At 42.8% G+C, this 102,449-nt stretch overlaps 11 protein-coding genes across 11 annotated transcripts; 9 read left to right on the forward strand and 2 right to left on the reverse strand.

Moving 5' to 3' along the window:
- Positions 1-2,116: 2,116 nt before the first annotated feature.
- Positions 2,117-5,173, forward strand: LOC134406542 (olfactory receptor 6Y1-like). The gene is made up of 2 exons (XM_063138017.1): positions 2,117-2,128; positions 4,268-5,173. Exons 1-2 carry the CDS (start codon positions 2,117-2,119, stop codon positions 5,171-5,173), a joined length of 918 nt encoding a protein of 305 aa, XP_062994087.1.
- A 6,772-nt stretch (positions 5,174-11,945) lies between these two features.
- LOC134406541 (olfactory receptor 226-like) lies at positions 11,946-14,422 on the forward strand. Its single transcript, XM_063138016.1, has 2 exons — positions 11,946-12,859; positions 14,407-14,422. Exons 1-2 carry the CDS (start codon positions 11,946-11,948, stop codon positions 14,420-14,422), a joined length of 930 nt encoding a protein of 309 aa, XP_062994086.1.
- A 5,433-nt stretch (positions 14,423-19,855) lies between these two features.
- LOC134406547 (olfactory receptor 6B9-like) lies at positions 19,856-20,812 on the forward strand. The gene has a single exon (XM_063138021.1). It carries the CDS (start codon positions 19,877-19,879, stop codon positions 20,810-20,812), a length of 936 nt encoding a protein of 311 aa, XP_062994091.1. The 5' UTR covers positions 19,856-19,876.
- Positions 20,813-29,115: 8,303 nt separating this feature from the next.
- On the forward strand, positions 29,116-30,081 carry LOC134405302 (olfactory receptor 9S13-like). The gene has a single exon (XM_063136543.1). It carries the CDS (start codon positions 29,116-29,118, stop codon positions 30,079-30,081), a length of 966 nt encoding a protein of 321 aa, XP_062992613.1.
- Positions 30,082-35,527: 5,446 nt separating this feature from the next.
- LOC134405303 (olfactory receptor 5G9-like) lies at positions 35,528-37,230 on the forward strand. Its single transcript, XM_063136544.1, has 2 exons — positions 35,528-36,442; positions 37,156-37,230. The coding sequence occupies exons 1-2, from the start codon at positions 35,528-35,530 to the stop codon at positions 37,228-37,230; spliced, it is 990 nt and encodes a 329-aa protein (XP_062992614.1).
- A 5,923-nt stretch (positions 37,231-43,153) lies between these two features.
- LOC134405304 (olfactory receptor 5AR1-like) lies at positions 43,154-49,993 on the forward strand. The gene is given in 2 exon segments (XM_063136545.1): positions 43,154-44,094; positions 49,954-49,993. Coding segments are annotated over 2 exon segments (981 nt in total).
- A 2,042-nt stretch (positions 49,994-52,035) lies between these two features.
- On the forward strand, positions 52,036-52,974 carry LOC134406540 (olfactory receptor 9S13-like). Its single transcript, XM_063138015.1, has one exon. The coding sequence runs from the start codon at positions 52,036-52,038 to the stop codon at positions 52,972-52,974; it is 939 nt and encodes a 312-aa protein (XP_062994085.1).
- Positions 52,975-62,970: 9,996 nt separating this feature from the next.
- On the forward strand, positions 62,971-66,248 carry LOC134405305 (olfactory receptor 6A2-like). Its single transcript, XM_063136546.1, has 2 exons — positions 62,971-63,881; positions 66,185-66,248. The coding sequence occupies exons 1-2, from the start codon at positions 62,971-62,973 to the stop codon at positions 66,246-66,248; spliced, it is 975 nt and encodes a 324-aa protein (XP_062992616.1).
- Positions 66,249-72,570: 6,322 nt separating this feature from the next.
- On the forward strand, positions 72,571-73,542 carry LOC134405306 (olfactory receptor 6F1-like). The gene has a single exon (XM_063136547.1). It carries the CDS (start codon positions 72,571-72,573, stop codon positions 73,540-73,542), a length of 972 nt encoding a protein of 323 aa, XP_062992617.1.
- A 6,068-nt stretch (positions 73,543-79,610) lies between these two features.
- Positions 79,611-83,652, reverse strand: LOC134405307 (olfactory receptor 5J3-like). The gene is made up of 3 exons (XM_063136548.1): positions 83,640-83,652; positions 83,526-83,561; positions 79,611-80,551 (listed from the first exon to the last, which is right to left on the reverse strand). Exons 1-3 carry the CDS (start codon positions 83,650-83,652, stop codon positions 79,611-79,613), a joined length of 990 nt encoding a protein of 329 aa, XP_062992618.1.
- An 8,014-nt stretch (positions 83,653-91,666) lies between these two features.
- Positions 91,667-98,734, reverse strand: LOC134405308 (olfactory receptor 5J3-like). The gene is made up of 3 exons (XM_063136550.1): positions 98,596-98,734; positions 94,494-94,525; positions 91,667-92,587 (listed from the first exon to the last, which is right to left on the reverse strand). Exons 1-3 carry the CDS (start codon positions 98,732-98,734, stop codon positions 91,667-91,669), a joined length of 1,092 nt encoding a protein of 363 aa, XP_062992620.1.
- Between the last annotated feature and the right edge of the window lie 3,715 nt (positions 98,735-102,449).

Below are 102,449 nucleotides of genomic sequence, written 5' to 3' on the forward strand. Positions count from 1 at the left end.
AAGGTCTTCAGCTGGCGACGAAAGCAGTACAGTGTAGGCGCCAAGCGGACCTCTCTGGGGAGCTCGTTCCACAACCGGGGTGCCACAGCGGAGAAAGCCCTCCTCCTAGTAGCCGCCTGCCTCACTTCCTTTGGCAGGGGCTCATGGAGAAGGGCCCTATAGATGATCTTAAGGTCCGGGCAGGTACATATGGGAGGAGGCGTTCCTTCAGATAACCTGGCCCCAAACCGTTTAGGGCTTTAAATGTTAATACCAGCACTTTGAATTGGGCCCGGACCTGGACTGGCAGCCAATGAAGTTGTAAAAGGACTGGCATAATGTGATCTCGCCAGCCAGTCCCTGTTAGTAAACGGGCTGCCCTGTTTTGCACCAGTTGAAGTTTCCGGACCGTTTTCAAAGGCAGCCCCACGTATAACGCATTGCAGTAATCCAAACGAGAGGTTATCAGAGCATGGATAACTGTAGCTAAGCTATCTCTGTCCAGATAAGGGCGCAGCTGGTATATCAGCCTGAGCTGATAAAAGGTGCTCTTTGCCACTGAGTTCACCTGTGCCTCAAGTGACAGTTCTGGATCCAAGAGCACCCCCAAACTACGGACCCGATCCTTTAGGGGGAGTGCAACCCCGTCCAGAAAAGGGCAAACATCACCTCGCCGGACAGAAGAACCACAAGCTAACAGTACCTCCGTCTTGTCTAGATTGAGTTTCAGTTTATTAGCCCTCATCCAGTCCATTACCGTGCCCAGGCACTGGTTCAGAACAGCCAGTGCCTCACCTGGGTTTGATGAAAAGGAAAGGTAGAGCTGGGTATCATCCGCATATTGATGACACCTTAGTCCACATCTCTGGATAACCTCCCCCAGCGGCTTCATGTATATGTTAAACAGCATAGGGGATAAGATAGAGCCCTGTGGAACCCCATGGCTTAGGTGCCACGGCACAGCCATAAACATCTATAGATGCTCCAGGGGGGCTTCCACACACAGTCTTCGGGGCACCCCGAAAGCACTTCAGGGCATCCCGAAACTCCTAGTGTAGCTACCTGGTCAGAAGAGACGGAGGAAGAGGCGGCGGTGGCGAAAAGTTCCCAGGGCTCGGCGGCTTCTCTGGTGAGTCCTTGCCGCGGAGCCCAACTCCTCGCCGGCCTCCTCCTGCTGCCAGCAAAAGAGCCACCCAGGTTGGAGAGCTCGGCCAATCCAAGCAAGTTACAGAAGCCCTGGCCTCCTTTTCATATGGTCAGCCTAATTGGTAGTCTTCTTTTTTTAAAAAAAATTCATTTGAGATGTGAAAACCTGAAAATCCAGTATTTTATTTAAACATGTTTAATATCATATTTTAATTTTATTTAGACCAATGTATTCCCCTTCAACACCCACACTGTGTTCCATTTTCTGTAATCTAGTTTTAACTTGATTTTTCTCTTAATAGCTTATGGTAGTGTCCCCTATGCTCACTTGGAATTGTTAGGAAAATCATTTATGACTGGGGTGTTGGGAGAAAGATATCTTCTGAGGCTACAACCTTTGGGACAGAAATACTAATTTCAGGCTTATTCCCAAGGTGGGGTGATGAGAAGATAAGGTGTTAGACACACATGCAGAAGAAAATAACACAAGTTCTATGTCTCTAGCTGCATATGAAGACAATGGCAAGAAATCTTCTACCTGGACACATACAAGGTGAATCCCCCCCCCACCAGGAAACCTGGGTTTAATATATTGTTCAATTAGGAAAGATAAACTACAGGCAGCTTATATGCATATATAAGAGGCATATACTGAGAGGTATGAACATTCGGGTTAGGAAAACTATTGCATTTCTCCTAAGGATAGAGACAGGTAACAGCTGATATTTGAAAAAATGGGGGATCAAACATTGATAACTTCTTATTTTCAGGAGTCCTAAATCATAGACCTAATGCTAAAATAATAATAATAAAAAACCCTTAAACTATCCCAGCCCTAGTAGAGCCTTGTCCGCTATCTCCTCCCGTGTTACATTTTAAGATTGTGATTAATTTAGGGTGACCATATTAAAAGGAGGACAGGGCTCCTGTATCTTTGTATTGCATCTCAGTTGTATTGAAAAGGGAATTTCAGCAGGTGTCATTTGTACATATGGATAACCTGGTGAAATTTCCTTTTCATCACACCAGTTAAAGCTGCAGGTGCCCTGCCCTCTTTTAAATGTGGTCACAGTATAGCTGCAGTATAGCTCCTGCAGTTAAACTGTTGTGATGAAGAGGGCATTTCACTAGGTGCTGCATGCATACAAATGGCACCTGCTGAAATTCCCTTTTCTATGCAACTGTTAAAGATACAGGAGCCCTGTCCTCCTTTTCATATGGTCACCCTAGTTAATTGAGAATTCCTCAGCTTCAACACCAACTGGCTTCTTACCTTTGTCTCTACCTTTGTTTACCATCTAATGTGATGAAGAGTTCTAGAGAACTTGAAAGCATACATATTATTTGCAACATTAGGGTAAGAAAGGTATTATCCTAGTATAGATTTTAGAGTATATATGGCTTGTCCTTTCTCTTAGGTGTTTACCTATATATTGTTTATTTCCATGTTATAAAAGCCAATGAGATCCATATAAGAGCATTCATATGAGAGTTGATATGATTTTGTGGCTGGAGTGCTGATTCTGGACCTGAAAGAGCTGGCTTCACATCTAGCTTTAGCTGTGGATGTTCTTGTTTTTGTTTGTTTTTTGCATAAACTTGCAAAAAGTTCATGCAAAAGCTTCCTCTTTGGTTTGGTTACCTATCTGTAAAATGGTAATTATGGGGCCAGTTAACTAGGTAAGTATTTAATTTGATTTCTCATTGTCAACCAAAAGTGTGAAGATACTCTATAAGAAATCATGAGAGTTGAGGTGGTGTGGTTTGGTGTGAACATTCTATATGTGATGCCTCACTGAAATATCCAACTCATTACTTGATGCTGAAGACCTACAAGAGATATAAATGCATGTATGAGCCAGCCTATGGATGAGAAATCAAAGCAGGGAACATCAGTGCAGGCAAGGACCATAGAGCCACATGTGCCAGTGCCAACTCTAATGTCCCCATGCACACTGGCCTGCTCTCTTAATCCCTAATCTTCCCATGTTGAGAAGGAATATGTGAAGGAGGCTTCTAAGGCCATCACTAGACCTAAGGTTTATCCCTAGATCATCCAGGGGTCAAACCTGTTCATCTAGGTGACACACAGGGGATCCAGTGCTCAGGCAGGGGTGAACCCTGGATGATCCCAGGATACACCTTAGGTCTAGCTGTGGCCTAATTCTTAGAATCTGAGTAGAAGCCTCCATGTGATCAGGAATCTGACAAAGCAGGGCTCCTGATTATGTGGATGTTTGGGGTGGGTGGGTTCCCCCCCAAGCAGTGTGTGAGGTGGTGGTGCAACTCACCCCACTGAAGTAGGTGACTTCATGGCTCCCAGGTCCCTCCACCAAGGGAAGGAGGGCTTCTGATGGCTGTGTGTCAACTCTGGACCCAATCCATCACTGTTTCTTTTATGCAGTATTTGCAAAAGTGAAAGACTATGATGGAACTGAGCATTTTGACAAGCAACAACTGTCAAACATTTATTACAAAATTCTTAATACAGAAAAAACAGGATATTAATTTCAGCTTGGGCACAATACTAAGTCAGTAGGGACTTTAGAATCTGGAGAGGAACTGGATGAAGAGAAGTTTGGACACATACCTACTGGGTGTGAGCAACAAGGAAAATATTTTTCTGGTATTCTCTTTGGTTCTATAGATATGTGAAGATGTGATGGGATCACAGCAAAAATTAAATCATGAATGCACATGGCTTAGTCCTATCCTGTTATGCCCGTATAGTAGTTGCAACCTTATTAAAATATGTTGCATTCATCGACAGATGTATTTGCAACTGAATTTACTTCACAGGGAAAACAAATGAAGTCTCGACCATAAACAGCAATCCCCCGCACAGCCAAACATATGGATTAAAAATATACTACTTCATAGTGATGGAAAGACAGAGTATATGCAAATAAAGAAATAATAATTTACAGCAATATTAGGGAACAACTTTTTATTACATTTGTGCTTTTAATCTAAACTAAAGATGAACACAAATATTCAGATGTCATACATTAATTTTGTGGCAGCACTTTAAAAATGTGAAAGAAAATAAATGATCATAGGGCAACGGATCACATCCCTTCCTTCTTGTTCCTCTAAATTCCAGGTTTTCTCCTGCATTCAAAGAATGAACGACACCAACCAGACAAATGTCAGCTATTTCATCCTTCTAGGATTCCCCATCTCTGCAGAGCTTCAGATTCTCCTTTTTGTTATATTCATCCTCACTTACTTGCTGACCCTCATGGAAAATCTCGTAATCCTCATCACCATTTGGGGTAACAGTAACCTTCGCAAGCCCATGTACTTCTTCCTGGGCAACCTCTCTTTCCTGGAAGTCTGGTATGTCACCGTCATTGTCCCCAAGATGCTGGCAGATTTCCTCACCCAAGACAAGCGTATCTCCTTCCAAGGTTGCCTGACGCAGCTGTATTTCTTTGTCACTTTTGTGTGCACTGAATATATTCTTCTGGCAGTCATGGCTTACGATCGGTATTTGGCCATATGCTACCCGCTGCGTTACCCAGTGATGATGAGCAATGCTTTCTGTGCTCAGCTGTCAGCAGGATGTTGGACATGTGGCTTCATCACTGCCGCAATCAAGCTCAGCTTCATTGGGCAGCTGAAATACTGTGACACGGACAAGATCAACCACTACTTCTGTGACATTTCACCACTGTTAAATGTGTCCTGCACTGATTCTTCCATGGCTGAGCTGGTAGATTTTATCCTGGCTCTTATGGTTATCATGGTTCCACTGTGCATCGTTGTTATGTCATACATCTACATCATCTCAACGGTACTGAAGATTCCTTCAGCTCCAGGTAGAAAGAAGGCCTTCTCTACTTGCAGCTCTCATCTCACAGTGGTGGTGCTGTTCTACTCTACCACACTCTTCACCTATGCACGGCCCAAAGCCATGTATGCCTACAACTCCAACAAACTGGTATCAGTGCTCTACACTGTGGTAGTGCCACTTATGAACCCTCTAATATACTGCCTCAGGAATAAGGAAGTAAAAGATGCCTTGAGGAAGACACTGTCAGGTTAAGTACAGGCGCTGAGTAGCATTTTTCCATTACGGAAAACTGAATACTACTGCAATCCTATTTATTAATTTACATTATTTATACACCACTCCATATCGGAAATAGATTCTGGAGCAGTGAACATAGGAATAAAACAGTAAAAAGTAAAAGAAAAAAGAAGAAGATTAGAACAGCAAATTAAAATTGTTATATTTATTTATTTTGTTCTAATCCTTGCATGCTTACCTGGGAGTAAGTCCTATCTAATTCAATGATACTTACTATGGAGTAGACATATAAATGTACTGGCATTTTTTTTTAAAAAAACACCTTCAATAAAAAGCAAAAAAAAAAAAGCTTGTTATTTTGTACTATCAGCACAAAGCATCTGAAATTGTTAAAAATGTCCTCTGGCAGGGTACAAGTGCTGGGACATTGGAAATGATCTGCAGCTTTTCAGCAATAGTTGGGCGAAGGAGGTAGTTCCCATGATTTGTTCCAGTGCCTAGACAAGGTGGAGAACTTGTGCAGTTCCAGATGTTGGATTAAAACTCCCATCATCTATGACCATTGGCCATGTTGGCTGTGGTTTATGGTATGAAAGAAGGAGTCCAACAATATCTGGTTGACCACAAATTCCCCACCCTTGGCCACAAGCAAGAGAGAGGACCTTGCTACTTCCTTTTCTTTCTTCTTTTCTTTTCTTTTTCTTTCTTTCTTTTTCTTTTTCAATTTGCCTATAGTTTTCAGAGCCAGCTTCACGTTTGGACTGATGGGCTTCAGCATACTGCCACACAATAGATGACCCAGGCCATAGCTAGACCTAAGGTTTATCCCTGGATCGTCCAGGGGTCAAACCTGTTCATCTAGGTGACACACAAGGGATCCAGTGCTCAGGCAGGGGCGAACCCTGGATGATCCCAGGATAAACCTTAGGTCTAGCTGTGGCCCCACTGAGCAGGAAGAGCTAACTAATCCATCCCATTATATTACGGTCTGTCACAATCAGCCTGCCTTGACCCTAAGCAGGTTTCAGGAATGAATATATTCTGACATAAACTGACCAAATCTGCACCTCCCTAATTAAAAGTGAGGCTAAGATGGTAGCTCCTTCCATCACATTGTACTGTTTTCTGATGGTCATAATCCAGTTTTTGGCTCTAATCCCCTCCCCCCTCAACTAACTGAAATGCATTTGAAATGCATATTCTGAGATAAAATGAACTAACACAGCAACCCTACTTGCCTGAATGAGGGTGAATTCTTATCAATATCATATGTTCAAAAATGTATTTAAATATGAATTTGCATACAGATGTTTTTTAATTCACAGATTACTGTGGGACAGAACAGGCATATCAGTCAACACATGCACAATGGCACAGTTAAGAGACAGACAGTTCTATCCATCCCTCCATCCCTCTGTAGCTTCTGTACACAGTCTCTGTCACTAGCTACCTAATTGTATTTCACATTCAGATTCCAGACCATCTCTCTGTAGTGGTACTGGATATATTTGTTCCTATTTCTATGAATGGAAATTTTTCTCATCTCCCCACCCACAGTGGTTCAACACTTGAACCAAATGGGTCAACACTTTTCAACCAAAAAGCGAGGTTGTGTAGTTTTAATTGTAAGTGAATTTTCTAACTTAGAGATGGTGTAGTGGAAACAGTTTGGACTACAACCAGAAAGACCTGGGTTCAAATTTTAACTCAGCCATGAAACTTTCTGGGTGAGCTACCATTTCTTAGCCCAACCTACCTCACAGGGTAGTTGTGAGAATTAAAGGGGGAGCAGGAAGAGCTACATACTGCACCTTAAACTCTGGCCATTTCTACACCTGCCTTTCCCCCCAGGATCATCCGTGGATCATTCCTGTGCATCTAAATGCCACACAGGGGATCCTGGGAGCAGGCAGGGGTGATCCCTCCATTTTCCTGAGATAACTCTTAGGTGTAGAAAGGGCCTCTTTGGAGGAAAAGTGGGATAGAAATATAATAAATGTATATTTCTATAATTACATATATACATGCAATGCAATGGATAGTGCATTGTGATTGGGTTTAGGGTGAACTAGACAATGCATGGGGGGACCATGATCTGTTTTCCTGACATTTCCTGTTTTTCAGAGTAGCTGCAGTGTGTGTGTGTGTGTGTGTGTGTGTGTGTGAAAAATGGATTGAGACCATGGTGCTGAAGAATGGGGACAGTTTTCTTTTTACTCATTTCCACATACCACATCAACTCCCCCACCACCTAATAGTCTCACTGTGGGGGTGGGGTGGGGTGGAGATTGTCAGGTGATATATAAATAATGGCCTTCCTCCCATTTGTCTTGAGACACTTTGCCACAACTCTTAGACTTGAGCAAAGAGGTTAGGTGAAGATTTGAAGCCATTTCTGCTCCCCTATAATTTCCTCTAATGCCACCCCTTCAATCTCTCTCTCTCTCTCTCTCCTTCCTTCCTTCCTTCCTTCCTTCCTTCCTTCCTTCCTTCCTTCCTGTCTTTCTTTCTTTCTTTCTTTCTTTCTTTCTTTCTTTCTTTCTGTCTTTCTGTCTTTCTGTCTTTCTGTTTGTCTGTCTGTCTGTCTGTCTGTCTGTCTGTCTGTCTCTCTCTCTCTCTCTCTCTGAGCTTCTCTACTGAAGTGACTTATTGCACACTCATGTAGGGAAACTACTCACAGAATATGTTGAGTACTTTACATGATGTTGTCAACCTCTAGGACATCTGTCACATTTTCCCACTTTTATTCCACTTTCATAAATATCAGGGATAATGTGAAAAGGGGCATTATTCCAAATGATCGGCTGTGGGAAATGCCAGCATTGCACTTTAGTTCAGCCACAACTAGGCTAACAACTGTTACCCAGAGGACCTTTTCTTCTGCCCCAGACTGTGTAATGGCATGCTGGAGGAGATTCATCGGCTTAATACTCTCTCTGAGTTTAAGAACCCTGTAAAGACTAGTATCTTCCAGCAGGCCTACCCAGATTAATTTTAAACTTAAGAATTTTAAGATGTTGTGATTGTAATTTTAATATTGTATTGGTTTTATATGCTCTTTTAACTAGTTATATGCATTATATTATATTGATTGTGGTTCCCCACCTCGATCCAGAGGGAGAGGTGGGTTATTATTATTATTATTATTATTATTATTATTATTATTATTATTAATAATAATAATAATAATAATAATAATGGTGCTGTGTAATGAAAAAGATAGAAAAGGGAATTTTTGAAGTCAATTCAACTCAGATCAAATGTCTGCTATATAAAGATGCCCATCATAATCCTGGGAAGATACCAGAAACAGAAAGCCCCAGTAAAGATGTGGGATTTCAGCCTCGTGTGATAACACCACCACCACCCTCATTTGGCCCAAAACAGAAGGACAACATGCTCTTGGCAAAGATTGGCACTGATTGCTTGAAGAGAGCTTTTGAAAATTAGGGCAAGGGACACATGAAATTATGCCTGAGGGGCATGTGACCCTAGGGCCAGAAGTTGCTCACCTCTGGTGCAAATATTTCATGTGTACTCAGTCATGTGTAAAAGCACTTAATCACATGTTCATATACTGTAGTTAATGTTAGCACACCAATAATCAATGGTCTGGTGGGTTTCACTGCTGGCAGGCTACTGTTACATGCAAGTGGGCTAGCACTCATACTAAACAGAAATGCATAGAACACTTATATGGGTTTATCTGTGTTGTATGCCCAATATAAATCAAGCCGATCTCTGATCCCTTCACAGATCAAAGTCTTTGGAAATACTTTGGAAACTTAATTCCCTGGTGGAAAAACTGTGCTGTTGCCAATGTTTGAGAAATGTCAGTTGTCATGTGACCTATACCTCAGGACTGCACTACAAAGTAAGATGCCATCTTTTAGACTGATGTAGAATGAAAGCACTTGAAACTGCAAGCTATCTGCACAGGGAAGAAAAGCTCCGGGTTCCTCTGAACTGCAGACTTCAAATGAAAGTGATTGTAATTGTAATGTAGACTTCAAACTAAAATGATTGAGCCTTGCTAATCAGAAACCATTTTTAACGTGAGTACAAAATTAATAACTAACTTTGGTTTAGGAATTTATTTAACTTTTAGCCTCTGAAAAAGAAGACATGTCACAGTTTTCTTTATTTTCCATCCATTGTCATGCAAAATATTTATTTTGATGGAATTCCTCAACCTACAGGATGGTAAGTACTTTATTTAATGATGTAGATCATGGAAATTCAACTAAAATAGAAAGCTGATTTTTTTTAAAAAAAAAACAACCCTTCCTATGTCCAATATGATCCTTTGCATGTTTAATCAGAAGTGGGACCCTGTGAGTTCAATTTTTATTTTATTCTCTTTTATTTATTAAAATATTTGTATACTGCCCTATATCATTGTGATCTCAGGGCAACATACACATAAAATCAAACAGTATAAAACCATAAATAATGTACACAATAGGGGTTACCCACATTTTAGTAAAGGTACATATTTTTGCAACCTTAATATTTATCTCTTCTATTACATAAGTCCTGTGTTGTTATGTACACTGATTACAACATAATGAAAAAAATATTTAGTGAATCTGATGAAAATGAGCCAAAAATATATTTTTTATCAAATAGTAATATTGGATTGAATCCAACAGGGTGCTTTTGCCCCTGCTTATTCTCTTGCAACCTGCCAATTCCTGACTACAGATGATGTCTACCATTTGCAGAAAGGCGATTTAGCTCTTCTGGGGGCAACCATAGGCTGACCATATGAAAAGGAGGACAGCGCTTCTGTATCTTTAACAGTTGCATAGAAAAAGGAATTTCAGCAGGTGAAATCCCCTCTTCATCACAACAGTTAAAGCTGCAGATGCCCTGCCCTCTTTTAAATCTGGTCACTCTTGTATAGCTCCTGCAGCTTTAATTGTTGTGATTAAAAGGAATTTCACCAGGTGCTGCATGCATAATAATGGCATCTGCTGAAATTCCTTTTTCAATACAACTGTTAAAGATACAGCAACCCTGTCCTCCTTTTCATATGGTCACCCTAAGTGACTTAGGTTAGCTATGACTAGTCTCATTGATTTACATAGGTCCATACTAAGCATGATTAAGGCCCCAGATAGACCTAAGGATTATCCCAGGCAAATGGAGGAGTCATCCCTGCCTGATCCAGTGATCCCCTGCGTGTCATTTTGATGCACAGGGATGATCCTGGGACAATCCCGGGACATAGGCTTGGTCTAGCCATGGCCGAAGTCTGGATCCAGCCCTCTGTTTATATATTTGTTATATTCAGTTAGGCAAAAATATTGTTCATTATGTTCTGCTTTACCCAACATATTGATTGATTATTAATCAGATTTTATACCATTTCCCACAAAGTTTCAAACATACAATATTGTGCCATCAAAGCAACAATAAAACATAACAATGAGACAACACAATAATAAAATGCTTAATCAGTGAAAAAACTTTACACTTTGCTGTATATGCTTAAGCTATGGCTGTCTGGATCACAATGCAGGGAAAGCCTGTACAAAGAGATGTGTCTTGAGGGGGCATATAAATGTCAGAATCGAGGAAGGCTGTCTAACGGCAGTATCCAGAAGGTCCATATGTCAGGCATGTGTGAAAGGGCTTTATCTTGTATTGTTCCCAAATGATGGAATATGCTCCCCCAAGAACTTGGATTTGTCCTCACTCTTTGTGCCTTTAGAAAAGCTGTGAAGACATATCTCTTCAGATCAGCCTTTCAAAATGTGCTGTTTAATGTTTTGATGTTTTACCATTTTTAGTGTCCTTGTGGTCATTGTATTATGATTTTATTTTTTTTAAATTGACTTGATGGCTTTTTTTTTAGCAAATAAATTGGCATATATATGCTAATAATAAATAATTAAATGCTAGCTATGATGACAGGAAACTGAATGTATGAATCTATTCATACATGGAAGCCATCAAATTATGCCTGTGCAAGTGTGAACCAGCCCCAAGTATACAAATCTCAAATATATTGTTGATTGGGTAACATTGTTTTATGTGTTTGTATACTGATAGCTTTGTATTACGTGATCATATCATATTTTTATGGTTTTAATCTTTGTAAACCACCCAGAGAACTTTCGCTATTGAATGCTAAAGAAATAAAATAAATGAAATGAAATAAAATGTAGAAAAAATGTCAAGTGTACACAAGAACCCCTCAAGCAGGCCCAAGAGTATCAGAAATATTTATCCCAGTTATATATAGCTACTATAGACTATTTTGTAGAAAGCTGAAAAAAAGAACTTTTAAGAGCAATCGCTTATTGAAAGAGTAAATAATTATCATTTTCCTCTTCCTGAGCATTCATGGTCCACCTAAATACTTCATAAATAATCAGTATTAATGTTTTGTTTAATAACAATGACATTGGATGATGATGAAGTTGTTGTTGATGATAGTCCAGACCATGTTGATGCCATTTAGGTCCCCCTAACATTAATAAGATTTAAGTTAGTCTTGACCAGGTTTTATATTGATTTCAATGGGACCTAATTGTACTAGCTTGGCCTCATCCAGCCCATTATGCTATTAGCACCTGGAAAACTAAGGCAATGGGTGGGTTGCCTCAGGTCACCAGACAGGTGTGTGATTGAAGTGGGGTTTAAACTCCAGTCATCTACATCCAATCCTCTATCTATTGAATCTCGCAGGAAATTGAACAAAACAAATTTGAGTGTTTGATTCCCTCCCCCTTTTTTAACCATTGTGATTGTTGTTTCTATGCAGGACATACATTCAGCCATGGAGAGGCAAAACCAATCCAGTGTTAGAGAGTTCATTCTTCTAGGCTTTCCCGCATCCCTAGGATTCCAGATCTTGCTCTTCATGGTGTTCCTCCTTGCCTACATTTTGGTATTGTCAGAGAACGTCATAATCATGTTGACTATTTGGGTGAACATTAACCTGCACACTCCCATGTACTTCTTCCTGTGTAACTTGTCCTTCCTCGAGATCTGGTATATCACTGTCACCCTGCCAAAGACTATGGTGAACTTCTTGATGGAGAGCAAACTCATATCCTTTGTAGGCTGCATGATGCAGCTCTATTTCTTCCTGGCATTGGGCTGCACAGAGTGTGTCCTCCTTGCTGTCATGGCCTATGACCGCTATGTTGCCATATGCTACCCTTTGCGCTACCAAGTAATCATGACACGAGCTCTCTGTGTTCATCTAGCAGCTGGTTCATGGATGAGCGGCTTCTTCATCTCCATGTGGAAGGTCCTCTTGATATCTCAGCTGACATACTGTGGCCCCAATATTATTAATCACTTTTTCTGTGATGTATCCCCACTTCTGAACTTGTCCTGCACTGACATGTCCCTTGCTGAACTGACAGATTTCATATTAGCTTTGTTCATCCTACTTACTCCTCTCTGTGTCACTATCATGTCTTACATTTATATCATCTCCACCATCTTACGCATTCCCTCTGCCAAGGGCCGTCAGAAAGCCTTCTCCACCTGTGCTTCTCACCTCACTGTTGTAGTTATATTTTATGCTGCCAGTATTTTCATCTATGCCCGCCCCAAGGCAATTACCTCCCTAAATTCCAGCAAATTGGTATCAGTCCTTTATGCTGTCATAGTCCCTCTTTGCAATCCAATCATTTATTGCCTCAGGAACAAAGAAGTGAAAGATGCACTAAAGAAAACCTTGCTGCAGAAACCAGGATTCTTCTCACAAAATGCTAACAGTGTGGGAGCATGACAGAGGGCAAAAATGAAAGGAAGGGAGCTGGAATTTGTACTGGCAGAGAAGTAAATAGCAAATCAATCACACTTATTAAAGACAGGCAGCCTTTACTTAGGAGACTTAAATCTATGGTGGAGGTCAATTATATTAGATGCTTCGGGATTAGCGTGTGTGTGTGTGTGTGTATTCACATGTGATGGTTGGTTGGTCAGTTTCAATTAAAAGGTCAATAGTTTGTAGGTCAAATGTCTAGTTAATTAAGTTATAGGAGTCAGGATATTTGCACAGGAAGTCAAAGGTTTGCAGGAGATTCAAAAGAAGTTCAGAGGAAGAGAGGCAAGGAGTTTGCAGGTGGTTCAATGAAAGGCCAGAGGAAGAACTTACGTAATAGAATTTTGGAGTTGGACATGGGAGTGAAACTAATTTTAAGATATAAAATCCCACAGGTTTTCCCTCCCCTCCCCACCCCGTTATAACTAAACCACAACATACAAAGACAGATACAGGAATTACTGAATAAAGTTCATGATTTTTAGGTAAAAGCCTGACTATACCATTGAAACAGAAGAGTGAATGGAGGAATGACTGGCAGCTGAGGCTAGAATGAAATGGTGGGTGGGGTGAGTGGCAGTTGGGGAAAGTTAGGTTGAAGGACAATAAAGACAGTTAGTGAGAGGTCAGGAAATTGGTATCTGATTTAGGATTGAGACTTGGTTTACACATAATGACCTGGTTTGCTAACCCATGCTTTATTTAAAATCAGCCATTCTAAATGCCAGTATTACAAACACACACCCCAGCATGCCTTTGGCAGTCCACACGCACCCACATCAGCTGCTTCCCTCCTCTTGTTGCTGATGCTGCTCCTCAATAGAGCATCGAAGACTAGCATCACCAAGGAGGGGAGGTAAGCAGATGTCAGTGGACGTCCCCAGCTCTGGCCAAGTCCTGCTAGGACTGCCTCAGCCCATGTTTCTCACCCACCAAGTGCTCCATCAGGATTCTGTACTAAAGGGCTGGGTCCATCCCAGGCACTTGCTCCCTTCCACGGGTTTGTTTCTGGGAATGCGTACAGTGCCTCTTCTCCCTCCCTCTTAAGGGTGAAGACCTTGAACACACTTCCCCTAGATTCAGAGAAAACAGCAATATCACGATTGGGTACATTTGAGCATGTCCAGAGTTTGGCCTCTCAAAGTCACACTGTTGTATCTTTTTATGATTTTAAAACCTTGCGAGGTGGCTGGGAGGAGGTACCGCAAATGGACACAGCTCATTTATGTGGGTTCTTTCCTTTTACTTGAGACTGACCTCAGGAGTCTGGGTTGTGAAAGGCACACAACTGCCACCCACCCAAGCACTCACAATGGCCATCAAAGGCCAGTAAGTCTGGCTTCTCCCACCCAAGGCATGCTGAGAGTTGGAGGCATAAGCTTAGTTTTTTTTTTTAATTCTTTAAAAATACTTTAAACCTAACATTTCATGGTTTTTAGATTTTTCTGGTACATTGTAGAGCCAGAAAAATCTAAATTTCTGATTTGGCACATCAATTAGGTTTGCCAAATTGCAAGCTTCCAACTCATCTGGAAGTGGGTAAATATTTCTGGACAGAGATCTGACACACATACTTTCAACTTTATAGGTAGAAATACAACCCTAATATTTTCCCTGTTCCACATATTCTTAATGTCTATGCGCATATATGAACTCAGTTTTGGCTAACCAAATTTGTGTGTATTTGTGAATGTGAACTGTTCAGATGAGCTCACCTCCTGCTATAGTCATACGCTATCCAGAAGTCAAAAACATTCATTGGCTGGACCTGCTCTTTTTCTGGGCACACATTAGCAGTTCTCCTCTGGATCTGTGCAACTAACAGTTTGGATGGCAAATCATTGCTGAGTGGTTTACATATGTGCAATTGTGTTTACACTTTGGGTTGGAATTTGGAAACACCATAGGATTCTGCATGCCAGGATTACCTGGTTGGCTAGCCGATGACCAGCAATTACCTGATTCCTAAAGTGATTACATGCAAATATTTAAACAGAGAAAAATTAAGATAAATGTGGAAATGGGACTTATTTAGGTGTAAACACATGCAAAAGTGAACAGGATTGACAACAGACTGAGGCTAGATCCTCAGCTATTGGGCTGTGTAAAATGCAATAAATAAATAAATAAATAAATCCACACTACTTCTTTAAAGTACTATTGAAGTGCACGGATAACTGTTGGGGCACAACCTACATTCCATATACCACTTTCATAGTGTTATTTCCTGATTATTATTATTATTATTATTATTATTATTATTATTATTAATTTATTTATATAGCACCATCAATGTACATGGTGCTGTACATTTTTATTCCACATTCATAATGATTTGATGCAAGGTGTAGATCTGGCCTGAGTTACTCACAACTAATTATCACATATACATTAGTGCCAGGTATGCACTGAAGAGAAGACCCCCTGAATACTGGAACTAATTTTACAGGACTTTTCCTTCCAGGCCCTGAACCTGGGTCCATCTTAGGCACACACTCTTCTGGAGCTTGCATGGAATTTAAATTTACACACTATATAGCTCTCCCCATCATTTCAAGAGTCATCAGTGACCTTTTGCCTCATAAAGTGAAATACCTTCTAGACACCCCCTAGAAAAGATATAAGTAAGGTATTTCAAAAACATTTTTATAAAAACACATTCGAAGTACTTTAAATTTCTTATATTTAGAAAGATTCTCCTAACATCCTGCAGCACTGATAACGAAACTTTCCCGAGGGCTGAACATTTAGCTTGGTGTACAATCTTATCCTACTGTACATACTAATAGTGAACTCATTCTCCGAGTGTGTATCCTTATGTAGCAAAATGGCACCATCCAACCACAAGATGTAGGGCTCAGCACTTTTGGGGGGAACTCTAGGGTTTATAGTAGGGCTGTCCACGGACCCCCCGCTCCGCCCCGCGGGCCGATCTGAAAATTTCAGATCGGCCCGCTCCGCGCCGCTCCGCCTATACTCCGCTCCTCTTCGCCGCAGAGCTCCGGCTCCAAATCGGAGCTCCGCAGTGGAGGGGAGTGGCGCCAGGTAAGGCCAGGAGAGGAGGACTGGGGGGTTACCGGACCCTGCCGCCATCGCCACCCATGCAGCGACGGCGGCAGAGCCCGGTAAGGGACCAAGGGAGAGGGGGCCCTTACCTGCCTCCGTCCGTGGTCCGTCGCCGTCTTAAATTGAGCCCGCGGTTCAACCAGGAAGTCTGGGCCGCAAGCGGCCCAGACTTCCTGTTTAAACCGCAGGCTCAATTGAAGACACTGACGGACTGCGGACAGAGGCAGGTAAGGGAGAGGAGGGCGGGGGGGGGTTACCGGGCTCTGCCGCTGTCGCAGCATGGGCGACAGTGACAGCAGCAGGGCCCGGTAAACCCCACTTACCTTTCTGGCTGAGCTCCGGATCGAGGCGAAGGATCTGCCTTCACCTCGATCCTCTTCGCCACGCTCCGCCGGCCCCCCAATCCTCTTCGCCTCCGCCTTAAGGGCAGGCGAAGCCCCCCGCTCTGCTCCTGCTTCTCCGGTCCGATTAGAAGCGGAGCACATCCCTAGTTTTTAGAAGTGCAAACAATCTTTAGAAACAGAATCCTATGATGGGGGAGGTAACCCCAAAACAGACCAATGAGGATGGAGCATGTTCAGTAAGCATGGGATGCTAAATATGGGGGGGGGGGGGAGAATAGAATATCCTGAGAAGGATGGAGTGGAATATCCTGGAAAGGGGCTGACTGACCAGAACCTTGAATAGAAGCACTCACACTGCAACATTTTGTTGCAGGCCCTACTTGTGCATGACTACAGATATGTTAATTTAATGGGATTTACTCCTAGATATGTATTATTTATTACTTTTTTATTTAATGCATTTCTTGGTTGCCCTACAGGGCAGAAGCCATCACATAGTGGCTTCCAACAATGCATCAGATTGTGATATTGAATCCAGTTCCCTGAGAGTCACAGGGTTAGTATTTTGAAAAACTTAATTGTCATGTATATGTGTCTTCAAAATGTTAGCCACCTTCTGGCACAACAATGCCACATGGGAAATTCAAGATTCTTATGAATACAAGTCACAGGTTGCTCGAAGCACCTAACCATTCTAATAAGTCTGTGAAAGAAATGCACTTCTAATCTTCAGGAATTATACCATCATTTAACAGGTATATCAGAATTATATTCGTAATTGGATTAATTTTCTTCCACAATTTATAGTGATATTTTTGCTATCTCTCTACTGCTTTATCGCCATGCAGTTTCCTGTGGTTCTACCATGCCAATATTCTCTAAATAACTTTTTCTATTTGCTCTTCTTCTTGTTCAGGATTCTGTTTGAAATGACCCAAGTATATAATTTGAAGGGGGGGATTCTATAAATTTCTGGAAGTAAACAAGAAGAGAGAGAGAGAGAGAGAGAGAGACTATGGGCTAGATCCAGAGTCCATCATGCCAGTTTTCAATGGCAGTTTTCTCTAAGTTTGACTAAATCTGGATCCAACCCTGTGAATTTTTTTGGGTTAAATGTTTCCATATTTGGTGATAACAAAGCATTTTTGTGTATTTTAGGGAAAGCTGTAAAGAAGGGGCATTTGGAAAAATGCAGCACATTGATTCTGTTTTAATGTACAAAGAAATGAATGGATAAATCTGGTTTTCCTTTTTAGGAAATTGTTATATTCATCTTTTCGTTCATGTGTGCAACATTCCATGCAGACTAATGTGGAGTTTTGAGACACTATAATATTTGATTATATGAAACAAACTATTTGGTAAGTCTTTCAATGACAACTAGTCATTAAGGCTATATGCTATTGGGTAAGACTATTGAGTAGTATGTCTCTGTATACCAGTTTCTGGGGAATCTGAGTGCTAAATTTATTTTGGGGATAGGTTTCAACAGCTTGGATAACTCCTTTAGAGCTATGGGTGGTTCTGAGTAAAACCCAGAATGGATTCACAGCCCCACTGAAATCAGAGTTTCTGGCATCCATTGCATGGAGGGTTTGTTGCACTCATGTCCTGCTTCTCATAAGCAGACAGCTGGTTGGCCATGATGTCATCAGAATGCTGGACTAGGTAGGTCTTCATAGACCAACATAGCTCTTAGTTTCTTATGATGTCTTCATACTCCCCCAAAAGATGTAACCACATTTATCGTGTTGTTATTTTATCAAAATGTTTTATGCATGGATGATAGAACCTATGTTAAAATTATTCGAACTCTTTTTTTTGTTGAAATAAATAAAGCATTAAAACCTGGAAAAAATATTTGAACCTTTCCAATATGTTGATCATATATCAGAACAAAGGTCCATCTTCTCCATCCATGATGTTTCCAACAGTTGACAATCTCTATGAAATTTATAAACTGTAGGTGCAAGAAACATATCTTTCATGTTCCTAACCCCTGGTATTCAGAAGTTTAATGAACCTGGTGATTCAAATATACCTTGACTCAAACACCTACGTCTGTTTGCCAATCTGAACGCTAGGGGATTTCATTTGGTCCATATTTTTAAGCCAATCAGCACAATTCACACTTCCAGACCAATACATGGACCAGAACTATGAGAGTGCACTTTTCCAAATTTTGTGATGCAGACCTCAGCTCAACAATTGCAATTTTTTAATTTATTTTTTGCCTACAAAATGCATATCTTGGAGAAAATGGATAGAAAATGCATGGGAGGGGGGAATAAATACAAAATGAATATTTTAGTGAACCACATTATGCAATTTAAATGTGATTCTTCATGCAGTTTTTAAAATGTAGAATGTGGAAGAGAATGGACATATGATTGGATGTATAAAAATTTGACATGGCTCAGAAATAGACAGATTTCTCCATCCCTAGTTCACAGGCATGATTGGTGGTCAAAAACAGGCATTTGTGTGCAAATCACATCCTCTGTGGAATCCTGTACCTCAGACACTGTACAATTAGCATCAATTATTATTCATTTTCCTCTTTATTTGTTTTGCTTTACAAACCCATTCATGAAAAATAGTTCCACCCCCCCCCTCCCTTGCTGTTTTAAAATCTGGGGAAAAACACTGGCAGACCTAATCATGGATATCCTGAATCACATCTTTTTAGCTCTGGAGTTCAGTTTTGGCTCCAACATCTTTAAATAAATGTACAGAGACGTTCTTCTAATGTTCAGCAAAACTGGGTGTGCAACAGCTAGTCTGTGAGCGAACACTCTGGGCAGAATCCAAAGGGGTGTTAATATCTGTGCCAATTCCTTCCCCCCCCCCTGCAAATACCCTTCGGCAAGCAGTTGGTTCCCCAATTCTGTTGCTCACGATTTAGCACTTCCTGTGGGAAGTCCCAAAATGAGTAGAAAGAGGTAGGTTGGTGGGCCTCCCTTATGCAAGTTCTGCTGACCTGCCTCCTTCCAGTAACAGGTGTTTCTGCTCCTTTTGCCCCAGAAATGCTAAATCACAGTTCCACGAGCAGAACAGTGATTTAGAATTACTGCAATCAAAGGCTGTAGCTAGACCTAAGGTTTATCCCAGGATTGTCCTGGGGTCAAACCTGTTCATCTAAGTGCCACACAGGGCATCCAGTGCTCAGGCAAGGATGAACCCAGGATGATCCTGGGATAAACCTTAGATCTAGCTACGGCCAAAGTTTTACTGTAACTTGTGCCTCTGTTTTGGGAAGTCAGGCTTTGACAAGTAGTGCTATTAAGGGTAGTGGAAATAAAGCAGATTTAGACCAACACTACAAAAAGAAATATTCACTTGTACAGATTATGGTCTTGAACACACTTGTCCTTAAGTTATTAGAAGGAGCTCTCTGTTTCTAATGCTTCCTAAGAACCTAAGAACTTTACTAGAGGTAAATCTAGTATAGATGGAATTTCATACAATTGAGTTTTTCTTTCTCCTGCAGGGAAGAAAGTGTATAATCCAGGATGTAGGATGGGGAAAGGGAATCAAACCATTATCACAGAATTCATCCTCCTAGGCTTCCCCACCTCCATGAACTTCCAACTTGTACTCTTCATCATTTTCTTACTGAACTACCTTTTGGTATTGGCGGAGAACCTAATCATCATGATGGCCATCTGGATGAACAGAAACCTACACAAGCCCATGTACTACTTCCTCTGTAATTTGTCCTTCCTGGAGGTCTGGTACATCACTGTCACCATCCCCAAGATGCTGTTGGACTTCCTTACTCAGAGCAAGCTTATCTCCTTTGCTGGATGCATGACTCAGCTTTACTTCTTTGTCTCTCTAGCATGCACTGAGTGTGTACTGCTGGCTGTAATGGCCTATGATCGCTATGTTGCCATTTGCTTTCCACTACGTTATTCAGTCATTATGAGCACGAGGCTCTGCTTCCAATTGGCAGGTGGGTCATGGATCAGTGGTTTCACCATCTCTGTTTTCAAGGTTTCTTTCATTTCACAATTAACATTCTGTGGTTCCAACATCATCAACCACTTCTTCTGTGACATCTCACCTGTGCTTAATCTGGCCTGCACCGATATGTCAGTAGCTGAGCTGGTGGATTTTGTACTAGCCATAATCATACTGGTCCTTCCTCTCTGTGTGACTGTTCTGTCCTACATCTACATCATCACCACCATCCTTCACATTCCTTCAGCCACTGGGCGCAACAAGGCTTTCTCTACCTGTGCCTCACACCTCACAGTTGTAATAATTTATTATACAGCCATGATCTTCATGTATGTGAGGCCCAAGGCCATCACTTCCTATGACTCCAACAAGCTAATCTCAGCCATCTATGCTGTTCTGACTCCCATGCTAAATCCTTTCATTTACTGCCTCAGGAATAAAGAGGTCAAGAAGGCTATTTGGAGAACAATGGGTGGCAAGATAATCATCTGAAAGAGGGATGAGTAAATGTTTATTATGGATTCGCTGTGCAGCATAATATAAACAGTATTTTCAATTGCCATTTTAATAAGAAGCAAGGAGGAATAAGATTTCAAAGGATAGTCACCAGCCTTTGAAATTAGAGGTTGCCACCCATGCATGGTGGATGGTGCATGAAGGGGATCCTCTCCGCTGTGCTCTTTTTGCCCTGTTTTCTTGTCTAGATTGGGGTGTGTGAAGGAGGCTGAGGACTTGATAGGAAGCTGTTCTCCTCCCCTCCTTCAGACCACCTCATTTTCATATGCTCTGCACTCCCTTTCTGAGTGCCGAGACATAGCAGTGCAGAGAGAACAGCACCAGCTATGAGGGGGTGAGGGAAGGGGTGCAGACTGGGTTTCTGGGAACCAAGGTTAGATCCCTGGCTCTGACTTTGGTTCCCAGAAACCAAACAATGCTATGGCCTCCCAGGCACTGTCCAGGGGGCGTAGGATTGCTCCCTTATAGTACTGGGATGTAGCTGTCAGTCATCTCATCCAACCCTTTGCTCTAGATCATCAATAGGTAAGATTCAGTATCATGTATGGGTTGATTTTAAACTTATAGTTGATTATCGTTTTATTATTTTATTCCTATTTATTAAGAACCATGCATATATGTTGACAAGGGATGGACTTGCTGACTTTAGGTATATTGCAATACTGTTTCCCAGTTTATCTGAATTATATTAGCAATGCTATTTATTTATTCATTCATTCATTATGCAGGTTTATCAAAGTAAACATACATTAACACAATCAGTGGTTGGCAATAGAACTATGAAACAATGAAACTATAATTATTCTGTATGAGTCACACCTCAGGAAAAGCCTGCATGAAAGGCCATGTCTTAGGCAGACAGCTGAAGATCAAAACTGAAGATGCTTGTCTAGTCAATAGGGAGCATATTCCAGAGGGCTGCAACTCTGCATGTTATGTTACAAGTACTCTGGGGTGAACCACCAAGTATAAGAAATAATGAATGGACCAAAAATCATACTACAAGCTTTATGACTGAGTTGGGGTTTGAAACATACATTTCCTAGCTAGTATGTAACATTCACTCTAGTGGCTCTTTGGGTGATTGTCAAAGCAGTCAGTAGTCTGTATCATTAGTAGTGGCCTCTAGATTGCCCTTAAAGTATAACTGAGTTCCCATTTCCCCTAGACCTTCTCTGAAATTGAATTTGGCTCTTTAGCCAAAATAATCTTGACACCCCCCTGCTGTAGGTGGATACAAAGCTTTTGTTGCATGCTCTGTCCATAGAACCATGAAAAAGTGTGTTTCTGCCACGCCTGGCATGACCTGGGCCTGGGGAAGCATTTGCAGGCAGGGAAGAAAGAGAGGGGCATGCTCGCCTGTCATAGGCTGAGCCCAGTAAGTTGCCACCGGGATGGGAGGGGTTTATACAGTTATAAAAGTGAACTTACCCCACCCAGTCTCCTCTTCAGGGGCAACACCAGAAGTTCTCCCAACCCCTTAAGGGGTAGGCCCATGGGGAGGGCGAAGGCTGCAGCACCAACCCACGGGCCAGGAATGGCTCACCCAATTTAAAGCCTGTGTTCAGGCCTTACTGGATGCCCGATACGTTTTCCAACCCCTTTGCAGATCTTAAATAAATGTGGCCCTGTTTAAAATCCAACTGTACACATCTCGTCTCTTATTTATTGACCTACGTGCCGCAATAATGTGCTTCCCTCCCTTCCTGTAGCCTTAAAAATGTATCTGGCTTTTGACTTCAGGCTCATCCCTACCAAGCAGAATATTCGACTATGAAAGAAGTATGAAAGCAGTACATAAAAGTTTGAGAGTACATAAAACTTTAATACATAAAACTAGCCGGAGTAGGAGGCCCCAAATCAGATCAAGACCATGGCATGAGAGTGGCTCCTGCCCTTTGCCCTGCTTTGGAACCAATCAAAGTGGGGCCCTCTGTGTTTGTTATTTGCAGTGGGAAGAAAGTTCCCATTGGCACAAATGCTCCTCCACAATCTGGCTCTCCCCTATCACATCCTGTAATAGGGAAGAAACAGCTATGCAAGGCAAAATCACATAATTGTTGTACCCCTGCTGGAGGAATCCTCCTCAGAGGTGGAGTTAGAGCTCCCAGATATGGAAAATAGTGAGGAACACCCCATGTCAGGAGACCCAGGTGAGCTTGGGCCCTCAGGGGAGATGGCTGCAGGTCCCCATGAGAGGAGGGGAACGTTGCTTCTGAAACAGAGACTGGGCTTGCATGTCATGCTAATTCATGATGGGTTGCTTTCCTGAACAACCCACAATGGGTTAATGTGTCATGCAAACCCATACTAGTTTTATCAGAGTGGGTTGTTTTTCCCAAACAACCCACCCTGATAACCCATGTAGGGTTTGTTTGTCATCTGAACCCGAACATGACAACCTATCATGGGTAAATTGCACCAGGCATCAAGTCACTCTTCCAGAGAATGGCTGTGATTGCTTTTTGTGGTCACAGCCAAGACACTGCCAGTGCTTCTTTCCCCTTGCCAGGGCCAAGGAAGGGATCTGCAGGGGTTGGGTGGCACCTTGAATCCCCAGTGTTTTGGGATAATTAGGTGATCTTCAGCAATGAGTAGTGGGGAAAGTGCTCAAGATCCCCTAATTTGGCTAGTGCTTGCCCCCACCAATGGAGGTTCCCCCCTTTCAACTCAGCAGGACCCCAATTTAATAGGAAAGTCAATCCCTCCTTTTTTGCTTTCCTTCTCTTAGCTGTGAGGGGCTTTTGGCAGATGTCAATGAGCTATCAAACTCTAGCTCAGCTATCATAAAGAGTGGAGTGAGTAGGGAATTAAGTGGATCTGGTTGGAAAAGTCATCTTTTGTGTATGAGACTGAGGCCGTAGCTAGACCTAAGGTTTATCCCAGGATCACCCTGGTTTTGTCACTGCCTGAGCGCTGGATGCCCTGTGTGGCACTTAGATGAACAGGTTTGACCCCAGGACAATCCTGGGATAAACCTTAGGTCTAGCTACAACCTGAGTGACCACTTAGACACAAGAGTGTTGCCATCTCACAAGACAGGAGAGTACGTTTCTCATGAGAAGGAGTTCTCAGTTGCAAATGAGGATTCCTCAGGAGTGAAGGTGTCTTTGTGAGCAACATCCTCCTCATGATTATTTATTTAATTAATAATTAAATGGGTGGGGCTCTGGCAGCTCTGGCTATATAAGCTTTCAGTTAAAGTTTGCTAGTTGTTGGAACAATGTCTTACTACCAAGTCCATCTGCTTTCCTGTTCTTGTTCTGTTACTGAACCTCTGTGCCATGGACCTTTGAGTGCCTGCTTGAGTGTGCTTCTTGGGTACTGCTTGTATTTGATCACTCATCTCTGTTTGGACCTTGATTGCACCTCAGATCTTTCTTTTGGGTCTCATCCTCTTTCCTGGTAATAGTATGCCTTTCACCATGCCCTGTTTACTGACTTGCTTGAACTGCTCTCTTGCTGAACTTCTGTGCTTGATAATTTGCCTGTTAATTGACTTGCCATTGACTTTTCCCCTTAATTTGTCCAAATGCTGAAACTGACCAGTGACTGATATCATGTTTAGTTTGGCTATTATTATTATTATTATTATTATTATTATTATTATTATTATTATTATTATTTATTTATATAGCACCATCAATGTACATGGTGCTGTACAGATTACACAGTAAATAGCAAGACCCTGCCGCATAGGCTTACAATCTAATAAAGTTGTAGTAAACAATAAGGAGGGAAAGAGAATGCAAACAGGCACAGGGAAGTGTAAACAGGCACCGGGTAGGGTGAAGCTAACAGTATAGAGTCAGAACAACTCAATATTTAAAAGCTATAGGGAAAAGAAAAGTTTTTAGCTGAGTTTTAAAAGCTGTGATTGAGTTTGTAGTTCTCAAGTGTTCTGGAAGAGCGTTCCAGGCGTAAGGGGCAGCAGAAGAAAAAGGACGAAGCCGAGTAAGGGAAGTAGAGGCCCTTGGGCAGGCGAGAAGCATGGCATCAGAGGAGCGGAGAGCACGAGCGGGGCAATAGTGTGAGATGAGAGAGGAGAGATAGGCAGGAGCTAGACCGTGAAAAGCTTTGAAGGTCAACAGGAGAAGTTTATATTGGATTCTGAAGTGAATTGGAAGCCAATGAAGAGATTTCAGAAGTGGAGTGACATGGTCAGAGCAGGGGGCCAAGAAGATGATCTTAGCGGCAGAGTGGTGGACAGAGACCAGCGGACTGATGTGAGACGAAGGAAGGCCAGAGAGAAGAAGGTTGCAGTAGTCCAACCGAGAGATAACCAGTGCGTGAACAAGAGTCTTGGCAGAAGAGACAGACAAAAATGGTCGAATCCTGGCAATATTATATAGGAAGAAACGACAGGATTTAGCTACTGCCTCGATATGAGGAATAAAGGAGAGCGAGGAATCAAATATAAAGCCAAGGCTATCACTTACCTGTAAAATCTGTCCCAACCCCTGCAAGCCATTAGGTAAGATCAGGTTTATACATTATAGCTGACAGGATGTTGCAGTGGGCAGGAGGAAGGGAGCTGCAAGCTGGACAGCAAAGGAGATTTTACCTTGCAGTGTGAGGTTCCCAGGCACGCAGGAAGGCCATACATGTATCACAAGATGACTCCTGTTCCTTTGCATTTTTGAGAATAAGAGTAGAAGCTGTCCTTACAATTTAAAATCAAATTGATGCAAATTGGTATATTTAAATTGTGAGTGCTTTCTAAATCTGTATGCTTAAATGTGCATTAGCTGATTGAATCAGGAAATAGAACCTGTTTCTTTGAATATGGAAAATATACATCCATCACAATCCACTTTTGGAAGAAAACAACAATACACCTCTTTATTCCTATTAAGGAAATGTTGCATTTGTTCTTCAGATATGATCCTAGTACTAACATTCTAGGGACTTTGTCTGAAATGAGCACCATTTACTATAAAAGAGGGGGGGAAAACTATTGAAAGAAACAAGAATTCTCCCATTTTCCTAAGGTATTTACAGAGACAGACCTGGCTCTCTCTCTTTCTTTCTCTCTCCCTCCCTCCCTCCCTCCTTCCTCTGCCCTTTGGATACTTTCATTCTTTTCAGTGGGAGAAAATAACATGTTCAGAAGATGTTCAGTGCTGTGAAATAATTATATTTTGGAGGCATATACATGGGTAGTGTGAATCCTGTCTATTGAAATCAAGGTGAGAGATGCTTTGTGTGTGTGTGTGTGTGTGTGTGTGTGTGTGTGTGTGTGTGTGTGTATATATATATATATATATATATATATATATATATATATATATATATTCTACCATTGTTGTTGTTGTTACTATTTGGATAGATGTTCTAAAGGTCCTGCAGAGATATCAGACTTTTTAGTCAATATCAGCTGCTACAGAGTTTGGGTTTCTCTTATTTTAATCTCTCTCTCTCTCTCTCTCTCTCTCTCTCTCTCTCTCTCTCTCTCTCTCTCTCTCTCTCTCTCTCTTTGTGTGTGTTTGTGTGTGTTTGTGTGTGTGTGTGTGTGTGTGTGTGTGTGTGTGTGTGAGAGAGAGAGAGAGAGAGAGAGAGCATGTTTAAGGTGTTAAAATGTGCTGTTTGCCACAGGCATGTTTAGAGAGCTGCAATATTTTGGAATGAAGTACACCCAAAATGTTACATCATTCTGAAGCTTCTGGTGTTATGGGAGAAGAGATAGTGAATAAAGGTTGGGATTATCTTATTATCTTTACATGAGTTATTTCTGAGACATTTCCATCTCTGTCAGGGAAATAAATAGATATTGGAAATTGGCATTTTAAAAAAATAAATCATGTAGATCATGTAACTTTGCATGCACAGAGTGCAAACTAGAGTGCTTACACTGAGGATATGGCAGAGGGACAGTGCCAGTCTTTACACTTTCTAAGTCTGATATGTACACCTTGCCCACATGTACAGTTTGGAACTTCAATGCACAGGAATAAATTATATAAGACTAAAGAAAGGCATTGTGCATTTTCCCAATTCTTAAAGGAGAATGGGAGTTTCCACTCTATACATGAGACAATAGAGTCTACCTTAATTGAAGCACCTGCATGAGATCAGAGCCTTAAAACTAAGGGTTTTTGACAACTTGTAGCTTGACTTCAAACTATGGCCATAGCTAGACCTAAGGTTTATCCCTGGATTGTCCAGGGGTTCAAACCTGTTCATCTAGGTGACACACAGGGGATCCAGTGCTCAGGCAGGGGCGAACCCTGGATGATCCCAGGATAAACCTTAGGTCTAGCTGTGGCCTATGTCATATCTACACAATTTAGAGTGTAGCCTGCAGCCCATGGCCACTACATCATGCTCGGGGTAGCCACACTTCTTTTCTTTTTCCCTCTGGAATTTTCTCTTCTCAGAGAAAATGGAATGTCTGACATTTCCAATGAGCAACATCTGGCATTTCGTCTCTAAGCTTGAGGGGAGTTTTAGGCCATAGCTAGACCTAAGGTTTATCCCTGGATCGCCCAGGGGTCAAACCTGTTCATCTAGGTGACACACAGGGGATCGAGTGCTCAGGCAGGGGTGAACCCTGGATGATCCCAGGATAAACCTTAGGACTAGCTGTGCCCCCAGTGTTGTGGAAGGATCTTTTCCCTGCTCTTAGTACATGAGTTGTTTTAAATTAGAAGAAAGCCATTTGGAGTCACAGTAGTCAGATGCTTTGTTTTTTTGCCCACCATAAGAAGATACACCATGAGAAGATGCATGTGCATGTGTGTGTACATGCATTTGGAAATGTTAGAAGTTTATGTTATTAAAGTGGTTCTAATTCAATATGGTCCCATTTCAACTTTTCAGCAGTTTCATTCCATGTTAACTGATCGATAAGAGATGCTGCTTGTGATAACCTCTTCCTTTCAAATGTATGAATGAGTAGAAATGAGCACAAGGAGTGGGTTTCATGATTTTTGAACTGTGGTATGCTCTGATCTCAGTGCTTTTGTCTGCGAAAGAGTCATATAAACTTACATTGATCTGATTCGCATGGTGATTGAGCATTAAACAAGCCAACAAGTGTTAAACAATCCACAGGATATTGCCTGTTTATTATTTATTTATTTTATTTAAAACATTTGTATCCCGCCCTATATCATTAGATCTCAGGGCGGACCTGCCTGGCACTAGGACAGACCTGTCCCAAGTGCTCGTGAGCCTGACTTCCAGGTCATGATACACCCTTTGTCCCTTCTCCCCCACTGTGTTAACGGCCATCACTATTAATGCATTGGGGGAAATATGCTGTTGCCCCAGCCTTGGGGAAATTGTGTGTTTCTTCCTCCCCCCACTGCACCAAACAAGCCCTTAGAGGCTCTCTCAATGCAATCAGGGCCTCCAGAAAATGCCCAACTCCCCTGGTCATACTAATGGTGTGGCCAGGGGGAAATGCACATGTTCTGGAGGCCCCGGAAAGTGGTCTGCTGAGGGCTCAGCTGGGTCACTAGCCTCCCAAGTGCTCAGCAAAGGCTTGTGTGGTCCCTGAAGCAGGCCATGCATATAGGGCTCGGTGAACTTGCAGGACAGGCCCCCAGCTGAGCTCACCAAACCATATTCAGGCTACAGCCAGATCAACAGAACCTTAGTTTAGAAATTGAATCCACAAACAGTAGCAAGGGGGTATGTTTGCTAGTCAGTTGTGCATAACACAAGACTATTTAAAATACAAGTAGCTATCTTTGGTTAATGTACAATGAAAGGTAGTTATTGTGAAACTGCCATTGGCCATCCCTTCGCAACCCCAGTGGCTCTCTTAATCCTTCAAGGTGAACGTCCTCCTCTAAGTTGCACTCATCAATCCCCTGCAACCTTGGTGCCTTGAAAACCCCTCCTCCCTGTCTGACTCCAAACTGGTTCCCATGTCTTCTTAGGGTGTGTTTGCGGAGCTGGTGGGCCCAATCCCCACAACAATAAATAAAACTGACCCTCTTCAGATCCAGATGGCAGACACAGAAAACACCATATGTAGCTACATGTAAAATAGTTCCCGATGTCTTCAGGTCTGTATTTGCTGATGGCACTGTATTGTTGATGTTAATTTCTTGGTATTGGAGTCCATATCCGTTCTTGCATTGATTTTGCTTATAACTGCTTTTGTCTTTCAGGACTGGAAGGATTTCAAGTGATAATTAGTGTACTGTATCAAAAAAAGACAGTGGGAAATGTGCATGGGTACTGTGCACCTAAAAAAACCCACAATTTATGATCATCTGACATAGACAACAGTGAAAATAGAAGACACACTCTGCTTTAAAACAGTCATCATGTCCTTACCCCACATTCATTATGTTCTAGAAAACAACATAGGAAACCAAACCATTGTTACACAATTCTTCTTGGAGGGATTCCAAAGTCAGCTACAGCTGGCTCTATGCTTTCTTTTCATACTAATGTATGTGTTCACTTTGCTAGGGAATATCGGAATGATCACTGTCATCACTGTTGATGCCCAACTTCAGAATCCTATGTACTTCTTCCTGAAGAACTTATCCTTCTTAGATGTCTGCTACTCTTCAGTTATCACTCCCAAAGCCATGCTGGCCTTTGCAACTGGGAACAAGACCATTTCTTACAACGAATGTGCCATACAAATGTTCTTCTTCTCTCTCTTTGGGACCACTGAATGTTTTTTCTTAGCTGTGATGGCATATGACCGGTTCATTGCAATCTGCAGTCCATTGCTTTATAACATCACCATGTCCAAGAAGACCTGTGTACTTCTGGTTGCAGTTTCATACTTGTTTGGCTTTCTCAATTGTTGCACCCAGACGAGTCTTACATTCAGCTTGTCCTTTTGTGAGCCAGGGAAAATCAACCAGTTCTTTTGTGATGTCCCAGCTGTCATGAAGGCCTCTTGCTCAGACACTTCTGCAAATGAAATTGTGCTCCTAGCAATGTGTGGTTTTATTATAGTTATAACATCCATGATTGTCCTAATCTCCTATAGCTACATTGTGGCCACAATCTTGCGCATACCCTCTGTGGAGGGCAGACACAAAGCTTTCTCAACCTGTACTTCTCACATCATGGCTGTAAGCTTGTTCTTTGGCACAGCTTTCTTCATGTATGGCCAGCCTGGGGCCATTTCTTCTCCTAACCAAGGCAAAGTGGTCTCTGTGTTCTACACCATTGTAATCCCAATGTTGAACCCATTAATCTATAGCCTAAGGAACAAGGAGGTCAAAGATGCCTTATGGAGGCAGCTAAAAAGAAAGGCTTTGTTCCACTGACTATTACAATGATATATTATAGGCCTTCTTTGTAACTCTTTGTAAACAGACAAAAAACTTTGTATCATGGAAGAATAATTACTGAAGAAATATCCAACCCCAAATTTCATGGAAGAAATACATTCTAAAAAGGGCTGTGCACTGCCTCGGGCCGAGACACTGAATCTGAGCCAAGGTGGGTTGATTCAGCCTGCCTTGGCTTGGTTCTGAGGTGGTTCTGGTTCAGCCTGAGGAACACCGAAGCAGAATCCGATCAGCTCCAAAGCTTTGGGTCGCCTCAGGCCGATTCGGCACAGCACCGGGTGGGCCTCACCTGCTGCTGCCCCCACCACTGCCTCCTCCTCCACCACCGCCTCACTTCTGCCAGCTTCTATCGCCGGGGACGCAGGTAAAAATAACCAGGCCATGTGCGATTTTAAGATATTGCAGGGCCTCTGAGTTATTAGTACCTCTATGGCCACAAATTATGGTGGCCGTAGAAGTACTAATAACTCAGAGGCCCCACGAAATCTTAAAATCACTCATGGCCTGGTTATTTTTACCTGTGTTGCCGGTGACGGAAGCTGGCAGAAGTAAGGCGGAGGCAGTGGAGGCAGCAGGTAAGTGTGAAAGGGAGGCTTCTCTGGGTACTGGCTGTGCATCTGGCACCTAAAAAGTCTGAGTAATCTCAGAGGGCTCGAATCTCACTTCGGCGCCGAGGAGAGTCAGGCAACCCCCGAAGCAGCCCTGAGGTGCATCAGGGCTACTTTGGGGGCTCCAAACAAGCCTCCGAGGTGGATCAGGGGGGTCTCTGCATAACCCTAATTCTAAATGCTATTCTTTTAGGAGCCTACTACAGCATATACATTCACCAGATAACTTTAGGGAGGTTATTGACAGATGCAATATTTTTTACTAGGGTTTATGATGAAAGCAGACTAGCAGGTTAGGGAGAAAATTAAGCTATTCTCCTTCCCTTAGTGGTCTAGCTGTTTTTTTACATGCAGGGAAATTGTTAAATGTTCATCTAATTTGAGACATGCTCTCTGAACTTCTCCCCTCTTTAGGTATTTCTCCTGGAAGCAATCTGTGCTACAACTAAGGAAGGGGGAATCTTTTGCCCCCATTCTTGAAAAACTGCTTCCTGTGGTCACAAGAAGTGGCGTTGGAGGACCTCATAGAAGTTTAAAAGAGTGTTCTGGAGGGTGGAATGCAGTGGGGGAGAGGTCAGGTTAGCCAGGCTCATGGAGGGGGGAAGGGGGTAAAAGTGTGGAGAGACAAAAATGCCCTTTGTAACCTTATCAACAACTAGGCAATGTTTAAGGTTTTTGTACCAGTGTATAAAGCCCTAAACAACTTGGAACCAGGATACCTGAGAGAGTGCCTTCTGCCCTGTCAACCTGCCCAGTCACCAAGATCGTGTGTTCTGATTGGAGTCCACCAGCAGAAGAGCCTTGAGTGTGGTGGCCCCTTCCTATGGAATTCCCTGCTTTTGGAAGTCAGGAAGGCACCAACTTTGTTTTCCTTCTGACGTCTCCTGAAACATTATTGTTCCAGGAAGCTTTCCCTGAATGACCAGCTGTGGTTTTATTTGCACTTTGTTTTTGTTTTTTTTAAAAAAATAATTTTAATGTGTTTTTATTCTTTAATTCTATTTGTTCACCTCTTTGAAATCCTTCAATGTGGAGCAGTATATAAATATTGTAAATAAATAAATAAATTATAACCCAACAGGGCAAAATAAATTATAACCCAACTCAGAAGCCTCCAAGATTGGAGGCATCCTTCTGAAAGGTGGCTACCTGATACATTGTGCCTTGCAAAACTGTATCACTAGGCATTTCACATCCAGAGCACAGGGTGAGAGTGAGTATGACCTCGCCACCCACACATGTCTCTGTTGCTGTTAGAATTGGCCTTTTGCAATTCTTACTGAGGCCGTTTCTGCACAAGGTATTTTCCGTGTGCTCATAATTGCTCACACATGGAAATTCATGGGTCCTATGCATGATGTCATCCTCCTTCAAACCACCTCCCATTCTTTGCAAGCTTTATTGCACTGCTTTCTGTGATGACAGAAGTCAGACATCTTTCTTCATTCCGCAATGAGCCACTTTAATTCTATAGTGTATTTATGTCATGGTGAACTATTGCATATTAGGGATGTGCTCCACTTCTCCTCGGACTGGAGAAGTAGGAGCAGATCAGGGGCCTTTGCCTCCACTTAAGGGGGAGGCAAAGAGGATCGGGGGAGCCGCGGAGCGTTGCAGAGCGGATCGAGGTGAAGGAGGATCCTTCGCCTCGATCCGGAGCTCTGCAAAAAAGGTAAGGGGTGTTTACTTGGCCCTGCCGCTGTCGCCTGTGTGGCAACGGTGGCAGAGCCAGGTAAGGGGGCAAGGGGGAGGGGGGTCTTACCTGCATCGGTCCGTGGTCCCGCGGCTGCTTCAACGGAGCCCAAGGACTCAAACAGGCCTCAGGCTCAGCTGCAGGTCCGCGGACAGATGGAGGTGAGGGAGGGGGGGTGGCCACTGTCTGTCCACTGTCTGTCCATCCATCCACTGTCCCGCGGCTGCTTCAACGGAGCCCGAGGACTCAAACAGGAAGACTAGGCTGCAACTGCACCCTGGTATTCCTGGTTGAGGCCTTGGGCTCTGTTGAAGCAGCTGCGGGTCCACAGATGGATGGAGGTAAGGGAGAGGAGGGAGCCGTTTTTTACCTGGCCCTGCCGCCACTGCCCGTGCGGCGATGGTGGCAGAGGCAGGTAAGGGGGAGGGGGGTCTTACCTGTGTCCATTGTGGCCCATCCCAGCTTCAGTAGAGTCCACGGCTCAACCAGGAAGTGTAGGCTGCAATCGGGGCCTACAGTTCCTGGTTGAGCCATGGGCTCTAGTGAAGCTGGGATGGGCCACGACGGACACAGGTAAGGGGGAGGAGGGGGCCTTACCTGGCACCACCCCCCCCGCCACTGTGGAGCTCCGATTCGAAGCTGGAGCTCCGCAGCGGAGCGGAGCAGCCCCTAGGCGGATCAAGATGGGGTGGAGCGGGCCCGATCCGCAATTTGCAGATCGGGCATGAAAAGGATTGGGGGGGGGGGTCCGTGCACACCCCTATTGCATATAATATAACAGTGCCATCTAGTGGCTTTGTAATGAAACATATAGACCCTGCTGAGGGGGATAAAAAAGAAGGGGGCACACATAGAAAGGACCCAAACTAATCCCACAAAGAATCTGGAAACAGAAGCCCAGGTTAAGTTCTTAGGTTTTTGTCTGGTTTAGAAATGCTTTAAAATTGTTTTGATAATCCTGCATCTTCCCTTTTTTACATTTCACAATTCTCAGAAATTTAGCTGCTGTTTCCTTCCTTCACTTGGCACTCTTGAGAAATTGGCTGCTGGTTATATTATTAATACTTTCCTCGAATCATAGAATTATAGAATAGCAGAGTTGGAAGGGGCCTATAAGGCCATCAAGTCCAACACCCTGCTTACTGCAGGAATCCACCTTAAAGCACACCTGACAGATGGCTGTCCAGCTGCCTCTTGAATGCCTCTAGTGTGGGAGAGCACACAACCTCCCTAGGTAATTGGTTCCATTGTCCTACTGCTCTAACAGTCAGGAATTTTTTTCTGATGTCCAGGCGGAATCTGGCTTCCTGTATCTTGAGCCCATTATTCCATGTCCTGCACTCTGGGATGATCGAGAAGAGATCCTGGCCCTCATCTGTGTGACAACCCTTTAAGTATTTGAAGAGTGCTATCATGTCTCCCTGCACTGGAAAGCTTATATCTAATTCTGACTTGCATATTTTAATTGATAAGTAATATCAATTGACACTGGGTTTTTTATTTAACATTTTATGATGTGTATAACTGAAATGAACAGTTCGCTTGGGTTGCTATATTTTGTTAAGAAATGAACTGGCTCTAAGCAGTATATTGTAATGATGCTTCTTTGATATATGTTGTATTATTGTATTCCTGTTCTGGTGTTGTGGAGTATTTTTGGGCACATGTACCTTAGAAAAGCAGCATACAAATAATATCTCCTTAGAAATGTATGCGAAAGGGCTATACTTGCTCAACAAAACCCAGGATCAATTAATGTGTGAGTATTCTTTCTTTAGCAATTCCTAGTGCAGACCATGTTCTATCTATTCCACCATTCTGCTAATGGGGTGCCACAAGCAACTCATGTCCACTGTAGAATGCAATTCTCAGAAATATATGAATGCGGAGGTCTCCATTTAGTTTTCATTACTAATAAAATAATCACCATGAATTGGGGTAGATTTCCAAAGACTCTTAGGCCATTTCTACACCTGCCTTTCATCCTGGGATCATCCCTGTGCATCCAAATGACACACATGGGATCACAGGAGCAGGCAGGGATGATCCCTCCAGTTTTCTGGGATAATCCTTAGGTGTAAAAAGGGCCTTAGTTGGATCCAGATTTAAGCATGAGTAACTGCACTTATGGAAGTGGTCTTCCCCACTCCACCCTTCCTATGGCAACTCCTCCACTCCCCCTGAGCTACACAGGGAATCTTCAGAAAGGGGTGAGCTTTGGTGTGGGGGTGAGGGGAAGCCCCTGAAACACAGGTGGAGTAAACCTTACACAAGCAGAGCCCTTCTTCTCACAGAAGGCATATTCTGGATGCAACCCAATATTTGCATTTTGCTCAACCACCACCTCTTCCTCCTCCTCCTCCTCCTCCTCCTCCTCCTCCTCCTCCTCCTCCTCCTCCTCCTCCTTCTTCTTCTTCTTCTTCTTCTTCTTCTTCTTCTTCTTCTGTCTCTGTAGGTTCCAAGGATACAGGGGACTTCTAAATTCTAGAAGTGTTCAGAAAAACTGAAAATGTGTTACACAAGTGCGCTGATCCAAATTGTTCTTCCCAATGCAGCTCCTCCAACTCTGTGCATGCAAGTCTCCTACAGGATTCAAGAATCAATTCATCAGATAGAGGCAAGGATATATTATGGCCAAAATAATTTTAACATTTAGGTGGTAACCAAACTGGTGCAGGCACTTCCTTGTGTGGAGAGAAAAAATTCTAAATATTTCCCATTGTAATTTTATGACTTCTCCTAGTTTGGGTTTTGCAACTTCAAGATTTCTTTATGTAGTGTAAGGAGACAAATATAACAGCATTGGAAGGAATTGTACACTAGAAAAAGATGGCATTGGGTGTGGTCCCTTCCATATCACCACTTTTATGATTCCTAGGCAAGTGTGCAATTTCAGTTCATTATATTATATTGTTCTGAAAATAGAATTTCTTCTGTTTGAAGTATAGCATAATTTTGACAATATAATTTCACAGGTTCTGTTTTAGTGACTAATCCTTTCTGGTTGCCCTTGGCATTTGTCAGTTTGGGGAACATCTATGCCAGCACACCTGCCTGGAGTTTGCAGTCACAAAAGCATTGAGAGAAGGATATTTTTGTATGTCATACTGGTAACTGGACTATGAAAAACCAAACTGAGATAGCTGAATTCATCTTGATTGGATTTGAGGGTGAGCCACATATGGAGACAGCTCTATTAGTTCTCTTCTTAATGATGTACATCACCACCCTGGTGGGGAACATTGGCATGATCATAATCATCAGTGCTGACTCCCAACTTCACACCCCTATGTACTTCTTCCTGAAGAACTTGTCCTTCATAGATATATGTTACTCTTCAGTCATCACACCCAAAGCCATGCTGAGCTTTGCCAATGGGAAAAAGACAATTTCCTATAGAGGATGTGCAACTCAAATGTTCTTCTATTCTCTTCTTGGGACCACTGAGGCTTTTTTTCTGGCTGGGATGGCATATGATCGATTCATTGCTATCTGCAAGCCATTGCTTTACCATGCTACTATGTCCAAGAAGAACTGTGCATGTCTGGTGGTGGTTTCATACTTCTTAGGCTTTCTCAACTGTTGCACCCAGACTACTCTCACATTCAGTTTGTCGTATTGTGAGCCAGGAGAGATCAACCAGTTCTTTTGTGATGTCCCAGCTGTCATGAAGGCCTCTTGCTCAGACACTTTCACAAATGAAATTGTACTCCTAGTGCTTTGTGGGTCTATTGTAGTAATAACATTCACAATTGTCCTAACCTCCTATAGCTACATCGTAGTTACAGTGTTTCGCATACCATCTTTAAAAGGGAAATGCAAAGCTTTCTCAACCTGTACTTCTCACATCATGGCTGTAAGCTTGTTCTTTGGCACAGCTTTCTTCATGTACGGGCAGCCTGGGGCCATCTCTTCTCCTAATCATGGCAAGGTTGTGTCTGTCTTCTACACCATTGTAATCCCAATGTTGAACCCATTAATCTATAGCCTAAGAAACACGGAAGTAAAAAATGCCTTGGTAAGGCAGCTGAAAAGGGTTACATTTCCCCACTAAACCTGTGACTATATGAGTATGAAAACTACAGAAATTTTGGAACATCTTATTTTCAGAAATGGTAAATATTTCACATCAAGCCATACATATGACACTAGTGTTGGCCTTATTAACAATATGGGAAGAACAAAATGCAAATGCGACTTTGAAGGACTTAATTGAGTTCATGCTGTTGGTTGACCTAAGTGTCATAGCCAAAAATTGGAAAACTGCAGAAGTGCTAATATTGAAATCATGGGATATAGGATTATGGCAAATAACCATGGCAGAGAAATTGATAAACCAACTAAAATTACCTAAAGACAAAGTCAAAACATCTGACTTTTATAAAACAGGATTTCATTCTATATACTGATCAGCAGTATATGTCAAATATACATGCACAGCAGTATATGGCCATTTCTTCATCAGCCCAAAAATCCAGGCAGGTCACAAGTGAGTCCCTGTGCATCCAAATGACATACACAGACTCCCAGGAACAAGGGATAAATAATCCAGGAAACCAAACAATTCTATGTGCCCCCAAATACTTTCTAGGGTACATAGGATTGATCCATCTGATGTAAAATTTGTTTAGGCAAAAACGTAAATTAACTGTAGATGGTCAGTTTTATAAGAGACCTCTGGTTATATGATAATATCTGGCTGCCTATAATATTCTATCTGGGGTCCATGAAACATTTTAAACATTCCAGGTGTATTTCCTTACTCTTTTTTTTTTTGTTTTTAAAAAAGCAAACTCACATGCCACATATGAAAAATACTCTTGAAAGCTCTTTTAGGGCTCATCTACACCAAGCAGGATACTCTACTCTGAAAGCAGTATGTAAAAGGCCAGAGCCACACTATTGCTTCATAGCAGTATTAAAGTACACTGCAGGATCTACATTACTGCTTTATAGTGGTACTGAAGTGCACTGACAACTGTTGGGGCCCATGACACATCTACACCAGGCAGGATATAACACTATGAAAGTGGTATGAAAGCAGTATATTATATGTGTCATGGGCCCCAACAGTTGTCAGTGCACTTCAATACTGCTATAAAAATGCTTCTCCCAGGCATTTTTAACAGCATTTTAACAGCATTTAACAACGTTAAGTTTGTTTTTAATGGACCCCACAATTGTTGTTTTTAAATGGATACTGTTGTTTTTATACTGTTTTTATGTGTGTGTGTGTGTTTTTAAATTGTATACTTTTAATGTTTACTATTTTAAAATGTTGTAAACCGCCCAGAGAGCTTCGGCTGTGGGGCGGTATATAAATGTAATTAAATAAATAAATAAATAAATAATAAAGCAGGAGTGTGGCTCCTTCCTTTTATATACCACCTCTATACCACTTTCATAGTGGAATATCCTTTTTGGTGTAGATGAGCCCTTAGTTTCAAGAATGGATTGATATATGACATGAAGATCAATGTTTGAGAAACAAAAATTGAATTCTCCTGGGGTGTATGGAACAAGCTCTGCAGTTCTTTGGATACTGACCCACGTATTGTCAGAAAATATATTAGGGGTGTGCACGGACCCCCCGCTCCACTTCACTTCCAGATCCGCGATTTGCGGATTGGGCCACTCCGCCCCGCCCCCGCTCCCGCTCCGCCTATGTCCACTCCGCTCCGCTCGGAGCTCCGGATCCGGATCGGAGCTCCGTTTCCCCCCCCCATAGGCTTGCATTAAGATAAAAAAGTATACAACTTTTTTTCTGTTAAAGATAGAAACCTCAAGTTTGGCACCATGACACCTCATGGAGGTATACACACGCATGCCAAGACTCAAGGCAATCCCATCATCCCCTGATTTTTGGGGAATTTATGAAAACAGATCACCCAATTCAAACCCCTTTCCATAGCTCCTTCAATTTGCACGTTAAAAATCTCAAACTCACCACCATGAAAGCTTATCTAGGGGTGCACATGCACGCCAAGACTCAAGGCAGTCCCATCATCCCCTGATTTTTGGGGAATTTATGAAAACCGGGCACCCCATTCACACTCCTTTCCATAGCTCCGTCAATTTACACGTTAAAAATCTCAAACTCACCACCATGATAGTTTGTCCAGGGATACATACGCACGCCGAGACTCAAGGAAGTCCCATCATCCCCTGATTTTTGGGGAATTTATGAAAACCGGGCACCCCATTCACACCCCTTTCCATAGCTCCGTCAATTTGCACGTTAAAAATCTCAAACTCACCACCATGATAGCTTATCCAGGGGTGCACAAGCATGCCAAGACTCAAGGCAGTCCCATCATCTCCTGATTTTTGGGGAATTTATGAAAACCAGGCACCCCATTCACACCCCTTTCCATAGCTCCATCAATTTGCACGTTAAAAATCTCAAACTTGCCACCATGAAAGCTTATCCAGGGGTGCATGCTGAGACTCAAGGCAATCCCATTATCCCCTGATTTTGGGGGAATTTATGAAAACCGGGCACCCCATTCACACCCCTTTCCATAGCTCCGTCAATTTGAACGTTAAAAATCTCAAACTCGCCACCATGATAGCTTGTCCAGGGATACATACGCATGCCGAGACTCAAGGAAGTCTCATCATCACCTGATTTTTGGGGAATTTATGAAAACCGGGCACCTCATACACACCCCTTTCCATAGCTCCGTCAATTTGCACGTTAAAAATCTCAAACTCACCACCATGAAAGCTTATCCAGGGGTGCACACGCACGCCAAGACTCAAGGCAGTCCCATCATCCCCTGATGTTTGGGGAATTTATGAAAATCGGGCACCCCATTCACACCCCTTTCCATAGCTCCATCAATTTGCACGTTAAAAATCTCAAATTCGCCACCATGAAAGCTTATCCAGGGGTGCACGCTGAGACTCAAGGCAGTCCCATTATCCCCTGATTTTGGGGGAATTTATGAAAACCGGGCACCCCATTCACACCCCTTTCCATAGCTCCGTCAATTTGCACGTTAAAAATCTCAAACTTGCCACCATGAAAGCTTATCCAGGGGTGCACGCCGAGACTCAAGGCAGTCCCATTATCCCCTGATTTTTGGGGAATTTATGAAAACCGGGCACCCCATTCACACCCCTTTCCATAGCTCCGTCAATTTGCACTTTAGAAACCTCAAACTCGCCACCATGATAGCTTGTCCAGGGATACATATGCACGCCAAGACTCAAGGCAGTCCCAGCGGCAGAGCCCGGTAAAGGACCAAGGGAGAGGGGGACCTTACCTGCCTCCGTCCGTGGTCCGTCGCCGTCTTCAATTGAGCCCACGGTTCCACCAGGAAGTCTGGGCTTAGGCCCAGGCTTCCTGGTGGAACCGTGGGCTCAATTGAAGACGCCAACGGACCGCGGACGGAGACAGGTAAGGGAGAGGAGTGCGGGGAGGGGGGTTACCGGGCCCTGCCGCCGTCGCCGCATGGGCGACACCGGCAGGGCCCGGTAAACCCCACTTACCTTTCCGGCGGAGCTTCGGATCGAGGCGAAGGATCCGCCTTCACCTCGATCCTCTTCACCACGCTCCGCCGGCCCCCCAATCCTCTTCGCCTCTGCCTTAAGGGCAGGCGAAGCCCCCCGCTCCGCTCCTGCTTCTCCAGTCCGATTAGAAGCGGAGCACATCCCTAAAAATATATATATCATGCTATAGATTTCATTATTTGCTAGATTTGACTGACAAACACTTTGACTTCTGTCCCAATAAAGTTACCTGTGTTTAAGTTCCATTAAAACCAATGGAACTTCTGTTCATCATGACTAACATGCTGTAGAATTGTATGAGTCTTGTTTAACTACCTTTCTCTGGATAGGGGTCTTCAAGTATATTAGAAACAACAAAGCTTGCTTGTTCTGAGTAAGGGTTGGGAACCTAAAGCCCTCCAGATGTTGTTGAACTGCAACTGATCATCAGCCATGCTGGCTGGGGATGCTGGGAGTTGATGTCCAGCAACATCTGGAGGGCCATAGGTTCCCCAGCTTTGTTCAAGGATATGAAGCCTCTCAAGATGAAATGAACTGTGAAGTTCTGTTTTATTTTAATATTTCAAAACAAAACATACCCGCACGAACGTTCCACTAGGGACTATCATATCTTGTGATACTCAAGAGACTGAGACTGATTGTATAGCTCTCCCTCAATTGTTATGGGACTATTTACAAATGCATTAATGTTGAACACATGAAGAACATCATCACAAGTCACTTGTTTCATAAGTAGTTGTAGAAATATTGTGTTGAGAACATCAGGAGAGGGGGGAAATACCACCTCCAATTTGTGTCATTCAGAAGTTTTCCAAATAGGATGAGGATGAAGTAAATGCTGGGTCAAATGCAAAAGCATAGCGTTGTTCCAAGAGAAGAGACAAGAGGATTCTAGTTCTTGGTAAGTTATTTTAGTTCATTGGGAAAATAATCCAATATGCATGAAATATTATGACAGTGCATGAAATTCTTCAAATGGTTGCCTCATTATAAGGGCCAGATATTCAGGTGGTAAGCTAAGAGAATAAAACTTACTTCCATAACTAATTGCAATCTTTTACACATTTAAGGAAGTAAGAAGTGCAAACTAGACTGAAATTGTCATGTAATCAGCACTCACTATATGTTGTTGTAAGGAAGAATAAGGCAAAATGAAACAAAACTAACAATGCAAAGAAGTAAGATTTGTCAATCAGGAATAAGTAAGAAAAAAAAACTGTTAAAGATGTCAAGCTATCTTCCTGGAGGTATAATTGGTGACCTTACATTGTTGAATTTCTTTAGATGTAATGAATTTCTTAATGGATAAATTACAATAGCCAATGGACAGTCATTCCATTAAGAAATATGCATACTAACCAGTGGAGAAGAAGCTATCTAAGGTGCTGAACTCTGTTCCCAAAATGGCTCCCTTAGAGTTCTGGCTGGTTCTGACTGAAACCCAGAATAGCTTGATAGCCCCACTGAAATTGGAGCCACCAGCCTCCACTGATCCTAACCATAAGGTTTCATCAACACAGTGTAATAGAAGTTGGTTTTCTTTTATTTATTTATTTATTTATTTATTTATTTATTTATTTATTACATTTTTATACCACCCAATAGCCGAAGCTCTCTGGGCGGTCCACAAAAATTAAAACCATCATAAAACAACCAACAGGTTAAAAGCACAACTACAAAATACAGTATAAAAAGCACAACCAGGATAAAACTACGCAGCAAAACTGATATAAGATTAAAATACAGAGTTAGAACAGTAAAATCATATAATAAATCATATAATTTTAAATCATATAATCATAGAATAGTAGAGTTGTCAGGGGCCTATAAGGCCATCGAGTCCAGCCCCCTGCTCAATGCAGGAATCCACCTTAAATCACACCTGATGGATGGCTGTCCAGCTGCCTCTTGAATGCCTCTAGTGTGGGAGAGCCCACAACCTCCCTGGGGGGGGGGGGATCTACACTATTGCTTTTAAAGCGCTTTAAAGCACTTTGAAAATGTTTTGAAAACTGTATATGCAGTGTGTCCTGGGCCCCAACAGTTGTCAAAACTGTTATAAAGTGCTTTAAAGCGCTTTAAAGCAGTAGTGTAGATACCCCAGGTAACTGATTCCATTGTCGTACTGATCTAACAGTCAGGATTCCCCCCCCCCCCCCGCCCCGACATCCAGCTGGAATCTGGCTTCCTGTAACTTGAGCCCATTATTATTATCAGTACATGACGTCAGTCTCCTCTGTTTTTCTGGCTAATCTCTTGTTAATCTTGAAATTGTTATTTCCATTCTTTTCACGCTGACGCTTCTGTATGCTCCATTCTAGCAAAATCTATATTGCTTGCATGTTCATATCCTTTCTCTATTACTCCTTAAGGTTGAAATTCATTATCTTCTCATTTATGCTATGCTTCCAGCTTTCAAGCAATTTCTCAAAATCCAAATCTATCTTTTGGGGATATTCCCTCCTTGACAACGTTTTTTTTTTTTTTTTTACTTCCAGCAATCAACAAGCATTTCCACCATTTCAGATTTTTAAAATTTTAATTTTTCCCCTTCCTATTCCATATCCTAGTTTAGCCTAATTTTGTTAGGTAGTACACCATAGTCATGGTGTTATTCGCACCTAGAGCAGAGGAAGGCAACTTGGTGTTCTCCAGGTGTTGTTGGACTACAACTCTCATAATCCCTGACCACTGGCCATGTTGGTGGACCTTATGAAAGATGCTGTCTAAAACAGCTGGAGGACACAAGGTTGCCTACTCCTAGAATAAAGTTAAGCTCTTTGTACACCACCCCCACAACAAAAACTACCTCATTTATTCTTTTGCTTTCTTTAGGATTTAAAGGGTCCTACTGTTCTCTAGAATTGGAAATTAAGTTGATAATTACATATGCTTGTGTATGAAAAATCGGTTATGGAATGTGATACTGGATTGGCAGATTGCTTCAACCTCTCCAGTTCTAAGATTCTTGGGCATCACTGCAATATTCAGTAACATACCATTCATTCATTCATTCATTCATTCGTTTTGCTTTTCTTTCAGGTAACATAATTTTACATGCAACAATAATTCTGAAGCAAGGTAGCAGAAGGGTTCTGACCCATGGTTATCACTTCAATGTTTGTTATGGGCCACTATGGGCACTGACCATCCAAACACTTATATTTGATATTTACAAGAATATTGGTAGAAGATTCTTTCTCCTGACTTGCCTCCTTGCCATAACTATGCAATGGAAAACCATACTGAGGTCACAGAATTCATACTAGTGGGATTTAAGGGCCAGCAACTGATGCAAATAGCTTTATTTCTTCTCTTTTTGATGATATATGTCATCACCCTGGTGGGGAACATTGGCATGATCATAATCACCAGTGCTGACTCTCAACTCCATACCCCTATGTACTTCTTCCTGAAGAACCTGTCCTTCTTGGATATTTGCTACTCTTCGGTCATCACTCCCAGAGCCATGCTCAGCTTTGCAACTGAAAACAAGGCCATTTCCTACAATGGCTGTGCAACCCAGATGTTCTTCTTTTCTCTTTTTGGGACCGCAGAGGCTTTTTTCCTGGCTGTGATGGCATATGACCGATTCATTGCCATCTGTAACCCACTACTCTACCATATGGTTATGTCCAAGAAGAGATGTGTTTGCCTCCTGTGCATCTCTTACTTCTTTGGGTGTGTCAACTGCTGCACCCAGACTGGCTTTACTTTCAGTTTATCATTCTGTGGTCCAACTGAAATAAACCACTTCTTTTGTGATGTCCCAGCTGTGATGAAAGCCTCCTGCTCAGACACATTTATGAATGAACTTGTGCTCTTAGCTTTGTGTGGGTGTATCATTGTGACCACAGCCATAGTTGTCCTAATATCTTATGGTTACATTGTTACTACCATCTTGCGCATACCATCTGTAAAAGGGAGAAGTAAAGCCTTCTCAACTTGTACCTCCCATTTGATGGCAGTAAGCCTTTTCTTTGGGACAGTTTTCTTTATGTATGCACAACCTGGAGCCATGTCCTCTCCTAACCGGGGTAAAGTGGTATCAGTCTTTTACACAGTTGTGATCCCAATGTTGAACCCCATCATCTATAGTCTAAGGAACAAGGAGGTCAAAGAGGCTCTAAACAGACAATTCAGAAAGAAAAGACTTGTGCATTGATACATAGAGCTTCATCATACCTACCCATTTCCCTTGAATTATCCCAGCTGTGTATGAAAGCTGTTGTTGTTGTTGTTGTTGTTGTTGTTAGCCCCATCACAGCACCGCTGCCCTGCTCCAGTGTGTGTCCTGGGAGAGGCCATTTCCCCGGGCAGAGGGGCATGGGAAGGGAGAGGAAGGAAATGTTGTGCCAGGGAGATGATCTCTTTACGGGGAGGGTGGGGGTGACAAGGGAGAGACACTCCCTCCGGGCCCCTCTGCTTTTTCTGTGCACATTTTTACTTGAGAGTAAACACACACACGCCACACACACTAGCAAATTCAAATTCAAAAGAGCTTCCTATTTCAGTGACTGCCAGGGATAGAATTGAGCTGTTAGCATCTTTACCCAAAAGTAAGTGCCTTCCTGAGTGCCAGAACACTTACTATTCAGCATGGAGGGCTCCGTGGTGCTTGCTTGGGGGCTACCGAGGGGGCAGCTGGACGATTCTGCTCTCGTCATCCTTCCGTGGCCGCAGTGGCCGCTCAGGGAACAAGAAAATAATTGCTCTTTCTGTAGTCCAAAATACCTTGCTATTTGGGTGAGGGGGAGTGCAATTAAAGCAGGACATATTGGAGTACTTTGTAGTAACAGCAGATTATAAGGTAGAAAACATCGGAGTCCTTTGCAGGCAATTCAAAGTGATTGCACAGTATAATACTGGTGTGATAGAGCTCATAGTTTCAAACAATCCTATTCATGTCTACTCAGAAGTAACTCCTGTTGAGCTCAATGGGGCAACTCCCAGGTAACAGTGCTGAGGACTGAAGTTTTTATTGAATGAATTCTTCATTATTTTTAAATACTATCAGTGAACACCCCCTACAGTCCTGGACACTCATAGATAGTGAAATCCCACTGAAGCCAAATGTATTTAAAGGGCATAAATATTAGGCATGTGCTCCGCTCCGATTAGGAGCGGAGAAGCAGTAGCGGATTGGCCTGCTCCGCCTTACCCAGAGGCGGAGTAGAAGCGGACCGCGGACCCCTAGAAGCAAGGCGAAGAGAAGCACCCATTTTTCGGAGCTCCTAGTTCAGGCGGAGCGCTCCGATCGCCATCTTGAAACATTTCGCCCATAGGATTGCATTGCGTAAAAGAATCGGGGATAACTGGGTTGATTTTTAAGCTATCATTCTGGAAATTCTTGTGCACAGAGAGTCGTGGATGGGGGTCATTTTGAGACTACTCTCACCTCTCTGCGTCGTGCGGGTCGAGTGCTAGAATTTTTTACAAATCGGGTCAACAAACAGGGACAGCGCGGCTCAAACGGCGGTTTTCGGCTTTTCGCCCATAGGATTGCATTGAGGAAAACAATCGGGGATAACTGGGTTGATTTTTAAGCTATCGTTCTGAAAATTCTTGTGCACAGAGAGTCGTGGATGGGGGTCATTTTGAGACTACTCTCACCTCTCTGCGTCGTGAAGGTCGCGTGCTAGAATTTTTGGAAAAATCAGCGGGAAAAATACCTTTTTCAAAGGGCTGAGGGGCAGAGTCAGCTCCTGGTCATGATCACATGATCCCAAAGTTAGAGGAGGGCATAGGCAATACGGGTAACTTGGGATTCTGGGAAACTTCTCTTTCTTCATCTGAACGGACTTTTCCCAGTGTTTTTTAACACAGTAGCCCCACCAAATGCACAAACACAACCTGAAATCATATACTAAGCCAAGAATAAGAGATAGAAACACAGCACTGCTCCCCACCCTAACTTTGGGGAACAACTGAAAAGATGTGGTGCAAGGGGATGAGCTCCCCTAGGGCATCTCATCGTGGACGTGCCCCCACTCTCTCCTGCACTGGAAGGCCATTAGAGCCTTCCAAAGAGAGTAAAACGGTGGAGCAATGCCTATCATGAGTCGAAGTGAGCGTTTACTTCTTAGTGATGGAGCGATGCCTGTTATGAGTTGAAGTGAGCGTTTACTTCTCAAGCTCAGAGCTGTTGGTGAAGCAATGGCTTTCTTGAGTTGAACTGGCAGCTGCTTCCCCCTCCCCCGGGCACGTCCCCCTATTGCTGGTAAAAGACAGATATAGCCTTTTTAAAAAAGTTCTTCTTGTTGTTTATTCAGTAACACTGCTGCTTTTAATTCCACCCCTCCTTCGTTTATTTATTTGTTTATTTATTCCATTTTATATGCATTACTGGCTTATCCTTGGCTCACTTCCTTATGCCCCCAGAAATGCCAGCTGCATGCCTGCCTCCCTGCCTTCCCTCCCTCCTCCCCTGCCCACCTCGCAGGGATGTTGTGTGTGTGTGGCTTTGACTCAGGGGAGAAGTCCTTCCTGCGCTCACTTGGAGTTTTGGAAGTTCCAAATTTTGCAGGTTTAAGCCCCGCCAAAAAACAGGGGATGATGGGACTGCCTTGAGTCTCGGCGTGCATATGTATCCCTGGATAAGCTTTCATGGTGGTGAGTTTGAGGGGTTTTTTTAACGTGTAAAATTGACGGAGCTATGGAAAGGGGTGTTGGATTTTCATAAATTCCCCCAAAATCAGGGGATGATGGGATTTGCTTGAGTCTCGGCATGCGTATGTATCCCTGGATAAGCTTTCATGGTGGTGAGTTTGAGGTTTCTAACGTGCAAATTGACGGAGCTATGGATAGGGGTGTGAATGGGGTGCCCAGTTTTCAAAAATTCCCCAAAAATCAGGGGATGATGGGATTGCCTTGAAACTTGGCGTCCATGTGGACACATGAATAAGCTATCATGGTGCTGAGTTTGAGGTTTCTAACGTGCAAATTGACGGAGCTATGGAAAGGGGTGTGAATGGGGTGCCCGATTTTCAAAAATTCCCCAAAAATCAGGGGATGATGGGATTGCTTTGAAACTTGGCGTGCGTGTGTATACCCCCATGAGGTGTCATGGTGCCAAACATGAGGTTTCTAACTTGAACAGAAAAAAGTTGTTTAATTTTTTAGCTTTCAATGCAACCCTATGGGGGGGGAAAAACGGAGCTCCGATCCGGATCCGGAGCTCCGAGCGGAGCGGAGCGGAAGTGGGCGGAGCGGGGCCGGGGCGAAGCAGCCCGCTCCAAAAATTGCAGATCTGGAAGTGAAGTGGAGCGGGGGGTCCGTGCACACCCCTAATAAATGTGTACAGGATTGCAGGCAGTGGCGGTGGGGGATGGAACCCTGAAACATTATCACATGAACATGTATAGAGATCACTTATTTGCTAATATCTTATTTGCTAATATGAGCCAAGTTCTTCACAATAGCAGGTTGATGCACTTCCAACCAATTAATGTTATATTTTCATGTTTTCGGTATAGTTCTCTTTTATGCTGAAGAAACACCTGTAATATTGACCTCATCCATGCTGGTAAATAATATAAATTGTCCTTCCTTGAAGGAGAGAAAATCACAATGTTAGTGTGTGAGTGAAGTTCCATAGCCATCACACCTGATAATTACATGCATTGTGGGTATATAGACCTGCCTTTTTGCTATATATGTGGTGGAGGGGTGCATTTATTTGAAAAGGGTTGTTAAGAGAACATCAGCATTATTTCTCTCAAAGTGGTGCTAAAGCAGAGGCTTACTCTTACACCGTACTTTTTAATCTTGTCACAAAGGGCATGTCTAGATGAGGAGGGTGGAGGGGGAGGATATCTTGATTTGATGATCGTTAAAACCTCTCCCTCAGTCTACACGCGACACGTAACATCCTGGGAGGATTGGGGATCTCACGCCCACCATTTTGGATTTTTTATTTTTTAATGAAGATGAGCACTGGAAAGTTCGAATGAAAACATAAGTACCCCTGATGGGCACAGAGCTCCTGAAGAGCTCCATGCCTGGGTCCCAGCTCCTCGTGGTTACTTGTGAGGAGCCAGGACGAAAATGGGACACCCAGCCACACCTCCCTTGGTCTCAGGATCATCCCAGGGCCACATGAAAAACTGGGATTAAAGGGTAGGGCGATATCCCGGGGAAAAGGAGGGATCATCCCGTCCTGCACCTGGGATCCACTGTGCGTCATATGGATGCACAGGGACGATCCTGGGATAATCCCTGGGATATTGCTCCATCTAGTCATGCCCATTGTGTTTTCCTAAATTGTGTACAGGAAGTAACCCAAACTTCATAAAAGAAACACCTTGATAATCATAACTTCACCTGCATAATTGTAAACATGGTACTCCTGCACACATTCAACAGAACGTGTAGAGTTGTGGTGGAAGTAGGGTTCTCACAACATGACATGCTGCTGGAGGTTAACATTATGTCACGTGCCTCTGAAATTTTTAATTTCATTTAATTTCATTTGTTCATGTTTAGTCAGTTTAGGAGACCAGAAGATAAATGTGTATTCCAAGTTTTAGAGTCACCAGTTTGAACACAATTTGGAGGTTCTTCCTTGGCAAAGAAAACTCAAAACCCATGCAAGTGTATCACTCAATGAAGTCATCACAGCCACAGAATCCATGTGAATCCATGGCAAGGGACTCAAAGGTAATGCACAGCTCAATAGTCAACAAAATGAACCAACTTGGTTACAGACTGTCATTTAGGCATACAGTCAAGGGCATAATGATCTAAAACAGTGGTCTTCCATTGGTCTAGACCTGAGACCCACCTTGGACTCCCAACTGGCAACATAGCACCCACAATTTCACAATTGTCCAACATGGCAGCAACAGCTAGGGTGGCCTCTTACATATCACTAAAAAAGAGGACACAACTTTGCATAGCATTTGCATTTTCAATTTATAGCTATAAAATTATAAATAATAACTTTTTGAAAAATAGACATCTCAACTTAGTGGAAAATGCTGAATAGGAAACCTGTGTGCCTACTCAGTCTGCTGTCCAGGTAATCACTGTTGATGAGCAACTTTAAGGCCCAGATCTCTCTCCTTGTGGTTCTTTGATTTTAAAACCAGATTTAGACTGGACAGCCAGTCAAATAGAGGATTATCCTCTGTCAGGTCTCCAAAATATAGGACTGGGCACTGGATTCACCACCTCATTCTACACACACACATCGTGCGATGTGCCTGGAGGGCAGAGCACATCACGGCCGCCATTTTGAATGTATTTTTGGGGCCAGATGCAATGCAGGAGTGCTCCTCCACCGAAGTGAGAACTTTAAAAACAAACAAACTGAGCCCTCCCCACCAGCCCAGCCACCCCCCGATGGGCATTTATATTAAAACTGCTCACCCTCCCACCCAGCACACCCCCATGGGCATGGAGCCCGAAGTATAGAGCAGCCATGGCAATTTCGGCTGCTCTATATTTCGGGCTCTATTATTTTTGCCCATGGAGGTCTCAGGTGCTGCACTTAACCCTTTTGTGCTTAAGGCAAACTTAACCCCAAAGGGTTAAAGGTGTCATCTGCACCCATTTTGCATGTGGTTAGTGTAACCACAGCTGACTGTGGTTACGTTAACCACAAAATCCAAAGTGTCGTCTGAATTGGGCCAAAGTCCCTTTCATCTGACAAATAATTTGAAAAAAATATTTTTGAAGTCTACTGTAACTGAATAGACATTCTATATTTTCTTTAATTCAAATATGGTTATCTCCATTAAATAAAACAGTTATCTCACCAGAAACTTTATGTTTTATAACATGCAGCATGCATATTTCTAATAGCTGGTAGTGAGTGAAGTTAATGATACCATGGGGAATAAATTACCTCTAATACACATAAGACTTATATTATAAATCCTTGAGAGTCTATTGATGAAGCTGGACCTTCTGCCTACCTTGTCCACTTCTTGGGGTAAGTTTAACTAGTTCACATCTGCAATGTTCTGCAAAGGCAATGAGATTGCTGTCGGTGTCCATACATTGCACCAATGTCTGATTTGTTTACTGCAGGGTTCTGTTTCTCCTTTATCGCTTTGGAAATGGAATCTAAAATCAAACTCCAGGTTGTTTCATTATTCAAATACTTTGTGATCCTACAGTAACAGGATTATTCTCCTACATTTAACTATACGTATGGACCAGACGATTGTTTATGTAAGTTAAATAATGAAAGACTAGAGACTGGTTTCAATATTATTTGCTCTTTTACTGAGATAGAACCCAAATTGAAGCTCTGAGAGCACAATCCTATACTCAGAAGTAAGCCCAGGTAAGTGCATACTCCCAGGTAAGGATTGCAGCCTTAGTCACTTTTTGTTTAGTTGTCTAGTCTCATAGTATGCAAGTGTGTGTGTGTTGGGAGAAAATACCATGTATATTGGAGAATTTATTTATTTATTTAGAGTATTTTTATCCTGCACCTCAGCCAAAAAGGCTCCCGGAGCGGCTTACAATTGATCAGTAAAGAAGACAGTCCCTGCCCTCAGGCTTACATTCGAAAAAAGACATGAAACACAAGTAAAAAGGGATGGGGAGGGAAGAGGGAGAAAAGGAAAAGACATTAAGGAAGCTGTTCAGGCTGGTGGGAAGGCCTTGCTCCCCCCTCTCATCTCCCTGTGGATGGAGACACCAGCTCCTTCTTCTTCCCCACAGGGTCAAGATGACAGCCCTGTTTGGGGGGGGGGGTGCAACTGAAGCATGCTCTGATGGTCTCTGCCTGCTCCTGTCTCCCTCGCTTCTTGTGTTCTTCTTTAGATTGTTGGTCTACCTTTTTTTTAAAAAAAATGCACTTAGTAACATCTAGGTAAAACATAAAGTGGCTTTATCAGTACTGGCATTGGCTAAACTGTGGGTTGTTGTTGTTTAAACAAATAAATTTCTTCCTTCAGCCTTCTTTGCCAATAACAATTATAACAACAACAACAACACTAATGTTAATACTACTACTACTGCTGCTGCTAATAAAGTATTTCCTGATACTTATATCTTCTCTTTCATCTCAGTGGCCATCAACATACACAAATTCACCATCCAACTGTCTTAATGCTAATCATTCCAAATATCATTTCATTAAATTGTGCTGAAGAAATTTCTCACTTCCTAGTTTTCAACAACTGATTGGCTCACATGTTGCTAACATTTTGTATCGAATTTTATATTATGGCTAATGGCTAAAACAACAAAAATTATACTGAATATTCAGCATGAAAACAAATTAAAGAGAAAGTAGGTGAGGCTCAGGTTGCAATTTGGGTTGACTAGGGGCTCATCTACACCAAGCAGGATATTGCAGTATGAAAGTGGAATATAAAAGGCAGGAGCCACACTACTGCTTTATGGCAGTATTGAAGTGCACTGACAACTGTTGGGGCCCATTGACATATACCATACACCGCTTTCATACTGCTATATGCTGCTTGGTGTGGCGCCTGCCTTTTATATACCGCTTTCATAGTGCAATATCCTGTTTGGTGTAGATGAGCCCCAGGACTCAATGAAAGATCTTATAAGTGTTAAAATGGTGAAGGGATTACTGTATATTGATATGTTTCATGATATGATTCCTCCTCTTTTTTTCTGGGTTGGTGTTGTTGTTTTTGGTATGTTTGTTTTGTTACCAATGGAGGCTGGTGGCTCTGATGCCAGTGGGTTGGTGAGTCCACTCTGGGTTTCAGTCAGAACTCTAAAGGAACTCACCTTGGATAGTTCCTTTAGACCTCTGAGTGGTTCTGACTGAAAACCAAAGCAGATTCACCACCCTAATAATATCAGAGCCACCAGCCTCCACTGATTGTTTCCAATGTATTGTAAATAATTTTAAAAAATACAGGAAAAAGGTTGGGGAAGGTAGATGGGGAATGGGCTATTACATATTGGTAATGGTATTACAATAGCATTTGTTTTGTATATGTGGGACCACTGTGATAAAAAGAAAGACATAAGGGGCAGGTTAAGCAAATAGCATGACAACATGAAGTCCAGCATCCTGTTCCAATCAATGTTCCAGCCAGATATTTCTGAGAATTTGATGAAAGGATGTGCTTGTTGTCCCTTTTTTACTTTTAATGTTCTCATTCATTTCAGTCACCTGCGATGGAAAACTGCAGCACAGCCTCTGAATTTATCCTGGTGGGTTTCAGAGACCGCCCGGAGCTGCAAGTAACGTTTTTCATCACTTTTCTAGTGCTGTACATCACCACTGCAGTTGGGAATGGAGGTATGATAGCCATCATAAGTGCTGACTCTCAGCTCCACACCCCTATGTACTACTTCCTTAAGAACCTGTCCTTCTTGGACCTCTGCTATTCCTCTGCCATTGCTCCTAAAGCTCTAGTGAATTTTTTTGAGAAGAACAATATCATTTCATATGAGGGCTGTGTGGCCCAGTTGATGCTCTTCACCATTTTCGTTACCACGGAAGGTTTTCTTTTGGCAGTCATGGCTTATGACCGCTTTGTTGCCATTTGCTATCCCCTCCTCTATCCAACTAAGATGTCAAAGAAGTCTTGCCATCGACTGGTGGCCACTTCCTATGCCTGTGGCTGTACCAACGGCGTGATACAGACCAGTGTTTCCTTCCGGCTGAGATTCTGCAATCACAGCAAAATTAACCACTTCTTCTGTGATGTCCCTGCGGTCATGGCAGCTGCCATAACTAATACATATGTCAATGAAGTTGTGATGTTCTCACTCTGCAATGTTATAATTGCTATCACTACAGTGGTGATATTCACCTCCTATGCTTACGTTCTCTCCACCATTCTCAAAATCCACTCTGCAGAGGGCAGGCGGAAAGCCTTTTCTACCTGTGCCTCTCACATCACAGCGGTGACTATCTTTTATGGGACAGTCTTCTTCATTTATGCCCAGCCTGCGGCCATATCCTCCCCTGCTCAGAGCAAAATTGTGTCTGTGTTCTACACTCTCGTCATCCCAATGTTAAACCCCCTCATCTACAGCCTCAGGAACAAAGATGTCAAAGAAGCTCTGAGAAGGACTTTGGGTAAAAAGAGGCTCTTTTCCATGAGCTGACAGAATTTAATAAAACTCACTAGCTTTCAAATGGTTCTTTGTGTTGGTTATTAAAACAATAGTGATTTTCCGAATGGAAAGGTATAACAGCAGTATCTCTTTGCAGCTGAAATTCTGCAAAGTTAGCAGGCCTGCTGGTAGAAATCGTGGTGTGGTGTTGAATGATTCCCCTTGCCCCGCATCTCATTCATGACAGTACAATTCAAAATCCAGAATTAAAAAAACTAACCAACTTTAATTCCAATGTCATTCAGTTTTACCTTGTAGTGCCACAAAAAATAATAATATAAGAATGGTGAGGGGTGTGAGAAGAGGGCTGTCTCTCACACACTGGTCAACCCATCCTGCAAGCTGCTGATGTAAACCATAAACAGACATGGATCACCTCACAGTATGTTTCCTCTATCAATGCAGTAAGAGATGCTTCATAAGGCAATACAGGACCAGGAGAACATGAAGTATCTTTGCTTCTCCCAGGCCTTCCACCATCCCAATCTTGATTTGAAAGACCATACTTCAGGAAAACCTGTGTTAAAGACATCTAAATATCAGGGAAAGATGTCTAATAAGTTGGTAAAGCATTCCAGAGAGTGAGTGCTACAACACTGAATGCTCTTCAAATGCTTCTGAGGTGAACCTCAGGAGCATGTGACATCCTCAGAAGTGCTTCCTCTGTTGCAGAGATCAGGCAGGGACATAAGGGGTGTGACACTTTGGGCCTGTTCAGAAGACACCTTAAGCCCTGCTGGTTAAGGCTTTTGGTTAAACAGCAGGGTTTAAGGTGTCTTGTGCAATGTGTTTTGCTAAACCCTGCTCACTCACTAACTGCAATTGGACTACCTGTAGCAGGGTTAATGGCTCTAAACATGGGTTAAAGTATTGTGTGTGAGAACACAGCTTGTGACTAGTGTTAACCCCGAGAACCACAGTTTCACTAATCATAGAATCTGAAGTGTCATCTGAAAAGGCCCTTCCTAAGGTAACCACAACATTTAAATTTCCATGTTGTATTATGTTGTTACTGGAGACAAAGGGGTGAGAAAATTAGGATTCTCAAAATTAACCACTGTTAGCAGTTTCTTTTAAGCTGTTTACATGTAGGCAGTTTGACAGGTGAGAACAACCTAGAGTAGCGATCCTGGAGAAATCCGAGATGGACTAAAATGAGTTCAAATTTATAAGAAACTTGTGGAATCTACTGTCGACTAGCCTCTGCGAGCAGTGCAGAATTATTATTTTTTACTTTCCTGAAATTTACGCAAATTCATTTGCAGGAAAATACCCACATTTCTGCTGAGACACGTGCCATGCTGGAAAATATACACTGGGGAAAGTCAAATGGAATGGAGGACAATATGCTAAATGTTACGTACTAAAATAAATTATGTAAATTGTTGCGAAGTTTCTTATGTAATTATTTGCATATTTTTCTGCATGACAAGAAAAAAATGAATTCATTTGTAAATGGATGGCAGAATGAACAACACAGCAGAACCCACAAAACACACACAGGATGGATTTCACAACATCTGGACATCCTGTTGACCTGCAGCTGCAGTATGATATTTTGGACTGGCCAAAGGGTTCAGAGGTCCCACTGGGGTTGCAGATGGGACTCAAATGAGCCGGCCACTGTTGAGTGGCTGGGCAGATGAGGCCTGCAGAGGTGCTGCCTGTTGCCTGCATGGTTTGAAAGAGTTGGACAGGGGTTGCCACTGCATGTGCTGTACATTGCACCTTGGAGGCAACAACTTGTCTCTTAATCTTACAACCAAGGGACAACTTGTACAGTACTTTGACCAGGTGGCTTGGGGTCCACGTCATATAATTGGGGATCCTGCCCAGAGAGTGTGAAGAGGGATTAGGGGATCCTAGATGTTTAGACAGAGCTAGAAGCAAAGTAAATGCCTGGAGGGCTAGGAACTAATTTACCCCATGATCTTGTGCATCTTGCTGCATACCTATAGAGAGGATGAGGTTGACTTCTCTGATGATGGTAATGATATATTCAAGGGAGATATGTAGTGCTTCCAAGATGTGGTTCACAGCAAGAAGCACAGCAGAAGCACAAAGTTAGGCTTGTACTTTCTTGTAGTGGGCAATGGAGATAGATCACTCAGGGATGGAGTATCAATCAACACCCAGTAGCACCTTTTAGAGGATAAGGATTTTCCATCTACAGTTGTGGAACGCAGGGAAGGAAAAGGAACCTTCTCTTATAGGCCAGAATGGATATGTGCATGTAGCATCGTGGAACATGAGAAAATGGGACTCAGGAGACACAGCACCTAGAAGTATGGCCATAGGGTGGAGGCAGATATAATGTCATCCTTGGGTTCATGGCTGGTTTCGTGTGCCTGAACAGATAAGACTGACAATATCCCCATATGCAAAGCTGTAATGTGTTAAATTAATAAAGTTGTGGTTCTTGTTTAAAATAATAATATTATTTCTGTCTTTTTATTTCTGTGTCTGGTGGCAAGTTTGATCCTATATGCAGACTACACAGGGAATGTAAGAATTGTCACCAAGTTTCACCTGAAATGAAATTAATTTTGGAAGTGCTTGCACAGACAAGGCATTTGAATGATGGCCAAAAGAAATTAGGCAAAACTAATGATTTGTCTCAAAGAGTTGATGTGGTTCCTGCACAATCTTACATAAAGTTATTAGCCTAAAATGTTCCACTCTTTTAATTTAAATATCCAAAATATGAATTCATCCCTTTGCCCCTCAAAGGGGAACATAGAAAAGGGGGGAAGCTCAGTAAACATTAAGCATACCATACTGTCTATTTGTTTGCCTATATGCCTTGTTTTCTAGAATTGAAGACGATCCAGAAGTTTTAGCTGAATAGTGCTGAAACTTGTGCTTTGGCTACAGAGTCATCAATTCCCTCTTGACATGAGGGTAGGAAAAAAGGCCAGTGGAAGTTCAGACAAATTCCCCAATCACTTCATGATTGACTGATCTTGAAAGGTGGAAGAAGCAACATTATCTCAACTCACTCAGCATATATGAGTCTCTACACAGAATCTCCCAGCTTTCCTCCACATACAGCAGTTCAGCAATAGAAACATTACACAGTAATCCACAGTGACTTTGCATCTCTACAACTTCGACACCACCATAGAAATTTTCTATTTACTGTGTTCATTCTTTCACTGTCAACTTTACAAAATAATTTGTGAGTGGAAGTTATTAACAAGATAGTCTGTGGACAAACGGCTATGTAAGTAAACTTTGTCAATGATATCTATGAATCTTAAGAACATAAGAACATAAGAAGTGACATGCTGGATTAGACTAATGGTCCAGCACTCTGTTCACACAGTGACCAACATCCTAGGCACGCCTGATGGGTACACAGGAGAGGACCTTCTCGCTGGCTGTTCCAGGGCTCTGGAACTCCCTTCCCAGGGAGGCTAGGCTGGCTCCTTCTGTGCTACACTTTCAGAGGCAGGCAAAAAGTGTTTTGTTCTGGCAGGCTTTTGGAACTACTCTGGACCTGGGTTAATTGGATTCCACCCCCTTTTAATCGGTTACTGTTTTTAAATTTTAACATGTTTTTAATTTTACTGCAGGTTTAATTCTATTTTAACTTTTGTACATTTATATTTATATGTTTTAATTGTACATGTTTTAATTTTGTAAACCACCTTGAATCCCTGTACTGGGGAAAAAGGTGGGATATAAATAACTAAATAAATAAATAAATAATATAACCAGCTGTTGACCAGGGACCAACGAAGCAGGGCATGGTTCAACTGCACCCTCCAACCCATGTTCCCCAGCAACTGGTGCACACAGGCTTACTGCCTTGAATACTGGAGGTAGCAGTGGGCTATTTACCATTGATAGCTTTCTCCTCCAGGAATTTATCCACCCCACTTTTAAAGCCATCCAAATTGGTGGCCTTCACTTTTTAACTCCAAAGTTAGTTTAGAGAGCTAGGGTGACCATATGAAAAGGAGGACAGGGCTCCTGTATCTTTTACAGTTGTATTGAAACGGAAATTTCAGCAGATGTCATTTGTATATATGGAGAACCTGGTGAAATTTCCTCTTCATCACAACAGTTAAAGTTGCAGGTGCCCTGCCCTCTTTTAAATCTGGTCACTCTAGTATAGCTCCTGCAGCTTTAACTGTTGTGGTGAAGAGGGAATTTCACCAGGTTCTCCATATATACAAATTATACCTGCTGAAATTCCCCTTTCTATGCAACTGTTAAAGATACAGGAGCCATGTCCTCCTTTTCATATGGTCGCCCTAAGGGAGCCCAGTACAGATGAGCAGCCTAGCATTACATGTAGGGGCTTTAACATTTCCCTCCCCCAGTGTGGTCACAATCCTGATCATCCCCCATTGCTGATCACCCCCATTGATTATTTCCCTATTCTCAGCATTAGGGTCATAATCCAGATTGAGGCTCCTGTACTTACTTCAGGATAAATATGGGGAAGAGGGAATATAACTGTTTTTAAAGCAATGTGTGACTCGCTTTGCCCACAGGTAATCATATACAAATACTATGGAGCATTTTCCATCATGCTAATGTCGTTAAGTCACACATGGGTAGAGTGACCATATTTGGAAAACCAAAAAAGAGGACACCCACTGGGGGAAGGCGGGAATGATGCATTTTCTGGAGGCCCCAGAAAGTGAACTTTCCCCTTCTCTCCTCCAATCAGGTCCTTAAAGGTGCTGATTGGAGCAGAGGAGGGGACAGTATGTCATTCCTGCCCCCCCCGACTTCTCCAATTGGGTCCTTTTCTATAATGTCCGGGAATAACACACTTTCCCCTTTAAGGCCCTGATTGGAGCAGTGGGGAGGGGGGAGAAATGATGCAACTTTGCAAATCATGTCATTCCCCACCATGCTAATGGTGGCCTTAAAGGGGAAAACATGTCATTCCACGACTTTATAGAAAATTACAGAAAATCCCTCCTGACACCCAGGATATAACAAAAACCAGGACAAATCCTGGGAAATCCTAGCAGTTGGTCACCCTCCACATGGGTATGAATGAGAGGAAAATTCAGCAGGGGAAAAGCACCAAGTAACAGGTGTAGATAGGAGACAAGCTCTGGTGCTGTGAGGTTTGTAAAAAACCTTTATTGATGTCCAAAGAGCTCAACGTTTTGGATTAAAGAATCCTTCATCAGGAGCTAGAACAGTTTAAAAACAAATGCCATTAAAATGAAGAAAGAAACATCTTTGTTGATCCTCTCTTCATTTTGATGGCATTTGCTTTTAAACTGTTCTAGCTCCTGACAAAGGATTCTTTAATCTGAAACATTGAGCTCTTTGGACATCAATAAAAGTTTTTTGCAAACCTCACAGCACCAGAGCTTGTCTCCTATCTACACCCAAAACACATCAGGGCTGTAGTTGATAATAATCAAATATCAGGAATGCCAACAGGCACACAACTGCGTAACAATTTTAACAATACAGTCAAACAGTGGTAATATACAGAGTCAAAGTAATGACTTCTATTTTATATAGTGCTCTCAAATAGAACAATTCAAGTATACAAAATTATAAAGATGACAACAAAAGGCAAAACAAGGCAGGACAAGGCAATAGTTGCTTCTTGTAAAACCTTGGCAATAAGATATAACGACAGACTTATATACTGTATTATTAATTATGACAGGATTCCAGTTATCTATCTTTTCTCATTTTGTCAGTTCATTTCAGACTTCCTCAGACGTATATTCTTTCAAGTCTACCAATAAATAAACATTACTTAAGTAAATAAACTGGCTGGGTGACAAAATTAACTTTCAGAACAACACAGATTCCATATATGGATTACACGTGGATAACGCACTCACCACCGCGTGCCGTCAAGAGCCGTGGGGGTGTCGACAGGAGATAGTACTCCCTAAATTGCTTCCAGCTAACAGATAAGGAAATTCTTTCTGCATAATAAAAAGAATTCTTTATCTGTCTAGTGAATTTATGGAGACCTACTATGGAGGAGAGTTAAAAACATCAAACCTTATGCCCCAGCTAAAAATTCATTAGCTTCCAAGTGGCAAAGAAACGTCCATCAGCTGATCTCGCTCAGGCTTGTTCCTTAGTATTATATATATGAGACTTAACGGTACACTAACATAGCAAGTAAGTATGGTTATGTTAACGAAAGTTGATGCTCAATCAAGCCAAATTGGTCCTAATTAATGCAGGTTGATGCTCAATCATGGATTCACTTTCCAAGAAAAGATGATAATTCTATGCTAACGTTTAAGCCATGAGGATGGACTGTGTTGAGTTTGAAGATCCATTCGGCTTCTTTTCTTAAAATAATGTTGTCATGGTTATTCCAATTATATTTGTGCAGTTATATTCTTTCTATAACAAGAAACCAGAATTCATCATATCCGTGAGCTTTTTCAATGAAGTGTTGAACCATTGGTGCATCTGCTACTCTATGTTTTAATTTGGAACAGTGTTCCAAGATGCGTATTCTAATACTCTGTGAGGTCTTGCCAATGTAAAGAAGCCCACAAGGACAAATAATAATGTAAATCACCCATTTGATAGCACAGTTAGAAAAGTAGTGCAATTTGAAGAGCCATTGGTCTCTGGGGTATTCAAATATCTTGGTTTGTAGAGTTAGTGTGCAAAATGACCATAAACTGTACTGGCTGTAGCATGGGGTGGATCAATGTCAGAATAAACCAACAGAGCTCGCAAATTACTAGTGTGTTTTAATCTGATTTGAGCTCCAGCACCACACCCTGGTAAATAGGGGTGTGCACGGACCCCCCGCTCCGCTTCACTTCCAGATCTGCGATTTGCGGATCGGGCCGCTCCGCCCCGCCCCGCCCCCGCTCCGCCTATGTCCACTCCTCTCGGAGCTCCGGATCCGGATCGGAGCTCCGTTTTCCCCCCCATAGGCTTGCATTAAGGTAAAAAAGTATACAACTTTTTTTCTGTGAAAGTTAGAAACCTCAAGTTTGGCACCATGACACCTCATGGAAGTATACACACACACGCCAAGACTCAAGGCAATCGCATCATCCCCTGATTTTTGGGGAATTTATGAAAACCGGGCACCCCATTCACACCCCTTTCCATAGCTCCGTCAATTTGCACGTTAAAAATCTCAAACTCGCCACCGTGATAGCTTGTCCAGGGATACATACGCACACCAAGACTCAAGGCAGTCCCAGCAGCAGAGCCCGGTAAAGGACCAAGGGAGAGGGGGACCTTACCTGCCTCCGTCCGTGGTCCATCGCCATCTTCAATTGAGCCCGCGGTTCCACCAGGAAGTCTGGGCCGCAAGCGGCCCAGGCTTCCTGGTGGAACCGCGGGCTCAATTGAAGACGCCGATGGACCGTGGACGGAGGCAGGTAAGGGAGAGGAGGGTGGGGAGGGTGGTTACCGGGCCCTGCCGCCATCACCGCATGGGAGACAGTGACAGCGACAGCGGCAGGGCCCGGTAAACCCCACTTACCTTTCCGGGGGAGCTCCAGATCGAGGCGAAGGATCTGCCTTCACCTCGATCCTCTTCGCCACGCTCCGCCGGCCCCCCAATCCTCTTCGCCTCCGCCTTAAGGGCAGGCGAAGCCCCCCGCTCCGCTCCTGCTTCTCCGGTCCGATTAGAAGCGGAGCACATCCCTACTGGTAAATGCCTTACAATGTGCCAATGCTTCTTTATTATCTTCATAACTGAATGTGCCAAATGCGAATAAGTAAGAGAGCATGTAATCCTATTTACAGGATTGGGCTCCTGAATCTGTAGCAACGTTGCCCGTGGAACTATGGCCACTCTCCTCTCTGCATTACTTAAGTAATGTTTATTTATTGGCAGACTTGAAAGAATATACATCTGAGGAAGTCTGAAATGAACTGACAAAACGGGAAAAGATAGATAACCGGAATCCTGTCATAATTAATAATACAGTATATAAGTCTGTCGTTATATCTTATTGCCAAGGTTTTACAAGAAGCAACTATTGCCTTGTCCTGCCTTGTTTTGCCTTTTGTTGTCATCTTTATAACTTTGTGTACTTGAATTGTTCTATTTGAGAGCACTATATGAAATAGAAGTCATTACTTTGACTCTGTATATTACCACTGTTTGACTGTATTGTTAAAATTGTTACGCAGTTGTGTGCCTGTTGGCATTCCTATCTACACCCTACATACGGGGACATTTTATCTTTTATTAATGAGTAATCTTGCAAGAGATCCCTCTTTAAATATCAGTTTTATAAACCTCCAACTTCCTTGCCTACTCTGTCCCTTCCTGCAAGCAGAATACTGTCTCTCATGTCACCTTGGGCGGGGGAGTCCCCACCCTCACTTGCTTCTTTATCCAGTCTTTTAGCTAGCTCAATCCTGCAACACCTATTGCTAACAGCCCCTCTTGTGTCCTGCTTGGCACCTCTAAATTAAATTGGGAAAATAGTTCATAAATTTTATTTCAATGGATAACATAAATAAACAAATAAATGTCCTGTTGTATAGCTTATTTCTTTCTTCTTCTACAAGGATTCCCAACTATTCCTTTCTCCCCAGTCCTTCCGGCTAATAATATACATTTTCTCTTATCATTAGCATGCTCTGTTTGAGCCTTTCCTTTACTGAATCCTATTTTCTTCAATCCTCTGTCTTCTCTGCCTTTCTGCCGGAGGAGATTCGTCAGCTTAATGCTCTCACTGAGATTAAGACAGCTGTAAAGACTAGTCTCTTCTGGCAGACCTACCCAAATGAATTTTAAACCAAAGAATTTTAAGATGTTCTGATAGTTATTTTAATATTGTATTGCTTTTATATGCTCTTTTAACTAATTTTATGTATTATATTTTATTTTGCATTGTTCCCCACCTCAATACAGAGTGAGAGGCAGGTAATAAATATATTATTATTATTATTATTATTATTATTATTATTATTATTATTATTATTATTATTACTATTATTTCTTCAGGCCACCACTTCCTCTTTCAACTAACTTATTTTCCTGATTGTCTCTTCCCCCTCCCAGACTACTGAATTTCACACCACAGTCTGTAGTATATTTTGTCACAAAGAAACTATTTCTTGGCGCCATGGCTCTTTACAATCCCCATCTGTATGAGTAACTTAACATTGAAATGTCTGGTCTTCAACCTGTCCTATATATCTTCTTCGTTCCCCAACTCTCGTGAGTGGATTTCATAATTAAAATGACCATTCACAGACATTATTGAAACTGGATTGTTTCTGAACATCTTTTTGTTGAGCATATCATTCCCTCAGAAGTAAAAATGTCCATGAATATCCCCCTGCATTCACAAAAGCCAGTGTTTTCTTTTTCTAAAAAACCTTAGTGCATTCCAGTTTAAGACACTTGACCTCTGCAATTGCAGAGCATAAACCATTCACAGTGTGAATGGTTTATGACTCAGTCTGGTGAACCTTCATGCAATGAGATCTTGTCAATATTTAAGCCATAAGGGAGGCAATACCGTGGCTCCTACACACCACCAGAGGTGGAGGGATAGCATTTTTCAGAGTTCAAGCCCTCTGCCCCCTCATGGCTAGTGCAATGAAAACTGTGCCTGCTGCCTCTCAGGGGTAGCAAAAGCAGTGTAGATGAGGGGATAATGGGAGTGTTTCTATGGATGGGGAGAGAAGGGGACTGGAGAGGCCAGCTTACACAGTACCACAGTGTCCTTCTGTCTCCCTCCACAGCACCCCAGTTAGATGGGTGGAAAAACTCACCTAGCTAAATGCAGAGTGGGAGGTGCGATGGAGATGACAATCAAACTACACCGAATTTAAGGGCTTATGAGCATCGAGGGTTCAATCAATAGGTTTCTGCCCTTAATTGATGAGTTAAATGATCTATTTATGTCATAATCGAAGTGTGTGTGTTGATGCTAAATACTGAGTACACATAAAAACATGACATTTGAACTTTACTTTTAATATTTATTTCAGCTCTGCAACAACAAAAACAAGAGAAACAATAACAAGTTGTTAATATTATTCACAATGAAAAGGGGGAATAGAACACAAAGATTTATTCTAATGGGTTTTCCTGGAGGCCTTGGACTACAGACATCACTGTTTATTCTTTTCCTGATTATGTATGCACTGACAGTAATAGAAAATGTGGTGATTATTGTATTAATCCGGGTAAACATCAAGCTTCATAAACCTATGTACCTCTTCCTGAGTAATCTGTCTTTCCTGGAAATATGGTATGTCTCAGTCACTGTCCCCAAGATGCTTGCTGGCTTTGTGTCAGAGAAGAAGGATATCACTTTCATTGGTTGTATGGCTCAGTTGTACTTCTTCTTGGCTTTGGCATGTACTGAGTGTGTCCTCCTAGCTGTTATGGCCTATGACCGCTATGTTGCCATCTGCAACCCATTGCGCTATCCAGCCATTATGAACCAAGACCTCTGCATCCGCTTAGCAGCTTGTTCCTGGATGAGTGGCTTTTTCATAGCTATGGGGAAGGTCTTCTTCATCTCACGCCTGAGCTACTGTGGACCTAACATAATCCACCATTTCTTCTGTGATGTCTCCCCACTTCTCAACTTGGCCTGCACTGATATGTCACTAGCAGAACTCATGGACTTCCTGCTGGCCTTGATCATTCTCCTTGTCCCACTCTCTGCGACAATTGTCTCCTACTTCTGCATCATCTCCACAGTCCTGCGCATCCCTTCAGCCAAAGGAAAGCAAAAGGCCTTTTCCACTTGTGCTTCACATCTTGTAGTAGTCACCATTTTCTATGCTGCCTCCCTTTTTATCTATGCCCGGCCAAGGGCCCTCACTTCCTTTGATGCCAACAAGTTGGTGTCTGTTGTCTACACAGTGCTAACACCACTTCTCAATCCAGTCATCTACTGCCTGAGGAATCAGGAATTCAAGGATGCCCTCAGCAAAACAGTTCATGGACCTTCTAGGCACTTAAACTAGTACTGTAAGAGGCTTACTAGATGGGACTGACCATATGCCCTCTCAATTTTTGCCCTTCCTTGCTAATAAGAGCTAGAGGAGGATGGTCCAAGAAGGATCCAGGGAGTGGTAAATGCATCTTTGTATAAAGGGGTGGTTCCTGCTGTCCTTAAAGAGGCAGTAATTTATTTATTTATTTATTTTATTTATTACATTTTTATACCGCCCAATAGCCGAAGCTCTCTGGGCGGTAATGCAACTGCTCCTGAAGAAACCCACTCTGGAACCCAATGGTATTTGACAACTACCCCACCACCACCACCAGTCACAAATTCTGTTTTCTTGAGTAAGATACTTGAGAGGGTCATGGTGGAGCAACTGCATGCACTCTAGGGGATACTGACTATCTAGACACTAATCTAAGTGTCAACCTGATTAAGGGAGCAAACCAGCCTTGGTTGTCATTGCCCTGATGGATGACCTTTATTGGGAGAGGGACAAATGGAGAGTGAACATGTTGATTTTGCTTGATCTCTCATCATGTTTTGGTACCACTGACCATGATATCCTTCTGGATCCACTCTGAGGGCTGGGCACTGGAAGCACTTTGTTACCATGGTTCCAGTCTTACCTGTGGAGATGCTTTCAGAAAGTAACTTTGGGTGACCATTCCTCAGCCCTTTAACAATTGAACTATGGGGTTCCTCAGGGTACCAGCTTGTCCTCAGTGTAATTTAACATCTATATGAAACTACTGGGAGATGTCATTAGGGAATTTGAAGCCGTGCCATCAGTATGCTGATGACACATAACTCTATTTCCCTGTGTCAACTGAATCAGCTGAGGCTGTGCAAGTCCTGGATCAGTACCAAGACTCAGCACTGGGCTGGATCAGGGCCAAAAAACTGAAGCTTAATCTTGGCAAGACCAAAGCCCTGTTGTTGAGTAGTTCCCAAGTCAAGGAGTTAGGCTCATTGCCTGTTCTGGATGAGGTTGCACTCCCTTTGAAAGACCAGGTTCATAGTCTGGAGGTACTCCTACGTTCATCAAGGTGGCTCAGAGTGCCTTTTAACAGATCTGACTGGTATGCATGCTACATCTTCTCCTGGCCTTTGATAGCTTGGCCACAGTAGTACAGGTAGTAATAACTTAAAGACTAGAATACTTTAATGCACTCTATGCAGGTCTGGTTTGAAAGCTAGAATTACTGCAGAATGCAACAGCTTTCCTGTTGTCAGGAGTTGACCCTTTTTCAATAGCTAGCTATTTGCTGCTGGGCCAGGTTTAAGGATATGCTTCTAGAGTATAAAGCCCTAACAGGTTCAGACCAGGATACTTGAGAGCACCTCACCAACCTACCCGGTCACTAAGATCATCAGATGGGACCTATAGCCCAATTGGAGTCTGCCCAGACTACAGCATTCAGTGTGGTGACTCCCTTACGGTAGAACTCATAGCCTCTGGAGGTCAGGCAGGCACCAACATTGTGTTGTTTTCAGTATCAGCCGAAGACATCTTTATTTCAAGAAGCATTCCTTGATTGACCAGCCATGGCTTTATATATATATATATATATATATATATATATATATATATATATATTTAATATGTTGTTTTATTCTTTACATGCTTTAATATGGTGTTATAATTCTTTGCATCTTTTATTATTCACTGCTCCAGAATTTGTTTAGATGTGGAGTGGTATGTTGCAAATAAATACATATGTACAGCACTTTCTGCAGTCCTTAAAAAAAAAAGTACACAAATGTATATGCAAATTGGTAAAAGATTGAAAAAAACAGTGCAGTACAGAGGCTAAGCTGAGAAACTAAGGCCTTAGCTAGACCTAAGTTTTATCCTGGGATCATCCTGGGGTCGTCCCTGCCTGCTCCCAGGATATCCTGTGTGTCATTTACATGAACAGGGATGACCCCGGGACAATCCCATGATAAACCTTAGGTCTAGCTAAGGCCCTGGTTCCTTAACTAAAATAAAAGAAGATTAATCTTGGTACAGTCATACATGTTGTGGGGTTTTGGGGGGGGTTTTTTGGGTTTTTTTTTGGTATTTTTGTAATATCTTACCACTACTGCAAATGTGGGGGATATAATGGTGGGGATATAATGTGGGGGGATATATGTGGGGGATATAAAGGTGCGGGATATAAAGGTGGGGGATATAATGGGGGAATGGAATGAACCGATGGCTGAAGCGGACTGCCAATTCAAATTCCAAAATCTGGAAAAAATGATAATAATAATCAGAACAACTGAGGATTCATAAAGCCTCTGTTCACTTTCATTTCAGAACACCAAGATCCAAGGAAAATAAGTTTTATCAATATATTTTTTAGAACTTTCTAAATGTTGTAGGGGATGGGGGGAAGCTCTAAGGAGTGAAGAATTCCCCACATACTCCAGTCTCAGTCCAGATCAGGCTCCCTGCACTTTTAAGTAAAGAAATCTCCATACAGATCTTCATTTTACATATTGAACAAAGTAAGTTTGACCCTGCCATGTATACCAGTCTCAGTTCTTGATGGTGGTGTGGAGAAACCTGGTGATGGAGGCGAGTAACGCATGCTGCTCTGGATTAGGAACCCAACCAGCAGTTACACATCTTGCGCTTGCTGGTGCACCAAGGACATCCTTCGCACACTTCCCTCCACTGGAGGAGCCAAGGCACTTTCTCTGTTGTTTTTGTTTTTAAAAATCGAGGAACCCTCACCTACCTCATAATTAAAGGTAAGCACACTCCCAAAAGTCGAATTTCCTCGCTCCCGCAAAAATATCTTTTGAATATCCCCACAACCCATACCCTCCCTTTCCCTGGGGATGGAGGGAGGATATTCCACCAAAACTTCATTCAAATTTATTTATTTATTTATTGCATTTTTATACCGCCCAATAGCCGAAGCTCCCTGGGTGGTTCTTAGTCTTAGTTGGATTTTATCTGCTCAATATTTGTTCTTAGGTATTACTGGTGCTGTGATATCTTATCAGTTAAATATTGCCAGCCACCTTGAACATTTTATACAAAAGGTGTGTGTGTGTGTGTGTGTTGAATAAACAATATATCTGTGGCTTACCAAAAGGGAAAAAAAAGAAAAAAGTTAGGGCTATAAAGTTTTCAACCAAGCACCATAGTGCAAGGCAATTGTGAGCTAAGGCTTACAGGCCTTATCACCGCATCCTCCCTAAGGAGACAGAAAATGCAATGGAACTTCTCATTCTCCCAAAGCTGGTAAACCATGTGGACCGCATGGAGGATATGTTACGCAGAGGTGACTGCAAGGTTTTGGGAAACTGATGATGAACATGTAGGGACACATACTTCTCTCTCTCCTGGTGCCCTGGACTTCAGCCGCTGCCAGCCATCATGGCCATTGGCATCCTCTTTTCCAGAGTTAGGATAGAATCAGGGCCAAATTAAGGCTTGCTGAGGCCATAAACCATGTCAAGGTTCAGAGGCTTCAGACCATAAAAATAAAGGGGAGGGGAGGTGCGTTACATATAATAGGAAAGGTAATGAAAGGGAGGTGCTTGTAGCATTAGCGGGTGGTGCTTGTAGTTAAATAGTGTTCGATAGCCTTCTCAGAAGATGTGTATAAAAGCTCTAGTTAAGTAAATTCTTTTAAACTGCCTATAATCTGTGCTTGCTTATTGCCTCTAATACTAAATGATATGTTGCCACACTTTCTCTCTATATAAGGCAACTATGCTGTAAGTCACACCAGACTTTCCAACATATAAGCCAAAGCCATTTCAATTATAATGTATCTTAGGCCTTAGCTAGACCTAAGGTTTATCCCGGGATTGTCCCCGGGTCATCCCTGTTCATGTAAATGACACACAGGATATCCTGGGAGCAGGCAGGGACGATCCCGGGATAAACCTTAGGTCTAACTAAAGCCTTAGTTATCACCTACATAGAGGCCCCTCATAATATAATATGAGGCCCTAAGCCATGGCTTACTTGGCTTCAATGGCCTCATCTACACCATGCAGGATATTCCACTATGAAAGTGGTATGAAAGTGGTATATAAAAGGTAGGAGCCACATTACTGCTTTATAGTGGTATTGAAGTGCACTGACAACTGTTGGGGCCCATTGAGACATACTTTATACCACTTTCATACCACTATATCCTGCTTGGTATGGCTCCTGCCTTTTATATACCGCTTTCATAGTGCAATATCCTGCATGGTGTAGATGAGCCCAATGTGGTCTGTAATTTAAAACTCCCCCTCCTCTCCATTCTCATAGTATTGAATGGACCGTGCCCTCTAGTGGGTGTTTTATGGTACAACCTCAGCTGCACATGGTGGGAACTGGGAAGTCCTGATATATTTCAGAAGAATCGAGATATCCAAGTTCTTTTTTTGTTTTTTTTAATGGACTAACTGGGGGAAGGAGTGGTAGATGTGCAGGAGGTTCACAACATCATCAGAATGACCCAACAACATCCCTGGCCAGTCATGAGGATGCTAAAAATAAATAGCTAGTTTAGAGAAGCTCTAAGTGTAAGTCCCATTGAACATATATATAAGCTCATCAGTTAAATGTTATTGGCTGGATCCAAATGGTGCAATCCTTCTCATGTTTATTCAAAAATAATGCTCAGTGTGTTCAAACATACTTATTCCCTAGTGTGTTTAGGATGGCAGCCTGAGATAGCTAAATTTAGTATCCATGGAAATAGGACTTCATTTTGTCAATTTAATTTATTTTAAGGTGAAAACTCATGGTTCCTGTAGATCATCCAAGAAACCATAGGATTTATCAGATTTCTTCTCCTCCAGGCACTGTTATGACGTCAGGAAGTGAACTCCAATTTCTAAATTTGTGATTTTTTAAAAAATAAATAAAAGTGCACACAAAAATTTGCAGACAGTTTTTGTACTCATTTCTCCTAATGTACAATTTTTGAACACTTTTCCCATTATGTCAGCCTTTTTGTATACCACTTTATACTATGTGTGTATTTTATATGCCATTTTCTCAGATGTATGCATTTTTGTGTATGTACACACACACACACACACACACACACACACTGGAGAATTGCATGGCAAAAACAGAAGTGGGAAAGCTGATGGATATTTCTGTTCTGATTTGTTTATTAGTTTGGGAAGAGTGCATTTGGCACTCTTGGCCAGTTCATATAACAATCTGGACCCCATTAATTTCTCCCCCATCCCTAATTTATACACAAATAAAACTATGATGCTTAGCTATACACTTCACAGAATCACAGAATCACAGAATAGTAGAGTTGGAAGGGGCCTACAAGGCCATCAAGTCCAACCTTCCATTGCAGGAATCTACCTTAAAGCATCCCTGACAGATGGCTGTCCAGCTGCCTCTTGAATGCCTCTAGTGTGGGAAAGCCCATGACCTCCCTAGGTAATTGGTTCCATTGTCGTACTGCTCTAACAGTCAGGAAATTCCCCCCTCCCCCCCGACGTCCAGCTGGAATCTGGCTTCCTGTAACTTGAGCCTATTATTCTGTGTCGTACACTCTGGGCCCTCCTGGCCCTCCTCTGTGTGACAACTTTTGAAGTATTTGAAGTGTGCTATCTCGTCTCTCCCCCCCCCCCCAAATCTTCTCTTATCCAGGCTAAACATGCCCAGTTGTTTCAGTCTCTCTTCATAGGGCTTTGTTTCCAGACCCCTGATCATCCTAGTTGCCACACTTCAGAGTTTTATTTATGTATAAATTAGGGATGGGAGAGAAATTAACAAATTATAGCCTGAATAAATATGCATGCTGGGGTTACTGTTTTAGGTTTATATTATAAACTGTAGCACCTAATGTATGTCAATTATCCTGATGCATTTGTAGTAAGTGACCAGAGCAATTGAGTACATGTTACCTTAGAGTTAGCAACTTTTTTTTTTTTAAAGAAAGCTGGATGTTCAGGCAAGGGATTTGAAGACTTCATGATAGGCCAGGCCACTACAAAAATCTTCTATCTATGGCTCTGGTAATCTCTCCTCCCTTCTCCCACCCTCAAATTTCATGGAATATTATTTTCCTCACATCCTTCTACATTGAGTAAACAAGAATGATGACCTATAGGTTGAAAACATACACACTCACATTGAATGTTTAAATAATTGATTGTTAGTGAACATATCCCAAAGGTTATTGCTCAGAGATATGGATTAGGTCTCTTGTGTGTATGAAACAACACTTTAAATAGCAACATCAAATAATGTACGTCTGTTTTCTCTGTCTTTGACCATAAAAATTCTCCCTGATATGTTCAGAAAATAAATCAGTAAGATGCCAGAAATTTTAGGTATGAAGACAGAGGTTGACAATATGAGAAGGAAAGGCAGAGGCACAGATGATCAGATTGACTGACTGACCTTAGAATTGTCTACTGAATATTGTATTCATTTTATGAAGTATTTCGTTATACTTCATTTGATAATCATCTTCATCAAGACACCATTCTCATATGATTCAGCACCACCTAAATGTATTGATGTTACCCGAATAACTAGCATTTGTGTGAGTCCTCTGGATGTTTACCTTCCATTACAGGTGAAGTCACGAAGAGTCGGAAGCGACTGAATGAATAAACAACAAAAAGGTGAATGTATATATTTTATTAATGAATTAACATTGCTATCTTATAAATCAGCTGTCTGTATATTTTATGTTCAAGTTTGTACAATAATTATCTAGTGTGTGTGTGTGTGTGTGTGTGTGTGTGTAGATAGGTAGAGTATAGAAGTGGAAAAAGTACAAAAAGGGGCAATCAAAATGTCCATTTCCTTTATGGACATGTTGTAGTGTTGGGAGCTGTTTAGGGTTTTGTTTTGAAGACAAATGTGGGGAGTTGTGTAGAGCTTTGGAAACTGAGGGTTGGTGCAGAGAGAGCACTTAGAAAGAAACTTTATTCTTCCTACAATGCAGAATTGTAGAATTCACTGCCACAAGGTGTGGTCATGGGGACCACCTTAGATAGCGTTACAATTTGGTTAGACAAAATCACAGAGCTTAGACCTAAATGTCCATCAGCAATGATACCTTATGCTGCAATCCTATCCCTATTCCATGGGGCATAGTTATGAATAGTGAGCAGAATTTATCCAGTTTGCACCTCTCAGAACCAAACAAAGACCTGAATGCAATCTGAAATCCATATGTCTCTGAGCTTGCAATGTGATTTGCAGAATAAGAAAATGCAATTCAAAAAAAAAAAGTGTTCATTTGAAAAAGGGCATTGAATATGCATACTTTTGGAAAATTAGTGCAAACACTTTAATAAATAGAAAAATGTGTTCAACTTGGGGTGGATCCAGGTTCTGCCTTTCTTGAGATGAGAGAACATTCTATGGAAGCACCCTCTGCTGTATTTTTGGTGATCCGCCTGTCTCCCTCACATGAAACATCATCCCATTCAGTAGGACCTTTTGACTCTCAGGGCCCATCTACACCAAGCAGGATATTCCACTATGAAAGTGCCATGAAAGCGGTATATAAAAGGCAATACACTACTGCTTCATAGTGGTATTGAAGTGTACTGACAACTGTTGCAGCCCATGACACGTAACATATACTGCTTTCATACCACTTTCACAGTGTTATATCCTGCTTGTTGTAGATGTGTCATGAGCCCCAACAGTTGCCAGTACACTTCAGTGCCACTATAAAGCAGTAGTGTGACGCCTGCCTTTTATATACGGCTTTCATACCACTTTCATAGTGGAATATCCTGCTTGGTGTAGATGAGCCCGAAGTGTAGTATTTTCAGGTGGCTGTAGGGTCTGCTGCAGGAAGGAGAGGGCAGAGAATTCTACTTCCATCAGCACCATTGATCCAGCAAAAATTTGGATCCAACCCTTAATATGTATTGACAATGATTTTCCTTGATCTATGACTAACTTAGTCCTGATTCAACCCATTATATTTTTCATTTTGCATTACCTTTATTTGTCCTCTATTTCCCTATCCATTTAATATTTCCCCTTCTATTCTTAACCCATTCACTTGTATTTTCTGAACTGTATACAGTGAATGATTGGAATTTGGTGAATACTGATATTCACATGTAAATGTTAACAATACGAGACCAATTCTGTGAATGTTGAAAGGTTCAGGTCTGCTACACATGGAGCGGAATGAGTTAATAATGAGATAGCAGAGTTCTGAGGTGGTAAAATGGACTTGATCACTGAAAAGATCTGGTTGGGGTCATATTTCTTAATGCTGCTCTACGGGAAAATCACTGCACAAGTAGGGCAATTGCACAGAAGGGAATGGGATGGGATAGATCCCTCATGTGATAGTAGGGGTTTTTTTAAGGGAAATTATCTATTGGAGGCATTAAAAAGGTTACTACATTCCACTCCCAAAGTCTAGTTTTCCATTTTGGAATTCTACCATTTCATTTTGCTGCATGTGCAAATGAATAAATGTGGCAGTGATTGTTAACATACCCTAAAGGAGAGTGTCAGTGTTTATCAGTGTATGTCCACCAACTCATAATGTAAATTGCTGAACAAGGGATTTGTTTTTATTTGGGTTGCAAAGATCTCAATATTTATCCATTTTCAGAAGTGCTTAGGGATAAAAAAAACCCAGCCTCTTAAATTGTTACATGTTTCACGATATTAATCTTGTTTTATTCCCTTTCCCCTCCTTTGCTAGTCAGAAGAGATGTTGACAACATGGAATCCGCGAACAGCAGTGTGGTAAAGGTGTTTGTCATCATGGGATTCCCTGCTTCTCCACAGCTCCGCATGCTGTTCTTCACCCTAATCTTGGCTACTTACATCCTCACTGTCACTGCCAATGTGGTCATCATCTTAGTCATTAAAGCAAACCGTGGTCTACAGCGCCCCATGTACTACTTCCTTGGCAACTTCTCCTTCATGGAGATCTGGTACACTACTTCCACTGTGCCCAAGATGCTGGAAAGCTTCATGGTTGGTGGGAGTTCAATCACTGTGGAAGGTTGCATTACCCAGCTCTATCTTTTCTTTGCCTTGGGCTCCACTGAGTGTTTCCTTCTGGCTACTATGGCTTATGACCGCTACCTGGCCATCTGTCGCCCTCTTCATTATCCATCCCTTATGACCTTGCAATTAACTACCTGGTTAGTGACAGCAGCCTGGGTGGGTGGATTCCTTGCTCCTTTGCTTCCCATTATCCTCATATCCCGTCTCTCATTCTGTGGGCCAAAGGAGATCCACCACTTCTTTTGTGATGCTGGGCCCCTATTGAGGCGGTCATGTGGCAATGCCTTACTCAGCTCTACACTGGTCTCAGTGCTGGCCTCCCTTGTCATTCTTAGCACCTGCTTGCTCACCATGGTATCCTATAGCTTTATCATCTCAACCATCCTCCGCATTCCCTCAGCCAGTGGGAGGCAGAAGGCCTTCTCCACTTGTGGCTCCCACCTTACTGTGGTGGTGATTTACTACGCAACAGTTATCTTCATATATGTGCGGCCCATCTCCCCTTCCTCCTCTGAGCTGGACAAGGTGGCTTCAGTCTTTTATGCAGTAGTCACACCTTTGCTCAATCCAATGATTTATAGCTTGAGGAATAAGGAGGTGAAGGAATCTCTGAAGAAGTTGGTGAGGAAGAACCGGGTACTGGTGAAGAACATTGGAGCTTTGTTCATGGTTTGTTCATAAAAGAGGCATTATATGAGCAAGAGCAAAGTTGCTCACAGGCTCTTATGTGCCAAAATCCCCTCCCCCTCTCGAAAGCTGGTTTAATAGTTGGAAATGTAGTGGGGCAGGGAAGAGATTTTGACAAAGAAGTTTAGTCATCCAAACAACCTGCAATTCCCAGGATCCTTTGGGGGTAATCTTGGCAGAGCGATATAGGTGTAACATGAGTTTGTACTGTAACACACACACTTCTTTCAGTAGTCACCAATATTATTTAAACATGTGCCTAAATCCTGTGAGTAATCCAAATGGTTTTATTATAAGCAATGTTTATTCATATATTTTATACATATATACCAAAAAAAATGTATTTATTTAAAGGTGTTACAATATCTTGGTGGATTTTCTTTCCCCCACATTAAGTGTTAAATAAATTCTGTCAAACTGTTTGTCTCATGACAAGACTGATTCAAGAATTATTCTGGGCTTCCTTATACTGTTTTCTTTTTGAAACTTAAAACTGAGGCCTTAGCTAGACCAGGCTATATCCCGGGGCAAACCCTGAGATCGTCCCTGTGCATCCAGATGATGCACAGGGGATCCCGGGATCAGGGAGGGATCATCCCTCCCTGGCCCCGGGATACAGCCCTACACTTTGGGCCTGGTTTCTCCATGGTCCCGGGCTGAGCCTGGGACTGTAGAAGGTGTGGCCCGTTGCCACAGCTTGAGCCGGCTCCATGCAATTACTTGCACGGAGCCGTGCATGGGGTGCAGCACTCCTCAGGAGCACTGCACCCATCAGGGGTAGGGTGGGGGGAGTGGGAAAATGATATTATTATTATTATTATTATTATTATTATTATTATTATTATTATTATTATTTAAAAAAACCTACCTCTGTGCACGAGCATTCGTGCGCTCCTCTTCGTTTAAAAATTAAAAAAAATGGCGGGTGCAACGCCTCTCTTCCTGAGGTTGTCGCACCTTATGTGTAAATGGGAGCGACATCTCGCATTAATTCCAGTGTGAGTGTAATGGAAGTCTGAGTTAATCAGTCCTTCCCCAGGGTCTTTTCCCCAATTGCTCCCGCCCAAAGAACCAGTACTTCCTTGGAATAAAACACACCAACACCCGAAGTAACCAAGATAAAAGGTTTATTGTAAAAAGACAGCTACTAAATAGGCACTTGGTCGGTAGCAGCTATAGACAGGTACATAAAACAGAACATAAGAGGGAATAGGGGTAGGGAATGGATAAAACAGATACAAGTCAGGCAGAACCACCCATAAATCCATTCATACAAGAACCGACAGTCAGTCCACTAAATTTCCCTTCCCTGGTCAAACCGACCAACTTGCCTTTAGAGAAACCAGCTCACAGCCAAAGTACGGCTTCCTAACGCTCTCCCAGTTCCCTAACCGGGCAACCGTAGACATCCATAGCCTCGGGGCTAAAGACGAACCCCCAGCTTAATCCTATCAGCTTTTATCTGTTTGTCTCCTAATGAGGGAGTCGGTTCTTTCTTCTCACACAAAGCCCAATTAGCCCAGGCAGGAGATAACCTCCAGGTGTGAAGCCTCAGCCTGACCTCGGTAAGTTTAACTCCCACTTTCCCACATACCAAAAGCTGGGTCCTGGCGCCGGTTTACCCCATAAACAAGCTGGCCAGATTCCTCCCATAAACATATCAAGTTAATCTTTCCTCTATCTATCACCACTATGGTTTACTGCCTAACAGGAAGGCAAGGTTTATTACCTGCAAAAAAAACACAAATTACTTCGGGAACAACTGTATTCTAGGACCTAATACATTTTATAACTTTCCCAGTCCTTCACAGTGAGGTCTTCCCTCCTCTCCCCCAGACTTTCAGGTAGGTCTAGCTAAGGCCTGAGTCTGTAGCAATGGTGTCACCTGTGCTTTAGTAAGGTACATAGGCAAAGTACATAGGCCTGTCTAGCTCCTTCCTATCTTTCCTCTCTCATCTCACACTATTGCCCCGCTCGTGCTCTTCGCTCCTCTGATGCCATGTTTCTCACCTGCCCAAGGGTCTCTACTTCCCTTGCTCGGCTTCGTCCATTTTCTTCGGCTGCCCCTTATGCCTGGAACGCTCTTCCAGAACATTTGAGAACTACAAGTTCAATCGCAGCTTTTAAAGCTCAGCTAAAAACTTTTCTTTTTCCTAAAGCTTTTAAAACTTGTTTTTGTTGGACTTTTATACTGCCTGTTTGGTGCATTCTCTTCCCCTCCTTATTGTTTTATTATGATTTTATTAGAATGTAAGCCTATGCGGCAGGGTCTTGCTATTTATTGTTTTACTCTGTACAGCACCATGTACATTGATGGTGCTATATAAATAAATAAATAATAATAATAATAATAATAATAATAATAATAATAATAATAGAGAATATTCATTTGGGATTCATCTTGAAATCAATGGGATTTATTTCCAGCTCCATGTAAGTGCACTAAAGTTAAAGTGCCAGACTGTCTTCCCGTCTTTCTTTTCTTTTTGGCATTACCTTAAATCAGATTGTTTCCAGCTGCAATATCAATGTGATTTGAGCAGATGAGATGTTTTAATTTATAACAGTTATTTATTTTAATTGTACCCCACCACCACCACAACAACTATAGTGCTTAAGGCAACCTTCAGCATAGAACAGCATAGTGCAATAAATCCAAACTATAAATATGCTTGAAGGAATAGTAATCATAATCTACATAAAGCATAAAGCAGTCTGTTTTCAAAGTTGTAAAAGCATGATGGCATTGGAAAAGTCTGAGGCTAGGGCCTCATCTATACCAAGCAGGATATTGCACTATGGAAGTGGTATGAAAGCAGTATATAAAAGGCAGGAGCCACACCAAGCAGGATATAGTGGTATGAAAATGGTACATGGTATGGGTCAATGGGCCCCAACAGTTTTCAGTGCACTTCAATACTGCTATAAAGCAGTAGTGTGGCTCCTGCCTTTTATATACCACTTTCATAATGCAATATCCTGCTTGGTGTAGATGAAGCCCTGATTTACACTACTGCTTTATAGTGGTATTGGAATGCAGTGATGTCTGTTGGGGCACAATCCACATTCCATATACTAGGGGTGTGCACGGACCCCCCGCTCCGCTTCACTTGCAGATCCGCCATTTTTCGGATCGGGCCGCTCCGCCCCACCCCCACTCCGCCCACTTCCGCTCTGCTCCGCTCGGAGCTCCGGATCCGGATCGGAGCTCCGTTCCCCCCCCCCCCCATAGGCTTGCATTGAAAGCTAAAAAATTATACAAATTTTTCTGTTCAAGTTAGAACCCTCACGTTTGGCACCATGACACCTCTAGCGCACGACCCGCACGACGCAGAGAGGTGAGAGTAGTCTCAAAATGACCCCCATCCATGACTCTCTGTACACAAGAATTTTCAGAACGATAGCTTAAAAACCAACCCAGTTATGCCCAAGTCTTTCCCGCAATGCAATCCTATGGGCGAAAAGCCGAAAACGCCGTTTGAGCTGCGCGGTTGACCCGATTTTCAAAAAAATAGCACGCGACCCGCACGACGCAGAGAGGTGAGAGTGGTCTCAAAATGACCCCCATCCACGACTCTCTGAGCACAAGAATTTCCAGAACGATAGGTTCAAAAAGAACATAGTTATCCACGATTATTTGCCGCAATGCAATCCTATGGCGAAATGTTTTCAAGATGGCGATCAGAGCGCTCCGCGGAAAGAGAAGCGCTCCGAAAATGGCCGCTTCTCTTCGCCTTGCTTCTAGGGGTCCGCGGTCCGCTCCTACTCCGCCTCTGGGTAAGGCGGAGCAGGTCAATCCGCTACTGCTTCTACGCTCCTAATCGGAGCGGATCACACCCCTACCATATACTGCTTTCATGGTGTCATTTCCAGTTTTTTATTCCACATTTGTAATAATTTGATAGAAGGGGTAGATCTGGCCTGAGTTCTTGTAAGAAGTAAGCATAGGTTTTTTTTATTTAATCCCCCCCATCTGCCCCCTCGCCGTCTCCTTCGTCGCCCTCCGCCATCCCCTCACCATCTCCTTCGTCACCCTCCGCCCCCTCACCATCTCCTTCGTCGCCCTCCGCCATCCCCTCGCCATCTCCTTCGTCGCCCTCCGCCATCCCCTCACCATCTCCTTCGTCGCCCTCCGCCATCCCCTCACCATCTCCTTCGTCGCCCTCCGCCATCTCCCCCCTGGATCACCCACCCCCTGGCACGATGGGCACAGCGCTCGTACGAGCGCTGTGCCAGGTCCGTGGCTTTTCGCGGCTACTCGCGAGGCGAGTAGTCACAAAAAGCCGCAGACCTTCCCACACGTTTCGCAGCTCCGGCCTGAGGCCGGGGCTGCGAAAAAGGCGCGCCATAAGCGACTTTGCTTATGGCACGTTGGAGGAGGCCTCACTGCGGCCTGGGCCCAGATTCCCCTGTGCGTCATCTGGACGCACAGCAGGGAAACCGGGTCTCAAGGCACGCTAAGGCCTCGTCTAGGAAGGCCCTTAGTTAGGTGAGTCCTACATCATGTCTGCTGGACATTTGCCTTATCTAGCTTATAAAAGTGGCTGGGAGGGAAAGAATGGTTGAGTGAATGTCTCTTTTCTGCAAAGTGTGATTCCTTCTTGCCTAGAAAGAGTATGTGGTAAAACCTCTGCTTAAAAAAAACCCTCCATGAAACCCACTCTGTTGGATAATTTTCAGCCAGTCTCCAATGTTCCATTCTTGGACAAGGTGCTAGAGTACATAGTTGCATCCACACTCCAGGGGTTTCTGGGTGAGGTGAATTATCTAGATCCATTTGAATATGGTTCCATATCTGGTTTAGGGACAGAGGACTTAGCTAGACTAAGGTTTATCCTGGGATCATCCCAGGGTCATCCCTACTCATGTAAATGACACACAGGGGATCCCGGGAGCAGGCAGGGATGACCCCGGGATGATCCTGGGATAAACCTTAGGTCTAGCTAAGGCCAGAGACTGTGCCAGGAACTGGACAGAGGGAGTGTTGGTTCTGCTGGACTCCAGGTGGCTTTCAGTACCATTAACCATGATATCCTTCTGAGGTGTGGGTATGAGATGGTGCCTGGAGACAGCAATGTATGGTGGCTCTTGTACTTCTTGGAGAAGCAATCTAAAAAGATGGTTCTGGGGGATTCCCATCTGATGCCACAATCATTGGCCTGTGGTGTCCCTCAGGTTGCCACTCCCATGCTATATGACATCTACATGAAACCACTGGGAGAGGTTGTCAAGAGGTTGGAATACCAGTCACACTAGTATGCTGATGACACTCAATTCTATCTCTTTCAATCTAAATCCAAGGAAGCCCTTCTGGTGCTAGATCAGCAATGAACAGGACCAGGGCAAACAAATCCACACAAGACAAACATGTTCCTGGTTAGCTACAAGGTAGATCATGAAATAGAGATTCAACCTGGATAGTTTACAGGTTTGAATATATTCATCTTAGATGGTATAGAGGTTTGCAGTTTGGGTGTATTCCTGGATTTAGCCCTGAACCTGGATGCTTAGATTTTGCTGGTAGCCAAGAATGGGTTTACACTCTCAAGATTAGTGTGCCAACTGTGATCATTCCTGGACATGTCTGATCTAACCATGGTCACTAATACCTTAGTTATGTACTGTTTGGACTATTGTAACACACACTTATTACATCTACAATGATAAAATAATCACACAGTACTTCTAAGTTATAAATAGGAACAGAAACAAGTGTCTTCATTACCAATATAGACAATAATATTAAGATTTACCAGAAAAAACGATAAGCTGAAGTAAATAATTTATATAGATAAAATGCAGAGAAATTGCATAATATTTATAATTAATATTATAAAATCAGTTTCATTTTATTTCTGGTTAATATATTATAAACTATTAAAAAACAAACACATAGACAATGGCTACAATTCAATGCCCCTCCATGTATTTGGCTTGCAAATACCATCAACAATGACCTTTGGTAATGCTGAGTGGGAGTAACTGGAACTGTTGTTCAAAATATCTGGAATGACCCAGGCAGGGGGTGCCTGATCAAGAACCACAAGTACGGGGTTTTTTTTCTAAATTTTGAGGGACAACAAGAACTTCTGGACTAATTTTCTCAAAGCCTCCTTCACCTCCTTGTTCCTTAAAGTGTACAGTAGGGGATTGACCATTGGAGTAAGGATGGTGTAGAAAACTGAGAGGACTTTGGATGAGCCACCCATTATGGGGCTATCTGGAAGGAGGTAAACAATCATTAAGGACCCATAGAAAATGGTGACCACAATAAGGTGGGAGGAGCAGGTGGAAAATGCCTTTCGTCTTCCAGAGGTGGAGGGGATTTTCAAAATGGCTGATATGATACAAATGTAAGATGCTATGGTCAACATAAATAAAGGGAAAGTAAATACAGAAGATAGCACAAGGGCTACCTCCAGAATCAGTGAAGTATCACTACAGGCCAGCTTACTTAGAGGTATAAAATCACAGAAGAAGTGGTCGATTCCACTGAAGCCACAATAAGTTAATTGTGCCATCCATATAACTACTATAGAGACAGAAAAACAACCACTTAGCCATGAGCCAGCCGCTAAAGAGATACAGACCTTGTTATTCATGTGGAACTGATATTGCAATGGTTTACAAATGGCCAAATACCGATCATAAGACATCACAGATAAAAGACATGTTTCTGCAGTCACCAGAAAACCAAATAAATAAAGTTGTATAAAGCAAGCAGAGAAAGAGATTGTTCTGTTCCCTGTTAGAAAGCTGTCCAGCATTCTGGGCAGAATGGTTGAGGTATAGCAAATTTCCAAGCAGGACAAATTCCCCAGGAAGAAATACATGGGTGTGTGGAGACGCCTATCATTTACAACCAACAAAACAATGAGAAAGTTCCCAAGCATGGCCAAGATGTAGATACCTAGAAATAACAAGAAGAGGAGAATCTGCAGTTCAGGATGATTTCCAAATCCAAGGAGGACAAATTCTGTGATGGCTGTTTGATTTAGGATGGGGATTACCTAGAGAATGATAGCAAGAAAATTATCATCACAGATCGCTATGGAAGTATGATTTACCCTGGAAACCTAACAGTGCAGTTGCCCTATTCTTACCCTGTCAGCATGAATAGGTTGGGAGGAGACTTTTGCAGGCAGGAAAGAGAAAGAAAGAATGCTCCACGTGCCTTGGGCATGTGGACGGTGTATAGCATGGGTGGGGCAAGCCTTTAAAGGGATGCTCCCCACACTCCCTGGCCTCTTTCGCTTTCCAGCTCCCACCCTCTCACCCTATAACTAGTATGGGAATGGCCAGTCACTCCCTTTGGAGGGGCAACTGAGTAGGAATTTTACCTGCCACAGATCGGCTCTGGTGTACAGGTTGTTTGCCTACTCCATACTGGTATTTAATTTAGTCAAGGGTGGGTAAATTAATAGGTTGTTTGGAATGGGCAGGAATCTTAGGACATCAGATGAGGTTTGGTGACAACTCCTGGGCATCTTATGGTGACTGGCAAGTTCTGAGGCCTGATCCTGAATGGGCTGTATGGCTCACAACTCGGGATATATGTCTTGCCTTTGGGAACCTCACTGTCTCACCTACTCAGAGTTGTGCAGCCCCGAGGGTGACATGGGGTGACATGGGGTGGTTCCCCCAAGTACGCAAATGTAGTTTAAGAAAGGAGCCAGGTTTTACCCGACTCCTGGTTTGGCTGAGTGGCTTGCCCATAACACAGGCTAGTTGCCTGGAGAAAGGATTAATTAGATTCCCACACTCTCACATGCAGATCCAGCGAGGAGTGAATTACCCAATTAAATAAAGAGGCCCTAGTTATCCCAAACTCTGATGTCTGTGTCATTATTTCTGAGCTTCCTTCTCTGTCTCCAAACTATTAAAAACCATAAAAGTCATAATAATACTTAAGCCTAATATTTATTCTGCATTGTTTAAAGCATTTTTTAAAATCTATTATTTCAATGTAACTGGGTAGGATGAAGGGTGCAAGGAGAAATGACAGACGTTCTCTAGCATGTACAAATACATTAATGTCCTCAATGGGGCTTTTCATTTAGGAACCACAGTTGATGAATGTGTACAGGCAAATCTTTCAAGCTGGATTTTGGACAGGCTCACTTTTTCTAAAGCTAAATTTGCTGCATTCCAATTCCATATCGGATTTGAAAAGTATTTACTTCTTTAGTCTGCATGAAAATTTCTAAACATCTAAGTGCTCATTTAGTTTTAAAATATTCATTTTGGTATGAATTCTATTAAGCAAATATGTGCATATTTGCTCCCACTGTTGCAAATGCATGCATTTTCCCCATTGAATAAAGCATTTGCATGAGCATTTTGGACATAAATGCATTTACTTGCCCATCTTTTGAAATAGATGTATTTTACATGCATTTTTTTTAAAAGGTAAGCTTTTTTGTATGCCCTTTGCCTCACCAAACTGCATCACATAACTAATGAATGTATGAATTTTACTGGCAAATTGCATTCTGGTTAATTTTAGGTTTTGGACAGAGCAAATTTGGTAAGGGTCCATTGGAAGGTGAACAGAATAAATTCCTCCCCCATTCCTACTTATGAATAGCCATGATAATTCATGGTCTTTATATATGTGTTACATTTCTATACTGCCCAGCAGCTGAAAGTCACCCTACATCATCTGTAACATCTGCGGCACATTTTCTTCTAGTAGAAAATATCCAGGTTTAGAAGAATAAACTTTCCAGATAAAATTCTTAAGCAGGCATTCCAGTATGCAGAGAAGTGAGGGGAGGGGAGAGGTCAGAGCCTGTAGGATCCTGTGGCATCTCCATCATCTGTCCCTGCTCACCAATGTAAGTGAGCTAGATGGGCTCAACCCATCTAGCATTTTACATCACCAAAATGATCCTGAGGAGACTGTGAGGAGAGGAAATGAGATAAAGAAAAGTGGCTCAGAGGGAACTGTAAAGATGGAAAATCAGCTCCTGCAAATTCAAAATGGTGGCTGGCACATACCACAAAGCCTCACAGATAAATGAACACATGACTGCTTAGCATTATGTGTGAACAAAGTCAATAACTGTCCCTCATCAAAACTCTGATGCACGACCAATTTCTTACCCATTCTTCTTCAAAATAGGGACAGACCATCCTCAAAACATGCATCCTCAAAACATACAATGCAAGGCTACAAATAAAGGGCAGCACAAAAAGTCATCCTAGACATAACAATGAAATGGCATTACAGCTGCTTTGCACTGTGCCTGCTTGTGGTACTCCTAGGTCTGGATTGTGTAGGCTCATCTAGGCATGGAATGCTGCATCTAAGAAGAATGTTGGGTTTAGTGGCCTAGCCTCCCAACCACACTGATGGTATCACTACCACTTACTCAAGGATACTCACTTCTGAATACTTACCACATTCATTGGGATTATAATCCAGTATGTATCTCAGCAACATGACTAATCCTCTGGAAAAGGAGAAATGGGTGTTAAAACCTCATAACTCAATTGTTTTATTTTCCACCATGGGGGCAACTTACATCATGAGACAATGTTTGAGCTCATGGGCATTCTTATAATATGGTCTGGGAAATTAGCAGAACACTTATTTGTCTGACATTCCCCTACCATGCTATGGGGAACAATTGGTTCCATCTGATAAGATTAATAGTGCTTAGGGATAGACCAGACACTAGTCCAATAATTGCTTTAGTTGATATTTCATTTTCCTGAGTTCCAGAGACATTTCCTCAAAACTTCCATAGAGCTTAGTTAGAATGAACCAAACCAAACACATCCCAACTTGGTTCATGGCTACTGGGCTGGGTGATTATTCACGAACAAGGAAGAACATGAATAAAGGGAATAATCAATGCAGATATGTTATATATACATCCCTAAATGGAGCATTCTAAGTTACTTATCAGATGTTCAAAAATGCATATGCCCAAGGCAAGGGTAGGGGTTCAATTAAGCAAGACATATGCATCTTTCATACACAGAAATTTGCACATAACAAGAAGCCACTGTGGGTGAATTTCCCAGCAGGGTTTTTCGTCATGGCGGCAGCTGCCATTTTGAATATTTGGTTGTAGCGGACGTACACTGTAGCTTCATGTTACATGTGAACTCAGCAAGGGTGGGATGTTGGGGTAGTTGACCAGCCACCTGCAGCCTTAAAACAGTCCATGCGTTCTGGGTGGCTTGTCAATCACCCCAACAACCTACCCTCGCCATAATGAGAAGCTGTGGGGGTGGAAACTCTAGACTGCCAACTTGGTGCTGATGAGCTAATAAACCACGGTGGGCTGATGTGATAATGTGAAAGAGGTCATTGCAATATGTCTCTGGATCCTGGACTATGACTTGCAGTACGCTTCAATTGTTGCAACCCAGCTTTTGTAACACATGTAGGTGAGACAGCATCCCCATAAAGCATCCTTTTTTGTTATGAGGTTGAAGAGTCATCAGGGTTTTTATTTCATGGCAAGCACTGCCATGACCACTGAAACAAGCAAGTTATGTAGTTTTAACAGAATTGTCATACCGGCGATACAGTAATACAAATATGTTGGGAAATTAGAATTTACTGGCGATTGTTCCTCAAACCTCAACTTCATTGGCTGCCAGTCCAGGTCCGGGCCCAATTCAAAGTGCTGGTATTAACATTTAAAGCCCTAAACAGCTTGGGGCCAGGTTATTTGAAGGAATGCCTCCTCCCATATGTGCCTGCCCGGACCTTAAGATCATCCACAGGGGTCCTTCTCCGTGAGCCCCTGCCGAAGGAAGTGAGGCAGGTGGCTACTAGGAGAAGGGCTTTCTCTGCTGTGGCACCCCGGCTGTGGAACGAGCTCCCCAGAGAGGTTTGCTTGGTGCCTACATTGTTTTCCTTTTGTTGCCAACTGAAGACCTTTATATTTTCTCAGTATTTTAACACCTAATTTAACTTAAATTTAAACTCTGCTATTTTAACCTCATAGTTTAAGCTATATCAATTTTTGTTGTGTGTTTTTATCCTGGTCGTGCTTTTTATATTGTATTTTGTATTTGTGTTTTTAAATTGTTGGTTGTTTTGTTATGCTCTTCATGGTTTTAATTTTTGTGAACTGCCCAGAGAGCTTCGGCTATTGGGTGGTATAGAAATGAAATTAAATGGAATAAATAAATGAATAATAAAACCACCTGTTTCAAATTATGGCAAGTTTCCACATGCTTTATACTGAAATCTGGAATGGGCTAGAAAAAGTGTTTGCCTTGATGCAGAGATGCACTGACTCCATTCACACTGATGGCAGTTCAAAACAGAATGAAATGTTTTTGTTAGGAAGAAAAGTAACATGCACAAGCACCTTTCATAATTAATTCATAATAGCAAAAGAATAGAATTAGCTTACTTCCTCCACAAGTGAAGGGTCTGTTTTATGTCAAAGACCTTTTGTATGGGGTTGGAAAAGACTCAAGGAGTCTTGAATAAAGAAAGAATATGGCATTGGTGCTGAGGCTCTGCTTTATATGCAAGTCTTCATACTTGGTAACTATTATGAATGCTGTTTGGTTATAAGGAGGTTTAGCTACTTCTAAGCCCCTGGTTCTCCATCTAAGGCCGTTTCTACACCTGCCTTTTTCTAGGGATCATCCCAGGATCATCCCTGTGCATGCAAATGACACACAGGGGATCCCAGGAGCAGGCAGGGATGATCCCTCCTTTTTCCTGGGATAATCTTTAGGTGTAGAAAGGGCCTAAGTGTCTCCCATTTACTACCATTACTGCTGATTTTTGTTGTTGTTGTTAATTCTGAAGAAACTCAAAGAGCTCTTCTCATTTGGCTTACCCATTAAAGTATATATATATTTCTCTATGCCTTCAACAGCAGCATCAGCTAAGGGTAGTGTGTCTCCTCTGAATGAATGCTTAGAGGCGGTAATGGGCTGGATGAGGAAAAACAAACTGAAGCTGAATCCAGACAAAACAGAGGTGCTTGCTGTCAAGGGCTCTGACCTAGGTTTGGAGGTATGTCAACCAGTTCTGGATGGGGCTACACTCCCCCTGAAAGACTGTGTTCGCAGCTTGGGGTTGCTCCTGGATCCGTCGCTCCAAATGACAGCCCAGAGAGATGTGATGGCCAGGAGTGCCTACTATCAGCTTTGGCTGATATGTCAGCTGTGCCCCTTCCTAGAGTCGGAAGACCTAAAGATGGTAGTGCATGCGCTGGTAACTTCAAGGCTCGACTTCTGCAATGCACTCTACATAGGGCTACCTTCGTGCCTAGTCCGGAAACTTCAACTAGTTCAAAATATGGCAGCCAGGTTGGTCACCAGTACACCTAGAGGTGACCACATTACACCAGTTTTAAAATCTCTTCACTGGCTGCCTATTAGTTTCCGGGTGAAGTATAAAGTGTTGTTTATCACCTTTAAAGCCCTACATGGTTTGGGTCCAGGCTACCTGCAAGATCACCTTCTGCCGTACAATCCACCCTGAACACTCAGGTCCTCTGGGAAGAATTTACTCCAGCCAACAAAAACAAGGCTGACAACTATTACCCAGAGGACCTTTTCTTCTGCCGCTCCCAGTTTGTGGAATGGCTTGCCAAGTGAGATTCGTCAACTTAACAGTCTTCCAGAATTTAAGAAAGCCATAAAGACTGATCTCTTCTGGCAAGCCTACCCAGTTGAATTTTGAGATGCCTTTTTTAATGGTGTGCTGCTTTTAATGATGGACTGGTTTTAAACGTTTGAATTAGTTGTATGTATTTTATTGTGTTTTTATTTGTGTTGTACCCCGCCTCGATCCAGAGGAAGAGGCGGGTAACAAATAAACTGATGATGATGATGATGATGATGATGGTGACCATATGTGAGAGGGCCTTTGCTGTTGTGGTCCCACAATTTTGGGGAAAAGTTGCCATTGGAGGCCCGCTATGCCCTGTCATCACAGGCTTTTCAGAAAGCCTTGAAGTCACATTGGCGTAATCTACACCAAGCAGGATATTGCACTATGAAAGTGGTATATAAAAGGCAGGAGACACAGGGCCTTGCTAGACAAGGCCTTAGCACGCTTTGTGGGCCGGTTTCCCTGCTGTGCATCTAGATGATGCACAGGGGAATTCAGCGCCAGGCCACACTGAGGCCTCCTCTAACGCGCCATAAGCAAAGTCGCTTATGGCGCGCCTTTTTCACAGCCCCAGCCTCAGGCCGGGGCTGAAAAACGTCTAGGAAGGTCCGTGGCTTTTTGCGGCTACTCGCGAGTAGCCGCGAAAAGCCACGGACCTGGCACAGCGCTCATACGAGCGCTGTGCCCATTGTGCCGGGGGGGTTAGCCGGGGGGGAGATGGGGGAGGGAAGGCCGGACCGGCAGGAGAGGGGATGGCGGAGGCCGACGAACAGGAGATGGCGAGGGAGGGTGGGGGGCAACGAACAGGAGATGGCGAGGGAGGGCGGGGGGCGACGAACAGCAGATGGCAAGGGAGGGCGGGGGGTGATGAACAGGAGATGGCGAGGGGGGACAGATGGGGGGGTTAACTAAAAAAAACCCTTACCTTCTCTGGAGTCTTCAGGCCGCACGTGGCCCCTTTAAACTAAAAAAAAAAATAAAAAATGGCGGACGCTACAGGGCTTGCGTCATCCCTGCGCGTCCGGCGTCTGGAAGCTGAGGCGGCGCGCGCTAATGTTAGCGCGCCTTGGCCTCGCCTCCCTGCCGGCTTATCCCAGCAGGTCTAGCAAAGCCCATAGTACTGATTTATAGCAGTATGGGCCCATTGACACATACCATATACTGCTTTCATACCACTATATCCTGCTTGGTGTGGCTGCTGCCTTTTATATGCTGCTTTCATATTGCAATATCCTGCTTGGAGTAGATTAGACCATTATTTTACCTTGGCGTTCTCTTTACATGACTGTTGTTGTTCTTGCTGTTCCTGCATTTTCTGTTGCTGATAGTTTTGTTGTTGGCCGTAATTCTTGCTTTTCTTGCTATTTTACTGTGTTTATGTTTTATTGTTTTTTAATATTTTAACTGTTTTTATGTATTTTATTGCTTTAAGCCACCGTGGAAAGATTTCTGTCCTGAAAGGTACCCATGATTTTTTTATAAATAAATACATAAATAAATAAAAGTCTCCTTTAACATCTGGTCTCTGTACCCTGCAGTTGGATACATATCTTTAAAAATGGTGCATTAACCACAAACCTTTCCCATAACCACAAGCCTCTCCCATAAACCTTATCACTTTTACAAATTCAAATGACCAGATTCAAAAGAGGGCAGAGCTCCTGCAGCTCCAACTGTTGTGACAAAGAGGAAATTTCACCAGGTGCTGTATGCAAACAAATGAAACCTGCTGAAATTCCCTTTTCTATACAACTGCTAAAGATACAGGAGCCCTGTCCTCCTTTTCATATGGTCACCGTAGGAGAGGCAAATTCTGCAACCAGACAAACCCAGCTTACAAGCCCTAACCAAGGTAGCAGACTGTGCCTTCATTTCCTGGATAGTCAATAACCAGAGTTGTCTGTGCTTGGCAACCTACAAAAACAAGCCTCATTTTGAAATGAAAGAGCTTTCCCACTTCACCTAAAATCAGGAGTTTGAACATATGCTAGTTCCTGTCTGCAGGAAAAGGTTTTAGCCCAGGGGAAATATATATTGCCCAGTCTTCTTTAGTATTATGGTACATCTTCAGCATCTCAACCATTTTCCACATTCCCTTAGCCAGTGGAAGACAGAAGGTTCACAACATGCAGTGGTGGCGTTTCACTATGGGCTCATCTACACCATGCAGGATATTGCACTATGAAAGTGGTATGAAAGCAGTATATAAAAGGCAGGAGCCACACCAAGCAGGATATAGTGGTATGAAAGCAGTATATGGTATATGTCAATGGGCCCCAACAGTTGTCAGTGCACTTTAATACCACTATATAGCAGTAGTGTGGCTCCTGCCTTTTAGATACTGCTTTCATACCACTTTCATAGGGCCTTGCTAGACGAGGCGTTAGCGCACGTTGAGGCCCGGTTTCCCTGCTGTGCGTCCACATGACGCACAGGGGAATCTGGCCTCAGGCTGTACTAAAGCCTCCCTTAACGCGCCATAAGCGAAATCGCTTATGGCGCGCCTTTTCCACAGCCCCGGCCTGAGGCCGGGGCTGCAGAACGTCTAGCAACTTCCGTGGCTTTTTGCGGCTACTCGCTTACGAGTAGCCGGGAAAAGCCACGGACTGGGCACAGCGCTCAGCGCTGTGCACATCAGGCCAGGGGGGGATCCCGGGGGGGACATGGGAGGGGGAAGGCCGGACCGGCAGGAGAGGGGGATGGCGCAGGGTGACACGGGAGATGGGGAGGGCGGGCGCAGGGTGGCACAGGAGACGGGGAGGGAGGGAGAGCGCACGGTGGCAAAGGAGATGGGGAGGGAGGGAGGGCGCAGGGTGGCACAGGAGATGGGGAGGGAGGGCGGGGAAAGAGTGGGCAGGGGGCAGGGGGCTTAATTTAAAAAAGGGTGGGGGGTTTAATTTTTTAAAAAAGGCTCTTACCTTCTCCGGAGTCTTCGGGGCGCACGTGGCCCCTTTAACAAAACAAAAAAAATGGCCAAAGCTGCAGGGCTTCCGTAGTTCCTGCGCGTCGGCCGTCTAGGAGGCGGGGCGGAGCGCTCTAAAGTTAGCGCGCCGTCGCCCCGCCTCCCTGCCGGCTTATCCCGGCACGTCTAGCAAGGCCCATAGTGGAATATCCTGCTTTTTGTAGATGAGCCCTATGTCACAGTTGGTGAACAAGAACTGGATGCTTCTGGAGAATATTGGAGTGTTGATCATAGTTTGTTGATAGAAGACACTGGCTGGCTGTCAGCTACCAACCCACATACAAGGTTATGTTGTTAGCCTACAAAGCCCTAAACAACTTGGGACCAGGATACCTAGCAGACCACCTTCCCTTATATACACCTGAACAACAAGTATGATCCTCAGAGGAGGCCCTACTGGCCATTCTGAGATGAACATGAAGAACCCTGGCAGCAGGCCTTCTCTGTAGTGGCACCCACCCTTTGAAGGACCCCCTTCCTGTGGTTTGGAAGGCAGAAAATATAATATCTTTTAAATGTCTCTTGAAGACACATCTTTTTATACAGGCTTTCCCGGGTCTTTAATGTAGATGGTTTTATATTGCCTTTTTACCTGTTTAATGTTTTACATTTATACTTGTTACATTTTATGGTTTTTAATTGTCACTGCCCAGAGCATTTCAGCTGATGGGCAGTATAAAAATATAATAAATAAATAAATAAATAAATAAATAAATAAAGTGGGGAAGAGCAAGAAGTGTTTTTATGTCCCAACCCCCCCCCCTTCCCCCAATCTCTCCTTTCTCTCCTCCCTCTCTCTCTCTGGCTAGATCTACACTACTGTTTTATAGTAGTATTGAAGTGCACTGATAACTGTTGGGGCAAAATTCACATTCTGTATACTGCTTTTATAGTGTTATATAGAGCTTTTTATTCCACATTCATAATGATTTGACACAGGGTGTAGATCTGGCCTCTCTCTATCTCCCAATAGAGAGTTAAACTAGTCTAACACTCATTCCCTTGCTCCAGAGAACCCTTGAAGGTGTAGTTGAGGACGGGAGAGAAGGGGGAAGCCTTGACCTAGACCTTTGCTAGACCTACCTGGGAATCCATGCGGGAGGAGGGGCAAGCCCGCGGTAAGGCATGGCTCCAATCCAGACATCAGACGCGACAGGCTGGAGGAAAGCCCCATTGCGTCCGCCATTTTGTTTGTTTGTTTATTTAAAGGGGCTGCTGCGCAGGAATGCTCGAGTGGCAATGGTAAGGTTTTTTTTTTTAAAAAAAAAAATATGTCACTACTCCCCCCTGCCCCAATCTCCCCCCTGCCCTGATCTCTCCCCCTGACCATGATCTCTCCCCCTGCCCTGATGGGCACAGCACTCCTGAGGAGCACTGCACCCCATCCAGTGTTTTTCCTGGCTACTCGCGAGTAACTGCAGTAGCCAGGAAAGGCAGCGGAACGGTTTACACGTGTGTGGTCTTGGGCTCAGCCCGAGGCTGTGGGAAATACCTGGCTACAACTGGAGCCTGTTACCCTGGGGCAAAGGAGGGTTGACCCCCTGCCTGGGCCCAGGATCCCCTGTGCATCATCTGGATGCACAGGGGTGAGCCCGAGGTGAGCCCCGAGCTAACCTGTGGTCTAGCAAAGGCCTAAGTGCTCGATGGATATTATTTGAGTTTGTACTTTCACAGGCACCCTTTTTTCAGTGGTCACTGATATTATTTACACATGTGTCTAAGTGCTTTTGGTGATGAACAACATTTGTGGAACGAGTGGATTTTGTCTCCTATCTATCTATCTAAAAAATCATACTCCTTTAAATATGTTACAATATCTCTTTTCCTCACACTTAGTGTTAAATAAAGTTGGCACAATGTCTGAAAGGGGTGTGTAATCTCTGCATTATATCAGAAACCATGCATGGAGACACTAGGTGCAAAGGAGTGTACAGTCCCCTTTCTGTCATCATGTTGAATGCACAGACAATGCCATTGAAACTGAGAAATGCATGGACTTTAGGGATGAAGCTTACAAGGGCAGTCCTTCTTCACCCTACTTATATTTAGGGATGTACAAGAATTTTATGTTTCCATACAAAACATTTGAGCATGGCCTGTTCAAATATCTGAATGACAGCATGAGCACATGTCTGCCAAAAGTATCTGTAACTTGTTAAACACATGCATTCCCCCCTTCCCAGTTTAATTTGTGCAGATGTCTGAATTTATTTGAATTTCCTCCATAGACAGAATCAAGAAAGTTGCAGAAATTAGGAAACTGGTGCAAATTTTGTGCAAACTTGCGCAAATCTCCCATTCGATCACTGCTCGATTTGTGTAAGTATGCTGCTCAGGCAGAGTGAGTAGCAATCACAAAAGTGAACAAGAATTGGGCACAAGATCCCCAGTGAGACAATATCTGAAGAGTCCTGGTGATCTCAAACTTTGCTCATTTTCCCAATCCTATGTGTATTGGCTGTATGTATAGAAGGGGGAAAGATGACTGTGGAAAAGGTTAATTTGAAATTAAAACTTTGAAAACAACAGGCATAGAGAAAACCATCGATAAAACTCTAGACTAATTTTCTCAAAGCCTCCTTCACCTCCTTGTTCCTTAAAGTGTATATGAGGGGATTGACCATTGGGGTAAGAATGGTGTATAAAACTGAGAGTGCTTTGGTTGAGCCTCTTATTATGGGGTCATCTGGTAGGAGATAAACAATCATTAAGGACCCATAGAAAATGGTAACTACGATAAGGTGAGAGGAGCAGGTAGAAAATGCCTTTTGCCTCCCAGAGGTGGAAGGGATTTTCAAAATGGCTGATATGATACAAATGTAAGATGTCACAGTAAACATAAATAAAGGGAAAGTGAAGAGAGAAGAGTGTATAAGAGCTATGTCCATAAGCAGGGAAATATCACTGCAGGCCAGCTTAGTTAGAGGTATGAAATCACAGAAGAAATGGTCAATTCCATTGAAGCCACAATAAGTTAATTGTGCCAGCCATGTAACCGGGGCAGCGACTGTAAAGCAGCCACTTAGCCAGGACCCAGCTGCTAAAGAGATACAGATCTTGTTATTCATGTGGAACGAATATTGCAGTGGTCTGCAAATGGCTAAATACCGATCGTAAGACATCACAGATAAAAGGCATGTTTCTGCAGTCAGCAGAAAACCAAATAAATATAATTGTATAAAGCAAGCAGAGAAAGAGATTGTTCTGTTCCCTGTTAGAAAACTGCCCAGCATCCTTGGGAGAATGGTTGAGGAATAGCAAATTTCCAAACAGGACAGGTTTCCCAGGAAGAAATACATGGGTGTGTGAAGATGCCTATCATTCACAACCAACACAACAATGAGAAGGTTCCCAATCATGGACAAAACATAAATGCTTAGGAAAAGCCAGAAGAGGAGTGCCTGGAGTTCAGGACGGTTTCCAAATCCCAGGAGGATGAATTCTGTGATGGCAGTTTGATTTACCAGGGAGGTTAACTACAGAAAAATAGCAAGGAAAACTATCAGCATGGATTGCAATGGAAACATGAGTGTGTTTGCTAATGTAAAAATAGGGGAAAAAATAACAGTAATGATAAAAGTAGTAATTCAGTTTAGTATTTTGTTTTACATTGTTCAAAGCACTTTCTAGCCATTATTTCAAAGTAGCTGGATGGAATGACAGGTGCTATGAGAAATGTTTGACATCCTCTGGCATGTACAAACCCAGGAATGACTTCAATAGGCTATTTATTCAGGAACCACAGTTTATGGATGGGTGAATTTGTCAAGTTCTATTTCTGAATTTTCCATCCTATCTTTGTTCCATTCAAAATATACAATTGAAAGCAAGTTTATTTTTTATTATTCACTTTGCACCTTTGCAAAAGTATAAGTTTCCACCTTTAAATATAGGAGTTTTGTTAGAATTTTTTGAAAGTTAAAGCTTTTTTTGTGAAATTGTGTGTATATTCTGCCCTTCCCCCAAATCAAAGTATAGGCTTTTTTTTTTTTTTTTTTTTTGGTGGCAAATTCTACATGCTTGTTTACCCTACCCAGTGCCTGTTTGCATTCTCTTCCCCTCCTTATCGCTCTACTATGATAGAATGTAAGCCTATGCGGCAGGGTCTTGCTATTTACTGTTTTACTCTGTACAGCACCATGTACATAGATGATGCTATATAAATAATAATAATAATAATAATAATAATAATAATAATAATAACATTTTTGATTGAGGTTGAGAAATGTGAATTTGGTGAATTTACACTGAAATGTGAATCAAATAAATTTTCCCCTTATTTCTAATTATGAGTAGCTATAGTACTTCAATGTCTCTGGTTTTTTATGACTTTTATACCTCTTTCCAACCTTTTCTGCTAGTAGATAATATCCAAGCTTAAGATCATCTTCTTGGCTCGCCGCTCTGACCATGTTACTCCACTTCTGAAATCTCTTCATTGGCTTCCAATTCACTTCAGAATCCAATATAAACTTCTCCTGTTGACCTACAAAGCTTTTCACTGTCTAGCTCCTTCCTATCTTTCCTCTCTCATCTCACACTATTCCCCCGCTCGTGCTCTTCACTCCTCTGATGCCATGTTTCTCACCTGCCCAAGGGTCTCTACTTCCCTTGCTCGGCTTCGTCCATTTTCTTCTGCTGCCCCTTATGCCTGGAACGCTCTTCCAGAACATTTGAGAACTACAAGTTCAACCGCAGCTTTTAAAGCTCAGCTAAAAACTTTTCTTTTTCCTAAAGCTTTTAAAACTTGATTTTGTTCTGACTTTATACTGTTAGTTTTACCCTACCCAGTGCCTGTTTACCCTACCCTGTGCCTGTTTGCATTCTCTTCCCCTCCTTATTGTTTTATTATGATTTTATTAGAATGTAAGCCTATGTGGCAGGGTCTTGCTATTTACTGTTTTACTCTGTACAGCACCGTGTACATTGATGGTGCTATATAAATAAATAAATAAATAAATAAATAAATAATAGAAAAATAAACTTGTCAGTACATTTATTTTCATTTTTACTTCTAAAATCTAAATCCCAAGCTTCATAGTTCAGACTATTGGGGCCAAATCAAATGAGGTGAATATTATACTTGGACATTATGCATACCATTTTCATTTCCAATCATGCACAGGCAAAGATTCACCTCACTAAATATGCAGTGCCTTATTCACTGAACAATGTAGATCGTGACTTTGAAAACATATGCATTTAAAAAAAACACCTTGAGAATATCTAGAAGATTATCATCCTTGCTATGCAGTTTTAAATACCTACAGTAATGATTAACAGTATGAAAAATGATTTGAGCATCTATACTGTTGATATGGTAGATGAATTCTAAATACTATGGTATGAATATGTTTTTGTCCTATGTTTCTGAGTACTTACCATATTCATTGAGTTGATAATTCGGTATGCATCTAAGGAACATGACCAAGTGATTCTTTGGGAAAGGAAAAATGTATCTAACAATCTAACAACTCATAAATGTATCTAACTCAATCTTCGTAACAACCTTCATAACTGGTTTATTAAATACTAAGGGAGCAACGTATGCCATGAGTCAATAATCTCATGGGCATTCTTTTATTATGGTCTGTGGAATTAGCCGAACTGTTATTTGTCCAACATTCTCCAACCATGTATGGGGAAGATTTGGCTCTATCTGGGAAGAGTGAGAGTCGATAGTGCTTAGAAATAAATATCAGACTTACATCCAATAATCACTTTAATTGGCATTTCATTTTCCTGAGCTCCAGAGATGTTTCATGCATATTAAAATATGACTGCAATGAAGTATTAATTTTTTCAAAAATAAATAAATGCTGACCATTATGGGCAAGGAAAAGGGAGAAAAGTCCCAGGATGCTGTAGACAAATTAATTGTCTACAGCAAATAGGGAGACTTCTCTCCCTATTTTGTGTTCATCTTGGATATTCACCCGCCTAGCACCATTAAAAGTATGGGGAAACATAAATCAGTAAACTGTCTAAAATGGCTTGATAGTACTCCCTTGAATCTGAAAGTCATGGCTAATGCTGAAGGTGATCCCTGAAAGATTTATCAACCAACACTCCTCTCCGGATAAAACAAGAAGTTACAGGGAAATCAGCCACAACAGCAAGCATACTTTTTCACAACAGTGTCCCAGAGACCACAGCAGTCTGACTTTGGAAGGGGGAGCCTAAGATCTGATCCCTGTCTCACTCCCTTGCAGCTGGTACAGAGAGAACTGTCCTGGCTGCTCCTCTGTGGTCAGAAAATCAACCTCGAATGGGGGTGTGTGTTTCCTGGTGGGTGTGGATAGGAGGAAACTGGAGGGGCCAGGATACAATTTATCCTGAGCCTCCTTCCTTCCCCTTCCAAAGCACGCATGCTAGATGGGCTGAAATGAGCATTTAGCAAAGATAAAGGAGATCAGCCCAGCAGGGCACTGGAATCACAGAAGCTTCCATAGAATTGTGCCCTTACATTATAATCAAAAGCTAGGTTCAGATGGAGAATGAGACAATGGATGTTTCATCTTATCCAAAGTAGGGATATCAGAGAAATTTGCAATGGATTCAAATGAGATTGGGGCCTCATCTACATATTGCACTATGAAAGCGGTATATAAAAGGCAGGAGCCACACCAAGCAGTATATATAGCAGTATGAAAGCGGTATATAGTATGTGTCAATGGGCCCCAATAGTTGTCACTGCAATTCAATATTGCTATAAAGCAGTAGTGGGGCTCTTGCCTTTTATATATCACTTTCATAGTGGAATATCCTGCTTGGTGTAGATGAGGCCTGGGTCTCTGTGAATCTCACCTGTAGATTCCACATTTTATTTTAAAATTGCAAATTAATGAAATTATCTTCCAGAAACCTGATTCCATCAGTAAGATAATTACAGAACAAACAATGCCTGACAATCCACAGAACACAGATGAAATGGATTTAAAGAAGTCCATCCATCCCTAACCCTAATCCAAAGAATACACTAGCCAGTGGAAAAGATGGGAGACACTTTTGGGCATGAATTCCAGCCCAGTGGATTTTTGGTTTTGTTTTAAATTACCCCATTGAAAGCAATGTGGAGGTAAGTAGCTACACTAGCCCCAAATCTTCATGTTTTCAAGAACCAGTGCAGTCAGAGTGTTGGACTGGGACCCAGGAGTCCTGTGATCCAGACCCCACCCTTTCATGCAACTGACTGGTGCCAGTCACTGACTCTCGGCCTAACCTAACTCAAAAGGTTGTTGTGAGGGTTAAATGGAGAACAAAAAGATCATAAATGGCACTTGGAGATCTTTGAAGGAAAGATGGGATATTGATGATGATGAAGATGATGATGGTGGTGATGATGATGATGATGATGAAAGCTGGCTCTGACACACCAGCAAAACTACCTGTTTTGGGACCGTACACATGCTATAGCTGGGAGGAACAGTGTTGTTGGTATTTTTTTTCCATCTGAAGAGCTTCCTGGAGGTGAAACTGGGGGCCTTGCTAGACCTTCTAGATAATCCAGTCGGGACTTGGAGCAAGGCCGCGCTGCAGCTAGCATGCGCCGCCGCCCCTAGCTAGACGTAAACACTTGACGGGGCAAGGGAAAACCCCGTCGCGTGCTCCAGTTTTTTTTCTCTTGAAGGGCCATGTGCGCAGGAGCGCACCCACGAAAAAGGTAAGTGTTTTTTTTAAAAAATAAAGGGTTCCCCGCTCCCCCTGATTCCCCCCATGATGTCTGATTCCCCCCTGCCCGCTCGCTCGCCCATCCCCCCATCTGCCATGCCCGTCCCCGTCTGCCATGCCCTGTCCCCACTTGCTCGTCCTCCCCCATCTGCCATGGCTGTCCCCTGTCCCCATTCTTCTTCCCCCCGCTCCCATCCGCCACGGCTGTCCCACGTCCCCGTTCTTCTCCCCCCCATCCCCATGCCTGTCCCCCATCCCCGTTCTTCTTCCCCCCCCCATCTCTCCTGCCGGGTCCATTCTTTCCCCCAGCCCCCATCTCCCCCCGTGATTTCCCCCCTGGCCCGATGGGCAAAGCACTCCTATGGAATGCTGTGCCTAGCCCATGGCTTCTCCCGGCTACTCGTGAGTAAGCGAGCAGCCGGGAAAAGCCACGGACCCTGCTAGACCTTCCGCAGCCCCGGCCTCAGCCCAGGGCTGCGGAAAAGCCGGGCCATAAGCAGATCTGCTTATCCCGGTTCAAGGGAGGACTTAGCCCGGCCTGATCCCGGGATCCCCTGTGCCTCATCTGAATGCACAGGAGGGAGACCGGCCCTCACACCGGGCTAACTCCTCATCTAGCAATGGCCTGGGTTGCCAGAGCAGATGGAGCATCCCCCACCAACTGGTAGATGTCTTCCCTGGTAGCAGTAGGATACTTCTATGCCATCCTAACCCCGTCCCTCCAGCCACCAGATCTGGGTGTTAGGATTGCTCTACCGGGAATCATCTCTTCAATGTGTATTTTATATGTAAAAAAGATCTCAGAAGATTTTTTTTTACCCCACACTAAGTGTCAAATAAAGCTTTGACCATGTGTTTGTGCAGCAAGGCTTAAATGGGTCCAGTTGGAACAGAGAAGAGAATGAACTTGACATACAGACATAGCTCTGTCCAGGACCTGTGGGTGCTCACCGGGCCTCCACTGCTGCTTGCCCTTCCCCTGGACCCACTTGCTGAGTAGCCACATGGGTGATGAGTTGATCCAGCAGCCACCTATCCCCATAGTGAGCCACCATTTGCATAGAGATGGCTGATTGAGGATTTCTGTAAAAGTAATGTTGTGCAAATGGTGGCTGTAAAGCAGCCAGTTATGGAACATTAAAGGTGTAAATGGAGCATTGACGCCTGTAATGTTGCATAAATGGATTCTTTGATGGAGATGGCAGGGCCAGGGGCACATTATGGCATGGACCGCTAATGTGATCCCCATCCCAGACATGGCCAGCTTGTGACCCTCAGGCTGATTTCTTTTCCCTCTGTTTATGTAGGCCAGTGTAAAATCAAAAGTTACAAGAATGCATAAGAGCTACCTCGATGATCAATGAAATATCATTACAGGCCAGATTACTCAGAGGTATGAAATCACAGAAGAAGTGGTTGATTTTAGGGCTGTGCACTGCCTCGGGTCCAAACTCCAAATCCAAAGCTGATCGGGGTGATTCGGACCCTCCTGAACCAGATCTAAACTGGTTCAGACGAAGTCCGAGGTGGCCTGAAGCCAAAGCCAATTGGCTCCAAAGTTCCAGGCTGCCTTGATGGTTTGGAGATGGACCCACCCCCACCCCCAGTCTCTTTACCTGCCTCCACCGCCCGCTGCTGCAGCTGCCACTGCCCTTGCATCCGGCAGCTTCCACTGCCGCCGACGCATAAGACAGGAAGTAGGTTGCAGATTACTTCCGGTCTTGTGCGTTGGTGGCAGTGGAAGCTGCCAGAAGTAAAGACGGTAGTGGCAGCAGATCGTGGAGAAGGGAAGGGGGAGGGGGAGGGGCCTTACCTGCTCCACCACTGCTGCCATCATCTTTGTGTCCGGCGGCTTCCACTGCCACTGATGCATAAGACCGGAAGTAGGCCACGTGGCCTACTTCTGGTCTTATGTGTCGGCGGCAGTGGAAACCACTGGATGCAAAGCCCATGGCAGCAGTGGATGGTGGAGCAGGTAAGTGGGGAAGGGGGAGGGGTGCTTACCTGGTGCCTCCACCATCCACAGGCACCAGGTAATGGGAGACAGTTTTCTGGGTGCCGGCTGTGCAGCCCAGCTGCACAACCCAGCTGCACAGTTGGCACCCAGAAAACTCTGAGTTGTCTTGGAGGGCCCAAGTTTTGCCTCAGCTTCAGTATCAAGGTGGGTTGGGAACCCCCAAGGCAGCCCAATGAGGATCTTGGCTGCTTCAGGGGCTCCAGATCAGCCTCCGAGGCAGATCGCGGGGTCCCTGCACAGCCCTAGTTGATTCCATTGAAGCCACCTTAAGTTGATTGTGCCATCCAAATAACCACTACAGCAATAGAACAGCTACTTAGCCATGAACCAGCTGCTAAAGAGATACAAACCGTGTTATTCATAAGAAAGTGATAGTGCAGTGGCTTACATATGGCTAAATACTGATCATAAGACATCGCAGATAAAATGCATGTTTCTACAGTCAACAGGGGGGTGGGAATGTATAAAACAAGCAGAGAAAGAAATGGCTTTATTCCCTGTTAAAAGCTGTCCAACATCCTGGGGAGAATGGTTGAGGAATAGCATATATCTCCAAACATCACATGTTCACATTATTTGAACCTTGATTGGAGTCTGTGAGTGTGTGTATGTACTTGTGTTCAATAGACCTTCATACTTGCATATCAAAACTATCATTAGTCTTTGGGACTGTGAACATTATTACAACATTACAAAGAGCCAACTTGCATGTCTTCCCTTGACAAAATACAAAATGGCATCATATCCCCTGTAATAATGATATTAATGTATTTTGCTTACATAATGAGAACGGTTGTCTCCATACTTTCCTACCCAAGTTGGGCTAAACTGGATAAAATAACATCTGAGCAAACCTAAACTGTTAGTTCACTTACAGCATTGTGTTTTGCCTTTTAACCCTCTCCTTCCCTTTCCAGAATCATGAGGGATTTGGGGGGGGTTGATTCCTCCCTCATTAATTACACATCAACACATACACTCATGAGTGAATTTTCAAAAGGCCAAGGGACATTCCTAGAAGAAGAAGAAGAAGAAGAAGAAGAAGAAGAAGAAGAAGAAGAAGAAGAAGAAGAAGGTACTTAAGACTGCATTACCTCTGACAAACATGAAGAGCAAACCAGCAGCATGACTAACTAAAGATCAGAGATCAGAAACGACCATGCTTCCTCCTTAGTTGTTGAACCACTTAAAGCAAATGTGAGTTGAGAATTCATCAGAGCTCCTGTATTCCCTGATGCTATAGCTGAATCCATAAATGTTCATATATCTCTGCTCTCTTGCTAGCTGGTACCATATATAAATGATTATAAATGTAAGATGTTGTTGTGAACATCAATGGGAAGTAAATGTAATAATTTCAGTTCAGAGTATGGGAAACAGATCTATCTTCACTTTTACTTCTTTCATTTTTCTAATAATTTCCCCCCATTTTGCACCAATGGTATTTGTATCTGATTATTCGTTCTTGTTTACGAGTTGCAGGATAGGTTGGAAAGGGTGGGGGACATATTTTAAAGTGTTTTCCCCGAACAATAATTATTGGAGAAAAAAGAATTTTCAAGGATGAAGTAATATTTCAAGGAAGGTAAGGGTGGTTGAATCTTCCAGTTCCCGAACAGTGTGACTTTTGCATGTTTTTAACAGTAATTCCCTTCCATTCCATTTGTAAATGCATTTAAATGGCTGAAAGCAAAGCTGTGACCCTGAAGAAGAGCAAAATCCAGTGAAATCTAAGTTCTGCTCCACACATTCATCCAAGAGGTGCAGATCGGGTAATGTTCTAAAGCCATTTGCAATGATGCCCAGTCAAAGCATCCCTAAATACTATATATTTTATTATCCAGATTTTGTGTGTAAATGACCCTGAAATGATTATAAAAGAATGCACTGGTTATGGGTAACATAAAAAAGGACGCTCCTTTGCTCCATAGGAAGTAGTATAGGAGTGACAGGTGGTGGGCTGAGAAATCAGGCTGAGGAAGAGACCACCTTGGGCTAAACTGCATGTTCTTTTAATATGTAATATGCAGCTATAATTTTAAATTTAATTAACTACTGCTTGAGTGGGGGATCTTACTGGGAAGGCACAGTGAATAGAGATTTATCTCCCTTACCAAAATCTGGATAGGAATCTTGGAGGATGAGCCCATTGGAACCAGTGGAGATATTTTGTAGGCTCCTAGCCATATGGTTGCAAGAGGATTACTGTTCCAATCAAGTGGCTCGTCTATACCAAGTAAGATATTCCACTATAAAAGCCGCATGAAAATGATATATAAAAGGAAGGAGCCACAGTACTGCTTTCTAGCGATATTGAAGTGCACTGCAGGATCTACAATACTTTTTTATAGTGGTATTGAGGTGTACTGACAACTGTTGGGGCTCATGACACCTCTACACCAAGCAGGATATAACACTATGAAAGTGGTATGAAAGTGGTATATGGTACGTGTCAATGGGCCCCAACAGTTGTCAGTTTGGCCCCCAATAATTTGGCACTTTGGATACAACCCATTATCTGCACAAGTAAATATGTGGGTTAGGAATTGTCCTGGCTCTGGAGGATCAAATCAGATCAGATGTCAGAGACCAGGGACATGTCTAGATGGGACGATATCCCTGTGATTATCCCTGGATCATCCCTTTGCAGGGAGGGATGATCCCTCCCTTGGCCTTGAATATTGCCCTACAGTTTAATTCCAATTTTTACACAGTCGCAGGATGATCCCGAGACCACAGAATGTGTGGCCCACTGTCCTGTTTTTGTCCTGACTCCCCGTGAGTAACTGCAAGGAGCTGGGACCTGTGCATGGAGCTCCTCAGGAGCTCTGTGCCTATTGAGGGTGAGCTGGGGGGAGCAGGAGGTTTTTTTAAAACAACAACAACAACATACATTTTGTGCAGGAGCGCTCCTATGCTTTTTTCTGATTCAAAAACCCCCACCAAAATGGCAGGCGTGACGTCCTCTTCCTCCCATGACGTTGGGCACCATATGTAGACGAGGTGATGATCTCGCGATCATAAAATTGTGAGATCGTTGCCCTCCACCCCACTCATCTAGACATACCCAGATCTACACCAAGCAGGATATGAAACTTGAAAACAGTTTGAAAACTGTATATGGAATCTGTCTTAGGCCCCAACAGTTGTCACTACTGTTATAAAATGTTTTAAAGCAGTAGTGTAGATCCTGCCAGAGTTCCATGATTGGAACTTTATGGGGGCAGAGGGATTCCAATGGAATTGAGCTGAACAGCTCTGGGTAGGTAGGTAGTTTCAGCCTTTTTGCCAATGCCGTTACAATCCAGGAATGTATATGGGGGACCATAGGATGAAAGGATTACACACACCCCACCTTGCACTGCTACGCCAATCAAAACTGAACCCCATACTAGATTTTAGGTTTAAAAAATTGAAAATATTAGTAGATATGTTCAAGGATCTGCCATGTCTTTTCTGATTTGCTCTTTAGTTTTTGAACTAACAACTATTAGGAATACCTCATTTTGTTTTTGTTTTTCTTTTGAAAAATTGTCTGCACGAATATAAATGTGAGCATAAAAAGCAGTTTTTACAACATATCTTAAATTGTTTATAAAGACGAAATCCAAAATGCTGCAGATCTAGTTCCATCATGCCCAGTGAGGCAT

The sequence above is a fragment of the Elgaria multicarinata genome, chromosome 11 (genome assembly GCF_023053635.1).
Source record: "Elgaria multicarinata webbii isolate HBS135686 ecotype San Diego chromosome 11, rElgMul1.1.pri, whole genome shotgun sequence".
In the NCBI taxonomy this organism is placed as follows: Eukaryota; Metazoa; Chordata; class Lepidosauria; order Squamata; family Anguidae; genus Elgaria; species Elgaria multicarinata.

Coding starts and splice junctions, on each gene's coding strand:
- LOC134406541 (XM_063138016.1), top strand. CDS start 11,946: ATGGAGAGGCAAAACCAATCCAGTGTTAGAGAGTTCATTCTTCTAGGC.
- LOC134406547 (XM_063138021.1), top strand. CDS start 19,877: ATGGGGAAAGGGAATCAAACCATTATCACAGAATTCATCCTCCTAGGC.
- LOC134405302 (XM_063136543.1), top strand. CDS start 29,116: ATGTCCTTACCCCACATTCATTATGTTCTAGAAAACAACATAGGAAAC.
- LOC134405303 (XM_063136544.1), top strand. CDS start 35,528: ATGAAAAACCAAACTGAGATAGCTGAATTCATCTTGATTGGATTTGAG. Junction 36,443..37,155: donor TGGTAAGGCAGCTGAAAAGG/GTTACATTTCCC, acceptor TAAACATTCCAG/GTGTATTTCCTTACTCTTTT.
- LOC134406540 (XM_063138015.1), top strand. CDS start 52,036: ATGGAAAACTGCAGCACAGCCTCTGAATTTATCCTGGTGGGTTTCAGA.
- LOC134405305 (XM_063136546.1), top strand. CDS start 62,971: ATGAAAAGGGGGAATAGAACACAAAGATTTATTCTAATGGGTTTTCCT. Junction 63,882..66,184: donor GCCCTCAGCAAAACAGTTCA/TGGACCTTCTAG, acceptor TCTGTTCACTTT/CATTTCAGAACACCAAGATC.
- LOC134405306 (XM_063136547.1), top strand. CDS start 72,571: ATGGAATCCGCGAACAGCAGTGTGGTAAAGGTGTTTGTCATCATGGGA.
- LOC134405307 (XM_063136548.1), bottom strand. Junction 80,552..83,525: donor GCAAATTTCTGTGTATGAAA/GATGCATATGTC, acceptor TCTAGGTAATCC/CCATCCTAAATCAAACAGCC.
- LOC134405308 (XM_063136550.1), bottom strand. CDS start 98,734: ATGGGCTTTGCATCCAGTGGTTTCCACTGCCGCCGACACATAAGACCA. Junction 94,526..98,595: donor TGGCAGCAGTGGTGGAGCAG/GTAAGGCCCCTC, acceptor CATGTTCCTTAG/ATGCATACCGAATTATCAAC. Junction 92,588..94,493: donor TTATCAACTCAATGAATATG/GTAAGTACTCAG, acceptor ATTTTTCTGTAG/TTAACCTCCCTGGTAAATCA.